Below are 144,179 nucleotides of genomic sequence, written 5' to 3'. Positions count from 1 at the left end.
TTTTCTAATTAGGGATGTTCAGCTTAGATTTTTACCATTAATTATTATGCTGCAGGATTTTATAAATGTATTTATCTGCTATAGGAAGTACCTCTCTCTTTATAATTTGCTGGGACTTTTTATTATTAATGGGATTTATATTAATCAGTTTTTATATTAATGGGTATTGGATTTGGTAAAAAATATATATATTTTTTTCAAATATTGTATGAACCTTTGATTTTTTCATCCTCAGAGCTGTTGATGTGATGAATTATATTAGATTTTCAAATACTGAAGTAGCATATCTGTAATAAATCCCACTTGTTGATGGTGTGCAATTCATTGCCAATTCTTTTCCCATATAGACAGAAACCCTTTCACTGCGTTAAGTCTCAGCTGACATACCCTACTGAGCAATGCCAGAGCCCTGTAGCTAACTAATCACCCCCTTAAGAAGGCGGTTCAGTCTATCCTGGTTATTTGAGGGAACCCCTCCAGGGAATTTTCTCTTACTCCAAACATGTCAGCAAATATTTGTCTCCTAAGAGCAGGTTGCTCTATGGAGATAAAAAAAGGAGTTTCCAGTATTATGAGAAGAATAATTTCAGGTGTTCTATAAACATGACAATTTATTAAAGAGAAGAGTAATATTTTAAAACTCCAGATGTACTCTAATTTCTTAAAATTTCAAAGTTCATTCATGCTATATTGATCTCCCTTGATTATAGGTTCAAATTGGGCGAAAAAAAATGTGCTTGGTGCCTGTGGCCAGCTTGCCACGGTAGGAAAGGAAGCCATAGGTTTCTAAAATATGCCTTCTTGACACAACTATTATGGTGCTAATTCAAGGTAACCCATTATTCTGCCCTTTTCCCCCTATTCTAATAAAAACTTCCATAAAATCAGAACAAATACTTTTTTTTTCTATTTCCTTTTAAGTAAATTCTACAATTCCAGAGAAAATGCCTTTACTTATTTTTTCCCATTCACCTTTTAATTTGAAGTCTATTTTAAGTGTCTGTCAAAAACTTGACACATCCACTAGCAAAGTTTATGAGCTAGTACCTCCTTTCACTGAGTACAAGGGAAAGGAAAAGAAGAATGGAAAAAGATGGAAAGTAGCAACCTTTTGAGCAGGTACTGGGCTCAATGCAATATATAAATGTAAAGGTATATGTATTTTAAAGTAAAATATTGAGATGGGAAATAAAGGGTCACTTAGATTCAGTAGTTTCCCCAAATCTATGAAACTGGAAAAGAAGTACAGAAAAAAATTCTAATCAGGGTACATGACAATACTCATAAATTAATATAGCTGGAACCAGGACTCCTCAGCACTAGTTTTCAACATATAAAATGTTGTACTGCAGTCTAGACTTCTTTCTGATCTATATTCTTCTCCTTAGGAAATGCAAGTCTTCAGAATATGCTCTAATACTGCATGTTGGGCCTTTGTCTCTCTGCTTTGCACAGGGAGGAGGGGCCCTGTCCTCCCAGAGGTGTTCAGCCCTGGCCTGTGCCTGGGCCTGGCAATCCTCTTTGTGTTCACTGTCTTCCTTTGTGTGAAGTCCACACCTTTCACCTGATTCACTCTGTGGGATCATGTTCCTGACTGGTTTTGGTCCTGACCTTCATATCTCCACAATCCCCAAACCAGACTGGCTGAAATTGGCCTGTGCTCTGCCCAGAGGCTGACTTTGATCTGGTTTGTTTTAGAAGAACTTGGTGACATTTTCCTTTATCCTGACACTGTTCCAACATAGCAGATAATGTGTTCTTTACCTGAATTTACCTTTCAGAGGAGGAGCTCAATCCTTTTGGGAAGAAACCAACTGTTTTACTCAATAGAATATCTTCTGGCAAAGGTGTTTGTTTTTCTTCTGGTGTTTGAGTTCCCAGTCTTGAATTCCTTTCTTTATACTTCCTGGATAGATCTTGTTTCAGGGTCTCCCCCCCACCCCTTTGCAGGGACAAAATTAATGTCCTTCCTCTTTCCTATGATCTGAAAATGAAATGATGCAGGTACTGACCACCCCCATGCCCTTCACCTGTTCTCTACCTGTCCTCTGAAGTTCAGTCCCACTGTGCCTGGATTTGTCTTTGATGCAGGGTGGGAGGGCCTGAAAACTCTGCTTTTTATCATCCTGAGTCTGATGATTCCCTAGAAATCCATGTCCAGTATCAAAGAAGGATCATCTCAGGGTCATCCAACCTTTCTCACCTACAGGGGAAGGTTACGTAGAACTTTATCTAGGATATGCAAGACACTTTCTTATAATCATCTATTCTACATAGAATGTTTAATAGAATGCTTAATGGTGTCTTGTGAAGAACGAGAAATCCTTGGCTGTTTGGTCTGGCCCTAAACCAAGTGTACCCAAATGGGGAAAGGAACCAGGGGTGGATTTTTCTTGATAAATTTTCTAGATTCTAGGACCTTGAGAAGTTGGCTCCAATATTGCCATTAACAAAACTGTGTCAATTAAGCTTCTCTAAATATACAGACCAAGGAAAGGAAAGAATGCTACAAAAGGTGATGGTATTGATTTAAAAAGGTGACTCATCTTTGATTTTGCATATGTGTGAGACTTGCAAGGAATGAAAAACAGAGAGAGAATCAGGGTATCAGGCGGGATAAGGTTGCTAATCATCTGACCTTAAGAAAGAAAGATCATCCCAAATTATACAAGTGGGTCCAATGTAATTATGCCTTCACCTGATAAGGAGGGAGGCACAGAAGAGTTGGAATTAGAAAGCCATGATTGGAAAAAGACTCAACTGGCCAGAAAAAAAAAAAAAAGAACAACTGGGAATAAATGCCTATGCTTCTCTCTCTAGACAACCTAGTGAGTTTCATTTGTCATGCATTGTGTTCCATTTGTCATTGAATTCATGGACTCTGTGCTCCCTTTTTGTTACTCATTTGTAATGTTGGTAAACATATTTTCTATTTCACTTTCTTTATAAAATTTAAATAGAAAAACACTGTCTGGATAGAGAGGATCTATAAACAATCCTCTGTTTATATTGCAGTCTGTTGCCCTCAGCTGACCTGAGAAGAATCCATGACCTGTATAGATGTGCGAATTCCAGCAGGTAGATTTCTGCTTTCTGAGGCCTGAGCTGAGTATTTAGAATCTAATCAAGGATTTTCAGAGACTGAGTCTTATTTTCCAGTATAGCCCAAAGGCAGAGGATGGACTGTGTTTTCCTGCAAGTCTGGAACTTTCTTAATAGTCCACTCCATGGACATAGAATCAGTATTCCATCTTCATCCTGAGATTCTTTGCAACTAACAGTGCACCTTGAATAGAAGACTCAGTTCCCACTCTAATGTTTATCCTTTCCTGTCTGCTCTTGACATCCCCTTTCACAAATCTGTTGATTTCAAAAAATGAAAATAAAAGGAATGTTAAAAACAAAAGTAAATACAAGAAGAGTCAATCAATGTCTCCAACACTGGACCTGGGATTTTTTTTACATGCACACAGTCCCTATATTTTGGAAGAATTGATTTATTTGTGGAGAATATATACAAAAGAAAGAAGAGTTTCATGGCACAGGAAGAAGAAAAATAAAAACAGATGATAAAGTGTCCTAGGAAAGTGAGTTTGAATTCATTCATGGGGCACTGTGGTTATCCAGGAAATGGGAATCATCTTTCCATTTTCTTCAGCTCCCAGGTGCTGAGCATGTATTCTATGAAAGATTTGAAGGTGAAAAAGGGAATAAAATGGGAGAAGGTGAACTCCCAGCCATCCCTGCAACATGTAACCAAGCAGATCCCACCACTCATCCTGGGCTATAGAAGTCCTCCTTTCTTCCCTAAGCCTTGTTGTTTTCCAGTTCTGACATTCAGAAGATCATATATATCTTAGTATAATTTTCTATTAGTGTCACACAAAGCTAAATATTCACTTAGTCTAACTTTATTTTTTCGAGGTTCTCAGCCTTGAAAAATGAAAGGTTTCTCAGAAACGTTTGCTTCTTCTGAGGCCTCAACTCCAGCTTCTTCACATAATCTAGTTTTGCCTTGGATCAACCCAGACACAGAAATTAGAAACTCTTTAAGTTTACCCAGAATAATCCAAAGAAGCATAAATAAGCAATAGAGACCCTAAGAAATGCATTATAAGAGTTCAAACATGTTGAGAGAGGTGCCAGTATAACCCATGGCAAGTAATTTGAGAACCCCTTTTAGTAAGTGTTTGTCTTGTCTCTTTAAGTTACTCTGCCCCTGAGGTCTTTCAAGTTCCCTATTCACCCATGGACTGCCTGCCCTGCTGGTCACCATGACTTCCTGAATTCTCCTCTTATTTCTATGGAGAAGCATTGTCCCAGGACTTCCTGCCTTTCTCACTCCTGAGGCTTTGCCCATTTTCTTTTTTTTTTATTGATTTTATTTTTTAAATACATGACAGCAGAATGCATTACAATTCTTATTACACAGATAGAGCACAATTTTTCATATCTCTGTATATAAAGTATGTTCACACCAATTCATGTCTTCATACATGAATTTTGGAAACGATGTCCATCACATTCCACCATCATTGCTAACTCACTGCCTACTCTCTTCCCCTCCCACCCCTCTCTGAAACAACAGGTCCTCTTTAGTTGGGTAGCTCCCCAAAGTTGGACATTAACTGCACCTCTTATTGACTATAGCTTTACTGAAGAGGTTCTTTTGATTTGAAAAGTGTCCTCTGAACATACTGGCATTTCTGCTATTGTCATTTGTGTCTTGATTCTGGTCCTGGCAACCATAAAATCCCAAGACTACTCTATGTGAAAGCCCTCCTTAGGGAACGTAGCTTAGTGGTGGAGCACTTGCTTAGAACATGGGAGAACCTCGGTTCCATCCTTAATACTACAAAACAAACAAATAAAGGAAAACAAGCAAACAAAACCCCCAACAGTTTAAACAAAGACAAGCTTCAAAAAATGAGAATATCAAGGTGATATAAGGAGCTATAAAAACAGCCTATTTTTCAGAAATTTATTATTATAAAAGACAAAGGATGAGTAACTTTTATAGATTATAGGACTGAAAAGATGCAGGTAACTAAATGCAGTCTGTGGCCATGGATTAATAAGTACTAGAAGAAATATAATGGCATAAAGAATACTTGGGTGAACTGAAATGTAGCTGGTACACTAGAGAAAATCTTGTATACATATTTAACTTAAAGAACCTGATCATTTTACTAAGGGTAAAATTGCACCTATTAAGGAAATAGGCTCTGAAGTATTTAAGGCAAAGGGTCATGATACATTCAACTTATTACCAAATGTTCAGGAAAGAGAATTAGAAGTGTATCTTATAAAAAATATAAGTTAGACAAAATATTAAAAGTAACTAAAGCTGGATAAACAATGTAGAGAAGAATGTTTTTACCTATTCTTTCAATCTTCAATAAGTTTAAGACTACTTAGAATTTCTGAAAAGTAGTTTATTTTATTTTTTTCCCATTTTGTTCATCTCTTTTATTTCTTGTAAAATTGTGGCTGCTCACAGTCCCCAGAAGTGTGATATTCTGATTCTAAATCAGTTTAATCAGATTGTGTCCCAGGAAAAATAATGGTGGGGTATACTTATGAGAACTGAGGTTTTAGCATTTCAAGTAGGTTTTCAAAAAAAGGAGAAAAAAATCAATATGTGCAACTTATAAGAAAAAATACAAAGAATCGTGTTTACAGCATGCAGATTTCAGATCTGAAGACTTTACGTGTAGATTTTTTAAGGCTGACATAATTAAATCCAAATCCTGTTTTTACATTTACAAGCTGTTTGACTTCAACATTTTTAGTTCTTTGATATTCAGTCTTCTTATCTACAATATGAAGATAAAAGTCCAAAGTTTATGGAAAAGAGTATGCATACAGGCATAGGATGAAGAGTTCTGAAAAGGGGGAATAAGTAGGAAAAAGTGTTACTATTTGAAAACAAGACAGAATATTAAACTACCATTTTTAGATTGGTACCTAACTATGAGGTACCAAACAGAAAATTAAATGAAACAGAATAGGGCCCCCAAATCCATCCTAATAGCCAAGGCAATTTTATCTTCGATATAGGAGGCACCTCACATCATGAATAAAAGAATATATTCTGTTGAGATAGATGGGTCGTTGAGTACAAATAGATTTTTGGAATGATGGGAAACTGGAAGCTGAGATGCTGACCAGGAAGACAATACCAACCTGCCTGTAGGAGCTTATGAAGGTAACTGGTTGTTTCTAAATATGTACATACATTTTTCTGGAAAAAGGACAAAAGCAGAAAGTAGCACAGCAATAGCTTCCACATTCCTCGGGGTAAGTCCTCCTACAAGGTGCTCCATGTCATTCATCTCTAATCAAGGAAATGGCTTAGAGAAACCTTTTGGTTCACTCTTGACCTGAGTGGCCAATTGCAAAATATAATGCCAATATAAGAAACTGACCTCATTCTTTTTAATCTATTGCATAGTTCTTCATTGTATTAATGTGCATTATTATTTAGTCAGAAATATTTATGTGTATTTCTTTTCCTTTCTTTTTTCAGTTGTCAATGGGTATTTATTTATTTATTTATATGTGGTGATTGAATTTGAACCCATTGCCTCACATATGCTATGCTAGTGCTTTACCACTGAGCCACAATCCCAGTACTAATGGGAATTTTTTGTTTCCAATATTTTGCTGTCACTATAATGCTTTAATGACATTCTTAATTTGATATTATCAGTGAGTATATATTTTGCATACATTTCTAGGGGAGAAGTAAGCATTTTAGGTTTTTAAAAATTTATTCTATAAGAACATTCAAGTAATTCATTTCCTACAACAGTTGAAGGTAAGTGCACTTATTTCCTTCCCACATTCTGTTTGAAGTGTATATTTATTGAATATTTTGGTCTTTACCAGTCAGACAATTGAAAATGTCAATTTGTGATTTTATTTAGTATTTTGCATATTTTGAGTAAGACTAAGATTTCTACACAAGTTTGAAAGGTTAATATTATATTTATATTATTATTTTTAACCTGGATTCTTATTATTATCATAAACAGTAATTGGTAAATTAAGGAAATGAGCCACTTGATAATTGATGGAAAAACATTTTGTCTCAGTTTGTCTACTCTCTTTGTTTATTGAGTTTGTACATATATGCACAATATACCTGTTTTTGTATGTGTATCAAACTGCTGAAAGGTAAGTGGATTTTTTAGTACTAGTTTTTAATTTAATGATTTATTTTAATTAAAGACAATTTAGGAAGTCCAAAGTAATTATCAGTATCATAAGGAAAAAAAGTTACCAAAGGATAACCAAACTAAAAACTATTTTATGTTTTGAGATTGAACATATTATACTGATCATTGGTTGATTGGTTTCACATTAGGAATTGCAAAATTCTCAAAGTCTATCAATGCTATTATTAATTTTCTGAATCATGTTTATGTTCAAGGAGAAAAAGATTAATAGGAAAATTTCATTCTACATTTCCTACCATTAGTACCGGAAAAATGTAGAGACCAAATTCCAAACTAATAATAAAAAATGTTTTAAAATATCGATATATAAGCTGATATTTGCTTGGGGATGTGATTATGGATTCAGTTCTGGTCCCTTCTGTCCATTCATAAGGAGTCCATGTGTATCATTAGTGGTAAGTTCACTATGTCATCTGTAGCACACTCAGAGGCTCAAGCATCATCATTTAAGCCTACCTGTACTTAGTACAGATTATGTTAGTAGAAAACACTCGAAAAAAAAAGTTAGAATTCATATTTGAATTAGGCTTTGAAAAAAATGAGATTTTTTAGGGACTAATTATCAAAAAATTGTGGGCTGAAGTTGTAGCTCAGTAGTAGAGTACTTGCCTAGCAAATGTGAAGCACTGGGTTCGATTCTCAGCACTGCATATAAATAAATAAAATAAAGTTCCATCAACATCTAAAAATATATTTAAGATAAAAACAAGTAAAAATTCTTTAAAAAATTGTTTTCTCCTCCTTGTTTTAATTTATTCTCCATCTTTTCTTTGTTCTTCTCTCTCTCTTTTCCTTACATTCTCCTTTCTTTCAAAGAATTGCAAGAGAATTAGTTAAAATTAATAGCAGAGAGAATGTGAGCAGAGAAATATGATTTTACATTTTGATACTATTAATCCTTTTTTTAAATAATTGCATGTTCTTTTTCTTTTTTTTTTCTTTCTTTTTTTTATTGTTGGTCGTTCAAAACATTACATAGTTCTTTTTTTTTTTATTGGTCGTTCATAACATTACATAGTTCTTAATACATCATATTACACGGTTGATTCACGTGGATTATGAACTCCCGCTTTTACCCCGTATACAAATTGCTGTATCACATCAGTTTCCCTTCCATTGATTGACATATTGCCTTTCTAGTGTCTGATGTATTCTGCTGTCTGTCCTATTCTCTACTATCCCCCCTCCCCTCCCCTCCCCTTTTCTCTCTCTACCCCTTCTACTGTAAATCATTACTTCCATTTGTATTATCTTGTCTTGCCCCTCCTTTCCTCTTATATGACATTTTGTATAACCCTGAGGATCGCCTTCCATTTCCATGCAATTTCCCTTCTCACTCCCTTTCCCTCCCACCTCTCATCCCTGTTTAATGTAAATCTTCTTCTCAAGCTCTTCGTCCCTACCCTGTCCTTGTTTACTCCCCTTATATCAAAGGAGTCATTTGGTATTTGTTTTTTAAAGATTGACTAGCTTCACTTAGCATAATCTGCTCTAATGCCATCCATTTCCCTCCAAATTCTATGATTTTGTCATTTTTTAATGCAGAGTAATACTCCATAGTATATAAATGCCACATTTTTTTTATCCATTCATCTATTGAAGGGCATCTAGGCTGGTTCCACAGTCTTGCTATCGTGAATTGAGCTGCTATGAACATCGATGTAGCACTGTCCCTGTAGCATGCTCTTGTTAGGGCTTTAGGGAATAGACCGAGAAGGGGAATAGCTGGGTCAAATGGTGGTTCCATTCCCAGCTTTCCAAGAAATCTCCATACTGCTTTCCAAATTGGCTGCACCAATTTGCAGTCCCACCAGCAATGAACAAGAGTGCCCTTTTCCCCGCATCCTCTCCAGCACTTATTGTTGTTTGACTTCCTAATGGCTGCCAGTCTTACTGGAGTGAGATGGTATCTTAGGGTAGTTTTGATTTGCATTTCTCTGACTGCTAGCGATGGTGAGCATTTTTTCATGTACTTGTTGATTGATTGTATGTCCTCCTCTGAGAAGTGTCTGTTCAGGTCCTTGGCCCATTTATTGATTGGGTTATTTGTTATCTTATTGTCTAATTTTTTGAGTTCTTTGTATATTCTGGTTATTAGGGCTCTATCTGAAGTGTGTGGAGTAAAGATTTGTTCCCAGGATGTAGGCTCCCTGTTTATCTCTCTTATTGTTTCTTTTGCTGAGAAAAAACTTTTTAGTTTGAGTAAGTCCCATTTGTTGATTCTATTTGTTAACTCTAGCGCTATGGGTGTCCTATTGAGGAATTTGGAGCCCGATCCCACAGCGTGTAGATCATAACCAACTTTTTCTTCTATCAGATGCCATGTCTCTGATTTAATATCAAGCTCCTTGATCCATTTTGAGTTAACTTTTGTGCACGGCGAGAGATAGGGATTCAGATTCATTTTGGTGCAAATGGATTTCCAGTTTTCCCAGCACCATTTGTTGAAGATGCTATCCTTCCTCCATTGCATGCTTTTAGCCCCTTTATCAAAAATAAGATAGTTGTAGTTTTGTGGATTGGTTACTGTGTCCTCTATTCTGTACCATTGGTCCACCCGCCTGTTTTGGTACCAGTACCATGCTGTTTTTGTTACTATTGCTCTGTAGTATAGTTTGAAGTCTGGTATCGCTATACCGCCTGATTCACACTTCCTGCTTAGTATTGTTTTTGCTATTCTGGGTCTTTTATTATTCCATATGAATTTCATGATTCTTTTATCGATTTCTACAAGATATGCTGTTGGGATTTTGATTGGCATTGCATTGAACTTATATAGGACTTTTGGTAATATCGCCATTTTGATGATGTTAGTTCTGCCTATCCATGAGCAGGGTATATTTTTCCATCTTCTAAGGTCTTCTTCTATGTCTTTCTTTAGGGTTCTGTAATTTTCATTGTATAAATCTTTCACCTCTTTTGTTAGGTTGATTCCCAAGTATTTTATTTTTTGGGGGGATATTGTGAATGGAGTAGTTGTCCTCATTTCCGTTTCAGAGTATTTGTCGCTGATATACAGGAATGCCTTTGATTTATGCGTGTTGATCTTATATCCTGCCACTTTGCTGAATTCATTTATTAGCTCTAATAGCTTCTTTGTAGACCCTTTTGGGTCTGCTAGGTATAGAATCATATCATCTGCAAATAGTGATAATTTAAGTTCTTCTTTTCCTATTTTTATGCCTTTAATTTCTTTCGTCTGCCTAATTGCTCTGGCCAGTGTTTCGAGGACTATGTTGAACAGAAGTGGTGAGAGAGGGCATCCCTGTCTTGTACCAGATCTTAGAGGGAATGCCTTCAATTTTTCTCCATTCAGAATGATGCTGGCCTGTGGCTTACCATAGATTGCTTTTACAATGTTGAGGTATGATCCAGTTATCCCTAATTTTTTAGAGTTTTGAACATAAAGGGATGCTGTACTTTGTCGAAAGCTTTTTCTGCGACTATCGAGATGATCATATGGTTCTTATTTTTAAGTCTATTGATGTGGTGGATAACATTTATTGATTTCCGTATATTGAACCAACCTTGCATACCAGGGATGAATCCTACTTGATCATGGTGTATAATTTTTTTGATATGTATTTGAATCCGATTCGCCAGAATTTTATTGAGGATTTTTGCATCAAGGTTCATTAGAGATATTGGTCTGTAGTTTTCTTTCTTTGAAGTGTCTTTGTCTGGTTTCGGAATCAGGGTGATGTTGGCCTCGTAGAACGAATTTGGAAGTTCTCCCTCTTTTTGTATTTCCTGAAATAGCTTGAAAAGTATTGGTGTTAGTTCCTCTTTAAAGGTTTTGTAAAACTCTGCTGTATACCCATCCGGTCCTGGGCTTTTCTTAGTTGGTAGTCTTTTGATGGTTTCTTCTATTTCCTCTATTGTTATTGGTCTGTTTAGGTTGTCTATATCCTCCTGGCTCAATCTGGGCAGATCATAAGACTCAAGGAATTTATCTATGCCTTCACTATCTTCTATTTTATTGGAGTATAAGGATTCAAAGTAATTTCTGATTATCTTCTGTATTTCTGAAGTATCTGTTGTGATATTGCCTTTTTCATCCCGTATGCTAGTAATTTGGGTTCTCTCTCTTCTTCTCTTCGTTAGCATGGCTAAGGGTCTGTCAATTTTATTTATTTTTTCAAAGAACCAGCTTTTAGTTTTGTCAATTTTTTCAATTGTTTCTTTTGTTTCAATTTCATTAATTTCAGCTCTGATTTTAATTATTTCTTCCCTTCTACTTCTTTTGCTGTTGTTTTGCTCTTCTTTTTCTAGGATTTTGAGATGAAGTATGAGATCATTTATTTGTTGGTTTTTTCTTTTTTTGAGGAATGAACTCCAAGCAATGAATTTTCCTCTTAGAACTGCTTTCAGTGTGTCCCATAGATTCCGATATGTTGTGTCTGTGTTTTCATTTAACTCTAGGAATTTTTTAATTTCCTCCTTGATGTCTTCTAAAACCCATTGATCACTCAGCAACCTATTGTTCATTCTCCAGGTGATGTTTGATATTTCCTTTCTTCTTTTATCATTGATTTTCAGTTTCATTCCATTATGATCAGACAAGATGCATGGTATTATCTCTACCTCTTTGTATTGTCTAAGAGTTGCCCTGTGACATAGTATATGGTCTATTTTTGAGGAGGTTCCATGTGCTGCTGAGAAAAAAGTGTAGCAATTTGATGTTGGGTGGTATAGTCTATATATGTCAATTAAGTCTAGGTTGTTAATTGTGTTATTGAGTTATATAGTTTCCTTATTTAACTTTTGTTTGGAAGATCTGTCCAGTGGTGAGAGAGGTGTGTTGAAGTCTCCCATGATTATTGTATGGTGGTCTATTAGACTCTTGAACTTGAGAAGAGTTTGCTTGATGAACACAGCTGCACCATTATTTGGGGCATATATATTTATGATTGTTATGTCTTGTTGGTGTATGGTTCCCTTGAGCAGTATGATGTGTCCTTCTTTGTCCCTTTTGATTAGCTTTGGCTTGAAATCTATTTTATTAGATATGAGTATGGACACTCCTGCTTGTTTCCGCGGTCCATATGAGTGATATGATTTTTCCCAACCTTTCACCTTCAGTCTATGTATATCTTTTCCTATTAAATGCGTCTCCTGTAGACAGCATATTGTTGGGTCTTGTTTTTTGATCCATTCTACTAGCCTGTGTCTCTTAATTGGTGAGTTTAAGCCATTAACATTTAGGGTTATTATTGAGATATGGTTTGTTCTTCTATCCATGTTTGTTTATTGATGTTACTAAACCTGATTTGTTATCCTCTTTGACTACTTTCCCCCCTTTACTGTCCTACCTCCCATTGTTGGTTTTCAATGTTATTTTCCATTTCCTCTTCCTGTAATGTTTTGCCAAGGATTTTTTGAAGAGATGGTTTTCTAGCTGCGAATTCTTTTAACTTTTGTTTATCGTGGAAGGTTTTAATTTCATCTTCTAACCTGAAGCTTAATTTCGCCGGATACAAGATTCTTGGTTGGAATCCATTTTCTTTAAGCGTTTGAAATATGTTATTCCAGGATCTTCTAGCTTTTAGAGTCTGTGTTGAGAGATCAGCTGTTATTCTGATTGGTTTACCCCTAAATGTAATCTGCTTCCTTTCCCTTGTAGCTTTTAAAATTCTCTCCTTATTCTGTATGTTGGACATCTTCATTATAATGTGTCTAGGTGTGGATCTCTTATGATTTTGCACATTCGGCATCCTGTAGGCTTCTAGGATTTGGGATTCTGTCTCATTCTTCAAGTCTGGGAAGTTTTCTTGTATTATTTCACTGAATAGATTGCTTAATCCTTTGGTTTGGAGCTCTGTGCCTTCCTGTATCCCAATGACTCTTAAGTTTGGTCTTTTGATATTATCCCATAGCTCTTGAATGTTCTGCTCATGGTTTCTTAGTAGACTTGCTGAGCTATCTATGTTCTTTTCAAGTTGAAATACTCTGTCTTCATTGTCTGATGTTCTATCTTCTAAGTGATCCACTCTGCTGGTAGTATTCTCAATTGAGTTTTTAAGTTGGTTTATTGTTTCCTGCATTTCTAGTATTTCTATTTGTTTGTTTTTTATTACCTCTATCTCCCTGTGAAATTGATCTTTTACTTCCTGGATTTGTTTGTCAATGTGATCTTTCATTGTCTGATTTTGCTGTCTCATGTCTTCCTTGAGACTCCAGATCATCTGAAGCATGTATGTCCTGAGCTCTCTATCTGACATTCCATCTGTTGCAGCTATTACCTCTTCTAAAGTTGAGTTGACCTGCATTGCCTGTGGTCCTTTCTTTCCTTGTCATTTCATACTGCTGGCGTTTCTTTCTGCTTGGTGAAATTGTTGTGTCTTTGATATTTTCCCCCTCTATTTATTTATATTGCTCTTGTATAGTTGAAAAATCACCCTTGCAGGGCAGGTAGTGGCTGTGATCCTCCTCCAATTAGTGTGATCCGTCTACCATGCTGGCAGGCCCTAGGTGTGCTTTGCTGGTCGGTCAAAGGTCCACCTACCCAGCAGGCGCCAGGGGCACCTGTGTCACTCCATAGGTTGCTGGGCCTAACCTCCCGATGGGTTGCAGGTTGGCCTAGCTTGCAGGCACTGGGGGAGGGGCCGGTTCCACCCCTCAGCAGGCTTTGGGCCCGCTCTGCTGGTGTTCATAGTCCCCCGCCTACCTGCAGACACTGGGGGAGGGGACGGGCCTAGCCCTCAGCCGTCCGCCGGACCTGTCCTAGTGGGTCCGGTCCGCGTTTCCGGCCGGCGCATGTAGCTGCTGTCACTTGGCTGGTTGCTGGTCCTGACCCGCCCGCCCGTGGCTTGCAGGTTCCCCTCGCTTGCAGGCACTGGGGGAGGGGCCGGTTCCACCCCTCAGCAGGCTTTGGGCCCGCTCTGCTGGTGTACACAGTCCCCCGCCTACCTGCAGACACTGGGGGAGGGGACGGGCCTAGCCCTCAGCCGTCCGCCGGACCTGTCCTAGTGGGTCCGGTCCGCGTTCCCCGCCGGCGCGTGTAGCTGCTGTCACTTGGCTGGTTGCTGGTCCTGACCCGCCCGCCCGTCTCTTTTTCTTTTTCTTTCTTTCTTTCTTTCTTTCTTTTTTCTTTTTTTTTTTTTTTTTGTACCAGGAATCAAACCCAGGTTGCTTAACCACTAAGCCATATCCCCAGCCTTTATTTATTTATTTATTTATTTTTAATTTTTTGTTTTGAGACACATTCTCACTAAGTTATTCAGGGCCTTGATAAGTTGCCAAGGCTGGCTTTGAATTCAGGACCCCTCAGCTTAAGTCTCCTGACTCCCTCTGGGGTGATAGGCATGAGCCACCATGTCTGGAATTTGTGCTTTTTTCTCTGAAAAAGATGTTAATGGTGAATGTTCTGTCAAGGAGATTATATACACCTCCACCCACCAATACATCATGTTTTGATCCTTTGGTAGGAGAATAGGAAAACTGAAGACAGGATTAAAAAAAAAACAACTTAAAATCTCGGTTCTATGCAACCACAGTCTATGGGAGCATTTTCAGATCCTGAGCCAAGGACTCAAGGACAAGCCATCCACTTGGGAGGTGATCCTCAGGAAAACTGGCAGAGAAGCAGTGGCACGAGAGTAAGAAGGAAAGTGTTCATGGTTCCACCAACTTGCTGGATCTTATTGGATTAAGCAGAAATCAATATGGCAAGGGTATATCAAAGTCATCCACTGTAAGAATCCCTGGCTAATGTCTGCTCCCAAGTAATATCAATTCTTTGGCCTTTGTTCTTTCCAGACTGCCAGGGACCTGAGAAAAGCCAGGTTGCAGAAAGAATCCTGGGAGTGGGAATCCAGGGCAGTTATGCATGACCATCCCAGTGCCTGAAGGGTAAGGACGGGAAACTTCAGGTTGGCTTCTTGAACTCTGACGCACCTGGTACACTTTGTCATCACTCCAAGGGGTATTAGATTTCCAGTGTATCTCCTTTCTACTTCCCTCATGAGGCCACTTCTCAGTGCAGAGGACAGGAGATGTTCTGGACCTTCAGAGAGGATTGTCTGGAAGGGGGTACATTCTGAGAGCAGGGGGACCTCGGGCACAACTAGCATAGGGTTCATTTGTGTTTGCTCACACAGATGGTGTCCAGCTTTTAGAAAACCATCATTTTTTATTTGGGGATGCTCCTCCCTCACTCATGCAACTCAGTTCACATGAATCAGAGTTTGCACATGTCAGTTTAAATCAGAGCAGTTTAAATGAGCTCAGGTTACATCCTAGGGTCTTTGTCAGGAATGCCACAAAAGCCACTCACTTATCTGTTGTGGAGCTGAAGTGGAAATGATTTTGCCCCTGGTGCCTCTGTCTGCCATTAAGTGACCCCAGGGAGAGTTCCTCCCTGGGAATGGGCCAGCCCAGACACTGAGCTCAAGAGAGAGCAACTGGGTCCTGAGCATTGTAAAATCCCTTTTCCAGCCTGGCCAGAGCTCAGATATTCCCCTAGGTTACCTTAACCTCATAAGATAAATCGCCTTACATAATATATTGATAAGCTTCCTATTTCACCAGTCGACGATCAGATCATTCCAATGGAGGGAGTAACAAGATATTAGCACCCTCAAATACAGGATTTTGATACAAGCATCATGGCTATGGTTAAAATCAGCATTCCAGGATTTGGCAAGAAATTAAGGATAGGCAAGTCAGATCTTCAGTTCTGGGAGACACAGAGCTCAAGACAGAGGAGGAACAAAGACAAGTAGGGTTTGTGATAGGAGACAAGCCTCTTGCTGACGGTGCTACAATCCAGGATTTGAAAACTAGAAATGCAGCAAATATTGAGTTATCACAATCAAGGAAGTGTGCAACATGTGTGATCTTTGCCACCAAGCTCCTCTTCCTGGCTTTCCTGGAATCCTCCCTCCGTTTTTGGCTTCCCAGTACATTATCAATGCCTAGCTATGAGGACGTACTGAAAACAGAGTTGATCCTCATTATTCTTGGATTCTGTATTTTAAAATTCACTTACTCTGAAATTTATTTGCAACCTAGAAACTGATTCTCAATGGTGCTTTCACAGTCATTGCAGATGTGTGCAAAGAAGCAAAAAATAATTGAGTCACCTAACACATGTGTCCCCAGATGAAGCTAAACAAGGTGGAGGACTGACTTCTGGCTTCAGTCTCATACTGTAAACAAGTAAACAAGTTGTTGTTTAGTGGTCTGTTTAGAGTCATATTTTTTTCCCGATTTTTGTATTTGTGTTGGTCCTTTAATTAAAATAAACCCAAACCACAGAGTTAAATTGTTGCCCAGTGCTTCTGAAAGAAGCCTGTGTTGTGCATTGTACAGAAAATATGTTCAATAAGCTTCATTCAGTCATGATTTATTGTCTGTTTGGTCATGAGTTCAATGTTAATGTGTACACAAGATATTAAAGAAGGCATCTTTAAACAGAAACACTCAAACTAAGCTCATGTGCTGATCAATTATAAAAAACGCTATGATCAAAGGCTTTCAGGAATCTAACTGCATTTCTTTTAGAAGTAATGGTTTAGCCTCTGCTAATTCTGTGTTCACAATGGTTTTAAATGACATAACTGCCATCGGTAATGAGAATCAAAAGCATCTTTCCTCCTTTGCTGCTTTGACCTAAGTGCAATTATTCAAAGTGTTCTGGCTTTGAGGTCAAATTGACCTGTAAGAAATGAGCACAAACCCATCTGGTACTCTTATGAACCACGGTTTTCTCATCTTCAGAAATGAATAACCAATATCATGGGGTTTTGAGGATTAATGCTAGTTAATTTGCAATGATCATTTCAGTGCAGTGTAAAAGCAATCAATGATCAATTACTTATCATATCAATCCTTTTGTTTTGTTTTGTTTTGTTTTGTTTTGCAGTGCTGGGGATTGAACACAGGGCTATGTGAATGTGAGGTAAGCTATATAGCTCAGTTGGTAGAACTGAGCTATATCCCCAGCCCATATTTCAAGTTTTGCCATTTTAATTTTAGAACATGAGCTGAAATGTTTCTTGTATGTTCATTTAATCAGACGCAAGGTAGATCAAAGAAGGAGTGCACCAAACTAACTAGTGTTTTGATATCCATTCAGTTTTTCAAAGGAGTTTTTTTTTGTTTAAAGAAAGGTTGGCCTCTTCTGCATCCTGACCACTGGACTTCCATCAGGTGTCCCAGCTTCCCCTGATACATTGAACATGACACCTCTGATCTTTTCTCCCTGTTCAGAGCTGTGGCTACCCCAACCATGTGCTGCTTAGCTTGATACATTGGCCTGGTGTGTAAGGAATAATTTTATGAGAATACATTCAACTTGGTTCTAGAAGAATCGCAAAGTTTTCTTATATGAGAAAACTTTTTTTAAAAAATAAAAAAAAAAACTTTTAAGAAAATGCTTAGCAGTCACCTGGCAAACTCTAAGCAAAATCTGAGTGACATGAACATCTGCTCATTTATTTTGTCTGGAAAGTGCTTCAGGAACCCTTGCTCTCTGAAGCTGTAATTTTGGAGAGGCCTCTGGCCATATTTCAGACTGTGAGAACATTCTCTTTAACCAACAGCACCAAGTGTCACATTATTGTGACACTCACATCCCGCTTCAGAGGTGAGGCCTCTGGGATGAGAGAAAACCTGTTTTTTAACCTTGCAGATATTTGGCCATTCAGGCCTATTTTTTTCTTGTTACTTGTCTAATGACAAAGACCAAAGGGTTTAGATTTTGCTTTCTGTGAATTTTCTAGAAACAACATGATTGGCAGTTCAGAGATACTTGTCTTGAGGGAAAACTGCATTTTATTTTCATTTTCTGTGTGTTCCTCCTCCCTTTCTGTTACTCTTCCTGCCATGGCCCTCCCCTCTGAAGAATTTAGAAGTGTCCATGGCTCCGGGTTACCTGGTGTTCAGAGGCTGTCCCTGGCATCCTGCCACCAACTACTGAAGGGAATCTTTCTTCTCCATCTTATTATCCCAGGGTCCTGTTCTCCACCTCCTGTTATGATCTTTTCTTCCCAGCTGTGTTGAGATATAATTGACATGAAAAACGGCATGTATTTAAGGGATGCAAAATGTGGTGTTTTAACACACATACAGTTTGTGAAATAATTACCACAATCAAGATAATTATCATATCCATCTACCCACATAGTTAAATTTAGAGGGTCATGGGGTGAGAACATTAGTATCTATTTTCTCAACAAAGTTCCAGTGTACAGTACAGTATTAAATGTAGTCAGCATATTGTACAAGAAATTTCCAGTGCTTAATTCCTCCTGCATAACTCAACGTTTATACCCTTTTATCAACCTCTACCCATTTCTGTACCCCCAACCCACTGGCAGTCACTATTCTGCTTTCTGTTTTATGAAGTTGTGTGTGTGTGTATGTGTGTGTGTGTGAACATCTGTCTATACACACACACACTACTGGGGATTGAATGAACCCAGCAGTGCTCTGCCACTATGATACACCCCAACCTTTTTTTTTTTTATAATTTCTTATTTTGAAATGCAGTAACGCTGAATTGCAAAGGCTGTACTTGAACCTAGGATCCTCTTGCCTCAGCCTCCCAAGTTGCTGGGGTTACAGGTGTGTGCAACTTCATCCAGCAATTCAATGAGGTTGAAATATTTTAAAACTATACATATAGTAAGACAAGAGAGCATTTGTATTTCTGTGAGTCAACATAATATCCTCCATATTTGTCTATGTTGTCACAAGTTTCTGTGTGTGTGTGTGTGTGTGTATGTGTGTGTGTGTGTGTGTGTGTCCATTTGTATGTGTCTTACATTCTCTTACCCATTTCTGATAATGGACACTGAGATTGTTCTCATATCTATTGAATATTGAAGTGTGCATGTCTCTTTAATATCCTGATTCAATTTCTTTTCAACATAATCAAGAGTAGGACAGCTATACCATATGGCAATTCAATTTTATTTATTTGTATATGGACACAATACCTTTATTTTATGTATTTATTTTTTTGTGATGCTGTGGATAGAACCTAGTGCCTCACATGTGCTAGACAAATGCTGTACCACAGCCCAAGTTCTGGCTGTTAAATTTTTGATTTTTCAAGTAAACTGCACATTGTTGTCTGACTACATCAATTTATATTCCCACCATAGCCATTCTAAAGGGTAAGATGGTTTTGATTTGCAATTTTGGGGTCTGATTCTTTATAACTAATACATTCACTTAATTTTTAATATTTTTTTACAGTAAAGGACATTTTCAGGTTTAATATGTTACCCCGTATGTCGTTCTTTTTAACCTCTTCAGGATTTTTAAAAGGGCAGTAAGTACATACCACTCAATAATGACTAAGGAAAGAGTCAAAGAAGGAAGTGTTAGAACGACTTGCAGAAAGAGCAATTGAGGAAAAGTTATGGACTCAAGCAGGAAAATAGAGCCAAATCTTCTCTGTTTTGCTCTTGCTAGATTCCTGGTGTTGTTACAGCACTGCACATTGAGGGTCCTTCTGTGACTGCCGTTCTAAGACCAACCCTTGCCTGACTCCAGCATGCCAGCTTACACTTTCCATCACAAGGTTCCCTTCCTTTGTCTGTATTTACAGATGCTATTTACTCTATAATGGGATGAGGTCTTAATAAACCCATCGTATGTGGAAAATATTCTAGGTCAAAAATGCATTTGGTATCTCTAACCTACTGGACATCAGCTTAGCCACAGCTTACTGTGGCCAAACTGGACCCTTGGCCCAGTGTTACTAGCCAGCATCATGAAAAAGTATCACTCTACATACGGGTAGTCCTGGAAAAGGCTAGAATACCATTATACTAGAATTTTAATCGAGTTATTGAGGAGTTCTCAGAGCTATACCTAAAAGCTCAAAATTTGAATTATGGTTTTACCGGATGTGTAATGCTTTTGGCACCATTGTAAATTCAAAGACTCCTAAGCCAAACCATTCTATGTCGTCAATCAGTGACAGCATTTACTTCTCTGATTTTAAATTCAGTGCCTGCCTTCCTCACTTGGCTGTAGGTTTCTTGAAGACCTAGCTCAGCACAGAAAACACTGTTATTGTTTATTCAATAACTGGATGTTCAATGTTGAGACACGGTCACGTCATCAGATTTTGGGCATCAGTAGTGCTGCATAGGATAGGTGGAAGATCATCTAGGTTACTGTGGTCTCTTTCCACCATCTGAATCAGTGGTTTCCAACTTGGAATGATTTTGTCCCTCTCATGATGGAATTTTTTTTAATATCAGAGAGATTTTGAAAGAGGGTAGCTACTAAACCCCATATAAACCACTTGCAGTAAAGAATTATCCAGCACAAAACTTCAGTATGGAGCCTAAGAAGCCTTGATCTAAATGCACTGCATTTTTCTTCCCTCTGGCTTTCCTTTGCCTTCCTTTCCTAATTAGTTTGTCTTCATTCCTGTCCCTGTTACTCTTCCAGATAAGTTTTAATTCAGTTATTGAAAAGTGCTCAGGGGTATACCTAACAGTCTTAGGATAAGAAATGCATTCATACCAAAGTTAAGATTTGGGAAGTGGTTTTCTTACCCCAAATAGAGAAAATTAATTGTTCCCCTATTTTTAAAAAATATCTGTCAGGAAGCATGTAAAAGGAGGAGATCGTTATGGGGCCAAGGCTTTATATTCAGAATCCCAAGCTATTTGAAACTCACAAGGAAGTTGGAATAGAGGCCCAGGGATTTCATCCAAGAGGAAGTTACGCTTCTGCCAATGATTAAGTAATTCACGGGTTCTTTGTGAGCTCGATCTTAAATATTTTCAAGCAATATAAATGTTCCTATTGTACAGAATGGGGCTTCTTTTAATCACAGTCAGTTAACAGTCCCCCTCCTTAGAAAGGACACGACATGGTCTTAGCAGTTCTCAAGAAAACCCAGCCTGTCTTATGAACTCATCCTTAACAGAAGTTGGGACCTAGTGAGGCCTGGAGTACGCGGTGTGGCTTCCCTGCTCAGAATCTGACCTTATCTTCAGTTCTGTGTGGATTCTTGCACACCACACTCTGCAGTCCACACTGAGGGTTTATTATAGGCCACAATGCAGAACGGGGGAATTAACAGCAACCACCTGCAGGAGCTGAAATGAGTTTAAATAAATACGTCTTAAAGTGCAACACAATCCTTCATCCACCATGTCATCCCAGTGACAAGCATCACACAGAAACAACCCCCCCACTAAGGGCAGGTGTTAAGTTCACTTCAAGATATGACATTTATCACTATTTACCCAGTATAGGATACTATGTAAACTCTAGGAAGTCTCTTTATTTAGTCATAGGATTTACAGTCGTAATTTCAATCGTTATCATAGATCAAGTGGTCTGGTCACATGCCTTAGAACAATTTGTAAGGCAGCATCTGGCATGAACAAATGAAGGGAGAAAATAGTAATTGGTAGTCATGATGGTGGTTGTAGCAGTAGCTCACCTTTTTAAACGCTAACTGTGTGCATCATAGGTGGGGCCTAGGAAGCAGCAGGTCTGAGGTGGAGATGGGTGTGTGGACATCTGCTGGGAGCAACACTCACAAAACAGAAGAAAGCAGTTTAAGCAGGGGGAGATGTTGGGCTGTGGAGCAGTCTCAGTGTGTGCCTCCCCCCAACCTGCCCGCAGGGGGCCTCCCCAGAGCTAAGAGTGGGGCCATGAGTATTGAGGCTGTCTATCCTGCGTTGATGCCTCCTGTGTTGATTCCTGCTGCCCTTGAAAGGAGATGTGGCTTTGGAGAGGCATTCAGCTCCCATTCAGGTGATTTCCTGAGAGGGCTCAAGTTAGCACTATTAGCTGTCTTCAACCAGCAGAGGAAGGGATAAAGCCATCTTTTCATCTTGAAGATGCTCTTCAGAGAATCAACCATAATGTAGAGGAACTGGGTTGTACACTTCCCACATTCTTTTGTTTAAATGCTCTTATTCCAGCTGTATAGATGAAATAATCAGGGCATAGAGAGGTTTTATACGTTGTGGGCGGGGGGGAGAGCACACCATGATATATATACAACCCCCTTATAAAACTCAACTATTTACCTAGTCATCCAGGATAAAAGGTATGTAGAGAATTAAGTAAAATTGGTGATATCATGACTTAGCTTATGGATTTGTTTACCTAGACAATCCCAGTGTGGTCATTACTCACAGTGTCCCTGTTAGATAATAAAAGGTCATCCTAGGTAAGTCCAGCATTGATGCCACCAGGGGGCAGTGCACACAAACTAGATATGGAGGCAATGGGGGAGCCCAAGGCCAGGAGTTAAAAAAGAGTCAAGAACTACAAAAACAGGACAGACCAACTTCTCTTCGTCCAATCTTCAGAGCAACAACATCAGCACCACCTGGAAACTTGTAAGAAACACAAATTATTGGGCCTCTGCCCAGAACTATTAATTAAATCAGACAGGTGCTGGGCAGGTGCTAGTTCCCAATCTGTGTTCTAAGGCAGCTTCAGGTCATTTGATGTTTTCTCAACTGGAGACTCATTAAGAGAATTCGTAGAGTGACTTGGAAAAGAAGTTTGTAACTATTTTTGTTGTTGTTGTGTGTTTGTTTTTTGTTTTGTTTGTAATGTCTTTGACTATAGTCAGTAAGGATTGGTTTCCCAGCAAATGCAGGAAAAAAAAAATCCAGAATGAGATGAAAGTTTTAAGGTTCAAAATTTTCCATAGTGCTGTGACTCATTAAAGTCACAAAAACCTTCACAGTGTCTACCTTCTTGTTTGTGTTACTTTTGAGGGTCAGCTGCCGGCTCCACCAGGATCCTGCTGTGTGATGTCTTTGTATTTGCTTTTAACCCTTTTAACCCCGGTCTCCCCCTCACCTAGCTCCACTAACTTATTTTAAGATATCTTTGAGATGTTTTAAATAATTACATGACTTTAGTCAAGTCACCAAAACTTTGTGTGTTCTCCATTCACAGACACAATGATTTTACCTTTCCCACTGGGTTTTATGAAGATGGAATAAATATTATGAAAAGCTATTTATAAACTGAGAAGTGCTTTGAGATCATAATATAGGTGTGGGAATAGCATAGCTCTTTTCTAGACTGTTTCTTAGCTTTCGAGAAGCATAATTTATGCTTGATTAATTTGTGTGTAATTTTTATAAAGCGACCTATTAAAATAATGGTTTCTACTATTAATGTTTTCACATACTGAGAGAAAGAGAGAAGGAATAACATATTGCCAAAAAAATAGGTCTTTTTTATCTAATAAATCTAGTTCTCCCTCAGGCTATGAGAACAGGAGCTATAATTTTAACAAGCATTTAACCTGGAAAGATGTATTCTGGTCCCTGCTTCTTCCTGGGCACAATGTCAGTTTTCTCTTGGGCACTCAAAAAAACACCAGTTGGGAAAGGCAAGGATGAACAAATAAAGGACTGAAAGACCATGTTATCATATTTTTGAAATTGCATGAGTGTTAGTGAAATCATCCATGAAAATGAAAACTGGTCCCCATGGACCCCTAAATCCACATCAGTACTCACCAGGGTCTTCACGGAGGCATACGTTAGAGCTCAACAACATCAACTGAGTCAGAATATAATAGATTGATTCCAGCCTGAGGAGAGAGGTGAAGGACAGTTACAGTCAGAGGCCAAAACCAGGATATTTGACTTTCAATATGGAGTCCAACTGTGGGGATTTTTAAAATGTTCCAGCTCCTTCTTGGATATTCCTCCCATGAACTGGACTAGACTTAGTGTTTTACTTCTAATAAATAAGCTAAAGTGAAATTAATGGACTGTGACTCTGGGATGGGCCATCGAAGCACTAGAACTTCTTTGGTGCACCCTCTGTGTCTCCAAATTCACTGCCATTCCATCCCTCAATCTCAATCTTTCTCTCTGACTCTATCTCCTTGCTATAAGCACATGTGTTGTGAGCAGCCTTGTGAAAAGACTCACATGGCCACCAACTGAGACTCCTGGTCCAAAGTCGGGTCCTGAGATTATTGCAGCCCTAACCCTGTTTTGACAGCAGCCCTGAGCCAGAAGTACCCACAGAAGCCACCCTGAGACACCCCTAGACTTCCAACTCGCAGAAACTGCAATTATTGGTGTTATAAGCTATTACATTTGTGGGAAATTTGTTACACAGCAATAGATGGCAAACACAATAAATTTTGTCACAGGTAAATGACTGTTTATGAAGCCTCTTGTCTTCAACTGAGCACTAGAAGCTTGGGAAGGCAGTGCCTGAGGAGAGCACAGGTGGACACCTGTCTGTATCAAGTGCAAAGACTAATTTTTTTTAAGCATGACTGTTGAAAGATTTGACTCTTTAAAACTTGCATTTTATTAACTAAGACAGAAAAATTAAAAAAAAAAGATTTTGTGATTCATGTGTCATAAAGAAAGTTGGACCAGGGAGCTCATGGCTAATGTTGCTCAGCAAAGGTTTTCAGGACACTGTTTAAGGTGAGGATGACTGGGAGTCACTTAGGATCAGCCTGTGCACAAACATCTTTTTCCTTCATTCTGCATCAGCCACCAAGTCTGCCCTTTCCCTACCTGCTCATGGAATTCCTACATACTTCAAAATTGTTTTGACATAAAATTGGTGTCACCTTCCTCTACCCTTTCCTCTGACTTCACCATACATGAAAATAATCAGCAAGACAGGAAAGAGGCTATATTCATGTTAACTAAGGAACATTAGAGGTGAATGAAGATGGAAGTTGCAAAATTGCATGCTTGTAAAAATACATTCTTTTTTTGAACCCAGATGGATGATTCATAGTTTGCTGTGTTTTTTTTAACAAAACAATGCATATATCTGGATAAAAATAAGTTTAAAATAAAATATCACATATTATCCCAACTAAAAAGGTAACAATTTTAAGCTTTTCTTTCTGAACAGTGGCTGGCTCTCTTTCTCTCCCTCTCAGTGTGTGTGTCTGTGTACAGATATATACATGGTGACAGAAAGAGACTGAAAACACACCACACACATATCTGTTCTCAATAAAATATTACAGCAGATCCTTGTATTGATATAGTGCTTTATATTTTAAACATTGTCTTAAATCGTCTCTAGTTGCTCAGTAAATAAATAGATTATGTAGTCTTTAGAGACAGAGAGCACGTCTTATACATCTCCATGTCTATCACTGTGCATACATGCAGCATGGATCTAATAAATGTTGAAAGCATTATTCCTATCTTATATGGAGCAAGATAATGCAAAAAGAAAGCAAACGGCTTGTTTAAGTCATGTACTTGGTTCTCAGTATTACAGGATTAAGAGCCATTATCATCCTAGTATGGCTTCCTCCTTTGGGAGAAGGAACAGCACTCCTCTGAGAAGGGAAACTGCTCTCCAAGGAAATGCACTAGTAGAGAGAACAGCTAGACTCTAGAGACCAAGGTGGCATTGCCCTTGGAGCCTATCTTTCCTTGTGCTTTTGAAAATCACAGGGTCCTTTTACCCACAGCTGATCAAAGACTAGTCTCAGCCATTAAGTGAAGGACTATGGGAGGAAGACCACACCCTGCAGCCTGCAAATGCCTGGCTTCTGGAGAAGCAATGGTGCTTCTCATTTATAAGAAGCAGTCTGCAGATGGTCCACAGCAGAACAACTCTGACTTTTTAATGTCTCCTTGACAAAAAAGCTATTTCAGAAATCATCTCAATGCTGCTTGCTCAGTCATTCATCTACACAGGCAGGGATTCTGTCAGAATTTGTCACTTTTATTTAAGCAAGGCCTTGACACGGAGCGACTTTATTCTAATCATGCTTACATTTGATTTGACAGTCTCAGAATATATCTTGTATGTCCATTGTACATGCTCAGATAGATAATTTTTCACAAAACATTTCTCTTTTGGCAATTCTCACCTTCTTTTAGCCCAATTTCTAGGGGAAAAAAAAGACTGTATTAAAAATATCACAGTTTTCCAATTCTCTGGAGATAGTGTGAGAAAACATATTATAGAAACAATCACAATTTATTTTTAGTAGGGAAAAAAAGTCAAATCGAATTAGCACAGAGAATTGAAACCTGAACTTTTGATTTTCTCTTTGAGCCCTATATTCCCAAAGAAATAGATCACATTCACTCATTTGGCTTTATTGAAGTTTACAAATAAGTCTAAAATGTGATTTTAAATGTTACGTAAATAATGATATGTAAACTGAATTTTCACACACACACACACACACACACGCAAATGCCTGTGTTGATGTTGATATATATATATATATCTCAACATTTTACTGGTTTTGTTTGTTACTTCGTATAACCCTTATATGCACTACATGAGACATTATTATGTTCATTTTGTAGAAGGAAAGACTGAATCTCAAGCAGTCAAGCATCTTATCTAGATTGTTGTAAAGAAAGTTTATTTCAGGGAGATAACCATTCATACATTTTAGACAGATAATTGGGTCATTCTATAGCTATTTATGGAGGAAGAGAGACATGAATGTGTGCCTCACTGTGGTCCATAATGCTGAATAGGACAAATAATATGGATAGAGGTGGACTAGCAGACTTTCCACAAAGTGTCAGTAAGACACACACTTCGATAGCACTAAACTTGGCAATGTCCCAGGTATGACAAAACCCACTTTGCACGAGTTGTTGAAATCAGCATGCTCTGGCTAAATATGTCCCAGAACTCTCTGGAGAGATGAATTTTGTAAGGTGACATAACTGTCTAAAAAATGTTAGGCAGAAGTCTTTTGTCCTCAACAAATATTCATACCCTTCCCTCATTTCCTATTCCTCCTTGCAGTTGCTTAGGGTCATATAATGAGTTCTGGCCAATGATTCTGAAAAGTGACTGGTGTCACTCCCAGGCCGAAGCAGTAATAGAAAAGGGCATTAGCAAACAAATTGATGGATTTCTAACAAGATCTGCAGTTCAGTGTACAATATTGTACCAATATAATTTCTTGGTCTTCATAATGCCATTACGGGAGATGATAGCAATCAGGAAAAGATGAGTCAGAGATGAAAAAGAGCCCTTTGACTACTTTTTGCAAATTTTCTGTAAGATTGAAAAGTGTTCAAAATTTAAAGGTCAAAAACAAGTGATGAGTGTTCTTACCTCATCTCTCTCTTCCTTTGGTTCAGGCTGATAAGATGAAAAGATGAAGACAGTGCACACTACCCATATAAGATTGTACGTGAAGTCTTAGAACAGTGCTTTCTTGGTGTTAAGCACCCGAGATTGGAGATTTTCCCATAGAGTAGGAAGTATTCATTTCTCTAATATACATGGTATGTAGCATACTAGTGATTTTTTACTCCAGTGTTCCTCCTAAAAGTTCTGAAATAATGTTCAGTTTTCCATTTCCAAAGCTAAGTGACAGAGGGGGTACCTTCTTTTGGCTCATTTATGCATGATCCAGTCCTTACCTACAAAGCAGGAGAAAAAGATTCCTGCAGCACTTCCAGAAATACACATGCTTTATTTTCTTCTTTTAAACCAGAGGCTCTTACCTGAGGGCAGTTTTGACCCTTCGCCAACCAGAAGCCCATGTCTACAGACATCTCATAACTAGAGGATAACCAGCCGGAGTACTACTGGCCTCCAGTTGGTAGAAGTCTGAGACATTGCTAAACCTCCTTCAATGCAGGGCAGTTCACATAATAGTTATCCCAGCCAAAAACTGATAGTGAAGTTGAGAAGCCTTGCTCTAAATGGTGATATATCAGATGTGAACTCTGGATTTTCTCCATCCTGGGTTCCACAAGAATGGAACCATGATTAAGACTGGCAGAGAGATGAGATGGAAAACATCTGAGTTCTCAAAGGTAAAACCAAGCAGTTAAATCAACCCAAACTGAAGCCTTTTCTACTTTAAGCAATCTTTTTCTTTTTCTTTTTTTCTTTTTTTTTTTTTTTTTGCAGTAATCAGCTTCTTCATTATTTAAACACAGGCTGGGTCAGAGGATTTCATATTTGTATCACAAATCATCTTAATAAAATTCTATTCTTTTTACCAGGTAAATAAGTATTTATTTAAGTAAATATCTGTTTCCAGCTGTCTTACATGGATCTCAATTTATAATTCTCTTGGCTGGCAATATGGTTAAGAAGCTAGTAAGTAGCAAAGCTGAAAACAAATGTTTTGTTGGTTTTAATACATAGCCTTTCCAAATACACATCAAGTTAAATTTTAGTTCACATTGAAACCAAGTATGCCTAATAGTATTAGAATAATGGGAGTAATTAGTAGTGGTTGTATTGGCAGCAGCAACTTTTATATTTACTAAGTCCCAGGCACTTTGCCAAGCATAACACACACAAAAAATATGTTTTAAAATTCTTGCATTAATCCTGTGATATATGGTAAATATAAATGCATGAGAAATTGCTCATTTCCTTCTTATGCTTTGAAACACTCTCAGTGTATCTGTCTAGTCCTCTAGAAGACACCACTACCAAATTTGGTTGATAGTAATAATCTCTGAGCTTATATATATAGTACAGTATTCTTCTTTTCTACTTTCTAGAACATTCTGATTTGGATAAGAGATAACCTATTTTTCTTATATGCTAATTGAGAGAGTAAGATAAAATGTAAGTATTACTTCAAAACTGAGTTCTATAAAATTAGTATTGTATTGACCTATGCATAACAATTATTTTTTCTTTGTATGCATAAGTTTGCATGTGAGTTAAATTCATTGCAATGCTCTTTTCTGTATACAGGAGCTATGACTTTATAAACTGCAACAGTGACAGCTGTTGTGACTTCATATTTGATTGACAAGAGTAATGAAAACAGCATAACAGTATAGCATCTCTCACGTAACAATAAAGAAACTGAAATTTAGTGAAACTTTGCTAGTTACCTGAGTTGTACAAAAGAAAAAAAAAATAACTACTAAAATGAAAACAATAAGTCATTAAAAAATTAACCTTTTGATTTAGAATTCTTTCTTGTTGCGTAACCCTTACATAAAGCTTCAATGTGACTACCTCAAATTTTTGTGACCCAAGGATAGGGACTTTGAAAGACATGTGAAGGGGATCCCAAGAATCCACAGCCAGAGATAAAACATGTGAATGCAATTTTCTGTGACATTTGCATTCTTATTTTAAAGATTTTTAACACCCACCTAGTTAGCAGAGTAGCACAGCACTTTCTACGTACATTGTACTCTGCCAAATATAGAGAACTGTTGTTTCCTTTTTACAAAGATGTCTGGCTCCATTTTTCCATATTGACTGCTGACAGATTTGAAGCCTCACCATTCCCCTTCCCTTTCTGTACCACATTTTAGAAAGCTTATAAAAAAAGCCTGAGTGCTCCCTGCTGCAGGGTCACCTGAAAGTCAGACCATAAAATCCCTGGCCTGTGCATTGGAACACACAACTCCAGTCTCACCAACCAGCCACAGTTAGAACAAAGACTTACCAGGCTCTCTCAAGCCATTTTTTGAACCCGCTCGTGCACCTGGCCCTGTGCCCCCCAGAAACCCTCAATATGTGAGTAATGAATGTTTTCATGCCCTCTCGGTACATCTGTAGCATCACCAATTTCATCATCCAAATATCAAGGTTAGGTGAAGGACCAGTCCTCTCTTTGTGGGATAACCAAAACACTTTGCATTTTCCTCCTGGGGGATACTAATTCCTCTTTTGAAAATTTGTTAAGAAGGAAAATAGTAATTCAAAAGAAGCCAATATATTAGTTGAAAGTCACATTTCTTACTACAAAGGGTCATGGACATATTCATGATCCCTGAGCTTCCAGGCAATACTCAAATAAAAATAAATTTTAAAGCAGTCAACAAAGTACATTGAATATTTAGAAAAATGACGAACATAAGAACATGAACAGCATGTAACAGGACTCAAGAATTAAAGATTATTTTATTTCTATTTTAATGTAATAGGAATCAAAAATTGCAAAAAAAAAATAGCAGGCAGGTTTCCAAATGATGTCTTCTTATTCACTTTTGAAGAAGCCTTTAGCGGGGAACTGAGTTTTTAAACTCCAGTGGTTGAATATTATCTTTCTCTAAATCAAGATTAGGTAGGTGTGCATATTTTGTGGAACTAGTCATTGAACCCAGGGGCACTGTACCACTGAGATGCAACACCAGCCATTTTTAGATTTATTTTGAGAAGGAGTCTTGTTAAGTTGCTGAGGCTAGACTCAAAGTTGCACTCCTTCTGCTTCCACCTCTGGAGTAGGTGGGATTACAGGAATGTGCCACCACACTCAGCTAAAATTGTGTTTTTATTACTCCGTTCTTCCGTTGATTGAGACTCTTCATGAAACTTGAAAACAAAATCTCTAGAACCAACTGAAGGAAATATGATACAATCAGATGCTACCCAGCTATTAAACTCAATACTAATACATCTTAACACCCTTGGGAAAAATATTAAAAGCATCTAAATGGTCCATTTTTTTTAACAGCCATCTCCTTAAAAGTCATTTAGTAATGTTACAAGATAGGTTATAGTTGAGTGAGTGAAAAATTCACAATAAACCATTTACAAGGTGGGCACTGTGTATTATAATTTTAAAAGGAAACATTTGATTGATAATTCTTATAACTTTTACCCAGTGGGTCACCTATTATTTCATGATTTATAATTCCAGGCAACATACTTAAGGCTGGATAGCTCTAAAAATCTAAGAAAGCAGCCGAATAAGCTGGGGAACCATCATAAGAAACATAGTATTCTTGTGTTTATTTATCTAATATGTTAATGTAGTCTGGTGATTTATTTGTAAGAGATAAAGTCATCAGCTCTACAGTTAAATTAAAAACCAATAACATTAATTATGATCTAGACAATCAAAATGTAATTTGCTTTCCTGAACTTTTCTGTGAAATTGCTTTTCTCAATGGAATTACATCCAATCAGCCAGTCTGAGGACTTAGACCATCTGGCATTGTATTTCTTTGTTGAAACAAAGGCAGTTGTCTTCCAGAAATTTAACCTTTGTGCTATACTTATAAACCCCTAGTTCCTACAGATAGTATGCAAAAATCCCCACATAGGCATGCACACCTTCCCAGAACTCATAGTTCCATTTAAACAGTTGTAGAAAGATGAATAAATAAACCAAGCACAATAAGACACTTCTACCCAAATGAGTAAAGCTAACAGAAATGACAGCGAATGCTTTGGAATGCTTTGTTTGGCAGCAACTGGAGATGTCACATGGTATTGGTGGGACTGGAAAATAATGCAACATATTTGAAAATTTCCGATGGTTTCTTATAAAATTAAATATCTCTCTAACTCAGTGATAGGTAGTGATGATCTAGTGATTCTATTGCTATATTATTTACTCAAGATACACAACATTACATAATCAAAAGGGCTTTGAAAATCCCTGTCCATAGCAGCTTTAACTGTAATGGCCTTAAAATAGGAAAATAGTTAATTTTTCATCATAGAATGATGGATAAACAAAATTGACTGTATTTATAAAATGGTACATTATATTTATGAAACAGTACACATTCAGAAATACGAAGGAAAAAATAATATATGAAATAAGATGGATGAATCTCAAAAACACTCTCATGAAAGAAGTCCTAAGAAAAAGAATATATGTGGCACATTTACATTTGTATAACATTCTAAATTAGGTAAACTCACCTGTGATGAAAAAATTCAGAGCAAGGGTTGCCTCTTGGGAATTGAAAGTAGGAAACCCCTAGGAAGAGAAAAGAGGGAACTCTTGAGGGTAACAATAATGCTATTTCTTGAAACTGGTTTACCTTACATGGATATGTGAATTTATGACAGTCATATAACAATACATTTATGATTTATGCCTTTTGTAATCAAAATTTTTACCCTTAAAAATTGGGCTGGTTTAAGAGAGTGCTGGATGGAGAAGCATTTGTAATAAAACAAATAAGGTGAAATATAAATTGTATTAATAAAGTATTATGTGTTATTAGGGAAAATTGAGATATAGTCTTCAGCAAAGAATTAAATAAAATTATTATTAAAAATTTTTCTGTGATTTTTTTACTTTTCAAAATAAAATTCAAGTGTAATAATGCAAATTATTTTCAATTGAAATGATAGATCAGTGATTGGAAACAACAATATCAAACCACTGGCTTAAACAATTAAAAAATAAGTAAGTAAGCTTGCTAGGAGAGAATTATAGTATTTTCAATGATTTACTAAGAGACACCATCACAAAGAAAAATTGATATCAGTGGACACCTTACCAGTATTACCCCAATCACAATATAATTTATATTTTTAGCATGAGTTTGGATAAAAAAGAGAAAACTAGTGGTTATATTGTGTTTACTTATAATTTGATTTTAATGCTATAAAACTAAAAATGAGCCTTTATTTGTATGTTCCTGTTGTGTGAGAACACCCCATTCCCCAAGTGTACAAACTTACTTATTTATTCTGGCACAATTCTAGATATAAACTTCTTCAATTCTAGAAAGCACAAATCATAATTATTTAGCAGGCAAAGTTACAACAAGAAATGGACTTACAACAAGACTTACAACAAGAAATGGAAATTTGTGGGTGCCAGAAATAAAAAGTAAACAATACTCAAAAAGCAAGACAGGAATTAAAGTAATATGCATCAGCAGGTGTATGAGAAGTATTTTGCTCTCATATTTCTGGCGAAAAGTCTAAATTGATGCAGTTACTTTGGAAAGAAATTATCTATAGATAAGAACAGCAAGAATGGGATAAACAGGGCCACTCAGCAATTTTTCAAACTATGTACACTGTGGATTACCCTTGATTTATCTGAGTTATGAAAAATGCATACAAACTCAGAGGATTTACAAAACCCCTGAAATTGATCCACAAACATTCTAGGGTATCTATGGACTTATGTACTAGTGACTCCTGGTGTACAATTTCATTGTTGGAAAACTAAGAATATCATATAATGCATACCCAATAGCTAGCAGAGAGCTTACAGGGACTGTGAATAAGTTAGATATCTCAAAGGTACTGGTAGAGCAGGAAGTGGACCTTTCTTTGTTATCATAACCACTCTTGGGAGAATTCTGAGGGACAGACAACTGACAATAATATTAACAGTCTTGATATTGGTTTTACTTGTAAATGTGTTGATGAAAGCTAAAATGTCAATTAACACCTTCATGGAAATTCCACATATTCTAAAGTATCACTTGAAAGAAATAACAGCATTGGCAAAAGAAAACATGTGGTCTTATGTCATGCCTCCAAAACACCCCTCTTTCTTTCTTAGGGCATAAATGCCCATTTTCCAGGTCACTTTTTCATGGACCTGAAACCTTACTGAACAATGTTGAAAGGGATAGTTTTTAACTTGCTGTAATTGGTATTTGAACCATGCAATGGATTGAAAGGTGTCCCCCCAATAAATCTATGTCCCCAAACCCATGAATGTTACTAAATTTGGAAAAAAAATGGTCTTTGAAGATGTAATAATATGAAGGGTCTTAATATGAGATTACCTTGGATTATCCAGAAGGAACAAAAATTTAGTGACAAGTAACCATTTAAGAAAACACAAGAGAGAGATGCATGGGACGAGGTTATGTGACCATGAGGTGCAATTATGCAACCCTAAAGTCAAAGAAGTTAATCACTAGAGCCATCAGAAGCTGGTATAAGAAGGATTGTATCCTAGAGCCTTTAGAAGGAGTGTGAACTTCCTGACACCTTCATGTTGGACCTCTAGTTTTCTCAACTATGAGAGAATAAATTCATATTGTCTTAAGGCATCAAATTTCAGTTATTTCATATATTTATTTATTTTTGTGGCAGCCATAGAAATCCATACTGTATAGAAATACTTATTTTTCTAGGGACAGAAAAACCTACCCCTGAGATGCTTCATTCCATAGTAACTAATCCCATACAACTATAATCAATTTGTCTACAGTGCAAGTTGTCAGTCATTGCTTGAGAAGATTCTGCTCTAGAAATTATATATAAATTAATTAGATATTTTGGCATTTGATCATAATTATAAAAGGACATTTGATAATGATTATGGAGTTTCAGAACATAATTTATCATTGACTACATTTGTATCTTATCAGATTACTGAAAAATTTGAGTCTCCATTTATTCAGACCTGAACTACTGAGGGATATAAGGGAGAACTAATCCTAGTGGAAATACAGAGAATTGGAACTGTTATTTAGAAAAATCACATCATTTCTGTAGTTCTATTTATTTTTCTGCATCAAGAAATTTGCTTAGTGAGATCAGAGCTATTCTTAGTTTATGAAAAAAGCCTTCCAGGCAATTACTCCTTGATAACCCCATATTAAAATAAAAGTAAAGAAAAACATTTACTTGAGAAGCATGACTTTCAGTTATGTCACTACTTGCATTTTCCTCCTCTCCTTGGTGACATTCATTGATCTTCCTGTTGCACTTTATCATTTACAAGAGAATAAAGGATCTGACTAATAGCCTTGTTCCTCTTCACCCCACATCCCTGAATAAATATCAGGTTTTTTTTCTACATTTCTGTGGCTCATTCTTCTAATAGCATAGCCTAAGTCCTTTGTACATCTCTATTCTAATGACCTTTGGTCTTCCCTCACTGCCAATATTTGCTCCTTACCTGGATCCATTTCACTTAATTTTCCTGGTCTATCATTTCAATATTTATTTTCCTTTGACCTGTGCTTTAATGGCAACTAGATCATACTTCCCAGACACACCTTCATGAGTTGGGTCTGGTTCCATTTCATAAGAATTACTTAGGAGGTTTTAGTAAGTAACCTCCTTTCAATATCCTGAGATTCTCTGTTGATCTTGGTTGGTACCTGGGAATCTGTGGAATTTACATTTAGTTTGTGACTTCACTGTTAAGTATCCCTGTCACAATCTGAAGTCTTCACTATTCTGCCTAGACCCTGCGATCCATCAGTTAGAGTACAGTTTTTCTAGGAGTCCACCTTCACCACCTTACATCTGCACTGATTTTTTCCCCTTTTGTTATGAGATTAAAGGTGTTTTCCTTCTTCACCTATGTACTGGATGTCATTGCATCCAGGGTTCCTACAAGTCTAGATGGTTTCTGATACAACGTATTTTATTTTTCTTCATCTTTTCCTTCTCTACCGACTTCTTCGTTACAATATTGAAACCAATAATATTCTCTTCCATTCACCTCTCTTAGGGACTCTGGAGCTCTTCTCTCATCTCTCTCCTTCTCATCCCAACAAAGTGCCTCAAGGGATTGACCTATGAGGAGGGCTGTCTCTCTGTTTTTCACCTTCTCTTTGTGCTTCAGACAACTGCAATCTGGCTTCTGCCACCTGCACTCAGCTGCAATTGCTGTAGATAAAATCATCATTGACATCTTTGCTACCAATTCAATGGAAACATGTCAGCCTTAGCTTTAGTTACACTTGTGCAGGATTTTACCTACTCACCAACTTCTCCTTAAACTGAGCTCTATTGTGGAGGAGATGAGGTACACTATGCACCCCACCCTTCTTGCCATGTTCTTTAGATCCTATGGATTGGATATTTGCCTCTGTTTTTCCTCAACGTTGCTCTTGTCATTCTAAATGCTTCCTCAGTCATCCTGTTTTATAATCTTGTAGATTATTTCCAGTCTAAGTCTTTCTCTTTGACTCCAGTTTTAGTATCCCTGTATCTATTGAATGTCACAAAGGGGATGATAATAGTACTATTAAACTTAAAGACAACAGTAAACACAAACTTTGGACCAGCCTGTTTGATAGATTGATTTCATAAATTATCTCAGTCTTATAAAATAGCTTCAAATATGCTCATTTACAGGTAAACTGAGTTTTAGAGATATCTAGTAAACTGCTCAATACATACAACTAAAATCCAGATGGGTTGGTTCCCAATTATTAACCACTTTTCCTACTGCATCTCATGGTAAATATGTAAGGGCTACTCCAGGAAAGCTCACATCCAACACGACCAAACGGATACCTCCCATCTGATTTATAATTGCAATGATTTCCAAATATTTCACTTGCACACTAAAAAATGTGGACCTTTTCCCCTTATAGACCCTTTATCTTCTAGCTTCTTCATGACTTGAAAATAAAGTACTTTCTCCCATCCCTGCTGTTCAAACAGCATTCTCTGTCCTGAATCCCTGCAGCAGCTTTCTAACTGGTGTCCCTCTGTCAGGTCATGGCCTCTCCAATCCATTTTTCGCAATGCAGTCTGAGTGATTTTCTGAAGTCAAATCTGATCACATCACTTTCTGGCTTACTTAAAGCCTGTCAATGTCATTCTACTGCCTTCAGGATAAAGTCCCACTCCTTAGCAGGGCATGAAGGTCATTCATGACCCAGCATCTGTTTAGATCTACAGCTTCTTCTATCAAAAGAACTGGCCTCTTTTTAAACCCCAACAAAAGGACACTATTTGGAGATTCTTGAGCACATTATGTTTTATTTCAGCATCAATTTTTTTTTAATGTCCTATTCTCCTGCCTAATTTCACCTTCTTCCTTTGTTTAATAGATTGGCAGCATCTCATCCTTCACAATTCATCTCAAACGTAACTCCCTCTTATAGCCATCTCTCTCCCAGGATCCCCCTCTATTCTCCCAGACAGCATCATCATTAGACTGGAGAATTCATCACACTGCTTCCTAATTAACCATTTTCTTGCCTGACCCGGTTACTGCATTTTAGGTCCCATCAAAGCTGGGCATCATGACTCTCTCTTAACTTTTTTTTTTCCCTCCAAAAAAGGGAAGGATTCAAGTAAAAATAATTTTGAAAGTGATCATAGGAAATAATGGTGGCAGAATAAGAAAGAGAAACAAGGAAGAGAAAGCCATCACTAAGGCACACAACAATCATGTTAGCACCCTGGTAAGTGGAGCCTGCTACACTGAGGAGCCTGCGAAAGAGTTAACATTTCCACACACTAACTTGTTTGAACAACTCTCCTGATGTGTCTTCACAGTAGGTACCATCAGTTACTGGTTGAAGGAAGCTCTAAGAGAACTTTAGGGGTTGAGGGTGTCTATTAATTCCCCTGACACTGTTAGCCTTTGCTGTAGATGGCAAAATGAACTCCAGTAACCCAAAATACCCCAATAAAAAAACAGGAGAAGGCAGGTGAAAGTCAGGATATTGCTTACCAAATATGGGTGACAGATATGGGCCTTAACAGCATTTGCAGCAGACCTGAACATCATCCTAGAATAAGTACTTTATAGTATAGGGTACCTACTAGGTATTCCAAACCTTTTAATAAATAATTGAATATTGAAAAACAAAAAAAGATAGAGGCCAGTGTATATGACTTATTCATGCCTCTGTTCTCACTGCCAAGCATCCTTTCTGGTGCTTGGTGCTTGCTGCTTGCAAGATATTTTTGAATGAATGAATAATTGATCGATGTCCTTAGTAGAACAGAAGATCTCAAAAGTTCTTATAAGCTAAGAGATTCTCATGTGAGTATAAACACATATGCATACACACACACATATTTTAAATCAGTCTTTCACGGCATCCTCATCAAACGCTGGTCACTTTATTGTCTCTGCATGGGCATTGTGGAGAACAAAGCACACTGATCACTCCTAACCAGTCCACATGAGGGAAGAGGAATGTTGCCACATTCACCAGGCAGGGTCATTGTGACTAATTGGAGTTTTGGGGTCCCATCACTTCAGGAACATTTAAAATCATACTGTGGGATGATGCAACATAAGTAGACTCTGCCACATGAGCTCCACTAATGATGGAAATGAAAAGACACTTCCAGTCTCCAGAGTTCTCCCTCTGTCATGTCCCATGAACACTTTCTTCATATTTAAAAAAAAAAAAGCAACTAAAAGTGGAGGTATGGGTAAGGGAGGGGCTGATTCTTCAAATAGCTCCCTGAAATGCCATCTAAAACAGGAAGGGCTTGGGGGAAGGACAAAGGGAACATGTTTTAACAACAGCAGAAAAAGAAATGCACTCACTTTCTGGGTTTTAGAATACTTGACATTTAACAAAAACTACACTTTTTAAAATTTTGGTGAATTGCATATGTAGCTTCATGAGATTTTTTTTGCTAGTATTGATTTTTATAAGGTATAATTTTTTTTTTCTCTAAGGAAGTTCTTCCTATACTGACCATGTATAATGTATTTTTTTTTAAAGAGAGAGAGAGGAGAGAGAGAGAGAGAGAGAGAGAGAGAGAGAGAGAGAGAGAGAGAGAATTTTTTAATGTTTATTTTTCAGTTTTCGGTGGACACAACATCTTTATTTTATTTGTATGTGGTGCTGAGGATCGAACCCAGCGCTCCGCGAATGCCAGTTGAGCATGTTCTCCCCAGCCCAATAATGTATTTTTTAAAATCCAGAAATTCTATTATACTAATGTTCTAATTGAATAGTATTCTGCTTTTTTGAATATGAAATTAATTTGTGTTCATAACTAAGGTTTCTAGTAAACACAAAAGAAAATATTTTTTAGAGGTACTAATAATCTCTAAACCTCCAAACAATATGAATATTATTAGCTTTTGTCTTCTGTCTACCAAGCATCTTTCTATCTAATCCATCTAATAAATTTGAAAGTTATCTTTAAGACTTTTTAAAAAAATATTTTAGGTGGTGTACCCCAAATTTGTTTTAGTAGAACCATTGTTAGGCTCCAAAGAAATTGTTGGTTATGATTTGCTTTGATCATGAGAGACTCTTTTGCAGCTTTTTTTTTTTTTATGTGGGGGGCAAAAGTCTTGGTGACTCACCTTGGAGAACTTGGAGAACGTGGTGTGAAAGCAACTAAGCGTTAGGCACAGATAGAGGGCCTAGTCAGAGGAGGCATGTTTACAGGTACTGAGACTGTGAATACAGAAACAGCTGTCAATTTTGATCAAGTATTGATTTGCCAAAGCACATAGCATGCATGAGAGTAAATGACATGAAGGATTTCTTCATTTGTGAGAGGTAATGATTCAAAGAAATAAAAGATACTGTGTGGATATGGAAATTTATCTAGGTATATTCTTCATAATATTTGCATTATTTAGTTTGTAAAACTGGCAGAATATTCCCCAACTACAAAAATAATATTTAAATTTTATCTATTTACCTTTCTGTCATTGAAACTGATGATCATTTAATAAAAAGCATTTTATGCAGTGAACTTGTGTAAGTCTAAGATGAATTAGTTGATCTATCAGTAATCTGAAAAATGCATTATTTTTTTTTAATTCCCTCTCAAAGGAAATAGCAGCCCTGGGAGATTTATGTAAAATTCCATACATAGCTTATGGAATGTAAAAGAGAAAAGGTATAACTGGAGTTAGTGTCGTCCAAGCTCCTCCTGAGAAAACTCTAGGTCTGTTAACATCAATTTCCTGGGGTCAGGATGCTGGTTAGTTTTAAAAACAGAACTAGAAGAAAATCGATTTGATTTTCTACAAAGTCTTTTACATTATGCCTCATGACAAAGGGTACATTTTATTTTCATGGTAGATTGATAATTTGTAGATAGATATAACACTACTCTATGTAGTCTTAAAGTTTTATTAAAATATATATAGTGAAAAGTATACTTATCAAATAATTTTTCCAGAATGACTTATTCGTGTGCCTAGAACCCAAATCAAAAAAGAAACTTTATTAGTGTCCTAGAAGCCCCTCTCTTGTTGGGAATCCTCTCTCCACCATCACTATATATATATATATATATATATATATATATATATATATATATATGAATTCTCCTCACAGCCACACAATAGAATAGTTTTGATTTGTTTTTAATTTTATATAAATTTTATATATAATTTTATGTAAATTCATTTAGGTCATCCTACTATAACAAACGCCCATAGACTGGGTGGCTTATAAACAACAACAAAAATATTTCTCATGATTCTGGAGGCTGGATGTCTGAGATCAGGTTGTAGCATGGTTTGTTTCTGGTGAGGGACCTCTTCTGGCTTACAGACTGCTGGGTTTCTGTTGTATACCTGTGTTTTAGTCAACTTGTTTGTCACTGTGATCAAAAGAGCTGACAAGGACAATTAGAGGAAGAAAACTTGATTTGGCTCAGCGTTTCAGAAGTCTCAGTCTATGGATAGCCAACTCCATAGCTCTGGGCCAGAGATGAGGCAAAACATCACGGCAGAGGGGAGTGGAGGAAGAAGGAGTCAAGAATATGGTAACAAGGAAGGAGAAAGAACTACCCTCACCAGGGACAAAATGTATACCCTAAAGGCAGGTCCCCAGTAACCCACCTTCTCCAGTCACATTCTACTTGCCTACAGGTCTCAACTGTTAATCCAGTCAATGGATTAATGCACTTAATAGGTTATGGCTCTCATAAACAAATCACTTAACCTCTAAGCTTACTTGTATTTGCTCACTCAGAGACTTTTAAAGGACATCTCATATCTAAACCCTAACACCTCAGACAGTGGAAAGAAGCCAGAGAGCCTTTCCTACAAGGGCACTAATCTCATTGATAAGGACTGCACCCTCACGACCTATTTAATTCCAAAGATCTCACCTCCAAATACCATCACATTAGGATGAGTGTTCAACCTGTGGATATAGTAGGAACAAAAATATCCAGTTTATTGGAAGAATAATGTTCTCTCTTGAGTCTGGTATGTTGTTCTACATACTCTAGGTCTTTTACATCAATTTCCAACACATTCATATTGTTACTTGTAGTTCATCAAGTTGCTGTAGATTGGTATGTTATTTATTGTTAGACTATGTCATAGTGTGCTTTTTTTTTAATCCATTCCGCATTTGATTTGCATTGGAGGAGTTTCATGCTTTGAATTATAAAAAAACAAACAAACAAAAAACCAAGTGTTCAAATAGAGTATTCTTATAAGCATTTGAGTGTGTTCTGTATGAGTGTGGACATTTCTATACTTTGAAGAGAAGAACTGGTATGTCATTAGGTGTGTGCAGTTTATTTTTAATAGGTTCTTCCAACAGATTTTTAAAATTTTATTGTAAAATTTATATTTCTACAACAGAACCTGAGACTTGTTGTTGCTTCATATCCTTGCAAGTGCTTGAAATTTTCTCTTAAACTAGTTTCAATGGTTGTATAGTGACATTGACTTTTATTTGCACTCTCATGATCACTCAGTATGAGTTGGGTGTCTTCATTTGGAAATGATCTTTCACTCTTTGCACATTTTTTTTTATTCAGTTGTCTTTTTCTTATTGAACTGTAGAAATTCTTTAGGCAAATTTAATGAATCCTTTGTTAAATACAAGTATTGCAAATAACTCCTAAACACCCTTGGATTGCTTTCTTAAATGTGTAAATTAAAGAATGAAATAATTAAAGAACTTTTGAATAAAAAGTTTGTAAATAAAAGTAGTTTTTAATTTTAATATAATCCAATTTATCACTTGCTCACATTATCTTTAGTATTTTTTATGTTGACTAAGAAATCTTTTTCTCCTTCTGCATATGCATTTTATATCTTAAATTTTTTTATATTTTTGTTTTGTTCTTTTTATTGAATCATATAAAGACATACACAAGGGAAATTTATTTGGAGAAAAGTGGAATAATCTTGTCATTTGTCATAAAGCATTAATTTCTATGAAGTAAAACTTACTGGGAAAATGTATATGAAATGTAGAGGGCTGGGGATGTGGCTCAAGCGGTAATGCGCTCGCCTGACATGCGCAGGCCCTGGGTTTGATCCTCAGCACCACATAAAAATAAAATAAAGTTGTTGTATTCACCTAAAACTATAAAGTAAATATTAAAAAATTCTCTCTCTCTCTCTCTCTCTTTAAAAAATTGTAGAGATGGAGGTTCCTTGTATATAAATTTTGGTAGTTCTCATTGTTACTAAAGCAGACAATTATTGAGTACAAGTTGTAAGCAGCCTACTATGATAACACTTTGACATAAACAAAAGAACATTTGGAAAATTTTGAAAGGTATTTTTTATTACAGAAGCCAATATAAATATAGGTGCTCAAATTACTGCTAGTAGTAATATGAAGGTTCATGTGTATTTTGCTAAAAAAAACTTTTTTTAAAGCCCAAATATAATGAAATTGTTACATTCTAGCTAAATGACTGTTCATAGTAATGAAGCAATGACCAGAGGAGAGCCAATAGCCAGCTTCCTTGCCCATTGTGCTCTTCATTCTCGTACTGGCTCTAGCTTGCTTTTGGTCTTTCTCTTACTCTCACCTCTGAGTCATAAAGGTGATAGATTTCATACAATTTATTAAAAGTTTATAAAATGGCCAAAAAAGTTATTGAAGGATGAAGTCATACAAAATGATAATTAGAAAACCATCTCTTTATTTTCCCACCTCTGATTAGTTGTGAGAATTATATGCGTGCAAAACAAGAAGCTCTCAAAGTGGGTTTTGTTGAGGACTTGAAGAAGTCAATTAAAACAATCATGAATGATTGCCAACTTATCAACAAAGAAAGTATTTTGAGTTTTGCCTCCTTTTGGACAGATTGTACCTTACAAAATCCCATTTAAGGAAAGATTTTTTTTTTTGTTTCTCCCCAAAACTAATTGAATCTACTGGCTGTCATTGATGGATAGTTGGTGAATAAACCTCATTAAGTTTTTTGAAATTTCATTGTTTTTCAGCTTTGATGACCTTGTTAGATTAATGAAAATGTTTAATTCTGATTTTTTCATCAAGTTAGTGTGTTCTTCTGGTGGAGGAATTGTGAAGGTGTGCCTTTGGAAGATTTTGGTAATATATATATATATATATATATATATATATATATATATATATATACACACACACACACACACACACACTTTAATTTCTCTTTCAAAAATCAAAAAATACCATGGGTGTTTTATTTTATTTTTTATGGTGGAGATTGATCCCACTGTTTAATTGGTACTAATCAAGTACTCAGCTACTGATCTGAACCCCAAGCCTCATAATGTATATTTTAAATGAAAATTTTATGAATTTTATGACATCAGTTTTACAGATTTTATTTTGAAAACTTCATTCCTCACATTCCTATTATGAATCAGGCACTGTGATAGGCAATAATTCAGTGGTAACATGTATAGCCCCACTTTAAGGAGCTTATAGCTTTATAAGAAAGTTTTGATAAGACATGCATTTTGCAAATGCATAGGTATGCCTGGTGCATGCATTTTTACAGTAGGACACACAGTTCCAGTTATCCAGTCTGAAAATGTTAATGGAAAACACAGACCAAACCAGTCTGTTTGCCAAGTGGTTCAACTGTTTTCACTTCAGGTTATGTTGTGACAATTAAGTTTTAATTGTCCTTATAGTCATTGTGTTTACAGAAATAGAACTGTAGCTCTGCTATTTTTAGTCTTAACCCAGTATAGAATTGTACCCTTGGGCACCCAGTGACTCAGAAGCTCTGTCTCTTTTTCCTTTTGCAATAGCAGAGGGAAAATATGGGCTCAGAAGTTCCCCATATTCCTGAAGCAGCTCCAGGCTGCTTGGGCCTGTAAATCAGTGACTGCCTGGGCACTCTTGCTGTGGGACAAACCAAAGGGCCATGACTATTAACCCACATTAACTCCCAGAATGTAACTCCATAAAGGGCTTATAAAGCCAGTTGGAAAGATTTTCATATGGAATATATTACCCATCATAAAATATATGAGACTGTAATATTCTTAAAGTTACCTTTTTCCCTCATGGGGAAAAACTTAGATTTCTCTTTTTTCTTCAGAATTCCTAATGACCAATCTGCAAATAAATAAACTTTCTTTTGTACCACATGTACAAATGTGTGGAGAATTTTGCTAGTACATTTCCATTAATTTCTCTAGCTCCATTGTCCATTCCTCTTTATCATCTGTGCCCCACCAGAGGGTGACCCCTCTGGCCCATATTATTTGGGTTTCCTTGCCCTTTAGTTTCCTTTTGGCTAGAACAATTTGGTATTTGTCAGGTAGAAGAAGAAAGAATTCTGGGTGCTTATTCCTCCCTTAATCCCAGGAGCTTATTCTGGGTGTTTACTCCTCCCTGATCAACAACTATTATTTTTACTGCTTTCTCTAAAGTACTGTAGCTCATCCTTTCTCTTGTGTTTATATGATTAGGGTGATGTGCTAGGTCGAATGATGGCCCCCCTAAAGATGTCCATAAACTAATCCATGTGAATGGTAAATAACTTAAGTGGTAAGAGGAACATTGCAGATATGAATTAGGAATCTGGAGATGAGGAGATTATCCTGGATTATACAGTCTCAATGTAATTACAAGAGCCCACATAAGTGGGAGGCAGGAGGTCAGAGCTAGAAATGTGAAAAAGGAAACATTTGGGTGATGCAGTGGCTTGCTTTGAATTTGGAAGAAAGGTTTTAGCTGAGGAATACAGAGACCTATAGGATGTGGAAAAAAAAACAAAAACAAAAGAAAGCTCTGGGGGAAAAATTGCAGCCCTGCCTGCATCTTGACTGTATCCACTGAGACTTTCAACCTTCAGATATGATAATTTGTATTGGTCTAAGGCAAAATACTAATGAAAATTTAGTACAGTAGCCATAAGGAAATTAGCTTAGGTGACGACAGCTTTCCAGTATTGGTAGGCACATAATACTGTACCATCCTTTTACTGGTGGACCTTAACCTGACCTACATTGTCATGAGTAATTCCTTCATTCATTGTTCTTCAATATCTTCTGGAATGTACCACCTGATTTCTGCCAGGATTCTAATATGCATATGCATTTTGGTATAGCAAAGACTATATTTAGGGATGAATCTGTGGTAGCTATAGTTTCTGACAAAGACATTTACTGTAGCATTATTTATAACAACAAAAATAAGAAATAAAGCAGATTTTTAGAAGCAAAAGACAGGTTACCTATATTATGGTAGAGCTGTATAATATAATAATAGACTTCTGGAAAATGTTTATGCTACATAGATTCATACAATTTGTGTAAAAATTAATCCACAAATCAGATATGTCCATATCCATATGCATATTTGACTACATCTACCTATTTTATCTATCTGTTTAATATGTAGAGAAGAAAAAATGTTATATGATAGTTTTAGTGCTTAACTTTTGCTGATGGATTGACTAATATTTCTTCCTTGTATTTTTTTTACATTTTATAAGTTTCCCACAAGTTTTTCATAGCAGTCAGAAAGGAAACATTAAGAAAGTGATAGGACCTCTCCAAATATGGCAGAATGTTTTGCATTATATAAGAAACACTTTTCTGGTTTCACAAATATAGTGCTTTCTTCCACCTAAAGCCAATATGTGCAGCCCCATTATAGTTACATGTATTTATTTTTGTATTTTATCATATCACAAACACTTTAAAGCAAAGAAGGCTTGAAATTGTTCTCTTTCTGCATCCACAGTGTCTTATTTGGAGCCCATGGTATGTTTACCGAAAGCTTTCTCTTGAATTAAATTTATAGGTGCTTAATCAAAATTTCTTTGATAAAAGACTTAACTCCAGACCCGTAATATGTACAAGTAACAGAAAAAAAAATTGTGGGGCACATTTATTCAGCAGAGAGGCAGAAGATAAACAGCCTGATTTAAAATGCAAATGGGTAGTGAATTATTTATATCATATTCTTGTCACAGCATTGTTCATTTAAAATTTGTTTACTAAGAGGATTGTACAAATGTTAAATACTCAGATGAGGTAAACATTAGGACTAGGCCACTCAAAAATCACATCAAATATTGAAAAAGAAAAAAAATGCATATTGTAATTCAGTAAAACCAGGTACAGACTGTTGAGTCTGTTAGTAGGAAAAGAGACACTAGGAATAGGACACGTTTTTACAGAAGAACTTCTAAGTTGTCCCCTTTCTCCTACACATTTGACTCCAATCCATAATGACAAAGCATTAGAGATAGCAGTTTTTTTTGCATAATCCCTAAAGATCACATCATTTGGTAAATTTAATTAGACCTTTATCACACACAAATGTTGTTGCAACTAACAGAATAATATTGAGACCAAAAAAAGGGATGAGGGCCATGCAATAAATCTATACCCAGCCAAAAATGAGGCATTGAATTAGACAGCAGGTAAAACCTAGGTGAAAACTATATGTCTACATATCTAAAAAGTGAGAAATGGGTGTTTAAATCAGATATAGGAAATCACAAGGGGCCAAGAAATTGGCAGGTAGAGAACGGTTAAAGTAGCTTTTCTAAAGAATTATTTTATTCTTTGGAGAGTTTCAAAGGACTTCAGGAATCTACAACACTGTTGCTGAAGCAGGGATAATTAACTCCCTATATATCTGAGTTTCAGAAGTGAAATTCTTTGGGGTTATTTGAGCCTTATAAATCACTAATCTGGGGGCTGGGTTTGTGGCTTAGTGGTAGAGCACTTGCCTAGCATGTATGAGGCTCTGGGTTTGCTCAGCACCACATAAAAATAAATAAGATAAAGGTATATGTCCATCTACAACTAAAAAAAAAATCAATCAATAAAAATAAAACCTAATGTGATGTGAAACATTTTTTTTCAACAATTGTTGAAAACTTACAGTTTAAAATAGAGTTGCAAGGCAAATCTTCCTTTAAAAATGAAATGCCATGAGGCAGGGTCACCTTAAGGCACATCTGTGACCACTGCTTCATTCTTTCAGTGGGGTTGATTTGTTGGAGGAAGAAGGAGCTGGGCATTAGTGAGTGGACAATATTGGAAGAAGGGAGAGAACATTTTACTATTTGTTGATTGTTACTTTATGGGGTGTCATTGTTACACCCAATTTATAGTTGGGAAAACAGAGATTCCTAAAGGCTGAGTTTGGGACCCCAACTTTGTCAGACATCAAACTCCCTATTCTTAACTGCATCAAAAATCTCAGGGCGAGAGCCTGACCTTTACTAACTTCATCACATTTCCACATTCCTTCTTCATTGTATGCTCCAAATCCACCTTAAGTCTTCTGAAGGCAACAGAACCACCATGTAAAACATCATCACATAGCTCACCATTAGAAAGGAAGTTAGGGAAATGAAACTAGAAAGGTCACAATCTTTAAGAAAAACAGTCCAACCAGACGAATGAGATGCTACCAGGATTAGAATGCGGGATTTTTATTGTAAAAGTCCACATTAGGCAATTCCTTTTGTGAAAAGGCTTTCAATTACAGCGACAGGGTGCAGCTGATAATTAAGAATTAGATTATATATACTATATATCCATGTTGCCAATACTATGCACACATTGGAAAGCTAGCTTTTTTTAGTGTCCCCATTACAGAACACATTTCAAGTTGACAATAATAACATGTTTCTCACCATTGAAATTTGCCAACAACTCTCCCAAAGAGTCAACATTTAATATCTTGACGGTTTAAAACAAGAAAATAATTCATTCTATTTACATTTGTTTGAGGTTAAATATGAGAGCACTGATATATTAAACATTGCAAAATTGGCAGCTAAATGTATTTCAAGATTCATCCAGATGACTTTACATGGTTTTATATTCACAAAGTCTCTCTCTTCTTTCTACTTTTTTTCAGATTATCTATAAAGTTACACTAGCTATTATTAAACTCTGACTTAGAGCAATGATTGCATAAAGAAGAACCAACAAAGGGTACTATTTTTAGAAAAATAAGGACTCAGGTAAGTATATAAATATAAGACTCAATTCATCACATTTGACGTCTGGGACAATCACTTCATTTCATTACAATATAGTCTCATGGGGCCACAATCATAGGCTCAATGACCTCCATGTGGGCCATTCATCTTTTCATTTGGTTTTTAGTTTAATCTCTGTATACTTTTTTCACAGAGCATAGAATACTACATTCTGAATGACAGTCAGGTATGAATCTTGCTTTTGCCTTGCGCAAATTTGCAAATAGAATTGTCAAGGGGTCAGAATTGACTCACACCCAAACCTGGAAAAAAATATTATAAACTCTATGCCCTCTTAGTCATTTCTGTACACAAATATAGAACATAGATACTATTTTAAAAGGAGTGCAGACTTTACCTGAAACAAATTTTTGAAGATGAACATAATAACCAAAGATCTTTGGATCCTCTGTGGTTATGTCTACAAAATCAAGCATCACTTGACAGTGCCAACATGAATGGATGAATCACTCGTTCCGGGGCAGCACGGAGAGATTCACCAGAAGTTTATGAAGGCAACTCATTGCAAATCATATTTATTGAGCACTGACTATATGTCAAATATTATGCAAGGTACTGAGGACCCAAAGAAGAAATGACAAGGATTCTGCCCACAAGGCACTAACAGTCACTAGAAGCAGATCTTGAGATGGAGAGTAAGTCTGCTATGATCTATCATCCTAACTGGAAGAAAAAATAGCGGCAAGCACATAGGATCACTTTATAGCTTACTTGTGAAATTGGGCATATTTAGAGTTGGCAAATGTCAATTATTCAGCCTATATTTTACTCAAAGTGTTTTTTAATATGCCATACAAGAAATAAAAATAAACTGAGTCTTCATGCATGAGGGAGAAGGCAATGGAAATTCCTCCCTCCAATTCTAAACCCAAATCCTTATAATTACATTCATGATTCTCTTATAACTCAAAGACACAAAATAAAGGACAATACTTTATGAAGATAACTTCAATCCATTTATTTTGGCTCTAAAGAGATGCATGCATTAAACTTGAAGCATTCTACATTATTGAAATATTTACATCATTGTACATGTGATGTGGAGGAAATTTTCTTCCTATCATGGAATGAAGGAATAAGAGATTTCTAGTCTAGGCTTGTGATTATTCTCAAATGAGGGAGTTCATTGTGTTCATTATGTCCAAATTTACCACAACTTGCCCCCGAGTGAACTTAGGATACAGTTTTGGACCTTGGTATCTAACTGTTTTATGAATCAAGTAAGGACTCTGGTCAATATAAACAGGAAGAGCTTTCACTATTTCAGTTGCTATAGATGAAAAATACCTTGCTTGTTTTCAATTCTTGCTCTAATTTTCCTTTGCCTTGCAGGTATGAAACACAGCAAACATTAAAGTTCAAATTATACTAACCAAAGGAGAGTTGGGCACAAACGATATGACATTGTACAATTTACCAGGTTAGGACATAGAAACAAATTCAGGTCATTATCAACCACACAGGGGATTTTTGAAGTGGACTTACAAGGGACATCTTTTTTCCATGAGATTCAGTGAATAAGATCCAGATCAATAAAACCCATACCTCCTCACAGATAAAGATAAGAGACCCAATACACCAGATTGAACAAGCAGAAAGCCGTAGGGAAGAAGATGCGAGCATAGGAGTCCATCTTGGCGATGCGGATATGTATTCTCCCGTGTCTCCAGGCCCCTGTGCGGCAATCTTCAAAGCAGCAGAAGAAGCTGGCACAGTCCTTGCCATCCAGACACTCATACCCATACTCTTCATCCCTCTCTTGAAGGTGCGTGGCATTGTTCATTTGAATGGTGGCTGACCTTGGGCGGATATCAATGGTAGGGGCCTGAGACAAGGGTAGGGAAGGAGAGGAATCCAAGTTAGTTACACTTGAGAAATCCTGGATGATTTTTCCATAATGTCACCAATGTGATGATGAATCTGAAAATGGGTACTCAGGAAATTGCTATGACATCATGATCTACAATGGTAAAATTGAACTTAGAGAACACATTTGCATATTTCAAATTTTGAGCTTAAGCAGTGCAGCTGAAAATAATATCACCAAGCTAATAGCTAGAGCAAGAATATTGAACATCAAAAGAACTCAAATTTGAAGATCTAAATCAAACTACATGGAATCTTATTCTATTAATTATTAGATATGAGGTTGGTTACATGAAGGCTAATGGTATTGCATGTGAGTGAAACAGAGAAATAAAAATGCATCTATTTTGAAATCAAATTTTAGGTCATGCTTACTTATAAGGCAAATAGGAAATTGTTACACAGAGCAAGTATATTAAATGATGTTAATAGAAAATGCTAATATATATATAAATATAGATGTTTCCTGATTTTATGCCACAGAGGGATAGTTTATGTTTTTAGAGAACTTTGTGTGACATTCACCAGTTAGAAGCTTAAAATTATCAGCAATGTTGACCTACATCTGAATGAAAATTAAAAAAAAAAAAAAGACGTAACTGCCTGTTGAACGTTTAAGCATATGAGGAGGAACTAGTGCCAAATGGCTACATGCTAATCTAACCTTTGTTGCAAGACCAATAATAAATTTGCTAAAGGACAAAAGGACTTATTTAATGCTAATTTGACTGACTTAGCTTTAGGATAATATAAACACAAATTCTAATGTGTCTAAATCAGATATTAGAGTTGAATAGAAATCTCATTGCAGTATTTCTCAGAGCCAACAGCCCTGATAATTAACTACCCTAGAAAGAAAGTATGGATATTTAAACTCAGCCTTTTAAAGGCAGTATTCTTTAAAAAAAGATCAAAAGTAGAGTTAAGGAAAACACAGATTACATATTAAAAACACAATATTTTAGTTTCCATTCTTAAAACTAAGGTTTATAGAGTTAAACTTTACTTTTAAAAGAGTCTGTATGTGGTAAAATTAGCCAGTAGAATTGGATCCCATGTTCATTCAAGGAAAGAGGATCAGACTTGGTTTTGATGTGTAAAACGACCTTCTTTACCTATGACATCTCTCATAGGCCTGATAGCTTTTGAGCTTGATATAAGATCAAAACCTATGAGAATTAGTGAATAGTTGTAGAATCAACTCTAGAAATCTACAGATATTTCTGTTATTTCTAGTAAAATGCTTAGATTTCTCCTTATAAAAACATAAATAAAACACCATGGAAGCGTTAATAGTTAAATTTAGCAGTGGCATGCAGTGAATTTCCATTCCAAAAGCATTATACCTTGAAGGAAAACATCCGAAGAAGCTTTGGGTTTGTAGACAGAAAAGAGAATAGCATTTTTTTTAATTAAAAGAAGGAAAGGGGAAAAGAAAAAAAGAGAGAGAGACAAAATAAGATAAATTAAAAATACATTTTGAAAACATAGTGAGTAAAAATGAACTGAAATTATAAACACAGAAGGAATCTTCTGAGCTTGGGATAAAGTATATGCCTAAAGTTGGAACACAGAATTTTGTGATATTAGTGAAATTTTCAATAAATTAATCCAGTTATCTGACTGCAAATTCCAGTATTGTTCAGCTGTGAGGAAACTTCCTGTTATCTGGTTTCCCCATATGGTAATACTATGGATTTATCTTCTCACTGTCACCAAGGAGACCTGATGTTAGTGTTGGTGAGTCCTGATACGATGATGAGCCAAGGGTATATTAAACAGGAGGGTGAAATTTCGGCTGCTCACTCACCATGTAGGCTTTTACTAGCTTTGGTAAATTAACAAATTGGCTTAAAAGGAAAAAAAAATGAATAAAATTACCTGTTTGTTTTCACTTTCTCGGGTTTTTAAATCCCCTGTCCTTTCTACTGTCTTTTTTTTCTTCTGTTATTTCCAAGACCCTGGTTAAAGGAATCCATCTGTGTCTAACTCAGCAACAAAATCCACTCTGAAGTGACACAGCTGATAGAGAAGGCAAAAGGACTTCTAAAGGGCTCTTCAGAATTCATGTGAGAGCCAGCCCTCCCATCCTTGTGACTCTGGCAGGTAATAATTCTGAGCGGCAATGGGGGACATCCTCTTGGGGGACAATGAAATGGAAAGTGAAGGAGAGAGAACAAACAAAAACCAAAAAAAACCATAACACAACAAGGAAATTAAAACCAGGAGAGGAAATAAAAAGTAAAAGTAGAGAGAAGCAAAACAGCTAGGGAAGGAAAGATTGCATAAAGCATAATAACATTTTGAAAATTAAAATAAGCATTTCCTTTTTGCTAATCATCTAGAATAATGTTGCTTCTTTACCTGCTACGCAGTCTCATGGTCAAGTAAACATGAGCCAGTTGCATAAATGCACCTGAGTTTTGGAGATGCATCAAGCTATGACCTATTTCAGTCAGATTCCCTCATACTTTAGCTCCCAAAGTCCATAAGTCAGATAGTTAGCCACTGTCATGGCCCTGGAGGCCCTGAGAACAGAGGACCAGCAGATGCTGTAAGTCAAGGAGGGCAGGGCCATTACCTTTGCTTTCTCTTGGAAGGGAATGGACTTTAACTTTAATGAAAGCTTCTAAGAGTCAGATACTGCACTCAAGTGGGTTACCTACCCCTAACAAAGCATAACATCCACAATAAAAGAGAATTGTGTAGGCATTTATAATTTTGCCTTATCCTCTGTTTAATGTTTAGTGCAAGTGGAAATCATCCTACCTGTTTCCAAATCACATTGACACTGAAAGAAATTCAGGCTGGTAACTGTATAGACCATTAAGAGCATATATCATGACCAGCTACTAACAATAAGGATTTTCATGCACTTTTTGGTAATGTTTCTGTATTTCATTTGTTTACTTCCATTACCATATTTATTTTTCAGAGCAGCACCAGAAGATTTATTTTGAATAATATTAAATTTATCTTCTATATGAGAAAAGAAGAGAAAAACAAAAATATGGAGGCTTAGTAACTAGTCCACACAATAGTGAGATATTTGTTTTATAAACAAAGAGATTCATGTTAAGTATGCAATCAGTAGAAGTCCTCAGTGGGCAATGTACATGTGCATGCTCAGGTATACAGACATACACACACACACACACACACACACACACACACACACACACACATGCACGTACGCACACACACACATTATTTGCAAAAGCTTTGTTAATCTTGAAATTTCAAAGACTTCTTAGTGGAATACCTTGGATGAAAGTTTTAACTTAAAACATCAGTAATTTAAAAATATTAAAGTTGGTCAAAAACAATAAAACCTAGAGAGTAATACTAATTAGAAAATGGATACATTACTCAGAAATGGATTTAATCCTCACAAAATGAAGAGATCAAGTAATTACATTTGCATAAGGCGTCTAAGAGAATCAGGGCTCTCTCAAGTAACTAGTGGCCATAAATGGATCTATTTATGATCTGGTCAAAATTCACACATTCTGTTTTTATCTTGAAGCCCAAAGTGCTGAGCCTTAGCATGCAGATAAGGTAACAGAACCAAACTAAGACAAAACCAGGTAAACTTCCTGTATAAACATTTCAATGGTACCAATAGGACATGATACATACAGGATTTTTCTTCTTTTTGTCTTTGTCCTTGCTTGGTTTCCTATTGCTGACAAAATAATGCAGGGTGCCATACTCCACCAATGCAGAGAAGACAAAGATGAAGCAAACAGACACAAAGAGATCCATTGCTGTGACATAGGAGACCTTGGGGAGAGATTTGCGTGCAATGGTGCTGAGGGTGGTCATTGTCAGGACAGTCGTGATACCTAAAAAGAGGCACAGTAGAATTGATGGTGTTATAGTATCAGTACATTGAGTGACTATGTCACCAAGGAGACTAAACTTGGTTTGTGTCTTCTGATAGACAACCTCAGTGGTGGGAAAGGAGATCTAACTGAACTTAATCCACTCTCGCCATGAATATTATTATATTTTCACTATGCAACAATTATTGTGACAAATAATGAATATATACTTGAACATTTTCCAAGCATTTCCTTTTTGCTAATCATCTAGAATAATGTTGCTTCTTTCTTTACCTGTTACGCAGTCTCATGGTCAAGTAAACATGAGCCAGTTGCATAAATCCACCTGAGTTTTGGAGAGAAGTTGTTTTGTGACAGGGAACAAAATTAAGACAACCTGCTGCAACAACCACGAAAAGGTGACAGTTTCCTCTATAAAACCTGTGTCGTGTGTGGAAAAGGTAACACAGCTTCAGCATTCAAGTTGATTCTAGCTCTTTCTGTAAAAACTTAGTTCACCATCCTAACCATCCGGGCATTGATTTTCCCATCATTTGAACTAGCTCCTTGAAAGTCCACCTTAGATTTTATCATTCTAGGATTCTAATTCTGCATATCTTGTAGTGACTAGAAGTGTCTTCAGGTTTTTCTAAAATAGTAGCTCTGTGTCTTTATTTTCTCTGGTTTTATGATTTTTCTCATGGGGGAAGAAAACCCACAAAGATTCCATCACTTAGTGATGGCAGATAACAGTTATTGCTGCCCAGGAGACTTCAGAGGAAAGATCAAAATTTGGAAGAGGAGAAGAGTGATCAAACAAACTGTGACTATAAATGTCATAGCCCAGGTATTACACTGCTCCTGAGTATTTAATAATCCATTTTTTTCCATTTTCTATATTCTGTGACATTGGATATCTTTCTTGATGGCCATTGTAACCCCATAGTAGAGCATAGTGCTGGGATTCAATAAATTCTTGTTGAATGAAAAATGTGACATAATGTATCAATAGATAATATATATGTGAAAGACTCAAGAGGCTCAGACTACATTTGAGAATAGTAATTCATATTCACAAAATGTAGGAGATAGTCAAATTTCTCTGGCAAGGTGCTATGTCAAGTGCTTTATATATTATTCAAGAAAATCTTCCTAATTTCCTATGATGTGTCCTATAACTATTACCTTTTAATTAATATTTGAAAAACACAAAGCACAGGAAGAATAAATACTTTTCCAGGCTAGTAAGTGGTAGAGATGAGATACACACCTGGGCAGCCTGACTTCAAATGCTATGTTTTGAACCACCAGGTTTCATTTCCATGAACAAATGGAAATATAAAATGAATGATATGCAGCATGAAGCATCAAAGTGTTGGGAGCATGTGTTAGTGACTAATTCTTGATTGAGGAATTATTATATGCCTGGGGGGTCTTTCATGCTATTGTGGAGAAATTTTAGGAAAGTTTGAGTTTCTCATCTACCAGCAGAGGATAGAAGGTGGGGAAACAATGGGAAATTTCATGAAGCTTTTGTTAAAATTAAATTAAATAATGTGCATAAAGCATGATACAGTTTGGATCTGTAAAATGTCCTTCAAAGGGCCGGGGGCTTGATTTTTTAGCTTGGCTCAACTGGAAGATGGTGGAACCTTTAGTAGGTAGGATCCAGAAGAATGAAGTTAGGTCACTGGGGATGTGCCCCCAAAGAGCATATTGGACCACTGCCCCTCCGTGTCTTCGTCATTGGTTCCTGGCTGCTGTGAAGTGAGCAGGCCTCCTCTACCATGGACTCCTGCCAGGGTGTACTGCGCTGCCACAACCAGAGCACGGGCTCTAGTGACCAGGGACTAATAGAAACCTTTCCTCCTCTGAAGTTGATTTTTCTTGGGTATTTGTTACAGTGTTAGAAAGCTTATCAACACAGAGTAGCAATATTTCATAAAGTCTCAGTAAATGTTCAGTAAATTAAAAAAAAATTGATTTTTTTAAATTAAAATTAAATTTTAAAATTTAATTTAATTTAAAAAATTAAACTAAATTAAATCTAGTTTAATTTTTTTAAACTAAAAAAAAATTAGTTAGGTTATTTATGCATTCATTAAAGTTGAATTGCTTGATTATACCCAATTACAGCTCATCTTTTTAGGTAGAAAACTTAAAAATTAAATTGGAGCCTTGGCCTTCATGTCATGATCAGGCCTCAAGCTATGCTTGACTTATGAAAAGGGAAAACCTCCGTGTTTGTGGTAGATACCAAAGATGAGTTCATTTTAGAAAACCTGGTGTGTGACAGTTTAAGCAAAACAATTCCAACATGCAGATTAAACACTGATCTTGCGCATTTGGAAGATACTATTAGGTTACATGGAAGTCAGTCAATCACAGCCTTTTAAGGTATAGTTTGAAGAATCACCATAGGATAGTTTTAGAGAGCCACCTGAAGCCACAGGAAAGACAGTGGCTATGATATCAAGAATGAGAAGTGATGGCAGAGTGGGTTTCCCCTATTCACTAACTAACAATACGAAAGCATTTAAAATCCAGTTTTGCTAAACAAAGACATAATTCTCTTACTGGAGGTAGATGAAACATACCCAGAGGCTTTACGAAGTCTTCCAGTCTTGGCATGAAGTATCCTTCTCAGGAATGTTAGCCCAGCTCAGATTACTTGGGTAAAAAATACCAATTGGCATTTTCCTCTTTTTGTGCATCATCATTGCAACATAATCGAACCTCATCAGCTACCAGCTGTGTAGCTACAGTCAAGTGTTATAAGCTCCAGGATGACCATTCCCTGTGTTCTGATGGTCTAGGCACAGAGAATAGCACGTGTCTCTGAGCAATGTGAGCATATTTATCTCACTCAATAAAGAACTTGGCTCTGACTGTTCTGTGGCAATAAGGTTAAAGTTAGCAGGTGTTCATGCTCATCTCATTTAACTCTGGATGATGAACACAGGAAAAGATAATGGAACTCAATGAAATCTAGAGCAATGTTCTAAAAGGTGGACTGCACATTAAAATCGACTGAATTTTTTTTTTTTTTAAATCCTAGGCCCCAGGCCATGCCCTTGACAATTTAAATAAGCATCTTTGGGGACTGTATTAAAGAATCTTACTTTTTAAAAGTGCTTCTAGTTATATAAATATGTAATTGAGTTTAAAAGCAGTGATCTAGATGAGTGAGACAACAAAGTTAAAAGAGCGATATTGGTTTGGGCTGGCTTCTCAACTTTACCATGACCAGCCTTCAGCAAAGCCGCCCACCCAGAGCAAATCTATGTTCCATTAGCCAAGGTTCGAATTTATTACCTATTGGCTATGTGACTTTATATAAGCTGTTTAACCTTGCAGCATCTTTACTTCCTTAGCTTAGCTCTAAAAACTTTTATGATAACTTGTGTTGTTATCATTGCAACTTCTTGCAGTTGTTTCAAAGAGTAACGAAGGAATAAAGACCATATTGAACATGCCTGACATATTCATAAATGATCAAGAAATAGGAGTATGTATCTGTATCTTGCTGAAAAATCTGTTCTCCATTTTTTAGCTCACACATCTCCATTCCTTCTGCTAATAAGCCAATGAATACATTTCATGAGTGGTTGAAATGATTTATCTAAGGGGCCATAAAAGGGATTTTGACCAACAAGAGTCCAGGTTTCAAGAGGAGGGGTTGACTGAAATATTTAACTTAAAATATACTGAGGAAGAGGGTAAGTTGGATCTATCAATGTATTTGTCCCATCAATTCAATGAAATATACATTAATTGAATGATCATTGAGGTACCAGCTATGTGCCAGACAGTACACTGGAGACACATGACATTTACATTCTGATTTGCAATGACATGTAAACATGTCATGTAACACCTTCTACTCAGTGACAAGCATTAGTCCTAAAGTATTAGGCTCAGTGTATTCTGAGTATGTGTCAGCATGAAGCATGAGACGAGATATTTGAATTGTTGAATAGGACTTGAAACAAAAAGTACTGCATATAACAGGAAAAATCAAAATAACTTCATTTCGAAACAGATGGGAAACTAAATTAGGTTTGGAAGAGGACAGATATGCAAATGTTGTCTTTCTTCCCAGTAATCACTTCTGCCCTCAGTTTAATAACCTAGTACAGATCATTTTGTCAGAAAATGACTACATAGTAGCTATCATTTCTGAGTCTTCACCCTGTTCCATGTGCTTTGTGCATAGAATACCTTACATAACCCAAAGAGAACCTGCAAATTAGGAATTGGAAATGATGCATGTTTTACATGTGAGGAAACTGATGTAGAGATGCAAGGGCATTCCAAGGTTATGTAGTGTGTGTGACTGAAAGTCCAGATTTGACTTCAAATCCCCAGTTCTTACTTATCACTTGATATCATTTCTTTAGCCAGGGAGATGGCAAAAGCTGTGGTTCTAGGTTTCACGTAGAGGATGAATGATGAGAGGGTACTGTGGTTTTATAATGACATTTCCCTTGCTATATACTTAGTTAAGTCTTTATAGTTTCATTCATAAACCTAGACTCCAATGCTCCTGTGTTTCTGTTTTGATTTAGTCTATTTAACACTTCTTCACCAGGTTAAGAAAAAGACATGGGGAATCTAAGGTAAATATCATCATATATAATATTTGGAGAAAACTTCTTCAAATAATCTTAAAATTGGTCTTTTGTCCAAAATTTCACAGATAAATGTGTTTTTCAAAAAAGAATCTGTTCAATGGATCTTCTGTAAAGAGCCAATTACTTCCCATGTCATTGCCATCACTGTAAAATGAAGACTATTTTTAAACCATTATTTAAAAATAATTGTAAATAAACATTATTTTTTAAAAAATCTACTAATTTTCCCAAAGATGAAACAAATGGACTTCTATATAATTGATGGCTGAATTTTGAGCAAATAAAGAGTAAATAAAAATTTCTTGCATTATGTACTTATCTTGGGACACCATAACGTAAAGAAATGTAACTCACCTAGAGATGTTCTGGCTGGAACAGCATCCTTGTTGATCCAGAAGGACACCCAGGACAGGACCACGATAAGCGTGCAGGGTATGTAGGTCTGTATGGTGAAATACCCCATTCTTCTGCTCAGGTCAAAGTAGACAGTCATGACCACATAATCCCCTGGAGAGTAGAGGAGAGATAGCAGTACCTATATCAAAAGCTGGAAACATTTAAATATGAGCAGGCTATCTAACTCTCCTGAACACATTTAAATGGAGAGGGTTTAAAAAATATTTTATTTATTGTAACTTGTTATATATGACAGCAGAAGGCAATTCAATTCATATTACACAAATAGTGCACAATTTTTTTTATGTCTCTGGTTGCACACAAAGGAGAGTCACACCATTCATGTTTTCACACATGTACTGAGGGTAATTATGTCTGTCTTATTCTACCGCCTTTCCTACCTCTATACCCTCTCTTTTCCCCTCCCTTCTCTTTGGCCTATCTAAAGTTCATCTATTCCTCCCACGCTGTCCCTCCCATTCCCATTATGAATCAGCATCCTTATATCAGAGAAAACATTAGGCATTTGTTTTATTGGGATTGGCTTATTTCACTTAGCATTATATGAGGGCTATGTTTTAAACTCTCTTCTAAACACTGGGTTAAAAAAATACAGTGGAAATTTGGGAAATTAATCCTGATTCTTTTAGAAGCCATGTTAGCTACTAGGTGGAAGAAAACATTTTAAGGGCATTGATCATATTTTCTTCTTTCAGATGACTCTTGGTTTTTAATCTTGTTATCACATTTGAAACACAATGTATAAAATTTTTGTTTACCTACTATTCTTGTTTTTATGCTTTGCCTGTCTTGCCTGCAATATGGTATGTTCTAAGTTTTGTAACCTTTCCTGCCTTTCTTAGACTTTTACCTGCAAAAAACAGAGAGGAATATATAGGTGCTTGACAATAACAAATGAATCTTTTACTCAGAATTTATAGCCAAATTCTTATGGTGAGACATTTTCCTCATATTTTTACTGAATCATATGATTTTTTAATAGAAATTATTTTAATTTGCAATTGTTCATTCACTTGGAAGGTGAATGTTGCAATACCTGTCTTTCCTATTGCATGGTACCTGAAAAAGTTCATTAAAAGTACCCATTTTAGGGGCTAGGATTGTGGCTCATTGGTAGAGTGCTCGCCCGGCATGCAAGAGGCACTGGGTTCGATCCTCAGCACCACATAAACGTAAAATAAAGATATTGTGTCCACCCAAAAAACTTTAAAAATAAATATTTTTTAAAAAGTACCCATTTTAGTCTACCATTGTACAATCTGTACTGGGCATCTTGCTTGACTTTAAACAGGTGCTCAGCAAAATTTGTTGGATAAATAAACAAATGAATGAATGCATTGATAAATTTAAAATATAAAGAAGAAAATACAAAAATATATCATAAAACTTTTTGGTTAAAATGGAATTTATGTAAATAACCCAGGAAATACACTGCTTAGAAGTACTAAGGAACTGAAGAGTAACTACATAGCTATGCATGAGAATAACTTACTGTAAAACAATTTCAAGTCTCTAACTTTATTAAATCATGATGTGTATATTGTTGTTTAAAATCCATGTCCATCATTTTGTATCATTGCATGTAAAATTCTAAAGTATTTTGATTTTCAAAATTACAGAACATAACATGGAATTACGTCTCAGTTACAGTATATTTATATATTCTATATATTGTATGAGAACATTAGTTTCAAAGACAGTATTTGTGCTTATGACAATGAGAGAAATACATGGGAATACTTTTCAAATTTTGCTTTCCTTTTTTCTTTGATAAATTATATATTACATATATGTATGTATTTTTAAATATTTATTTTTTAGTTGTAATTGGACACAATACCTTTATTTATTTATTTATTTATTTCTATGTGGTGCTGAGGATCGAACCCAGGGCCTTGCACATGCTAGGAGAGCGCTCTATGCCTGAGCCACAACCCCAACCCAATAGATTATATTTTATCCTAAAATACCTAGATAATTAAATCCAAATCATGTGCCTGAGCATAATAACTAGGCATTGTGCCTATGTTGACTTAATCTGAAATCAGACATCTTAAGAAGCTTCATGCAGAGGAGCTAACTTTGCAAGTTATCACTATGCAGTCTAGTTCTTTGCCATTTTCAAGCTTTACCTGCTATTCTTGCAAAGGGCTGGGATATAAAGCCCTTTAAGCCCTCTTTGAGGGATCAAAGCCTCTCCCTTGGCACTGCCTTTCAGTAGATTCACATCTCACTATGTGCTTAGGCTAAGCCTGGTTGATGCAGTAATCACTACCTGGTGCAGAGTTGGTCACAAGGCTTCCTGAGGGACATCTGTACCCTCTCAAAGATCACTGAGTAATAACTATTTAGTTTAGCAATAACTATTTAGTTTATGCCTCAAAACTTGAAGGTAGAAATACTTGATTAATGATAAGTAGATTTTAGCTGACTTCCTTGAGATTATGCTTCTCTGTGTTAATATTTCTGACATATAGGTCAAGTTATAACATTTCATAAATCAGTGTAGTCTTTGCTTTGTCCTAACTTCAAATAGAATAGACATAGGATATGATCGAGGAATAAAAACATTGTGTTTGAGATGGCCTCTATTAAGTCATCTTTCTCTTTTCATTTCTTTGATCAGAATACCAAAGGATAATGCAAGGCCTCTTATTCTGTAAAACACAAAGAAAGAAAGAGAAGGGGTTTTCTTTGTTGTTGTTGTTGCTTGTTTGTAAATTTATTTATTTATTTTTAAAATGTCATATATGGGTACTATTTTTTTTGCTATTTTCCAATTCCTTGAGTTTCTCCACACTTTAAATATTTAAATTAAAATTTCTAAATTTTAAGTAAAGCCTCCCAATGTTAGTAGCTTCTTTTCTCCTTATCATGTAAGGGAATGAGAGTCTGCACTTCCACATTAATGATCTGACTCTTTAAAGGTGAACTTTAACCTTGTCCAATATTTGCAAGATAATTATCTCAATTCAATTCTCCAGTTCCCTTTAAGTCAGGGTCTAAACTTCCATAGTGCACTTATCTGTGAATTTCTATTATGAGGGAAGAGCTTCTGAGCACCTTTCATCTTTGCCAGAAAATCTAAAGCTTTTCTACCAGTGGATTATGGATTCAAACTTGGGAACAAGCTGTTTAAAAGCAAAGCAGTTTCACAGTGACAGCCCAATGCCTGTCTTATCTTCAAGGCCCTGGTGTTTTTTGTATTCTTAAAAACTCTTGGGCTGAGGAGCATATAGAGTCAAATCCCCTTAAAGTGCTGCATCAGTGATTTCCCCAAACCCAAAAGGTTTAAATGCCCACCAAATCAAAGGTGGTTATTTTAGACACTTCAAATTTATTCTTCCCATTGATTTGTCCTAACATTTGGCTTTTAAATTTACAACCTTTCATAAATTAGTTCCATCTCTACTTTGTTCAAGACTTAGACTGAGCATGTAGTAGACTTTGGTCTATTAAGCATGTAGACTTTGGTCCAGATTTAGCATGTACATACTTAGGTAGACCATGTTTGAGCTCAGGAGGCATAGCTCAGAATAACAGACATAAATGTCCAACCATCTCTTTCCTTAATTTATTCAATCTTCTTATGTCTAGTTTTATGAAGCAACTATCAATGTCAGTAACACATGGGACTTTAATTCCTTTTTTAGCTATAGTGTTAAAAAAAATCATAGGTACCTGAGTCAGGAATGGTGACACGTAACTGTCATCGTAGGGACTTGAGTCACTGATGGAGGAAGATTGTGAGTTTGAAGCCAGTCTTAGAAACGTAGTAAGGCCCTAAGCAAACTGTCTTAAAATAAAGACTATAAAGAGCTGGGGATATGGCTCAGTAGTTAAGCACACCTGGATTCAACCCCTCTTCAGTATCAAAGATGAGAAAATAAAATAAAACTAAATAATGAGAAAGCAATAAAATTATGAACTTAATAGTGTGTTTAGCTTCTTTCATAGATGAAACCTCAAAAACTTAATGATTTTTACAGGAGATAATTATTTGTCTCCGTTGGAACCCTGAAATAATAATAATTATTTTCTAATTACCAATAATGAGAACCTACTATATGCAGACACTGGGCTAAATGATTTGCATACATCATCTTAAAATGTCCTAAATACTTTGTCATGAAAATGAAAAAAAATTAAGCCTAAGATTTACCTTTGTTTTATTCTTCTTCCATCATTCTTAGTCTATTTTAAAATAATTAGAGCAGATCATATTCCGCTCTGTTAACTTTACAAGGTGTTATAATGTATAGTCCTTTTTCTAGTTTCTTCTTTAAATCAACAATATTTTTAAGCACTGCTATTTGTATGGCACTCTATTAGGTATATGGAGATTCAGACCTATGGGATCTAACATCTGATTCTAAACTAAATAGGTTAAATGAGACAATATTGTTCTCTCTCTGGAACCCAGATAGAGATGTGAGACAATGCATCAGATCTATTCCATAATTCCTCATTAGACATCTGAATCTGAGTCATAATTCTGGGCAGTTGATTTTGACTACAGGCAAACAATAAATTTGGTTGGATTTTCATTTGAAGAAATCATTTTCTCAAATTAGATTTATACCTCCACCTAACACACAAAATCAATTTAAGATGGACCAGAAATCCAAATTTATGAGCAAATATAAGTACTACATAAACACAGAATATCTTTACAACCTTTATGTATGAAAGGTTTTATCAAGCATAACATAAAATATAAAATTATGAAAAAATTTAAGGTGTAAAACCCAGAAATTATGTTTCCTAAATAATTCTATACCTGGTTTTAAAAGGCAAAATACCACACTTCAATGAAATATTAATTAAAAAAATCAAAGGCTCACAATCACCGATACATAAAGAGTTCCCATTATTCACCAAGAAAAGAAACTTAAATTTTTAACTAAGCCGAAATAAAAAGTGAAGAATTCATGGATACTAAATGTATGGTGATATTTTTAACTTCAGTAGCAATCAGTGAAATTAAGTGTAAAATAATATCTCATTTAAACTGTCAGAGTGTGGGGGGAAAAACTGACATGTAAAGTTCAGCCCCAAAATGATGTGAACAAAGGGCAGAGCTACGTATGTTTGGGGGTGGAGGGAGAACACAGAGATGGTACATACAGAGATGCAACTTTTTGAAAGATAATCTGAAATTATTTATTAAAAAAACACAGTTTACTCTTACATTTCTGCAGGAAAGTACTTGGGTGGGTGGGGGGGGACTTTCACATATATTGCTTTTCATTGGGTCCCAAGATTTTCTCAAGATCAACTGTGTGCCTAGAAGTTTGAGGAGAATTCTCAGTCCTTGGGCACAATCCCAGGCTCCAGTTGAAGAGATCTAGAACATGATTAGGGGGGAAAGGCTTCCACATTAATCAGCTGCTAGCCTCTATGCATATTGCCTCCAAGGAGTTTCGGCATCTGTTACCTATACCCACCTTCCCAGGGGTGGTTTAGCCTCTCACTGAGTATTTTGCAATACACTCAGTGTTTTCACGGAAACCAGCCTCTGAGAGGTCAAGGGAGGGCCTTGCCTGTCACGGGATTCCTTAGGCTAAGAAAGCCATGTCAGTTTACCTTTCCCACACAATGGCACCAGAGCGCCAATAAAACGAACAGACCTTAATTGATCTCACACCCCACCACGGAAGTTTCTGGCAAGCACCTTTCTGAGTGTTCTAGCTAAATATTGCCAACCTTCACAAAATTTAACCAGGTCCATTTTCTTTTCCAAAAAAAGAAAAAAAAATCCACTCTATATCTTGGCATCCAGGTAATCTATAATTTGAATCTCACCTATCTAACCTATGTCTTTCTGTTTTGTTATTCCCTTCCTGTTCTCTAAACCCTAGCCAAAGGAAATTCATCATCTTCATTTCATGCTTTGGTGACTCTTCTGCCTTCGCTCTTCCTGACTTCAGCTCTCTCCCAGATCCCTAGAAAATTTCACAGCCCTTTTCCCGTTCAAAGCTTCTGGCCATCCACACCAAAACCACCAGCACCACTACACACATGAATTTCACAGTGTATCTAGGCCTGTACTGTCTAAAATGATAGCCATCTTAAATAAAAATTAATATTAAATAAAATTTAAAACTTCACCTCCTCATTTGTATAAACCAGATTTCAAGGGCTCAATGCTACACATGCCTAGTGACTGGTACATAATCTGCATTGGGGCAGTGGGGTGTAGTTCAACTGACCATCTTGACTCAAGTCCTCTTCCTCTTAGAATACGGGTTTGTTCTGTGCCTTCCCTTCACATTTTTCATTATAAATCTACATTGCTCAACACATCTGGTACATTTCACCATTACCCATACTGAACCATCACAACCTTATCGCTCACCATTTATAATGTTCCCAGTTTATTTCCAGCCAACTGATTTACTTCCTGCCTCCCCAAAAGAGTACTTTTCTTTCTTTTGTTCTTCTTTGTCATATATTGCCCCCAACTTCTAGAATGTTCTCTGCCACTCTGTTCAAGTCATACGCATACACATGCTTCCTATCCTTTCAGTTATTGACCATTTCAGACACTGAAATTCTTTAACTTGACCTGTAACACTTCATATGGTCTTTCCCCTAACTATCTTCTGCCTCATTTTTTAAAAATTAATATGTTTTAATTAGTTACACATGATAGAAGAAAAAGTAGGCCCAAATCTTTATCATGTCAGCCTAGGATCTGACTTCCTTAACAAGACTCCTAAAGTGTAAGAAGTAAAATCAAGAATCAATAAATGGGATGGATTCAAATTAAAAAGCTTATTCTCATGAAAGGAAACAACCAATACTATGAGGAGAAAGCCTACAGATTGGGGAGAAAATCTTTACCACATGCACCTCTGATAAAGCATTAATCTCTAGGATATATAAAGAATTCAAAAAACTTAACACCAAAAACAAACAAACAAACCAAACAAATAAACCAATCAATAAATGGGCTAAGGAACTGAACAGACACTTCACAGAAGAAGAAATACAATTGATCAACAAATATATAAAAAAGTATTCAATACCTCTAGCAATTAGAGAAATACAAATCAAAACTAACACTAAGAATCATCTCACTTCTGCCTCATTTTTACTGGTGTTTCTTTGCTACTTGGCATTCTTATAGTCCTTACATGCCCCACCCAAATCTACTACTGATTGTCTTTAGGACAAGGATATGCCTATACCTCTGACTGTAACTCTAATATTTTTTATAGAACTTATACCTTTCATGCTTTAGATCAGTTCATTAATCCTAGCATTCAAAAAGTCATTGGGTCCAATGTCTTTGGTAAGATCTCATAGTAAGGCATCAGTAAAATCATAATCCAGACTATATGAATGGTGTAAATACTGGATCACACTCTGTATAATAATCCAGAGCTCCATCTGGGAAAGAGCCGAACTGCTTTTTTTTTTTTTTAATATTTTCAGGATCTAGTTACACAGAAGTAACAATGAATTCCTATAATGAAAATGCTTTATTTCAGAATGTCATGATGAAAATCTTGGATAAACTATACAGCGTCACTCATGCCAATGCAGAGATCAATATTAGTTTTTAAAATATTAGATTTTCATTTTATGAATTATTGCATTTGGAAGTTGTTTTTTGTTTGTTTTTTTTTTGTTTGTTTTTCCTGGATATCTTGCTGAACTGAATCACTTGAGATGACAATGTAAGATCACGGCTTCTGTTAGCAATATTAACTTCTTGCCAAGTAGAAAAGAAGGGGAGGGAAATCAACTCTATCAGGCTGCATGATACTTAGTGAACCATTCATTGGATATTTGGCTTCTCTGACAGATTCAGTTATTGAAAGAAAAGAACAAAGTGGCTTGGCTGTTGCGCAGGCCCTTCTCTGTCTTCATGTTAAGTCTAATGGATTTGTTTCCACTTAAAAAATTTGCTGTTTTTATTTTATCTGTTGTTCAAGTTCAAATGTTGAAGAACAAAAACAAAAAGGAAATTGGAGAAAATAAAAGCTGTCATTCATGTAAAAGTAAAGCACCATGAATATGCTGCAGCTTGCTGGGGAGAGCCTCCAGGAGATTCTTCAACAACCCAGTGCAGTGTTGGTTCCACCTGGAGGCAAGGAGACTGGGGACTCATCTGTTTCTTGTGCTTTGAGGTAGGCTGGTCTTAATCTCTTAGCTCAAATGGCTGCATTCCCTGGAGAAATGGACTACACTGAACCATTAGCAGCCAACCCATTAACATCTAAAGGTGGATGTATGAGCTCAAGGAAAGAGATAAGGTGGCTGGACAAAAATAGTGTCCACTACAAGGGCGATCAGATCAGAATAGCTAGGTTCAACATTCCTAGTCGCATCACTAGCTGTGTGATTTTAGGCAACTTCTCTAACTCTCCCAATCACATCATCCTTATCTGTAAAATAGGGATAGTAATAGAATCCACCTCGTAGGGTTATTGTGAACATACCCAGAATTCACATATCAATCAACTAGACTTGGTGTACCTGCTAGCACATATAAAGTTTGTTCATTCAGTTATTACAAAGTGGAGTGATTGATGTCATACCACCAAGCACCATTCTGTCCCATAAAAACCATAGGAGAAATGTTATTAAACATGCAGGAGAGAATCAGAGATTGAAAGGATCTTAGAATGTGTCTTTACCAAGGAATTCTATCCCCTTGAAGACTAAGTAATTAAGTTTCATCAAAGAAGGATACTTCACCCAAGACAGTTTTCTAGAGGCAGAACCAAGACTCCTCCTTTGTAAACCCACACACCTTCTGTAGAAAGCAGCCTCTCATTTTGAACCAATGGTTAGGACCATGGAGATAAAGATGAAGAGAAAGTGAAAAGCAGTTATTGTTGAATGTAGTTAATACAGAAAGCTGGTTTGAATATCTGGGGTTCCCAACATATAATACTTTCATTTACTCCTGAACCTTATGTAACAACACATAGTATCCTTTATAGGCTGGGAACTCATCTGGAAGAAAGGCTTGGCAGAATTAACAACTATAAATTTTCTTCTTGGAGAATGGCTTTGGATGCAAGGAAAATCAGATTTTGCAAATCCTTCAGAGTGTGCTTGTTCTGTAGGTTCACGCTATGAGGAATTTGCTAATATCAGTTTTCTTGCACTCCTCTGTTCCATGATTCTCTTTATTAATCAGTGTAGCAGCTTCTCTTTCTCAATCACCAAAAAAGCCACCGCAGATGCCTAGCCCAGTGTGGATTTTTATAGTTTGATTCAAATTCTGAATCCACCATCAAATTCCAAAAATGCAGCAGGCAAAAAAACTGAATTAATTCACCTTGGGATCTATACGAATAAAATAACTCTGGCTGAGAAATCAGAAACTATGGATACAAATGAATATATTTTCCACTCTAATCCACCAAAAGGGAATGCAATTTCCCAGCATAATTAAGTCTAACTCCTGCAAACATCTGACTAGATATTAAAACATGTTTTACATAAGTGCAGTATGGTTCCCAGTAGCAGATTTAGAGCCAGAATTTAAGTACAAGGCATAGTGATAACAAAGGATAATGATAACAAGGTACCTGGACATGTCCACATCATTTAAATTCTCCCAGTAAAATAGTGAGAGCAATATTATTGCTAAAGCTGCTATGAAAACAACATTTGCTAATGGTAAGGAAGGTGGTTTGTACTCTTTCAAGCACAGTATATACATAAGGTACTACAATCAGCTTATTGAAGATGGTTGTTTTGCAAAATAACTTCTACAACATTGGTAGGTAAGATTCCTGTTGAGGGGTATGTGTTTTTAACCTTTGTTGAAAGGCTGCAACTACCAGGAATGAGAGGAAAGCAGCTAATCTTGTTCTTGTTTGTACCAATTTCATTGTATTTATGAATACTATTAATTCACTCCCAGCTTAATAGAGCTCACAGTTTTGTGCCAGTAAAATTATACTCTTTTGTTCAATTCAGACTCTGAAGTGCAGACTAATTACATATCAACATGGTTTGGTAGTCAAAGGTAACAAAATATTCTTTAATATGTACTTACTCTTTGTGTAGAGTATTATGTGGCACTAACAGATCTAATTTACCTCTTTCGGAAGTCCCATTGCTGTAGAAATTTTAAAGTATGAATTCATGTTTCACTCTTAGCTCTTACAGCTCTCAGACAATATTTTCAGTAGCTCAGAAGAAAGACGGCAATATGGAGCTTGTGAAATAGCATGGGTGTTTCTGCTAACTTTGGTAATAAAGTAAGTCTTCAAGTCCCAAGAAAGAGCACAATCATTCACTTCTATATGCAGCTAGATAAGTTGAACAAGGGGAAGAACTTTGTGTTCATTTGAGTTCGAGATTATCATTAATTGGTCAGAGTTATAATCCCAGAACCACAGAGGAGGGGTCAATACATAACATTTGCATGCTGGCATAACAGATTGCACTTCACTGGGCAAGTGAGTGGAATTCCTATCTGTGACTTGTGGAAAGGAACAGAATTCCCAGTGGAAGACAGTCCTATTAACAGTCTCCAGCCATTGGCAGCCACACATCCATCTATTCTGAAAGGTGAAAGTTTGTTCTCTGCAAAAGCTTTTGGTACCCACCACTTCCTAGAAACAGGAAACTACTGATGGTGAGATCTGAGTTCTTATCCCAAATTAGTCAGGTTCTAATTTGTGATGTTATGGAGTTATTTTAACTAATGAATCTGGGCCTCAGTTGCATTTTTATGTAAAATAGAGCTGACAAAACTTCACCATAGAAACCTCAGAGTTACTGCAATGATTTAATATTTCTTGTCCTAATGGTAGTCAAAGGTAACAAAATATTCTTTAATATATAGTTACTCTTTGTGTAGAGTATTATGTGGCACTAACAGATCTAATTTACATATCTAATTAAATCACTACCTAAGATTTTATTACTACATGTCTCCTCAATCCTGTACTTGACTATTATTGAACATATTTCAATAATTAGTATGCAAAGATTTCAAATTTGTGTTAATATTGTGGAAAATATTAAATCAAACTTTATTCTAAACGCTAGGCTTGATCATTATTTTCTATAGTTTAAGAAAGATAAAAGATGCAACAGGAGTAAAAAGGCAGTAAAAATTTTGGGGACATTTGAATTATGAAATATGGGTTGTAATTTTAATTAGATACATGCTGCCTTATAGATTTGAAAATAAATATTTGTTAATTCTTATTCTATGTAAATCTAATCTCTATAAATATTTTTCACATTATTTAAAAATTATTTTTATAAAGTTTTTTCCTTTTTCAGATCATAATTTGCTTTATGCAGCATTTAATATTTCTGGTAATGCTTTAAGAATACACCCACTAAGGCCCACCTGTGCTTTAAGAATACACCAACGAAGGCCCATCCTACAACTGTTCACCAAGACTTGCTGTGGCATGCACTCCTCTCCGGGGTTTTCTCCTGACCTCCTCATCCTTCATGTACCTTGTGTTAAAATAGATACACTTGGCTACTGAGGTATTTCCTTAATGGATGAATCTAGTATCTTCTTCCTTTTATTCTCTATTTGGTAAGTTCTCTTGTGTTAACAAAAGAACTAATGTTAAGAAGTCGCTTTCATGGTCTCAATCTATTCTGACTTTGAGTACTCAATAGGTACCAGCCTGCTAATTCTAAGCACGGCAAATCTTGCATACAAGGCTCTTCCCTGCATTGTTGACTAATGCCAAATTTCAGGCTTGGAGGAAAAATGGTAAGAATTCAAGCTATACTCAAAATTTAATACTAATACTACCACCAATAATGATGGTATTTGAATACTATCTGTCCTAATGATGACTATATCACACAAATGGTGCCAAAATCTGGGAAGAATGATTAAAATGATATTAATTATTATAACACTAAACCCAGAAACCTTTTTTTGGAGAAAAAAGCATGGTATTAGATTTAAAAAAAAAAAAAACTTCATGTTTTCACCCTTTTAATGAACCTGGTATAACTTTGCATTTGAAGCCAGACTTGATTAATCTAACCTAGGCCCTGACATTTTCTTAAAGTAAAAGCTCCATGGAGATTGTGGAAGCTAATGTTATCAGAATACCACATTTCTGAAATGTCTTTGAAAGGAGCTGGAAAAAAAAAAAAAAGAATGTTCAAATTCAGGCAACTGCAAGCAATGGTTGCAAAAGGTCAAATAACAAAATGTTCCCTGAGATGTCAAATCACTCCTGGGGATACTCTGCAAAATTACAGGCTTAAAAACTTGGCCTTACTTGCTCTTTATTCCTAAGCACACAATTTTCAAGTCCTTCCACCTACCCAATGGAATTCTTTCTCTCAGGAAGTTTGGTGTTTTGTGATAGCCAAGGATATTTTTAAGATATCCTTGCTAAGATATTTTTTAAAATCATTGCTAATATATATATATACTTTTAAAAACTGTATTGTATGCCATACTGCAGAGTCACAAAGCTCAACTTTTCTCAATTAGGAGACTTGCTATTTTGCTGGGGGAAACACAGGACTCAAAATTAGAAGAATGAGGTTCTAATTCCTATTTGAGTCTGATTTTGTTGTGTGATTCTGGGTAAATATCACTTCTAGTTCTCTTTTTTCTCCTCTCTATAAAATGTAAAGGATTCAATTGGATGATGCATCTAGTGGAAATACTATAGAAATGTTAAATATGATTTTAGTACCTAATACTTTGTATAATATTGTTATTTAATAGTTCAAACATATTTCATGTTTCATGGATGATGCGAATACCACTAATGAGAGTTATCTAAAAGTTACTTCTAAAAATAAAGTAATAAGCCATTTGATGAAAAGTGAAAAACAGCTCTTTCTTAGTTTAAATACTCATTTATCCAAAACCTTGGGTAAGATTTGTACTGACATTTCCCACATGGAAAAATGGGGATGATAGTTGTCCTTTCCTCTTATGGAAAGGATATGTGATAACGATTAAATAAAATGATTCATGTGGAGTTTTTATAAAGGGATTGAGATATAGAAGGTGTTTATCAAAAACTACCGATTCATTATTATTCATTTTTTTATTTATCTGATGGTTTCAAATAACTGAGAGGATCTTTTGATCTTGAGAATCAAGTTGGATGTTAGAGCTATTTGTCTGGGTTTATTATTTACAGTAAGTATCTTTATATTCTTATACATCATGATGCAGGTCATTTTAGGAAGTTAAAACCTTAGTCCCATTCCTTCGTTTTCCATTTTGAAATCTAATGTTGCTATTGGTACACATCTGACCAGAAATCCTCTAGCACTGCAATATGTACTTGGGGTCAAAGACAAGAAAACCAAACTAGCCATCCTGTTCGACTGAGAAGACTCCATTCCAGACATAGAACTAGGGCCTCACCCCAGCCATGACAAAATAAGGCTGTCAGAGGGAGGCAGTGCCCATGCTTTGTGAAATGTTCACCATGAAGTCTTTGCTGTGACTTGATTGTGAAATTAAGTGACATACTCTGAAGACGGGGAACAGCATGCATCCACATGCATTTTCAGATTATACTTGGATTTCAGACCTCTAGGTCCTCTTGGTTTTCAATTTACACATCAAAGAATAAATTCTAGGGCAACCTGCTACATGGGTGGTGTGTCCTTTGCATTTTATAAAGGGCAGGGATTGGCACCAATTTTGCTCTGCCCATAGAGAAATTTTGGTGCAGAAAAAGGCTTTTGGGGAAAACTGCTCTGAAGGAAGGGTCAAGTAAACCAACGTATGTGGGCAACTGTCCTATGGCCGGCTTCTGCTGTTGCGGGATTCATACAGGGGATTATCAAAGCCCTCCAAGTCCACTGTTTTTTTTTTTGAGTTGGCACTTAATATTTTTTCACAGATGGTATTCTGTGTCTAATCAGCATCGAGAACAATGGCATAATGCTCAGCTCCTAAAATGAACTGTCTCTGGCTTCATTATATTGGGAGTTTTCATTCCCTCCATTGCTGAATTAGAATTAGAATTTGACCCTGTGGGGTCAGAGCTGAAAGACAATTTATAGAATAGGACATTTTCTTTGTATTATATGTTAGAAAGAGGAACCCTGAGAGGGAGCAGTCACTGCTCAGAGTATAAAAGTTGCACTGAAAGCCTGGTCACTCAGTCCATCCCTGAATGCTTTTGTTTGTTTTAATACTTTTATTTCAATAAATAAGCTAAGGGTTGTAAAATTTAACTACAGTTCATATATTAAAGATTGATAGGTTTTTTTCCCTCCTCTCCTTTTCCATAACTAAGTGCCTGAATAAATTTTGGAGTCAACCAATCCTTGATGTGGAATAACTGCTTTTATAACTTACAAAGGAAAAAGAAGGGAAAGCATAATAGCTCTTACTTTGAAAGAGCTCCATTATTTGTGAAGCACAAATGTTCTCAGCATAGTGACAACAACTTCCCAGTCAGCTGATCAAGAGAGACTTCTAAAAGGAGCATTTGAAGTCGGTATTGATAAATGTAAAGCCTAATTGGAATCCGTGTTTGTAAATAATAAGCAAGTTGAAGTTGCTTCCTTTCCTTCTATAAGCCATTCATTCAGGAGAAAAAAAATATCATTTCCTTTTTAGGCAGTTTCCATAGGTTGTACACTCTTAAATTTATACACATTAATATATAGTTTCTTCCTCCAACCAATTCCTAATCAATATATAGCAACCAATTGCAAGGGTATAATAATTGGGATAGTTTGTGAAAACTGACTCACTAGGTAAAGAACATCAGAGAAAAGAAAATATCTGCTGTAAGTTAAATGTTTTCCAATCGTTGCTATGAATGAGAAAACACTCTTGGCAATGTTTTAAGACATATTCTTGGAAAAAAATAAAAAGAGACAACCCATTCATTTCCTTGTGTGCTGTGTATCAGCTTCTGTGGAGAGCTGTAATCTCCCCAAGTGTCAAATTCACCAAGCATACACAGCTCATCTTTTGCAGGAAGGCAAAGAAAATTCCAATGACGTAAACATTCCCCACACACTCTATAGCTTTCTGCTGGTTGGTTTATTGTTCTTGTTAAGAAAAGACACTGATCAATAAAACCCCCTTTATTTTTAGTTCTAAAATAATTTCTTCAAACCACTGTCACTTTAAGGTAAGTAAAAGACAGACCAAATGGAAAAGAGAAAGTAGACTATTTATATGTAAAAAAAAAAAAAAGGAATCGAGAATTATCTAATTCATCTATTGGTAAAACTCAAAAGAGTTAAAATTGAACCACCAGGGTTGCACAATTACTTAGTACCAGATCTAAGATATATACAATTCCAGGAGCTTGAATCTGAATTTGCAATTTTCTCAGAGTGACATTTCATCAAAAGCATTTCATATATTTTTTGGTCCATACAACTAAACTAATAATGCAACAACGATAACCACCGACATGGTGGTTTTAATAACAACTTGATCAAATCTTTCATCTTAGAAATGAGAAAACTGAAGCCCCTTGTTTCCCATTCTGCCTCCTAGAGAATCAAAAATATTTGTGCTTCTTTGTCATAGGAAGTCAGGTGTAACATGGCAGAAGAGAAAGAGTACAGGAGAGAAAGGGGTTGGGCATTAGGGAAAATTGATTTTCCACCTGCTGAGAGCTGAGCTTAGAGAAAGCAGCACTTTGCAACACTTATGTTTCCCTCCTAGATGTCAGGAGAAGTGGAGCTAGGGCAATTTCTAACATTGTTCCTTGAAGAGCTGTGGCATCTGATTATGTAAAACAAACCCAGAGAAGGGAAGGGATGCCAGCAAAGAGTCTCGGCACACTTAGTCAACTGTCCTCTAGGGAGAGCCTGACAGTGTGTCTCCGCCTCTAGGAGGAAAAAGAACATGACTTGCTGAATGTAGGTTGAATGATCCAGAAGAGAATCTGAGATGAAATCAATACACCCGCTCACTGTGTCTCAGCCCAGGAAGAGAACAAGAGAGAGACAGTTGGAAGAGATCCTCAGCTTGGCATCAGGCCAAGCTCTGTGCTCTCCAGGCAAGGAAAGACGTTCAGGAAGATGGACTGGCAGTTGTAAGAAAAGTGGGTTTTCTCTTTTCCTGGTTAATTTAGAAGACTTAAATAAAAGTATCATAAAGGATGAATTTTATGCTTCATTCTCCCCATTCCTCCGGTCTTGTGCTTCTGGTGCCCTCTGTCCCATGAAGCAGAAGTTTCCTTTCCATCTCCTACCCAGTTTCACACAGGGCATCTGCCAGACCAGTTTGCTGTGAGCAACGCGCTGCTCTCGTCATGGCGACACCACCAGTCTGGCTTTGCACCCTCACTCTGGTTCTTGTCAAGTGTTCTAAGTCACTTACTGGCTTGGAATGCCAGATTCTTTGTATCTACACTCAGCTGCCTTCTATGTCACATGTCCTCCCTTCTGGGAAGGAAAGATGCATGGCAGAAAGTGTCTAATGATTGATTTTCCTAATTAGTTGTGGTTTAGAGAGGATTTCTAAAGGTAATGCTTTCAACTCAGCAGAGGAGATCTTGAATAGTGGGTTTTTTGGTATCACAGTACCTAACAGAAATATATTTGGGAGCCCCCGAATAACACAAAAAATTACACTTTAATCCACCCCTAAGGCCAAATCTCACTATTGCTCATATCTGGAAATGTGAACTTTCAGCTGTGGTTGGATTACATCATAATGACACTTTTTAAGTTTATGATCTTATCAAAATCTGAATTAGTGATTCCCTAAAGCAAATCATAAAGATGAGTAAATGGAGAACAGACCAAACCCAATATGAACCTCAAATAATCTTAATATTTTTTTTTCTTGCAAAGTTTAAATTTGGGGGAGGAGATCCATTTACTCCAAATATCTACAGTACAGGCAAAAGTGAAGAGATGACTTTCATGCTTAACAAGAAAACAAAATGACATGCCTTCATATTCAACACACAAAAGTTTCCAGGTACAAAGATTTGATAACTTTGCTTAAAAAAATCCTTCACAAAATTAACAAGATTTAGGAAAGGATGCTCTCTCAATCTTCATTACTTATGTCTGTCTATTGGATTTGTTTCTTCTCTTTCTTTGCATCCTTTAAGAGGAGCACTGGTGAATTCTAATGATGATAGGTGTACAGAGGTTGTGGAGCCTCTGGAAATTACCTCTGGAATTTTTTTGTAATTGTGAATTTTAAAATTTTCAAGCAAATCAGTTACTTCTGGTAACCAAACGGATTTATATCAACGAATGCTTATTGATCATTGCTCCCAGAGGTGGAAATTGGAGAGACAAGAGTAAACAAGAAAGTTTCAGCTCGTCATTCAAGTACAGTGAGAGACTTCAGGGAAACAGGCAATTCAAAGTGCTGTTATTAAGTGTGAAAGAGGAGAAATAAAGGGAGCCTAGGAGAGAACATTCTCAGAAGTTTCTGCCTCTCCATTGAACGACAAAGGACAAATAGGAGCTGTCACATGAAGAATGTTGGGAAAACCCTCTGTACAGAGTAAGCCTGGTAGTTCTAGTGGTTGTAATGTTGAGAGTCAGCACTGGTGAAAGAGAAGGTAGAGAAAGATGAGCTGGGAGAAGCTATGGTGTTAGGCTAAGGTGCTTGGAATTAGTCCTGAGAGCAATGTGGAACATTTCTAAAGCTCTCTGCAGGAATTATCAGGAGTGACTAGGGAAATGTCATTCCAGGCTGCAGATGAAGTCACAGATAACTGTGCTCATAAATACTCAAACCAATTTCACTACACTAGCTACTTTGAGTCTACCTTGTCTAACCTCAATCTAACCAGGTCACTACTGCCTCAGTTTTTGAACATTTCAGCTCATGGCTCACTATTACACACTCTAGGGTCTCTTTTGTATTCTTAGAATGTTTAAAGATCACTGTTTGATTTATGGAACTCTGTCCTTTAAGTTCCTTGAATTCCTCTGGTATGATAGTACAATGATCTTGTCTTAACACAGTTTTGTTCACCCACTTGAATGGCATGACTAACAGTTTTATTTTTTAATTAACAATTGTGACTTTTCCATAATCTCTGTCTTTGAATCTAGTTATTATGTGTCAAATATCTCTTATTTATTTCTAAATAACTCCTTCTGGTACTCTGGCCTGCAAAATCTTTTCATTTTACGGAAACTTAGAATCCATTGATTGCATAAACTCTTTATTCTCCTTCATCTCCTCAGGGTACTTTTCCACCTTAACGCCGTGTAAATTGGATACACAGTTCCATACATCTTAGCTCATGTTCATCTCTGTCTTGCAATCCATGATGACACAGTCACCCACAGAGGTTTTTCATACATCAACAGACAGTTTTCCCTAGACTAATAACTTCCAGTTGTGCTACCTATGGGGATGCTCACCATTGCATTTTAAGTATTTTCCTTAAAAAATCAAATCCAGTTCTAGAAAGGATTATGAAGACAGACAGTCTTCTGTTAAAACCCGAAGTGCCAAGTACTGTTTTTTTTCTTCTGTATTATTTATTTAATCAAAATAAACTTCAAGATACTTATTATTTTATTAATTTTACAGATGAAGAAATTTCCATTTATAATGAGTAACATGAATGACACACTAAATTGGTAAATTATGGGTTTGTCATTTATTTCAACTACTGAGCCCATCTGTGCTATTCCCACGCTCATCTGAAGAATCACAGCCGTTTAGAAGTTAATGACTCTAAGATAACAAACTACTTGTCTTTACTTAGGTGATTCCCCTGGAGACCTGTGAGATTCCACAGGATTATTTGACCAAGGGGACACCACACCTTCATGAGTGTCTTACTAACTTCAGTCAGATGTTTTACTCTGAGCAACTACTATAATCACACATTTATTTTTACATGCCTTCCATTTTTTATAAGAGAATAGGAGTTTCCTTAGCATTTATTGCTATCTCTGGTTTAATTTCCTAAAAAACAGTTAATTCAATATATTTTTTTTTTCAGGAGCTGTTCCAAGACTGCTGCTTGGAAAGCCCAGGTGGCAAACATTAACAATAAGGAAGGTAGTGCTAAATGCTCCAGGGGACCAAAGAGCATATCAAATATAATAAAGGAGACTTCAAATGACACCTCTGGAAATAGGAATGCAGAAGGCATCACACAATGGCATGGGGGAAGAAACTTGTTTAGGTAAGTTCACTCAAGGGGAACTTAAAAGACCAGCTTTTCTTAATATCAGAGGAAGAAGCACTTCTCAAAATTTTATTATGCCTGAGAATCATCTCAAGAGTCTTGTAGTATTAAATACTGATTCCAAGGTCACATCTCTAAATATTCTAATATTCAAGCATTGGGGTGGGGCCTGGAAATCTGTATTTGGAGTTCATGGCAGGAGGATCTGAGGCTACTGTTTCATGAAGTCCTCTGAGTTCTGCGTGATGGAATTGTTGCCCTGTATTTTAACACTTATGAACACATTATAGTACTTGTCAAAAGTAAGGCTAAATAATTATTTCAAGTTAAAAATTCACTTTAGTTAAAGTTATTTTTAACTTTCCTAAAAGTTCTGGAATTCTTAAGTACAACATCCACATCTAAATTTGGATTTTAATATATATTTGGTTGTTGAATTAAGGAATGGTATGTTTTTTTTTTCCGCACTAGTATCACTCTTTATTATTTTCTCTTGCTTCTATATGGTTCTCATTTCAAATTTTATCCATAGTCAAAATCAAAAGATATATGCCCAAGTAAATTCTAAACCGGGCACTAGTAACCATTTCCAGTATTTATTGCAAAGAGGATTGCCATTAAGTGCAACCAGGTAAGAGAATAAAGTTTTAGGTGCAAGTCTTCCAGGCACTGAATCAATATCCTAGTTGCTGATCCCCAGTTATTTTTACCCCTAAATTACTCCCTAATTTATAAGGTACCATGATTGGATGTGACTGGGCTTGGCAATAAATTTCCTGAGTTGCATTGAATTTTTTTTCATAATAGCCATGTTAACCCATGGTACAATTGCTAAGTGTGGCTGAAAACTAGTAAATTTTTAGTGATATCAAATGCTAAGCCTTAATTTTTTCTCCTTCCTATTTGAGAAAGACCTCATTTTGAAAAGGACTGAAAGCCATAGTGTTGTCCCTGCTAGTTTTTCCTAAAATCCAAGGACACTAGATGCCAACATTGGCATCCACAAGAGATGCTGGGCAGAAAGAATATTCTTCTTTTATATGACCTGCAGAATTGAGCCAGAAAGATTACCAGTCAGGATATTTAGCCCATATTTCAGTCAACTATGAGATTTAATGGAACAAGGAGAGAACCTGGCTCTTTTGTCTATAATCACAATTTCTTTCTCTTTCCTGAGTTGACTTCCCACCCCTTACCACTAAGGAGTGGTAAGGGCATGGGGAACAATTTTGACAGCTTACTCACTCATGGATCGCTTCCTACTCTAGCAGACTCCTGCTGAGTGATTTTCATGAGGAAGATTCACAACTACCCAGGGTACTTGCAAGTTCACAAAGAGGTTAGAAAGAGGATTTTTGATCATAGGGAGCTGAGGCAGGCCATTATTTTTAAGTGTCTGATCCTTATATTATGTAACCACAAGATGAGCATGATATAGAAGGATAAATAAGTAGTCTTTCCTAAAATATATTATTGCAACAACTGAGGTTCTCAGGAAATTTGAAATGTTACCTGGATGAACATTTAATAGCTTTTCAAATGTGTATTAAGAAAAATATACGCTTCCACTTTGAACCTGAACCCAAGGATTTATTCTTAGGAATCTTAACAGCAAAACCAAAGTGCTGGCACTCATCTAGATACTCTTTCAATAATCCTTATTTGATATTTATACAATTCTATGAGAGTGTATGAATTGTCCCTCCTTACTTCATTTGAAGAAACTGAGGCATGTAAAGGATTGCTAACTTGCTTAAAGTCAGTGGTGGATGGCTCCAGGAAGTTTGGCTCCAGATTCTACACTTTTTCACTCCGCAACATCACATTGTATTGTGGTAGCTCCTTGTTTGTTAAAAAAAAAAGTTTATATAAAAATATTTAATATTTCTATAAAATATTTAAATAATAGTATAGACGTCATTATACTGTAATGAGAGTGAAGAACTAAGATTTTGGTTAAAAGTATATTACCAATATGTTTGGTTTGGGTTTGGTTTGCTTGATTCTTACAGGTACAATTTTGTAGCATTGGTCTAATTCTTACTAGGATACAGAACCTATGAATTGCATTTAAGTATTCAAATTCCTCCTGAAGTTTATCCAATGGAACTTTCTTTTATCTCTGAGTAACTCCAAATTACTTCAAGTTCTATGAGTATATATATTTTTTCAGATTTAAAAAAAGCCTGCATATCAGTGTGTGTATGTGGTGTGTGTGTGTGTGTGTGTGTGTGTGTGTGTGTGTGTGTGTCTGTGTGCATGTACCTAGTAGAATCAACAAAATATTTTAAACTACAAATTAGGGAAATACGAAACAATATGTATAGAGAAGATAATGCTAAGTGAAGTTAGCCAATCCCCCCAAACCAAATGCTGATTGTTCTCTTTGATATAAGGAGGTTGATTCATCATGAGATAGGGAGCATGGGAGGAATAGAGGAACTCTAGATAGGGCAGAGGGGTTGGAGGGGAAGGGAAGGGGCAAGGGGTTAGAAATGATGGTAGAATGTGATGATCATTATTATCCAAAGTACATGTATGAAGACATGAATTGGTGTGAATATACTTTGTATACAACCAGAGGTATGAAAAATTATGCTCTCTATATGTAAAGAATTGTAATGAATTTGGTTGTCATATATAAATAAAAAATAAAAAGAAATAATATGTATTATACTTACTCACTTATACAGATTCCCTTTATGCTTCTTTATGTAATTTAAAGAACTTGTAAATTCTGACTTTTGCCTTCAGTGATACTAAAATATTGCTAGAGAACTAATTTATTAGAGAACTAATTTATCCATGCAAGCAGTATAAATGATCCCATAGTTTTATAGTACTTTGCAATTATAAAGTTATTTTATATATTTTAATCTCATTTAATTATTCAAAGATCCTATGTGGTTGGCTAAATAGAATGTTTTGATACTTATTTATAGGCTTGGAAACTGAGACTCAAAAAATCTAGAAATTGGCTCAAGCTTATGGAGTTTGCAGGGATAATACAAGGAGGTAACTTAGCTAACTCTTCATCTAGAATTCTCCCAAATCCATTATATGTGTTAGAAAGATGCATTGCTCAAGCAAAATCACAGTGATGGAGTACCTATTGCAACTTCTTATATTTCCGTTGAATGGAGAATCCAAGTGGGTAGAACCTCTTGTTTAGACATACTATTGCAATTCTAGAGCAACGATCTCAAAATCCTCAGCACCACATACCAACAAAGATGTTGTGTCCGCCGAGAACTAAAAAATAAATATTAAAAATTATCTCTCTCTCTCTCTCCTCTCTCACTCTCTCTTAAAAAAAAAAAAACTGTGATCTGTTATCTCAGGCTTCATAAAGAACTCCCAAAGGACTGAGATTGAATGGAAAGTTGGGTTAGAGTATCACATAACTGTCACATCTAGAGTCGGGTCATATTTGTTTAGATGCAAAGCTCATGCCTGGTAATTCCGTGGGCCTCAAATTGAAAGCAAAAGACAGGGAAGACAAGTGAAGCCATTCAATATCAGCTGGCACAGTTATGGAAACACCTCTTTTGCTACTGTGTGATGTTTGAGCAAAGATCCCCAAGAGAGCTCCATTTAGCAGAGTGCTGGCTGGACACCTTTCTCTGGGGATCCACAGTGGGAGGCACCAGACATTCCAGGCAGGGATGTGAGAATCCCAGCTGTCAGGTAGAGGGGTGGGTGGGAGTCCCAACTTGCTAAAATGAGCCGTTGGAACCATCACAATTAAGAACTACAATAGCTCTCAAACAAGATAATGATTGTTCCGATACCTTCAAATTATATATCACCACATATGAGGGTATTTTAAGAATATAAGGTATTTTTAGGATAATGATTTCCTCATTCAGAAAGGTAAAAGTGAGAATGACATGCTTTTGAAGCACATGTGTATTGATTTTTTTCTGGTAGAGTAAAAAATATGAATTTTTCATATATGATGTTTTATAGGCATATCTTATAAAGGTCTATGTAAAAAAATTTTGAAAACGAAGTTAGATACAGCTCATTATTATTCTGCTGGCTTGTGATCTGGTCAAGGGAAATTTATCTTCATGAAACCTATTAGTGCTGTTTGGAGCATAGTAGGCATTGAATGAATAACCAATGAACTGGACTAAATTGACTCAGAGTAAGGAGCGAAATAGAACTTTTTGGCCACTTACTGATGGCCCGTCAGTGTTCCACAGGTGTGCAGTCTCCACATCTGAACTGAGTCTGAATCCACTTGCTAGCCATGTAGCCTTAGGGCAGTTTCTTCTCCTTTCTTAATCTCAGTCTTTCTGTTTATACACTGACTATATTAAAACCCACATGGAGTAATTGAGAGAACCAGGAACTAAAACTAGGACTTAGTTATTATTTCATCAGTGAAAGAAAACATTCCTTTTTGGATTTTTTTTAAAACTTTTCCCCCAAAGTGTGGTATATTTCCTTTAGGGCAATGAAAATTCTGTACCCGTTAAGAATGAAGAACCCACCTTCCTATCTGATGTGATTTAAATGGGTTCACCCACAGGTTCACAGGAATCCCTGGTCTGTGTCAAGGCTCTGAATGTTCCCTGACTTGGTGAATTTCCACAGTAAAGAAGACTTTAAGAAATCAGGACAGTGGCTCATTCAGGTGCCTGTCAGATGATCTCTAAAATGTTCTTTTCATCAGTTAACATGGGGTGAGGAAACACAAGTAAGAAACGAAGTGGCCCTATTGATAGCCTTTGGCAAACTCTAGGGGCTGTTTGGCAAGTGCCCTTTGATACTTTGATCTGAATTTACAATGCTTTCTACAGTACATTTTTTAGTGCCAGAATTATTTTTCTCTTCCATCTCATCCCTTATCCCTATGTATACCCTTTGACCAGAGGCATTCTCACAAGAATGTTTAAGAACATGGGATTTGTGGCACCTTGAATCTCATTTAAAAGTCCCCATTCGTCTTATTAGTTATTCAATATCCTTGAGTTATAGTTTTCTTATCTCTAAAAAGAGGATAATCATCATAATTACTTTGGGGTTTTAAAGGGATTAAAAGAGATACATTTTATGAATTGCCTTAGACAGTTTGCTGCCTATGTATTATCAATAAATAAAACATGTTATTAATTATTACAATATTGGGGAAATATGAATCCAGGAAATAAACAATTATTCTGGGAGAAATATTTAACCAGGTTATCAGTTTGCAAGAAAAAAATGCGCCCTGTATCTCCCAGGCTCAGTCAGAATACAGACTAGCACTAATGCCGAGTTTTGTAATTTTTCTTGCATCCCACTTAGAGGCAGAAAAAGCATTGATTGTCTTGCAGTGAAAGGATTATTCTTTTCAGACATGTTTCTGAGTCTCTATGTGAGGTCTAATATCAAATTGCTTTCCAGCCTGCATTCTCCATCTGACAGTTTAAGTTTCAATGCCCAAGAGTTAAAGGACTGCATTTGACCTGGCCCAGCTCTTTCTCACACTCCTGGGGACTTCAAACATTTCCGAGACTAGAGGTCCTTTATTGGCTTTAGGAAGAAACACATTAATCCTAGGGGCCGTGCACATTCCACCTTCCCCTGTCTTTCTCCAAGTGTCATTCCCTTCATCCTTTCTCACCCACGTCTAGTCTTGATCTTTTCTTAGCAGTATGCCCCCTGGAATGGCAGAAAAACTCAGAATTTTGCCTTTTGTGTTGCTTTAATGATATCCTTGGTTGTTATGGATTATAATCCTCCCTAAATCCTGATGACAAAATCTGAGCTCAGGACCCCAGGAGTAAGAGACAGGGACTTGAGTCACTCAGCCTCAGTTCTTGCATTATGACAAGTGATTCATTATTTCCTGTCTCAGTTTCCATATTGGCACAAATGCCTATCTTTAGTCATAACTATGAAGCATGAATTAAGAATATCAGACCTACAGGCCTTAGAGATAATTATTACAGCAAAGGTAATGATGATGCTGAGCATATGTGCTGCATTTATAAGATGTTATAACATTTTCACATCCATTATCTCATTTGATTCTCTCCACACATCTCTGAGAAAGAAGCCTGCTAATGTCACACACACTTTACTGATGAGAGGCTGAAGCACAAAGAGATAAAGGGATTTACCAAGGTGACACAATACACTAAAGGCAGCCTAGGAATGGAACCTGAGATTAGAGATCTGACTCGAGTTTTCTTTCCTCTATGATATTCCAACTAATAATTAATAACTACAAACACCACAAAAATTCTAAGCCCTTTGTAACTTATCCTTCATAAAGCATTCAGTGTCAGAATCTTCCAGCAAATGAAGAAATAGGTCATGTTCTTAACGCAATCATTTTTCCTCTTTTAATTTTTATTGTTCTTTGTTCTGCTTTTCCTCAGCATTGGAGGCAAGAGAGAGGATGTGCCAAAGTAAACTTTTAAGTTCTAGAACTTACTAGGAAGGATTGAGAGAGGTCTGTTAGAATGAGATCTGGAAACCAGTTTTTATCTGCTGCATTTCCTGGGAAGCTCTCTGGCAGAAGTTATGCAAGCTGCTTTACTTTCCCATAGTTAAAAAAAAATCTTTAATATGAAAAATGAAGGAACTTGACTCTGGAAGTCTAGGTTTTCATTCATATGCACACTTTTGTTTATTATATGACTATGGCATAGAGTATTGTTAATAACCTGGGATGGAAAATAATAAATTCTGACAGGAAATGAGTGTGTGTGTGTGTGTGTGTGTGTGTGTGTGTGTGTGTGAGCTTGCGCACGGGCACACTCACACATGCACATGCCTATGTTTGACAGCTAAAGCCAGTGACAGTAAATATACAAGTCAATGTAATATCACTCTCCCACATCCTCAGGCACTTTTCTTCCAGAGATACTTTATAGGAGAGCTATTAAAAGATTGTTCCCATATCCATCTTGTCTTTCCATGTAGTCTAAATGCAAGGTTAGAAAGCAAACGGGATCCCACTACTGCATCAATCCTTAGCTTCTCCAAACTTTCAATAAAGTATAAATCTTTTTTTTTTCTTTTTTGGAGACATTCTATATGACTGGAATTTTCCAGCAATGTTTACACATACACATTTTTATTTCAGTGATTATATTAAGGGAAATATAATTATATTATGATGATATTGTCACCTGTTTTTCAAAGCTATTCATAATCTCCTATGCATTTAAGACATCTACCTTAGTGAAGACTCACAGCAACTCTGACAGGGTCATTGTAATTTTTCCACTTTACAGGTAAGCAGACTGAGTGCCGAGATATTATATGACTTGCCCTGATACATGTATGATATATATATTAAAAAGCTCAACTAGGACTTAAAGCCAGTTCTTCTCTCCCCTAGCCCAATATTCTTTCCTTTCAAGTTTTGATAAAAAAGTTAAATTTTGGTAATATAGCACCCACATAATTATACCCAGACTGTTCTTTGAGTCATAGGTAACAATTCAGTTCAAGAGAAGCATCTTAGCTACCCTCGATCAAGACACTTCTGTTCATACCTCATTGTTATCTTTGTAAAATGACAAGAACATATGAAGTTAGTCAGTTATCAGAACTATGAACTCTAAAGTTATTGCAGGTTTACATAATTTTAGTAAAATGACTGGAATAACTCATTTGCTGTACTTGAGTTAATAATACGTACTGTGTTGATACAGCATGCAGTTTGTATGAAGTGTCTTGAAATCATCTATTTTTGTTATGTATGATAAACATATATGTGTACACACACACAAACACACACACACACACACAGAGGAACCCCTGTTCATATATGAAGAATTTTTCCTTAATAAATCTACTATATTAAATCTCCACTACCTACAAAGAGAACCAACACAAAATGCTGGGGACCCTTCTCAGACTGTGAGTTTAGTCCATGGCTCTGGCACTTAACAGCTGTGTGATAATGAAAATAAAATGGAGTTCTGCCTTCTAAAGTCGTTGCAGGTTTTTGTGAAGTACTTCCCATTCTGTATTTCACACATACAATGCCCAAACAAACTTGGCATTAGTATCTGCACTGGCAGGTACTTCTCACCATATTACCACAATGTGTAATGGGGTTACACTAGCAGGTTTTTAGGACCAAAATATGGCTTAGAACTTATTTATTGTTAGCCAGTAAATGGAAATTTCTTTTTATACTAATTTTGTCTAACCTAATGGCCATGGAACAATTGTTTGGAGCCCCAAATTGTTGCTGATTCATTCCAGTCCTGCTAATAACCAGTCACACGGCAATGTTTTAAATTATTAGTAGTGTTATAATTTATGAGTTTTGTCTATAAACAGAGGAGCATAATTAATTTTAAAAGTGTTTCATAGAGGAAAAGGTTAAATAGAACCTCCCTTTAAGATTAAATGCAAGAAAGTAATTTTACTTGAAGCTACTCTATTTAATGTTTCCTTCTTACTCAGGACTATTAAAGACAGTAAATATGTTTTCATGCAAAAATAACAACAATCAAAACAGCCTAACCTTTTCATTATTTTGTGACCATTCTTTATTAAATCATATTTAATTATTTCCTGCTACTAACAAGAAGATGATTCTGGGTTATTGTTTCTTAGAAATTACCACAGACTAATATCTGTGAAATTGAATTTAGTATAGTACAATATTTATGAACTTGTTTTCATTGTAATTAATAAAGTTGTCTCTGAAGTACAGCAAGAGAAAACCTGCCCATGTTTATAAGGTGGGACATTTCACATCACCCTACAATCATTTTTGTGTTAATATTGTATCTTTTCACTTGTTGCTTCTGAAAACAATTTTACAAAAATAAGAAATCAGTAGCTGCAGTTCATTGACAAGGCGAAGTAGGCTTGACCTGTCTCTTCCAAAGGATGGTTCCCAGGCTGAGAAACAATTTCATATCTGGACTGTATTTTCTCTGTGAGTATGTGATCCTTTTCTTTTTTCTAGGGTAACTTATCCTGGCATGTGATCAACAGCTTTGAAGACCAACAGAAACTGGAGTTATGAACCACCATCCAAAGGCTTTGATCTTCCCCATGGAGTAAAGAATTTCTTTTACCATGGTAATACCAGATCAGAGGGCACAGTGTCCTGCATGTACCACTGCTCCTAAAGAAGACTTCCTGGGAGCCAATGACCAGGTCCTCTGATTTCCTTTTCCTTCTTACATGGCCAGGGCAGGAGGTCATTTATAGCACTAAGGATTATACTAATGCAATTTGGGGTTACATTTTTGTAGTTCAAATATTTCTGCCCTTTTTTTCTCAATATCATCTCTACTGGACCTTTCTTGGTGGTCCTCTGTGCAAACAGAGTAGCATGCTACTCATCCTATGAACATGAATCAGGCTTGCCATTTGATTCAGCCAGTAGAATATAAACCAAAATGAATAATGTCTACCAAATGCAGACTTTAAAAATAATTTTTCTTTATATTCTTTCTCCTTTAGATGATGAGAATGCTGCATCAACAAATTACGAAGCATAGGAAGAAGAGCAACATAAATTTGTTGTTTTTTAAGGCACTACAAATTTGAATGTAATTTGATATCATGGTATAGTCCTGCTTCAATTGATCAGTAAAATTAATTCTACCATACTTACAAATGAATAGTTTTAAATAAATAGATGATAGAAAATAGATAATTATAGAGATATTGAGATATGCTGAAATTATAACAGGAAAAATGCACAATAGATAAAATGACGGGAACAAGGGCACATTTTTCTGAGAACAAATTCAGAAACAACCTTGGCTTTTGAATCATCACTGGATTTAAATCAGAATGTCAGTAAGAAAACATGAGTGTCTCTTTAGTCATGTACTACATGATCTTAGACAAGGTCCTCAATCCTCTCTGGATATTTTTCTACAAGTTTGGTGGTACCTGATAATCTCACCTGGAAAATGAGTATTGCATTATAGAATGACTATGAAAAGTGCATGAAATGAGGGATATAAAGGGCTAATAAATACTAACACTGTTGTTATTATGATTACTCTTATTATAGAAGTGGTACTGCCATGAATTTTTGAATGGACTTCTTATTTGCAGAACTATTTGGCATCCAGCCAAATTTACACACTTAAGTTATTAAAATATCAAGCAAATAAAGGAAGGTCATTCCATGTGCTTTTGATTGCAGGTATTCTTTCTGTCTGAACATACTGAGTGACTGTCCTTTCTTCACTCTGAAAGTCTTGTTATAGCCACTGGCCTACCTTCACTTCCACCCAATTTCTCACTCACTCTAAATTCAATTGGCAGCCCCCTCCCTCCTCCCACCCACAGTGGACCCACAGTGCTCATGCCAAATTCTCAATCAGACCTTAACTGACTTACCAGTCCTCTCTGTGGCAATGCCCCCACCCACCACATGCCACTGAAGAGCTTTGAACTTGGGGGGAGAAGAGACTTGACCTCAAGTCCTAGCTGAGCGTTTTACAATACATACATATTAGGGCAGGTTATTTAACAAATACCTCTGTTAATTTCTGACAAAATAAGACAACATGAGTACATTTCTATTAGAGACTCTTGGGAACATAGAAAATAGAACAGAGAAAATCTCAATATCCAACAGAGTTTGCTAGATAACAGAGATGCTAAATATAAGTTACTACAGTCCATTGTTTTAAGAGTAAAAGGGTCCTTCCAAATCAGTCTAGTCTGACTTTTTTTGTGTTGAAGAAACTGTGGTCCTAAAGTGAAAAGGACTTGCTCAAGGTCATTCACCCTTATGGTGATACAACTAAACGGGCAGCCCTTAAACAGGAGTGGTGCTACTTTATCCTATACCCAGTTGTCTCATCTCATTATAGAAAATGAAGAATTGGATTTTGCTGCAGATCAATTGCTCTGTAGGTCTTCATAAAACTACAAAAGAATGAAATGTTAATTGGCAATGCAAGACTGCTAATCAGTAACTTACAGGAAAGTGGCAACAAAGCTTTCAGCTGTTTGATGTGTGAAAAAGAAAGACAAAGAGAACTCTATAAGCAGAGCTATCCATATATAAAACAGCACAATATTACTTTTATTCAAAATCTGCCTTCCATGAAAGCATATAGTGAAGATGAACTGAATGAGCTTAAAATCAGTTTGCATTGCTTCTGCTAGCCATCTGAGATGCAGCTGTGGCATGTAACAAGCAAGTTAGACCTTCATCAGGCAGGTCCTGGTACTTCTTTGCAACTCCATATCTGTTCTGAGACAAACCTTTCACATTCATAGAGTCTTGTTCTATGATATACATTCTCTTTTCCTCTTAAAGATACATACGTGCTGTCATTTGAGGATTGATTGTTTCTCATCTCCCCCCATTTTCAGTAACAACATGCACAAATACTCTTCCCTGTAACAATTAATTAAAACTCAAGAAGAAAGCAAGTAGCCCTGAAAGTGGGAGAGGGAGTGGCAGGAACTTTGGTAAGCTGCAAATTGCATACCCCATATGCTGAGATGGCTGACAGTTCTACTCCTCACAAATGTTTTCACATGGGAATAGGGTGCAGATGTAAAGATGCGTAAGTATTTCCTATGAAATTTCTCAATTATTTAATGAGTTCAGTAATTTCACTCTGTGCCTAATGACCCAGGCTAGGTGGGAGATAGTTAACTGGCTACCAATTCACACCCTCTCATATTACCTGTTTGGTGTAATTTCCCTTTAAGTAAAATTACAGTTGCAAATGATCTTTAAGGTTTTTGTCATGTATTACTAAAAAGAACAAATAAATTTTTTTAAAAAAAAGATTTAGATCCACTTTTTATGTTTGTGTCAGTCTAATTTCACCCTTGATTACTGATATAGTAACAAGAAATCACCAACTAAGGAAATGTGATCATTACATGGTTACACTAGGTGTCCATGATTGCATTATCTCTTTAACAAGGAGCTATTACACAGCTCATGGATAACACACTGTCTTTTATATTATTTGGCTCTTCACCATTTAGCAGTGAACAATGGATATAAATGGTGCAAATCAAGGTGCGTGGTCCTATTAGTCCTGTGAGTATTGCCAGAAGTGAAATCATGTTTGGAAACTATTCCAGTGAACATCATTGTATAATTTGAATTTTTCAGCTTTAAGTCTTACCAGCAATGCCACTTATTTCTTGAACTCCATTATTCAAAGCTAAAAGTTTCATAGAGCTGGTACTGAAGTGCTTATGGGCAAAACAATTAGATAAGTGTTGAGTAATGGAGAAAAATTATGATTGTAAGAAAATGTTCCTTTTTAGTGTAACTTCCTTGTCATCACTCTGAAAGATAATGAATTGCAAGGAGCAGATAATATTGAAGTGGGTGATTAAAAATGATAGTATGAATAGTATGATAGTGTGTTTAGGATTCTGTATTAACTATAAAGTACTATTTCTTCAGCTGAGATATACAGTTGTGGTTTGGATTTTAAATTTCCTTCAAGGTCCATACACCAAAGTCTTGGTCACTATCCTGTAGTGCTCTTCAGAGGTGGTGAAATCTTTAGGAGGTGGGGCCTAATGAGAGAAAGTTAGGACATTGGGTCCCGCCCTTGAAAGGAACATTGGGACCCTGGCTACTTCCTTCTTTTCTTTGTTTCCCAGGTACGTTGAGGCTCAACAGATTTGATCCACCACATGCTCCCTACCATGATGTTTCTGCCTCATCACAGGTCCCAAAACTATGGATTCAAGTGATCATGGAAAGCCCTGAAACTGTGAGCCAAGATGTCTTTTCTCCTTTTAAGTAGATGTTCTCAAGTATTTTGTTGCACCAATGAAAAGCTAATACTCATATAGGAAAGTAAACCCCCAAAAAATTACATTACAAATCATATTTTACATGTTTTTCCATTCTGTTCCCTGGGATTTTCTGATCTGTTTCTGCATGTACTTGTAAAAGTGGATGTTCTTGACTTTCTAAATGAGAGATTACATGAGTAGCAGGTGAGAATTGTCAATAAAGTCTGGTAAGCCTCCTTTAGTCTATATGCCAGCAAAGTATTTTCTGGCTTGTTCTGAAATGGAATGTATAGTACTCTTAATTCATTATTTTCTGGACTGCTATCTGCTGCCTTTTCTCAGTCTTTGACATATGTAAGTGCCTATATCTGTAATGTTAAATAGGATTATTTTCTGAAAATACAAAAATAAGATGAAGGAATCATTCAATTACATAAAGTTGGGTAAAAAGTACCTGCCCTGAGTTTGTGTGAAGAACATGATCTCAGTTTGCTCACTCTTTATATTCTCACTCACATTTTCATTTGTTAGAAACAAACAAACAAAAACACCATATTTCATGTTTTAAACTAATTTTGGCACAGGAGTTGGATAGGTGCTATTTCTTAGTCATGTATGCTCATGCTGATGTATCTTTTAAACATAGTGAAATATTCAAGTAAGTTAGGAAACAACAACAAGAAGAAAAAATTGAATGCTTTCTTGACCTGGTTGCTTTTGATAGACTATCAAAATAAGAGATTGAGTCCTGAACTTATTTTAAATAATATTTATGCAAATCTTTTATTATGTTTATACTCAAAGGATATTTTTCTTCAAGGGACAAATTTATACAAATATGCTCCATCTAAGAGTTTCTTAATCAAGTCCAGATAGAAATGGTGACCCCGAGGTCCCCTTAGGTAGTAGATGCGAACATTCCATAGACCTTACATATGTTTCTGAAAAATGAAGGTTCTCATTATCAAGTTAAGTTTCTGATTTTATTTTGTGCTCTATCTAAAGATAAATTCTATTTATACAATTTCACTTGTCAATGTATACATGTAGTTGTCATATTAAATGCTAATACCACCTTGTTGGATGTCTCTGTAAAATTAGCTATTATCAAAATTAGGAATATTTTTTTTCAAAGTAATCTATCTCTTTATGAAAGATGTGGGTTGGGGTTGTGGCTCAGTGGTAGAGTGCTTGCATAACATGTGTGAGGCACTGGGTTCAGTCCTCAGCACCAGATAAAAATTAAATATATAAAACAAAGGTATTGTGTCCATCTACAACTAAAAAAAATCAAAAAGAAATATATGTTTATAAGTGGCAGTAGAGTAAAAATTATGAATGTGAATAAATAATTCCATTTCACTGAATATCCTTGAACCTATTACTTAACCCATTTAAACTTCAGTTTCCTACTCTGTCAATCAAAAAATGATAATACATTTCTCAGAAGCTTGGTGTGGAAATAGAATGGTATCACACATATTGCACAGATGCTAAAACATCAGAACACCCATGGTCTCTTCCAAGCACAAAGCTACAGTTCCGAGCTCTATTTTGTCTCCATGGAAACATGCAATGCTTTTTTGCCCAGTGAACCTAAGTAGAAATGACAGGAGTCACCTTGAAACCAAACAATTTCTTTGATTTCACTACAAAATCTCTTTCTACCCCCTCAAACCTATTTGCTGAGAGGTAATATAGGGAAAATCTTGAAATTCAAATGTGTGATTTTTAAGTGTAGTATACAAATCTTCCATATTTGCAACTCAAATAAAGAAAATAAGTTGCCATTTTTGGTTAGCATTTTTTTTTTTTTCTGAAAGTATTTGTTAGGTCACTAAGGACCAAATAGATGGAGAATAAGTATTGTTTGCTTAAATTAAAAATCTAATCCTGAAGGATTTTTTTTTTTTTGCATTTGTCTTGCTTTGAAAACAATTAAAAACTGGAAGGAGAAACAGCCTAGGAAAATATTTACACATAGAGAAAGTAATACATTATGACATCTATGGTATAAACTTGGTTATCCTAGGGGTCGATGAAAAATGCTAAGGATGAGGACTCTAAAGAAGCACCTGATAAAAATGAATTATTTTTATAGATAAGGTACTTTCATCCTGGAGAAGAAAAGTGACTTCCTTGTGACTGCTCCTTGCCCAGCTCTATTTACATAATCCATACAGTTTCCTCTCTTGAAACCAAAGTTAACTTTTCTAAATTGAAGCTCAAAAATAAAATACAAATTTATATTGTACCATGATCCAAACTCAAAGAATATTTATTTTAAGATACTGCATTATTCCAAGTAATTTGAAAATTTTAGTATTAATTAAAATAGGCTCCCAACTCCCTGAAACTCAAAATAACTAAACACTATGGAATTCATACTATAGTTGATAGTTGTTTAATTTTCCTTTACCATTTAGGTTTTTTTCCCCTTTCAACAACTTCAGTGAAAGTATACCATTAAATTGTATCTTTTATCTCCCTCCCCTAAACAGCTCACCTCAAGAATGAGTCAGGTAGAGCATTAATCTCCAGGATATATAAAGAACTCAAAAAACTTAACAACAAAATACAAACAACCGAATCAATAAATGGGCTAAAGAGCAGAACAGACACTTCTCAGAAGATATATATTTGATCAACAATTATATGAAAGAATTTTCTACATCTCTAGTAATTAGAGAAATGAACATCAAAATGTCAGTTTTAAGAATACAAACAACAGTAAGTGTTGGTGAGAATGTCCGGGGAAAGGCACACTCATACATTGCTGGTGGGACTGCAAATTGGAGCAACCACTCTGGAAAGCTGTATGGACAGTCGTTAGAAAACTTGGAATGGAAGCACCATTTGATCCAGCTAGCTATCCCAACTCCTCAATCTATACCCAGAGGACTTAAAATTAGCATACTGTAGTAACACAGCCACATCAATGTTTATAGCTAAACTGCAGAAGCAACCAAAATGCCCTTCAATAGATGAATGGATAAAGAAACTGTGGTACATATACACAAGGGAATATTACTCAGCATTAAAAGAGAATAAAACTATGGCATTTGCAGGTAAATGAATGGAGTTGGAGAATATCATGCTAAATGAAGTAAGCCAATCCTAAAAACACAAAGGCTGAATGTTCTCTCTGGTAAGTGGAAGCTGATCCATAATGGGCGGGGGACATGAGAAAAATGGAGAAACTTTGATGGTGTAAAGTGGAGTGAGGGGTGGGAAGGGGGCATGGGAGTAGAAAAGATGTTGGAATGAGGTGGACATCATTACTCTAGGTACATGTCACATATGGTGCTATGCTACATTGTGTACAACCATAGAAATTTAAAGTTGTGTTGCAACCGTGTACAATGAATCAAAATGCATTCTGCTATCATATATCCCTAATTAAAATAAAAAGAATGAGTCTTCTTAGTTTCTAAAGATATGTAAATTCAAACACAGTCTTAAAAGTGAGAATATTTTTTTCTATTTTGAGTATTATTTCCCTGGGTGTATATGTTGGTGCATGCACAAAAGAGTGGACTTCAAGTTGGCATTGAGTAATGGAATTAAAATGTGCAGAGACTGGAGTAGGTGTGCAACCTCTCCAGGAAATTGCAGGAAGGGAGATGGTAGAGTGGGAGAATGGAAAATAGTGTTTGAAGATAAGGAGTAGGTAGTAGATATTTTAGAAATCAGGCAAAGACCATGGACTTCATCCTTGAAGCTGGCATTTCTAAAACCGTATTTGTATGCACTGGTGAAGAGGAAGATGAATTTAGTGATGCACATGTTTTTTTAAAAAAAATTCATGTTATATATTTCTTGTAGTAGAATTTAGGAAAATATGACTAGCATATGGAATGTAAGCCAAAAATGTAGGTTAAATACAACAAGGGAAGAAAATAATAGCTAATGTAGATGAGTATGATAAAATTATAAAGCTGTTTCATGAAGCACAGGTGCTTTGGATGCGTGGCTAAAGATAATATGGAAGCTTTATTCAAGTAATTGTCACATTTACTAGCCCAAAGGGTCAGAGATTGTGGAGTAAAATAAGTGCCCAAGTAACTGCAATTATGTTTGAGAGTGCATGTTCTGGGCTGGGGATGTGGCTCAAGCGGTAGTGCGCTCGCCTGGCATGCGCGGGGCGCTGGGTTTGATCCTTGGCACCACATAAAAATAAAATAAAGATGTTATGTCCACCGAAAACTAAAAAATAAATATTAAAAATTCTCTTTCTCTCTCTCTTTCTGTTTAAAAAATAAAAGAGTGCATGTTCTTAGTAATAGTTCTGAACTGTTTTGCTGTTAAGTGAAGGAATCATTGCCGAGATGTCATTAGGTCATAACAATGAATTAAGAAGCCACACAAGTGAGAAAGAGGAAAAAAAGAGTCATGATTAAATATGAGGATAGGATTGGTCAGCTAAATTCAGGAAAATATTAATTAAAGTTCTGTCACATCTGGGAAGTACAGAAAACAGTGCTGAAAAGTGATACGCAGGTTCTTATGTATTAGAAATGAAAGCTTGTGCTTAATCCAACTTACTGGATTCTTGACATCTGATGAAAGTTGTACCCAGGGATTCATTGGACCCCAGGGCAGTGAAATACTAGAATGATTACATGATGAGTCTGAGAGCAGATCACTGGATTTCATGCCCCAGACCTTGCACAAGATCCCTGAAAATAAATGGATCCCTGAAAGTCTCAATTTCCTCATCGATGATGAGACCCTTGTGTTGATAATTGTAGGGATGGCTGGGTTTGAAAATTAAAGTAGGTCATTTTCACCAAGTGTTTTAGGATGCATGTAGTTAGTGAGCAGCAAAGTGCTAGCCTTTGTGGTTACTGTGTAAGACATGGACCTTAAAGGGAAGACTGACAGCAGGAACATAGCTTCATAAGCCTCTGACATAGTCCAGATGAGAACAAACAAAGCTGTGAACTGGGACAGTGGCAGTAGCAACTGGAAAGAGGACAGTTACACAAGATTTTTCAGAGGCATAAGTGCCTTCATGATTCATTAGATGTGGGAGGCAGACACATGACTCTTTAGTGTTCACGCCTGGCTCGCTGGGGCAATGGTGCTGCTTTTGCCAGATATAGAATAGTCAGGGAGAGAGGCTGGTTTGCAGGAGAAATCCTGGATCCAGAATTTGTTCTTATGTATTGACACTGAATTAAGGATCTTCTCATGGACTCTCTGTCTACCCCCAAGGAAATATGTTTCTCAAGTGTAGTACAGATAAAACTGATAGTGAAGGAGGTGATCCAGGTGGTGAATGAAATGACGTTTCAAGTAGCGTTAATATGCCTGATGAGAAAATTGTTTCCTCTGAAATGTTCCTTCTATCTTAATTATATCAAGGAGAATGTTTTACTTGGATACTAATTGGTTTGTGCTACATCTGTAGATCTCTCTCTTTCTCTTATATTCAATATCTTTCATCTGGTCAACACAAATAGACACACATGAAATTTGTCAGTGGGTTCTGGCTTTTCAATTATTGTCTTAATATAATAAAAAAAACATTTATTTTACTAAAACAATAAATGTAAAGAAAAAAGAAAGGGCTAAATACAGAGATAAAGATAAACTTGACCATAGGTGCCTGGCCTTGTACCTGCCGTGGTTGCCCATAACAACACTGGTCTCTTTCCCCCCAGCATAGTTTCCCAGCATGCTATAAATAAATGCTATTACAGTCAGACATGGAGCTTTACCACCAGACTCTGGTGCTGTCAGCTCCAGGAATGTGTCTGATGTTCTTGACATTAGTCTGAGATAAACCAGGTACATTCTGGCTTGGCTAACATCATTTCATCCTCACCATTCAATAAGCTCCTCCACCTGCCCCACATCACAGGGAACCACTGGTCTTTCTGCTGCCCTTAGTCATTCTTCTGTCGGGAAGTCCCAAACAAATTTTACCCTGTACAATTCTAGATCTGTCTTCCTCTTTGTTTGATCTCAGGACTCCTTTCAATCAGTTCTTTTACAACAGAGTTTTCTGATACGCTAAGGAACAAGAAGTACAGTTACCACTTAGGTTTTACTGGATTTTAAAGTTTGAATGAATGAAGATTAGAAAACCCTGCAAAGAGCTATGTTGCATTTTAGGCAATATTTGTGTCCAGTTATAACAGAGGCTTCTTGAAGGGAGATACATTCTCTACAAGCCTAAAAGAAAATCACTTTATGATAATGACCATTATTCAAAAGCATTATAACTTGGACTTCTGATAATTTCCACAAAACTTATAAATATGTATTCTCTATAGCTATTAACTAGTTAGAGTGCACTAATGCAAAGTTAAAAATGGCATTAGAAATCAAACAAAATATCCAACAAAGACTTCCAATGGTCACAAAATGAACTCTCATTATGAGTCAGTATCTGAGCTAGTTTTTAATTCGGCCCTTTCTTTTTATAGTGGTCATTGAAATAGTGTACAAAATACAAACCGGTAAGAACAAGGAGTAGCAAAAAAGAACAAGTGTAGAGCCTACCCATAATATTAAAATTCATAAAAGAGTTGATGAATTCCGGTAAGTGAAGATACTCGGTATCAAATCGAGTATGTTTTCAATACTGTTTCATTGTGATTTCCTCAGCAGGATGAACAGCCTTGTGGGACCCTGGCAATTCTCTTTGCTAAACTTAGAATAAGGGGATAATTTTCTCCTGGCATTATCTTCTAATTATCAGTAAATGTCCTCTACCACTCTCCATACGAACATGGAGAGGAGAGTCACATTGAATCCTATGAAGTAAAGCCAACCCTTCTGCTTCTGTCATTTGGTCTTAGTGCTACTCTGGGCCCCAAATGACTAAATAAAAAAAACGTGCTTGTCATGAGTTTGTGGGTTCTGTTTTAGGGTACTAGAATAATTATAGAAATACAAAATACAGCACAGAGGATTGGAGATTATTTTTGCACTTCCTTTCACAGATGGAAGACTACAGCTCTAAGGCAATCCTGAAACTCTTTTTTAATTTGTTTTTCTAAACCAAAGGAAAGATTGTTCTAGTACTTGATGGCCAGGATTTCCTGTGAATAAGGGAACAGAAGGCCACCTTTCAAAAAATATACTCAAGCATTACTTGACCTTTCTGCTGCTTTTTTTTTTTTTTTTTTTTTGCAGAATAAGAGCCTTGAGAAGAAACTTGCAAATGCTGAAAACAGTGTCAGGACCAAACAACTCTATGATTTATAGAATAGTGTTTTTAAAAGCAGAATCTTGAATTTTTATCTTTATATAGGCCCTAAATTTTCTTTTCTCTATACAATAGACCAATGTCTATTCCAACTTAGCCCAAAAATATGTCCTGTGAATTCTAGAAAAAACAGGTATGTATGAACAAATCCATAGAAATCTGTTAACCTCATAGAAATATGTTTCTAATGACAAGCCTTAAGTAGACCATAACTTGAGAATACAATGTATTTGAAATCTTGACCTATTTAAATTTACATAAGCTTAAAAGGAATAATCGGAGTCATCTGCATGGAGGATAGATACATTCAGTATTTTAGAGTTCCTACTAAACACACAGGAGAAAGTTCTTGTTTAGAAATACATTTAACCCACACCACTTGGCATTTCAAAACAAATACATAATAGCATTATAAATTATGAAATTTCATGTAAAAACATTGACTTTAGCTTCTATTGAAAAATCTAAAGTACTGACCACATTATTCCTCATGCATACCTGATAAGCATAATTAGTTTTGGTAACACTTACTATTGATTGAATTCTAAGTGCCAAGTAGGTATTATTCCATTATTCTAAGCATTTCACTTTTTTTTTTTTTTATACAGCGAATCCCTACGAGTGGTTCTTTTTATCCATCTTCGATATTTGGGTACTTGGGAAAGTTGATCCCTTAGAAATTCAATAAATTTGCTCAGCATCTATAGCTCATAACTGATGGAGTTGGGATTTGAGACCAGAGTTGATAATACCCAAAGCTTGATTTATTTCCACTAATAAAGCCAGTCTGAAATATTAAATTATTGAATGGAGAATGAGTCTATATCCATTACAGTCATTTTTCTGCATTTGTGGAATGTATGTTATCTCTTTCAAATATTCCTCTTTCAGTATATTAGAAAACATATTTCCTAAAAGAAACAATAAATTTACACCTAATAAATACTTTCTTTTTAAAAATAATTGCTATTCACATTTGCTTAAACAAATTAGTAAATAATTTACTAATCCAATTTGAATCCAATTTGCTTTAAATTGATAGAATACAGTTATGTTTATCTATTCTACTAGAAAAGCAATTATAATTTTCTCTAGGAAATTAAAACACTTCATTAATTTTCTGAATATCATTTGTAGACAGACATTGAAAATACTTTCAAACCATATATATCAGAATTTTAACTCCAGAAGGGTCATTTAAAATTCTTTTCAAGTGGGTCTTACCAGAAGTTGTCTTCACTACTTCAGTGGTATTTCTCAATCCAACAAATGAAAACTGATAAAGCCTCCAGGATCTTGTGTCACCCACTTCCACAGAACTACGCTTCCACTGATAGACAATTTCTTCACGTGGGTAGCCATCTACCGTGAGATGGAAAAGCTCATGTTAAAAATGATGATAAATGATGATTAAACGAACATATGTAGCAACAACTGTCAATGAAAAAGGTTTTATAATGGAATTTTTTTGTTTGGAGAGAGAATTTGTTGGGAGAGTTCTGGTCTATCATTTGCAAGGCCACGGGTTTGATGTTCAGCACCATAGATAAACAAAAATTCATCCGTAATCAATTTTTTATTCTACCTAATATGTCTAACTGGCAGGCCAAAAATGAGTAGTAGATAAGAGACCTAATATAGATACTAAACTAAAGTAAGTCAAACATTTAGGGAAACTGAGGTTTGCTTGCTTGGGTTTAGGTACCTGTGAAGTTTACGAAAACTTTATCTGGTTTAGATTTGTTATGAAACTTCATGGGACTTTATTATCTGGTAAAAATAACAGCTAATAAGAAGTCATATTGAGTTTAACTGTGTCAGGGTGCATACTAAGCATTTTACCTATGTTATACCAGTAAAACAGTAATTCTGTCTGGTAGGTCTTAACTAGCAATGTGCTGCAACATTCTTTTCCTGGGTCTAAGCAAACATTGCCAATTCATTAAAATTTTGAACTCCAGTGAAACCTATCTGTAGTTTCTGATAAAATAGATCAATTGTTTTTTAGAAACTGCCTAATTGAGACAAACTGGGATTAAACTAAAAGCCTGTCAAAATCTTCAAACTCAGAGGCACAGTTTCATGCTATTTTGCAATTCTTTGCAATTCTCCCATTTGATTGACATTGCAACCAGAAAAACTATACATGAGATGGGATACAGAATGCAAAAGGACTACACTTACAACTGGAGAACTCCAGGGGACAGGAGTGTTCATCCATTGGGAAGTTGTGCAACTGTAACTGGCACTCAGCATCAATTGTCAGTCTAAACAGAAAGATATTAAAAATAAATAGAAAGATTTTTAAATGCACATGAGCATGATTTCTAGAGTGTATCTCACATCCCAATCCATAACACAAAATGATCCATAACACTAAGTGCAGTCAAAAATTAAGAGACTAAATGTGTGTTCAATTTTGCAGACCAAAGCTTAGCCTCTCATTCGCCTCAACTCCATTTATTCAAAATTTGTGATCACTTAAGTTTTGTGTTTTTTTAATTTTTTTTATTTTTTATTTTTGCAAATTAATTGCACACATGAGATTGCTCAGTGAATATATTTAACTTACTTAACAGAACAAACTGTTTTAAGAACTTAAGCTCATTTATTCTTTGCATATAAAAGAATGCTGAGAATTCTCAGATCTTATCTGCTAATTAAAACAGGATGTTCTATTAGTAAGTGCTTGTCAGCTGTTAGCTTTAAATTGCTATAGGTAAGTTTAAAAATTACTGTGTTTCACAATGGACTTATGCATTTTTACAATGAAACACTATGAATTCATTAAATAGGATGTTAAAAGAGAAGAGGAATATCAAATCATAGCCGATCCATATTGAATACATATACACAGACATATTAGAAAAATGTTTGCCAGTGAGTATGAATTAGTTTGTATCTGGAGGGTTATTAATGCATACGGACTTTTAGTTTAAAGTCCTAGACTGGGACTCCAGGAGGAAGAAGATTTAAAGGAGCCCAGATGTTTTGACCACCTTTTAAGAACTGTGAATATAATCTACAATTGTATTGGTGGTGGGCTGAGAATCTTTAAAGTTTCATATTTGTTAATTCTTTTATTTAAATATATATAAAAATCAATGTTTAAGTTGATGTTAATGTTTAAGTTATTTTTTATAAAATTATTTTAAATATTTCTCAAATTGCATAACTTTTAATTGGAGAGACTGATCATTCAGTGTTGTAATAGAGCAATTACTAATCTTTAAATATATTTGAAATTGTCTAAGAAGCTCTGGATAAAGTGAATTGTTTCCTCATTTGATAAATGTGCCTTAATTGCGCTTGAACTTGTCCAAAATCGCATAACTAGTGACACGGTTAATATTTGGGCTTAGGTTTATCAGTCTTTAGAGATGGAGGTTTGAATCATTGCAACTCCATAATTACATGTCATTCAAATAAAAGACTGTTTTATTCATAATTGAATTTATTCTTAAATTTGATACTTTATTAGTATTATCTCTCCAAATTAAACCTGAATTATTAAAGTTGAAAATGATATGGACAGATTGCAGATACACAGAAACAGACATATGCATGTGCACATACCCTCACCCCCTGCACACACAGCTCATTATAGATAAGCAACCAGAATAAAATCATCTCTATATATAGACTGGCAATGATGCAAGCCTTAATTGAATCTTATGAGTGACATATTGAGGCAGCTTTTATAATTAACTATTGTAGTGATTTCTCAAATTAATAAGTCAAAGGATGAGTATAATGTTATGAGAATGATAAAGAGACTTGAGACAGTGTGACTGACTTCATAGTTCAAAAGTTAGACTAAGTTCTAATTTATTGGACCAGGCTTTGATTTTCACTAGTTTCTAATTCCAGTTATTACCTTATCTTTAATTTAACAAAACCCATGATGAATGAATTTAAAATAGATGCAATGAATTTCTTTTGCAGTTGTAGTCATTTTTCTCTTGATTTGATCAAACTCAAAGCCTTTAGGCTTTGGAACTAATTTGAAGTATTCATTTTGTAAATTGAATATTACATAAGGCATAAAAATATGTATCATAAGTGACATGAATCATTTTGAAGTTAGATGTTCTAGGATACTAATATGTAAAAGAATTATACTGTTCCCATTCTTTTACTAAAAGTATATATACAGATATTTTAACATCTGCTGTATTTACTATTTATGACTCAATATTAAGCATTTTATGTATTACCCCATTTTATCTTTATAACAATTCTGTAAGGTAAGAATATTTATCTGTACTTTATAGACATTCTGGAATGAAAGGTACAGGTTTGCACAATTGTAGCAGAGGTGGGGGTGAGGTAGCATAGAGCAGTGACATGGTGGTCACAGTAACTTCCACCAGTTCTCACATAATTCATCTAAATAAAGTGTAACCCAGTAAAAACATCTTGCTTACTCTGCACACAAATCTTTGAGATGTCTTTTAGAACCAAGAATCTTTTCATCATATGTGTTTCTCCAAGTTCCCATAGATAGAATTTCTGAAGAGTTGCCCAGTTCAAACAGTTAACAAGACAGAGAGCCAGATCAATCTGACTCTTAAGTATATGTACTATTTTACTATTTAATAATGTACTCTCACTAGTGAAGAACTTCAGTGTAATAATATTTTAAATGCCTGTGAGTACAAAGTGGGCTAAGATGATGACATAAAGTAATTTACATAGAAAACTTTGCAAATATTATGTAATCCTAAATTCAGAAGATATAAGATGGCTTCTTCAACTCTTCTAAAGGATGCCTAATCCTAAACTAGATAATAAATTATGTCACACAACCTTGGCAATGTCATAGGGAAGATGGACAGGAGATGGAAGATAATAAATTCTAAGTGCTTGCCATTGTTCAGCTAAAAGAAAAACAATGTGTGGAGGCTCCCACATCAAGTCTTCTCCTTTAGCAATGATTTCCTTAGAAATGAGGACATTTTCAAACACAAGAAGTGGTGGTCCCCAAGATAACTACTTTAGTTTCTATCTTCTAAATTAGCAGGACTCACATCCAAAACATCAAGGAAGCTATAAAAGTCAGAAGATCTCATAAAGGTAAGAGATATTTCATACCAGTTGTAAGAAAACAGTGTACTTACATTAGTCTCAGAAAATTAGTTCTGCCTATGATTAGAACTTTAATGAATATTATTGATAACAGATAGAAAAACTCGGTGATGTTCTATGCTATTTTCATGAGATACCCCAACCCTCATATGGGCTGGAAATTTTATTTTTTCTTTCCTAAAGATAGTATGGTAGATTTTTGTTATATCCTTAGTGATTACTGGGCTTCTTTTCCAAAAGAATACCTTAGGGTGTAGAGCACTCGACCATCATTCCAAATTCTCAGCATCCTATTAGGAGTGGTTATCCAGTGTGCATCAGCTTTTTTGGAGTTTCTGAAGAAAGTATCTGGGATCCAGATTTTCCCCACCATGTTGCTATTCAATCGGAGGACTTTAATGGTACTGTTAAATTTCAAGCGTCTATCATACCATGTCTGGGCAAAAAATATATCAATTGTATACTCCTGTTTTAAAGAGAAAGATAACACAGAGCATGTTAATACAATAAAAATATATTTTGCATATTTTATTCTTGCACATATTGCCAATATGAAGGAAAGTACTTGGCTTTGAATACTCCAAGAGGAAGCAAGAGCTTTGTTTATAAGGCCATTGCCTCGCTTATCTTTGCAAGCAGTTTTATATTTTTATTTTTTAAAAAGACGTTTATAAATATATTCTGACAAAAGTTCAGAGCCCTGACATCATTCTTTGCTTCCCATGTCTAGACGAGAGTTTGCGGTGGTATTTTGAGCCAGCTAATTCTTTGCTGTGGAAAACTGACCCATGCATCATAGTGTGTTTAGCAGCATTCTTTACTTTTATATTCTAGACAGCAGGAGCCACCCCTCCACTCCATTGTAACTCCAGCAAGTTGTGACACCAAAAATGACTTCCAGACATCGCCAAATATCTCCTAAGGAACAAAACTTACTAGGTTCAGAATCATTATTGTAGAGTGAAACAAAGTCTAGAATACCCAAAAGGTACTAAACTGGAGCTTCAGATACCCCATAATAAAATGGAGATTCTAAGAACTCTAACAAGTCAGGTCATGTCAACATAGAAAAAGTGAATGACATGAAGTGCTTTACGCATGCATGGCAGACAGCAAACAATCAATAAAAAGTAACTCATTTTTTTCACTATTTATTATAGCTGCTTTTGCTTTTTCTAAAGAAGATGAAATTAATGAAAAATCATTTCTAATATTGCACTAATCTCTATCACAAAGCCTGTTCTTAAATACCTATAATGATTCCCCTCAAGCACATGTCACTAAACCAGAAAAATCATTGACTTCAGTCAAAGAAAAACAAAGGTGCTGTGGAGTCATAATACTTGAGTTCCAATGGGACTGTCACATTTAGAGGAAGTGTTTGTGGAAAACCCTTTACTCCCTGGGCCTCATTTCCCTCATCTTCACAAACTATCAATCAATTCAATACATGCTCAGGCCCCTCCAGCTCTGTAATGCTATGATGCTGTACTTCTCAACTTTATCACCACCATTGCCACCATCCAGCCCTTAATCACAAGGCTGCTCTCCTTTTATTCTTGTTTTCTTATTTATTCCATTGGGTACTTATTTGGTGTCAGTCCTCTGGCTAAATACTTTTCATGCAACATCTCATCTAATAAACTACCTATGTGCAAATACAACAAAGAATAAACTATTATTACCCTAAACTACAGATTAAGTTATTTGATATTGGCATCATTCCTAATAATGAACCCTAATTAAGTCTCACAATTTTTTTGTAACTCGATTTTAATTATGTCTATGATGGGAAAATTTAAAAAAGTAGAAACAGCTCAGTATTCTTAGATGGTCAGAGACTGGGAAAAAAGTCACCCACGCTCTCCAGCCCAGTCCCTCACACTCTGTTTTACATTAAGCATAATGAACCAGGGAAATCATTGATTTGTTAGAGAATATGTGCTTACTTTACAATATATATACTGTTTTGTGTCTTTTCCTGTACCAAAATTTTGGATATATTTTGACCAAAACAGAAAACAAACCCCAAAATAAAAAAATCACACAAAAAATAAAACAGAACTGAAAACATCTGAGTTTTAACACCAGCATTTTAGAAACTGTGACCTTGGGTCTGTTCTGGAGATTCTAATTCCTAAACAAAACAAAAATTCTAAGTTTAAATAAACTGCCTACAGGAATGAAGTTACACTGATACCTATAGATTCCCGTTATTAAATATTTACAACTTATACCAGAAACTAAGGATTTTGAGAATTTTATTTGTAAAAATGTAACATGTTAAAATGAATGGTTAATGGTGAAGTAAGCAATGGAATTTGTATGGGCTATGCAGGGGTGCCCTATAGTTTCATCACAGAATTTTGTTATTCCTAGCTTGGTAAACACTTTTTAAAATGTGCCAATATCACACTAGATTATATTATTTTTTAAATAATATTACATATTATCATAACTCGTTGACCCCATTCTTTCTCTCTCCACTCTATTATACTATATACTCAGAATACTTTCTCATTTCAGATTTGGGTGGAAAATGTTATTGAAGAACAAAGTTACATTCATTATTATAACTAATGAACTATTTTCTCTGAAAAACCTTTCTAATTTAATATAAACTCTGTCATCCCCACAACATCAATTTTCTAAAAAATAGCAGAATACTCTATTTTATTTTATTGTAATTAGCAATTGTCAAGTATACATACAGTAGCTGAATTATAATATTATAACATTTTATAAAAATTAATTTTCTATATTATATTTAATTTTTATAACAAAAAGTCCTCAATATTTATCTTCTAATCACAAGAGAAAAAAACAAATCTGAAAGATTTTATTTCTTTTCCAAAATGTTGAACTTAATCTTTGTAAAAAGTTTTTATTGGTGCATTATAATTATACATAATTAGTTGGATTCATTATGCCAAAATTCACATATGCACATAATGTAATTTGATCAGCCTCATTCCACAGTACCTTAGCTTTCCTTCCCTCCTCGATCATCAGATCTCCTTTCTTTACTGATCTCTCTTTTATTATTATTATTATTATTACTATTAATACTATTATTATTTTAATTCATTCATTATATATGAGTTTTGTGCTATGTTTTTGCATGTGCATAGCATAATTCTCTTCCCCAGTATTTCCTTATATACCCTTACTCCCTATCTATCCCTGTCCTTTGTTCTATTATTTTCTCTTCAATATTTTTTGACATTTCAACCTTACTCCTTCTTTTTCCTTTCTTTCCCTCCCTCTCTCTAGCTTTCATATATGAAAGAAAATATTCAAATCTTGACTTTCTCAGTCTGGCTTATTTCACTTTCTTTCATATATATATATATATATATATATATATATATATATATATATGTGTGTGTGTATACATACACAGACATACACACACACACATATATATACACACACACACACACATATATATATATATATACACATATATATATATACACACACACATATATTAGTTGTAGATGGACACAATATCTTTATTTTATTTTTATGTGGTGCTGAAGATTGAACCCAGTGCCTCACGTGTGCTAGGCAAGCACTCTACCACTGAGCCACAACCCCAGCCCTTCACTTTCCTCTTGAGTTGAAATACATATATCCTCTTTTCTGTTTGGATTCCTCCATTTGAGTATTTAGAAATTCAATGAGACCATAACCCATTAAAACTAATCTCCTGTATTGGCATGCTCCTTGTTACTTCCGTGCTAACGAAATAGACAATTTTAACATGAAACTCACCATATTGATAGCATTCACTGGGCCAATGCTATTAACGTACATGTCTGTGTGAATTAATGTTGGTTTAACTGTAATGAGAAACACAGAGATATATACAGATGGAGAGGTACAAAATTTTATCATTTTAGTCTTTATTTTCTAGAATAGACTCATTTAGCTACATTAGAAGTATTTTATTCACAACTAATTTATTACCAGTTACTAGTTCAATACCTTTGAATAACAACTATGTTTTCAAAGGAATATCTCCTTTTGTGCATGTAAATGCAATAAACAAGCATAGTAGAGTTTTGAAACTGATTATCCTTTTGATACTATATAAAAATGGAGAAATCAAAAGATACTGTTCAAAGCTTATTTTTATATTTTTTCTCAGACATGTTGAATTTTTCCATCTTACCTTGAAGCTCTGTGATCTACTTTCATATCTTAACCTGACTTTACCCATGTAGAAAATAATTAGTTAGTAACTCAGGAAAAAAAAAACTACATTAGAAACATGAGGTAGATATAAAGATCCACGAGTAATATGAATTGTTTTTGAAACATTTCTCCCTGCTGATTCATTTTATGACCACTTTATCCTTGCACACCTCTAGCCAACCCCAAATCAATCTCCCTCAGTGAATTATTGCATGCTGTGACTACACAGAAAAGATGGGAAAACCATATGGAAGCCCATTATAAACCTATTTATCAGTGAAGACTGGTATAAAAATCTATAATATAATATCCATGACCAAATACGGGTGCTCCATTTTCATTTAGCATTTAATGAACAAAGATTCATAATAGCATTCTGGGCTTTGATTCAACAAAGTACATTTTTTTTTCTCATCTTTATTCATTTTCCCAGAAAAACCATGCCAGACTCCATAGTGGATGGAATTCCTCAGGCATATTGGCTTGTGCAGTCTGACCTTCATCTCAGTGATGTTGTTCCTCTACCTCTAGATTCAGGCTTGACCAGTCTTGCTCTGGATAATGATATATAGGCAAAAGTTAATTTGCCAGTTCTAAGCCTAAGCATTAAACACTGCAAGTTTCTCATTTGCTCTTTTCTATTGCCTTGAAAAGGATTCTCCTAACTAGTATGCTAGTTCCAAGAGTAGAATGAAAGATGCTTAGAGCACCTCTGCCCCATATGAGCAGCCTCAGCCTGGTTTGGGCCAGGTTAGTTTATCCTGGGTACAGTGTTAAAGAAATGCTTTCTGATGTTGGCCAAGTAATTTGGTCCTTGTTTGTTACATAGCAGCAGGTTAACCAGTGTAACCTTTCTAATTTTTTCTTATTTTTTGATGGTATTTCATAAGACGTTGTCACTATTTTTTTTTACAGCTTTTGTCTAGAATAACTAAGAAAATTTGAATTTCTGGTCCTCAAGCTTCACTTGAAAATCACATTTTTTTTTTCATGTAGAGCTGATCAATACCCTTCCCACCCAGTCTTTTGAATGCTATTTACATTCTCTATTTTTTATAATATAGAAGTATAATTTAAAATTTTCTGGCTCTTGAAATATGTCTCTGCTTTTCTTCTGATAAGGTGGACACATTCAGGTGGTCCTCTCAGAGAGGCTTCATCATACCTCCTATGTCAGGTCGAAGTTTGTTGTCATATCCTTCCAGTAGGTTGTTTAAGATGACAGTGACATCGCCTTCAGGAACTTTAGGGGTCAAGACCCAGGTTTTGTTAGAAGCATAGTCTTCATAGTCGTCATCGGATTTTTGACTGGTAAAGCTAAGAAAAAAAAAATTATTGGTCAAGAAACAAATTACGTGTGAGTTGACTTTTACCAAAAAATACTGATGGTGAAGGAAAAAATGAAGCAAGTTTACAGGAATGTGGAAAACAAACGAAAAAAAAATATCCACCTGATGTTGAATCCAACTGATCAAACTGTACAAATGGGGATTAAAATGTATTAAAGCATCTCTCCAGTTTTCCAGGGTGCTCTGCCCTACCATCTATAAATATACCATGAGTTATCATTTATTTCTGCCTTTCCCATGTTTGACATTCTTCCTACCCACCTGCCCAGCCTCAGGAAGGTCTTATTAAAAAAAAAAAAACTATTTTTGTGAGTGTGATGCTTAAATTATCATAATGTAGTCTAAGAATTCAAGCACAATGTCTACTTCCTCCTCCTTTAGAAGGAACCTATTCATGAAAGTAAGAGAGTGATAATTAGATCCACTCCCACAGACCGCCAGACATTCTCCCCTCTCAATTGAACTACTAGGGAGAACTTTGTCTTGCTGCCTCTTCTGCCCCCAGGGTGTGTGCATTTGTATTCCCCCCCCCCTTGCTTGTACTGAAGGCAAGGGAAGTTCATTCATCTTTGATTGTTAAGAACCTGGCACTATGAAGAAAAAATGCAGTTGCAGACTCTAAGTCACCATTGATTTCTGCAAACATTTCTGAGCTGGAATTTCAGACAGTGGTTGATGTAGAGCAATCATATAAATACACACCTGTTCTGACTGATAGTCATATACTATTCCTGTAATTCAGTCTTAAATGACTCAATCTGGCAGAACTCCCCCAACCCTGCGTCACACACATACACACTTGACATAGAAGCTAAGTGTGGATTTGGAAGGTGAGTGGACTTCCCAGAGCTCACTTCTTCCCCTGCCCTAAGTTCCAACACTCACCTCTGCCACACATAAGATGATTATATTTGTCTGATCTAGGAAAAATAGGAACCCTTGTAAAAGCTGCCATTTTGTTTTTAGGAGCACTCAGTGAATATTTTTTGGACAAAATTTAAAAAGTAAAAATACAAACTTTCCCACTCTATATCCAGTTTCAGTTTATATCCCTGAATATGTGGATATGTGGTATAGAGTAGGTTTTTTTTTAATGTCAGATATCAAATTGCCACATTACCCCGAATACCTGTATTCTCAAACCATATTTATTATCTTTTCTCAATCACCCACAGTTTTAAAACATTCACACACACATACACAATATTTAGATGAATAAATATTGGAGACAATGGTGATTATGTGAATAATGTGGCTTGAGGATAAGGATTGAAGATGAAATTTTTAGAGCAATCACTAATATATCTCAATTTAGTAAGCAAGTACTGTAACCTCCTCTTTCATTGTGTTTTAAAGTTTTAGGAAGCATTATAAAAATACATGTGCAAAAAGCCTAAAATAGTCAGCGTTTTACATCTTGCACTTCAGCGAACGTAGAAACTTTAAATAAGCATTAATTTCATAGTGTCCATAGTGGGTAGGATGGGCTGGGCAATGTTTCAACCAGCTCTCAAAGAGAAAGGCCTCTTGTGGGCATTGAGACCAGTCCTCTGCTAGGAAATCCCATTTGAGGGCTCAATTCTTCATTTTTCCAGCGCTTTGCTAAATTCTGTGTAATCGAACTATAATTCTGTGACCCAAATCTTATATAGGGGAGGAACAGCTCTCTGGCAAAGAAAATTTTAAGTTCTTTAACTCGGAGGCCCATCTGCTGTCACCATGGTCTGCTTTCTGGATTCATTCATATGTCTGTCACTTACTGTTTAATGACCTGAGACAAGTTACTTTAGCCTTGATAAGCCTCAAAACTCTCATTTTTTTTAAATGTAGGAAATACTAGTATTCAGCTCATAGTCTTATGTAAGATTAAGATAATGCTTATTAAGTATGTAGCACAACGCTTGACACAGCAATTAGGCCCAATATCACTGTCATTATAGAGTGACCACTGCTGATTCATAACAACAGCTCTCAAATCTGATTCTAAAGATGCTACTTCGAGGCTTTTATATAATATGGTTCAGAAGAACTAAAAACAGATGTTTTTCAGGAAGAAAAATAATGAGCCACTGTATTATAAATAAATGAGGTTTTTCTTCTCTACGGCTCTCTCTCAGCTGAGAGCTAAATTAATGGGACTGGTGCGTAATCTGGAATTAATTCCAAATTTGTCTTTAAAAAAATATGGTCCTTTTTCAAGGCTGGCTGTTTCTTTCTCTGGCCTCTTCTGGAGGTAAGAACCCCAGTGTTCACAGGGGGGCTATCTGGGGATAATGACCATTAGGTGAGACATTCTGGGGTATTGTCAACTCCTTGAGGATGTCCCAGAAAAAAAGAGACTAACAATGACTCAGGGCGATTTGACCCTTGTGTGGGATGAGAGTAAAAACACATTTGAACTTCTAGCAAAAGGCACTTTTTTAAATGCAACAGCATTTAGAGATTATTACTCCTCCTGGTGCCCTTTAGTTTAAAATGATATTCTTAAAGAGGGAAAGAAGTGAAATTGAAATTACTCTCAAATTAAAAAAACATAATACAGAAAGATTTTATTTTTGGTCATCTGAGTGATAATGTCTGAGTGTCAGTGCCAAGAAAATCTTTTGGGTTTCTCATTTCTGGGAAGTTTCAAAACATTGTTACAAAGCCATCTGTCCAAAAGACTTGGACCACCAGCAACAGTATCCCCTGGGAGCTTTGTAGAAATGCAGAACCCTGGGATCTACCCAGATCCTCAAATCAGAATCTTTATTTTAACATATTGTAGAAGAGATTCATATACATATTAAAATATGAGAATGTTAGTCCGTGTGTGTGTGTATGTGTGTGTGTGTGTCTGCGTGCTAGAATGAACTTTTAAAAATATAGATTCCCAGATTCCTATTGTAAAGGGTCATTTAAATCTGAGTCTCTATGTTGTAAATTGGATTATTCATTTTTATTTCTGTCTTTACAGTTTCACACATGATTATAAACATGAACTCATCTTCAAACTGATTAAACATTTTATCTAGGATTAAAAGAGGTTTATAAGAAGACAAAACTTGATTGACATTGTTCTTTGAGAGTTCTTACAATTACATAGAAGATTCTGACTCTAAATTTTGGTACATCTTGTGAATGTTTGTCACTGAGAAGATTAATCACACATTTTTCTGGAATTTTACATTTTCATCTAAGGATTTCATATTCCCATAGACAATATAGCTTTAAGTCTGATAGAGGGAAAAACCTAACTATTACACTCTTAAGATAGTAGAACTGAAAAAAAATTGATAAGAAATAAGCACAGTTGTCTTTTTATTGATATATCTTTAAATTTGTTGGTATTAGATGCATCACAAAGACAATGTGTACCTTTCTGTAACATACATAGATGAGATCATTGAATTAAAAAAGTAAACAAAAACTCATTTAGTTTTACACTTCAAGTATTTTTAAATCCCTAGTGTTTCACTCTTTCAAAACTTCACCACTGTATTATTGATATGATTTTGGTTAACTTTTATTTTATAGATATAGTGAATCATATGCTCAGTATTTTTAAATGTCAATCTATATGTCCCAAAATATATGATCCATAAAATGATAAATTTTAATCTTTTCTTTGAAAAGATTTCTGTACATTTCAGCTTTTTGCTCCGTTAATGGACCCTTTAAATTTTGAATACCCCTGCTTATATCTCATAAATCTCCACTCTTTGCTTTAGCCACATTCCAGGGGGATCCCCTGCTCCTCAGGCTCCTTGTGAGGCTATCCCATAGGAATTCCACACTCCAAAGCACCATTAACAAGGAAGATCCTCCTCCTCATACAGGCATGCTACTTTGGAGTTTCAGAAATCAGGCAAAACTGCATGGCTTTGTATATGCCATCCTCTGCCTACAGTCCTCGCTTTATTCCCCCCCTTACCTAATACTCGCCATAGCTTATTTCACCTTTTAAATTTCATTCCAAACATCATCTTCTCACCCTGGCCATGCCTGGACGACTTTTCTACATTAGTTGCTCTCTGCACTTTTTATATACTGTAATCAGGAAATTGATGGCTTCTTAGTACTGATCACAATCTGCATTTTTTGCTTTGCCTATTAATTGTCTCCATTACGAAACTATAAAATTCCTTGAGCATGTGTTTAATGAAAATTTGTAGAAATCATCATTTTTTTCTGGAAAACTCATTTTCCCAGAGAAATAATAGTACCAAAATAACTGTTGTTAAATATTCATTGAGTTATAGAAATAACTTGAGGGTTTAAATACTTCTCTGATTTAATTCTTAAAACACTGATATTCCTATAATTATCCTCCTATTGAGGATAAAGATACACAATTATAGTTACCAGTAGACACTTGATATGCCAAAATAAAACATGTAACCGTTATGCTAAAAGGCTTTGAAAAGAAATTGGGACCAAAGAGTCTGTTACTATACATTCATCAAAACAATAAAATCATACAAAATAAATTATTTCACCAGCTCATCTTCCCACAGGAGAATAAATTAGTTTATATCAGAGCCCAATAAAAGATACAGCACCTTCAGCACCAAGTTAATGATATTTAGGTTTCATAAACTAGCCTTTGCAGATACCAATGATTGGATCTTCCCATGGTGAGGAATAACAGCAAAGCTTGCAATTTCACTTAATGGATGGGATAAGCTGCCTCATTTGAACTTCTCCTGTATTTGGAAAGTAATACTTGAGCAAGAGCATGGCTGACATATAAGTCAGGTCATTTTGAAAGATGCCCTCCAGCCTGTGCAGGAGGAGAACTTTAGAAAGTGAAATCACAAGTAGAATAAGGAAGTTTGCATCATCGGAGAGCATAGAGAACTTTGCATTTGAAGATGAGATGCGGACATCACTGTGTACTTCCAGGAGAACAAGGAGTCTTAAAAGATATTGTGACAATACAATGATCTTGACATATCATACATTTGATTCAAATGGGGTATGAATTCTTATTTTTCCATGTATAAAGATTGCAGGATCACATTGGTTATACAGCCACATTTATACATACAGCAATTTAAAAAAAAGATATTGTGATGTTCCAGTTCCAACAGAACTGGAATACCAGTTGTTTTTTTCTGTAGAACACTTCAGGGGTAGAGGTCATTCTGTATTTCTCAGTAACAACCTGTAAGTGACCTATAAAGGACCTATCAAGGGGGTTGTTCCTCAATGCAGCAGGGTGTGCACATGAATGTGAATGTTCACATAGGAGAGTGAAATTTTCTGAAAGTAAATTTCCGTACTTGGAATGATTTCCTTATCTCTCACCAAGTTCTATTCTTTGACATTAGTCTAACACCTTTTAATTCATGTGTCTATTTGAATCAATTATCAGAGATATAAATTCCAGTATGTAAAATTCAAACTTTATTTTATTAATAGTCATTAATGACTCATATCAAATAAATATTTGTGACTTTTTAAAAAGTTTTGTTTTGCAGTGCTAAAGATCACACCTAGCACTGGTAAATGCTAGGCAAGTACTCTACCACTAAACTGCATTCCCAGACCTGTCTGTCAGAATGAATTTTGATTGCAAGTTTCAGGAACATCTAAACCAAATTGGGAAGCCTTGGCACATCTAATTACAAAGACTGAGGTAAGATGGGCTTTAGCCTGCCTATTTACTCAAAAATTCAGATTTGTTCTGTCGCCTCCTCCATTCTCCATGGCATCAGCTTCGTTCCAAACTTTACTTGACCATGTGGTCCTAAGTTGCTGGTGAAGACTCCACATCACTATTATTCCTTGCTTATACCAATGAAGCAGAGATAAACTTTTCCAAGAGCTCTCTCCAAAAGAGTGAGATCCTTGTTGTCTAAAAACCCTCAAAAATTCTCGTTTTATGTATCACTAGCCCGGAAGGAATCATATATAGAAAACTAGTATCCATAGCTGGAGAATGAGGATATGCTGCATATTTTAGTTTCTCTCTTACCATTAATATCAAAGTGAGAATGGAGCTTCCCCCAACGTGTGCTGGCTTCACAGATACCACATGAAAATTGGGGCATTTGAGAAGGTTATGAGAAAAAAAATGTGGAGAAGGAAAACACAGTGGTCACTGAGGAGATAAGGATATGATAGGGGAAGAAATTATCCCTGTGAGGTCATGTTCTAGTAAGTTCATTTTCTTTTAGTTCCCTTATTATTAATTGTTGTTGTTCTTTTGTTTTAACCTTTCTCAAAGAAAAATGGGAGGTTATGGTGTGGCTAGGACTCATATACTTCGGGAAGAAAATTATTGAGGCATTATCTGATAATGTTAACATCTATACATACTATAGCCCCAAAATCCCATTCCTGGATTTATTCTGAAAATGTATGCTTATATATATCTACTAAATAACATGTATAAGAAAGTTCAAAGTTGCATTATTGTCTTAGTACTTGACACAGATAGATATGGCTCAGATAAACAGTAGAATGTAAGAATAAAATATTACATATTTACATAATTAAATGTTATACATCAGTAGATATCTATTTATGAATTATGAATTATTAAATTTATAAATCATAATTATGAATTATTGTTACATACAGCAAAAATGAATTCAAGAAATAAAAAATATGAGCAAAAGATATTGTACATTCATTCATATATATAAAATATGTTATATTCATGTTTATATAGAATTTATTGACAGGAAAGAATTAAGATGCTCAAAGAAAGGACAGCAGTTACTGTGAAGTCAGAGAAAGAGTACAGAAACTGAGAAAATAATGAAGACTTTTCTGAGGTGTTGGCAATATTTAATTTCCGCTCTCAGTTGGTGGTTATATTAGTTTTTATTTTAATATGTGATAACTCATTGAGCTGAATTTGTCTTATGCACTTTTATACATTTTTACTTCCCCAAAGAAAAAACAAAGGTTAAAATAATTAGATTTAAATGTCAAGGTTAGAAGCAGAACATTAGGCCCCTACAGACAAGAGCTACTTTTATGTTCAACAGTGTTTTTTTTTTTTTTTTCCAAAAGCTAGCAAATGCCTGGCACCTGCTAATATGCCCAACAAATACTTTTTCAAAATATTTACTGAATAAATGAGAATATGGGTTATTTTTAAAGAAGACTGAATGTTTGTGAAAATTAGTAAAATTCATCCCCTCTTTTTATATATGTGTCTATGGAATAATTGTAGCTAACACTCAGATGAGCAGCCTCTAGAACATGCAATTGCATAAAGTCCTCTCTCTTCATTAAATGTTATTGATTCTCTTTATGTGAAAACTTAAATGACATACACTGAAAATATTTTTTTTGGATTAAAATGAAGTAAGTCAAGACTAATCCATGAAATGTTTTATGAAGTCATCTGAAATATCTATGGCTTTTGAACAGAATATATATAAAAGATTGGATGGTAAATTGCAGTTAGAAAGAAATATCAATGGGTAATTATTAAACTGTGGTATATCCTATTTATCTTTTTATAAAGAACTGTAATGTGGTTACTTACAAAAAATAATGAATATAATATTTTCAGTTTTTCACTTGTACACCCTTTTCAATGAAATAGACGCTATAGGGACTTTGTTGCACTCAACACAATTTCATAACCTGTAAATGGCGTGGGTCATCCTGCACACTGTACACTAATGTGTAATTTTAAAAGCCTAAAGTGGGCTTTGTTTGTTTGTTTTGACTTTTATTAACTGTATCATGAAGTAGGTCCATAAGTGTGTGGGTCTCAGGCAGTATCATTTTTCCTATAACAAGGCAGATCTTACCAACTGCACTTGTATTGTATTTGGACTATAATGAAAACATGGTCACATGCTCAGCCAATGTGGGGGTGCCTCTCCCTCACTCCAGAGACACAACTGGATTCTGCATTGCCTGCAATGTTCCAACTATAGAAATTCAAGATGAATTTTAACCCCCAAAGATATGCAAACCTTAAAAGTTAATGCCAGAGAAGGATATAATGATTTACCAACAAGAAATAGTTCAAGAAGGAAATACTTTGCATTTCTTCATCTATATGATGCATATCAGGCATTTAGAAGGCGCAATGTCCAGCACACACTTAATGTTTAAACAGGGTACAGAACAATCATTCTTAACCCTGGCTCCGTGTTAAAATTACCTGAAGGACCTCATGAAAATGTCAATGCTGAAGGTCACCCTCTTAAAATACTAATGTAATTGGTCTAGGATGATACCAAGACACTGGTATTCAACTAATCCTGAGAAAAGAATTAAGAGCTACTGAGAGAGTATATGACACAGCCCCCCTTATGTTTTATTTATTTAATTTTTTAGTTATTGGCGGACATAACATCTTTGTTTTGTATGTGGTGCTGAGGATCGAACCCGGGCCGCACGCATGCCAGGGGAGCGCGCTACCACTTGAGCCACATCTCCAGCCCCATATGACACAGCCCTTTAAATTTCCAATCTTTCTTTTTAGAATAAATAATCACTTTGGGAAACTGTTCTTAGGTAATTTAGATGTAACTTACTATAGTGTTTCAAGGTATACTGGAAATGCAAAATACCCTCATTCTCAATATTTATGTCCCGTTAAATAGCTGTATTTGTCTCATTAAGAAATTGGGACACCTGCCACTAGAACACAAGACAATTCCAAGTGTCACATAGATCATTTTAAGTGTTGTCATAGGCATTAATTACCAAAACATGGCATACACAAGCTCTCAGAATTTAGCAACAACAATATATATATATATATATATATATATATATATATATATATATATATATATATATATAAACACATAATTACAAAGTTTTTCCTTTTTAACTTTTTTTCAACATATCTAATGATATTGAGGTAAAAGTCTCAGATTATCTGCAATTAATCCTTAGCCACTACCCTTGATTTGCTAATCTATTTTTTTAAAGAGAGAGAGAGAGAGAGAGAGAGAGAGAGAGAAAGAGAGAGAGAGCGAGAGAGAGAGAGAGAGAGAGAGAGAGAGAGAGAGAGAATTTTTTAATATTTATTTTTTAGTTTTCGGTGGACACAACATCTTTGTTTGTATGCGGTGCTGAGGATAGAACCTGGGCTGCACGCATGCCAGGCGAGCGCGCTACCATTAGAGCCACATCCCCAGCCCAACTAATCTAATTTTTGAAGAGATCAATAACATATGGTAAACAAAAGTATCTTATAAAAACTTTATAGCATTGTTTTTGTTTTATTGCCTTTACTTTGCAGTTTCTTTCATTAGGAAAAAATGTCACTAAATTTACAGATTTGTTTGTTTGTTTTGACTTTTATTAACTGTATCAACTAAAATAATTATATTAAAATATATAGTACTTTATTTTATGAAAAATATTCAGTAAATAAATGGCCATGTATCACCTAGATGTCGTAAAAATCGATAAAGGCAGTTAAATTTGGGAAATGATGCCTTACAAATTTAGATTTCCTAATCCTTTAGCTAAACAGCTTATATTTGAGACTCTTTTATGCAGGAAACAGTTGCAGATGGAAAGAAGCACACAAAGTACTATGCTCATATCAAAAACACCTCCCATCTATTTAAGGAGACAAACAAATACCTGAACAGCTAATAAAAGGCACTCTTAAATAACAAGGCAAGACAATAATAAAACATTCTCATGTGGCAGAGCATGACTAATCTGTCTGTCAGCACCTCCAACTTGACACAAGGTTACATCTATCAAAGTGCCTCTGTATTCACTTCCAAATTGCAATTTCTGTAAGAAAGACATTTTCTTCTAGAATACAAATTATTTTAAGGAACTAATAAAACTTTTGCTTTCTTTTCTAATAAAAAAGGTCATACATATATCATGCACAGACATATAAATATTTGTACTGGGCCCACAAACACAGCACACAACCTGTGTGCACTTTCAAATGGTATATGAACAGAAGATTAAACTGTTCTAGATCTTGGATTGTTTAAAGGTCACTAAGAGTAAGTGGATGAGAATGAAGGTCAGTTCTAATTCGTATAACACCTGAGTGTTTTTAGATGCATAGTCAAGCATATCAAATTCAGTTGTATTGAAAAAGTGTTGAAAATTTGTATTGCTGTTTTATCTTCTACAATGCAGTAACAGAAAATGAAAATTTCCAATTTTTACCTCATGTCCAGATGTCTGCAGCCATAGAGCGAATTTGTTCAGGTAACTATACACTTTCACTTTCAAGCGGGAATTTTATCAACCTGTTTACATAGATCTGAGTGGCTATGATTCCAAGAATATTTCTTTCTCTTCTTTACTATTTCTTTTCCAAAATTATGATATACCTTTGATCTTTAAGTTCAAGTCATAAAAATTCAAGGTCCATTCTTGTGGCCAAAGTCAATTCTAGAAGACTACCTTAAGTTTAAATTATTTGACTATTGATAAATTATTTTCTCAAAATCAAGGTCTTATTGCTCACTTTTAAAAGTTAATGAGGTTTGTCTAACTTTGTTTTTCTGTTTTGTTGCTAGCAATGTTTCTCTTCTTTAGTTTCTCTCCTCCATTAAATAAATAGTCTATTTTATATTCATATAACATAAATTTATACAACTAGGAATAATAAATAATCCAGATAACAGAAATTTTATGTTCATCCACTCATTTGTGTTTAGTCACAGATTTCCAATGAGCTAAGCAGTAGTTTTAGCACCCAGAACTATTAATTTTTTTAAAAAGTTCTTTATTGAGAATGAGCACCAATTAGTGCTTTCTGAATACATTTGGAAAGTCCAAATGACTTTTGTTGCAATAATTCTGGAATAATGTTAAAAAACATCAGACACTAGAAAGGCAATATGTCAATCAATGGAAGGGTAACTGATGTGATACAGCAATCTTTATACGGGGTAAAATTGGGAGTTAATAACCCACTTGAATCAAACTGTGAAATATGATGTATTAAGAACTATGTAATGTTTTGAACGACCAACAATAAAAAAAAAAGAAAAAAAAATAAATAAAAAGAAAAAAAAAGAGAAAAAAAATTTAAAAAGTCCTAGTGGAATTTGAAAGAATTCTAACTTCATCAACTTCATCTCAAGTTTAAACACGTTTTAAGTAAGCACATTAGTTTCATATAATAGAAAAGGGATATTTGCATCTCTTACAGATTTCCAAACTTATATCCTTTATTATATAATGTAGTTAGAAAACTTGAATCATTCAGAATTTGCTTTATGGAAAAGAGAGTTTCAATTAAATAACAAGGTAACTTCCTGTTTTATTGGTTATTATTTTTAAAATATGTAGAAAGCCTGAAATCCTAGTGCACAGATTATAAAATGAGGTTCTAATGGAATCCATGTTCCTCCTTTCCATCTTTCTTGTTATTATTTTCTCTCTGTTTCCACAATCCTCAGGTAGTCAAGTGTATCAAATTCACTTGTACATAATACCTTTACATAATTCTTCAGGTACATAATACCTGTAATATCAAAGCAGAATACATAAGTTTGAAAGGTTCATGTCTGGACTGGGGCTGTGGCTCAGTGGTAGAGTGCTTGCCTAGGACGTGTGAAGCACTGGGTTCGATCCTCAGCACCACATAAAAGTAAATAAATAAAATAAATGTATTGTGCCCATCTACAACTAAATTTTTTTTAAAGCTCATGACTAACACAATTATATATATTCTCCAATAAAATAGAAGAAGTTTCTATTTCACCCAGGAAACTTAATGTGTTCATTTTTGTAAGCATTCCTAAAAAAATAATTTTAGCTAAAGAAATCACTGCTTTTGAAAAGCTATTATTCTGGAACATAAGTTTTTAATTATCCCATGTAAATATTTAGAAATGGGGTTGATGAGTAATACATTAGGTGTTTGATTTTTACCTTATAAAAGTTATCAAATTGTTCTCCAGGATAACTATATTGTTTTTTCTTCCCACTAGCAATGTATGAGGGCCACAATTGTCCACATTCCTACTAACACTAGATCTTGCCGGTATTGTTTTTATTTTATCCAGTCTAATGGGTTTGTAGTGATATCGTATTGTAGTATTAATTTGAATTTGCCTGATGACTAATGGCTTTGAATGTCAAACTATTTCATGTGTTTATTTGTTACCTCAATAAAGTAGATGAATCTTTAAGGTGAACTGTATGATACTATTTATCTGGTATTCTTGAAAGAACAATATTCAGTGATGAACACCAGGCTGGTTATTGCAAGGAGTTGAAGGTGGGGAGAAGTTGTGAGTGAAAAGGAGTTGGGTGAGGGAGTTTATTTTAGAGGGGAGCTAGCCTTCATATAGGTGTACCCCAGAAATATTCTTTACTATAAGATACTTCTAAAATTTTCTGATATTAAATATGAAATAATGAAGCCTATTTTTTTTAATTTCCTGAGGAAAGGGAAATTTTATTACTTAAATTGTACTATGATTTCTTGTTAATTTGACACACATTTTAATTTTTTGATTTTTTAAAAATTTTTACCTGGCATTTTACTTTCCTCAGTAATTCTGGACACATATTAAATCAGCAAGAAAATTTATAGGCATGAATAATTGCACTTTTATTAATTCTGCCTATGTGAATCCTTACATTTTTTAATCAATCAATTTATGGAAAAATTTGTTAATTTTTGGGAATATAAAGATGGTTTTTGCCATTTAACTCTCCAAATCTAAATCTATATAAACACACTTGTTCAATCTAGTGCAAAAATTTCATAACTGCCATAAAATAGTTATTATTTTTAAAAGATCAGTATAATAATAGAATTGATAAGTGATTCTATGTCTTTCTTGGATGTAGGATGACACTAGAATCCCAAGAAAGCTAAAAGTCAATAATTGAGTTGCGTTGTCAGGCACCTGAAGATCAGTAGGTAAACTGCAGCCCTCACCATTCCTCTAATCCTGTAGTAACACTTCTTTCTTAATGACATGAGTGGTATGTATAGATGAAGTCACTCCCCTGACCCACATCCTACCTGAAATACAATTCAGACGTTTTACTGTGGCTGCCAGGCCATCTGTTAGCAATAGCGTCTTGTTGGCAAATCCAGGGAATTGCCATCCCTGGTTCCTGTCCTTGAGTCATCTGGACCTTCGTTCACATCCCAAATTACACAAGACTCTTCTTCCTTTCAGGGTCCTGCACCTGCTATTCCCTGCCGTCATTCTCATCCTAAGGGTGATAGCTGGCTTCTCTTCAACACCTTACAGTCTCAACTTCTCTCTTTTTTTTTTTAATTTTTAGAAATTACTTCTGTTTTTATCCATTATTGATATAATGCCCTTTCTTGACATCGTATGTAAAGTAGAATTCCCTGGATTTTCTTCATAACATCACATCTTAGTTATTTGTTCGACACTTACCCAAATTTAAGTTATTTTTTGTTGTTGTTGTTGTTGTTGTTTATTTGTTCACTGTTTGCCTGCCCCACTTTTTAGGGCACATGAGGATAAAGATATTTGTCTGTCTCCTTGTTTTATCCCCAGGATAAAACAGGCCAACAAAGCATTAGGAACTCAGTTAACAGTTATTGAAGGCAGGAAAAGATTTGTCTATCACTCTCTCTCTCTCTCTCTCTCTCTCTCTTTTTTTGTCTTCATTCTGTTTTGTTTCCATTCCACATTTAAAAACAAGATTTCAGGGCTGGGGTTATGGCTCAGCGGTAGATAACTCACCTAGCATGTGTGAGGCCCTGGGTTCCATTTTCAGTACCACATTAAACAAATATACAATAAAGGTTTGTGTCCAACTACAACTAAAAAATTAAAAAAAAAAAAACAGGGCTTCCCTCAACAAGAGTCAAATAAGGTCCCATGTCAGTCTAGGGGAAAAAATGAACATGATCATGTGAATTTGCATGTTTTAAAAATGAATATAAAATATGTATCTACTTACACAAGTTCCTTAATTCCTAGTCAATAAGTGAAACAAATCAATTTATAGATACAACATTGTCTATAAGTAAGTTTATAAATACAGGCTTACAGTATATTATTATATTTAATACTTTATTGTGTTCAAAACGCCATGTCTTTATTCTAGAATATGAGGTCCACAGAGAAGGGTGAGGCCTGCCTTGTTCAATGCTTCATCTTCAGCACCTTTTGGTCTCTGTTATCAACAGCAGATTTTGGAAGTAAATGGCATGTAACTTTTGAGATGTTATTATAAGGATTGTGGCTTCCATGTTTCTTATGTTTCTTCTCCATATTTCCAAATCCACAAAGAGCCCTGAACATAAACAACTAGAGTTTCCTTTCAGTGGTCACCTAGGGGCAAACTTGGAAGCTTATTGTCCAGCAGATTCAGATGTCTGCAGAACCCTGTTTCATAACTTGATGGCAAGCTCATGAGATGTCCTGAACCACAACCATTTAGTTAAGCCACTCCTATATTCCTTTCTCTCAGAAATTTTGAGATGAAAAGAATTTATTCCTCTTCTACTCCTTCTTTTTTTTTTTATCCTACAAGTGCTTAACCACCAAACCATATCCCCAGACCATTATTGTTAGTTATTTATTTTTATTTTGAGATTGAGTTTCCCTAAGTTGCTCATGGTCTCAGTAAGTTGCCAAGGCTAGTTTTGAATTTGTGATTCTCCTGCCTCAACCTCCCAAGCAAGGATATTACCAAATACGTAACTATTACAAAGATAAATAATCTATAAAGCTGTAAGAATTTAGAAAAGCCTTAAATTCATGTACTGGAAAGTACTTTTGTTAATTTCTTATGTTAACATATGCCTATTTCATATCCCACTAACTTCATTAAGAGAAATTAAAATGTGTCCTCAAAAACATGTGCATAATAATGTTCATGGTAGCCTTATTCAATTAACCTCACACTGCAAGCACTAAGGAAATAATGGTCAATGCATAGTAACTCATACTATACAATTATAGAAATAAAAGAAGACCACATGTGTGCTACATTACTGTATCTCAAAAACATTATTTTGAACCAAAGAACCAGGCAGACACAAAAAAACACCTACATTATTCATTTCATCAATATGAGGTTCACAAAGAAGAAAAATTAATCTGTGTTAAGTAAAAAGAGAAAATAGGGGAAAACCCATCTAGCTATTCATTAAATTATAAACAGTTTGTTGAATCTGAAGTATGTCTTTATTTTAAGGAATAGTTGGGGAGAGAAATTCCCTCTGCTATGTTGGGAATGAGTTGGAAGTTAGCAAAATCGGTATCAGAAATTAGCAAAACTGGTATCAGAAAGGTATTTTGGGTGCTGAGGCAGTAACCTAGGTGATGGATGATTTTTCTCTAATTTTTAAATCTAGGAGGCACAAAGTAAAATGGAGAGTTAGTCATGACCTTGAATAACAAAATAGCAGCTTGGATGTTCTCCTTCCTCACTCCTCTCTGGCAGATTCAACAACCATGGCTTTCATTTCATGCTGATCAAAATAGACTTGTCCATCAAGATTAGCAACCCAAGTTTGCTCTGAATCATGAATTGAGTAATTTTGCTTAGCAACTCAATGTCAGTTGTTGCATACTATTTTGGGAAAAATTTTTCTTTACATGTAGTTAGGGAAGTTGTGTTAAGGAAGGAGTCTCATGCAATTGGCTCTTGCCCCTGTGAGGCATTAATCCATATTTTTAGAAATATTACTAGTATCACTGAGTTCACATAAATGATATGCTTAAAATGAATAATGCAGACATTTTAGAAACTTAGAGACATTGACACAATTCACTTTTTCATACAGGTTAAGCTGAAGGACTGAAAAATTCAAAAATTGCTCACATAATAGTAAAAGAATAATAGTAAAAGAATTGTTTTATAGGAAAGACCTTTGTAATATTTGTCAAACTTTTCAAATGTTTGTATAGCCTAAAAATCCTCACTTCAATCAATGTATATACTAAAGAAAATCAAATTCTTTAATATTCTTGTTATCAGTTATAATGTATGACATTATTTTATATATTAATATGCACTGTACATGTTGAAGTATGTTCCCTCATTTTAGAGTTTAACAGGAGTAGAAGGGTTATTTGTGCCTGTAAGACTTTCCCTGGGAATTATATAAGGACATTATTGTAGAAACAGCAATAACCACAATAGGCACAATACTAGCACTGCACAAGGAATGTTTCTATATATGTGATCCTCGGAGTGTATCATGCCAGTTACAACTCAAGGTAAATTTGGGAAGAATTATAATCCTCCTGTTTTATATGAAGAGACTGAGCAAGTGCAATTAAGTTGACTGGAAGTCACTGTATAAATGGAAAGGCTGGAAGAGGGGGTCCTGGGCAGGTGATTTCCACAGCTTGTGCTCTTAGCCTCCACTCTGCACCTGAGGCCCTGTTTGCTTGTTCTGTTTTAGTTGACAGCCATATATGTTCTCTTTGAAGGAGATAAAACAGATAAGATGAAAATATTTTTTTCCTCCCTTTTTAAAAAGGACAAATTTTAGAGAATACAAGGTGTAATTTTCTTAATTTAATTAAACCAGTAGTTGTTGATCATCTATGAGGAGCTAAACACCCTGTAAAAGCCTGAATTGTATTAGTGCAACAAAATAGCATCTCTTCTCTCATGGATCTTGGTTTAAAGCTAAGATAGAAAGTTAAAATACTAAACCAGCAGACAATAAAATAAAAATTTTCTAATTACTTACTGATGGTTTCAGTTAAGTACTTAGGAAAAATATAATACCAAAGACACTAAGAGGAATTGGGGTATAGGCTAAAGGACTGTTCATAATAGGGCTTTGAAAGATTAGGGTAGGTCTTATAGAGAAGGTGATGCCTAAGCAAAGATTTGAAGAAAGTGGATATTTTGAAGAAATGCTTTGCCTATGAAGCACAATATTAAATAAGACTTTCCCTGTTATCATATGTGACATCTCAGACCTGAGAAAAACAGGTGACAAGTACACTCTCACTGTCATTTGACATAAAGGTAATACACTGTTAAGAAGAGGCAGAGCTTGCTACCAGACCACAAACCAGCTCTCCTTTCCCTTTCCTTTGCTGCTTTTCAGCCAGGTAATGGAAGTTTAGTGATTCAATGAAAGAGGAGTTCTAGTAGAAGGTTATTAACTTAATAGTAGAATGAACTGTGCAATTTCATATCCCCTCTCCCCACGGTGGTGCTGGATACACCACCAGCTCAGGACAAGAGAAAAATAATTAGACAATGAAGACTAACAGGGAAATTCTTAACTCTACCCCAGACAGAAAAACTCAAATACCTGTTCCCTAATGCTCTCTGAAAAGGAGGTCGATAGAGGATTCTTTGGTAAATTTGGCGTACATTTTCTATAACATGAACAGACTGCTGTAGCCTGTTTCTCTCTTGAAGAAACAGAAAGATTAGTTGTTGGCTTTGAACTTCCCCAATTATGAATCTGAGACAGAAAGAGCTTCACTTTTGCATTTTTCCCATGAACTCAGTGGATGCTACAAAGATAGTCCTGAAGGACCATTTTGAAAAGATTGCCCATTTGACAAACAATACTAGCAGAGACTTAGGACTAATTTATCTCTGGAATGGGGTTGAGGGAATGTCTCATACTGTCAGTCTTCATGAAGCATCACTCAGTCCACTCAATTCTGTGATGCTGAGGGACTCCAGGGGGACAGAGGAAGGGATTGTCTCCATAGAGCCTGTGAAACTCTCCCTCACCCACCAGTGAAAGATGATTCAGTCTTTCTGCATCTGTTAGGAGATAATAAAAATCTTTCTGCTTTGTTCACTCTCCTCCCTCCTCCCACCCTGATCCTAAAAAGCCAAAGGCAGCAGAATAAAGGGAAGGAAAAGCCTAAGGTTACAGAAACCTGATGAAAGCAAGAAGGATGATTTAAACTGAGTGAGACATTCAAGGATTAATTTAATGAGACTTTAATATCAGAACACGAACTGATGGATTCTCAACCTTAAAGTTAATCAAGAAGCTTTGGAGTGTACCCAACACATTGTCCACAAGTGAGGGGGAGACTCAACAGGTGAGGTTTGAAGGAAAACATAACTTTTTTTTTTTTTTTTAAAGAGAGAGTGAGAGAGGAGAGAGAGGAGAGAGAGAGAGAGAATTTTTTTTTAATATTTATTTTTTAGTTCTCGGCGGACACAACATCTTTGTTGGTATGTGGTGCTGAGGATCAAACCGGGCCGCACGCATGCCAGGCGAGCGCGCTACCACTTGAGCCACATCCCCAGTCCCAAGAAAACATAACTTTTAAGCCTATTCCCTTCCAAGTCCTGGCTGCAGAACACATCAAGTATGGGAAAATTCAGGCCAATTAAATATCATCTCAAAACAGAAAGCATAGCATTGAATATCTCTGGATTAATACTAATACCTACACATGGCTGCAATTGTATTATTGTCAGGTGTTTTTTTTTTTTTGGTGGTGGTGGTGATGGTAATTGTTTATTTATTAATTTATTTGTACCAGGGATTGATTGAACCCAGAGGTGCTACACCACTCAGCTTCACCCCCAGTCCTTTTTTATTTTGAGAGTTTTGTTAAGTTGCCAAGGGCCTTACCAAGTTGATGAGGCTGGCCTCAAACTTGCAATGCTCATGCCTCACCCTCCTAAATCGTTAGGATTAGAGCCATGTGCCACCAAGCTTAACATTCATATTTTTAGAAGAGAATATTGCACATTTCAGTACAGCAACATCAAATATCTTCTATGTATAAAATGAATCTTGGTCGGAGGGTTAAGGAAGTCACCCAAGTTAATTTAAATTGTACATATTATCTGGGTATAGACTAAAAGTACTCAATTTTTAAGAATTTGCAATAATTTGTTCAAAAAATATTGGTGTATGAGGTTTAGAAAGTAAGGATTTAAATAATATCTTACATTATTTTGAAATTGAGACAAAATTAATTCTAAATATACACATCTGAAAAAGTTCAAGAGGTTTTTACTAAACATAGCACAATTAAAAAAAAAACAAATATAGAGTTCTATCAGCAAAGAGGAACTTAAAAGGAGATGACTCAGTCAAATGATAATTTTTACCTGGAAACATCTAAATATTGTTACAGACTCTAAAATTATCCTTTTGAATTTTCTTTACTAAAAAATTGGGGGGGTGAAAAGCATCTATTAAAAAAGGAGAAGTGTATCTGAATGTAGCCACAGTTAAAAGGAGTTTTGTTTTTGTTTTTTCAATTTTTGGAGTCATTTAAGAGAAATACAGATGCACTCAATCTTTTTAATGTAGCATCTACTATCTTACTGAAATGTTATAATATATCAATATTGGAAAATATCAAGACACTAACATCTCCTTCCTTATGTATTTTTATTGATATATAGTATATTTTTCACTTAATACTCAAAAATTCCAAGGAAATCCATGCATGTCTTAGTTCTGGTGTATCCAGGTAAACATGCCTTAATATTTATGAAGATAAATTCAGCTCACAAATGATATGTGCATTTAAAGTGGTCATGGTTTCTTCATTACTGTATTTGATTATTCACATGGAATTACCACAGACTCGGAGAAGTTGTATCAGTGGAAGATGAAAGTAAGAAGTTAGTTCCATTTCCATGGAAATAGCTTGAAGATCTCTTTTTTATGTATATATCTGTTGACTATTGTGTGAGAAGTTGCTGGCGTCAAAATGCATTAATCAGTTAATAATTAGTAAATTAAGTCTTTGTAAGGTTAGTGTCATACCTCAGTGGTGCTTTAAAAATTGTCCTTAATATAGATTTGTTTATTGCATAGATATTTTTTTTTAAATTCTAAAGAAAACAAGTCTTCAGAACATTTAAGAAATCTATACTTCTCAAAAAAATTCCTTTTCAAATGCGAATGTCTGCAAAGGCCAGCAACAAATCTGACATGAAAAATATCGGAATATTCCAGCTATCAAGTCAATTGATTTTGTATGAATTTCTGCTAGTTTGGGAAGCTCAGATTCTCTGTTCCGTGCATTCATTACAATCAAAATCTATATTCTGTCAAGAAGACATGTCACTTTCATGTATAGCATTTGCCTGAGTTAAAGCTTAATAATTATTTGCACACTGTCTTGGTACTTATCATCCCATGTGTGAGAATGTAAACTCTATGATGGTACATACCATGGATTCTGCTGACCCCGAATTACACACACAGTCTCCAGAGAAGAATTGGCTTAAATTCTATTCCTTTAATAAATTGAGAAATTTGACATTTATTTATAATTTTATATATCCATGTTTTTTCCAGTTATGTATATTCAAAAGCAGTTTATAAAAGGACTGATAACCAGTAAAAAAGAACACTTCTGTGTCAATCATTTATTTTTTAGACCAAAAATATATAATGAATTTGGATATAGTGCATTCAGTTTGTTTGAGACATTTTACCTAAATATGCCTAAATTAATTAAAGAACTCACAGTATATTTGTCTTACTATATAGAATTTGGTTCTACAACTGACTTGAGATCATGGCAGGGTTTCAGTTATTACAAAGGATCATTGCTTTAAAAATATCCCTTGTTTTCTTCAGTGCTATGTTACTTGGTATTCATATGGTTTTCTTTATGAATGGGTAGAGAGTATAAATAAGTGCTACTTATTTACATGGTACTTTATCTATGCAGAGTTATACAATGATTTTATAATAATATAGTATTATTACCATATTTTGTGTACTTATATTATAATACTATAGGGATTAATATGATTTGGTGTTAAATATTTTATTTTTACCCTATGCCACTAATGTGTAACTTAAAAAGAGCTTTTTATTCCTTTTCAAGGATATTTATCCTGTAGTATATGGAATAAATAAAAAGAATTAACCTTCCCAGTAAGAGAAACTGGAGAGTCCTTTTGCTTCTCAAAATAATCTAAGTTACACTTAGAAACAGAGTGGTTGTACTTGTGCAATGTGGCGTGTGCACTAGGACTGCAACAGGAGGTATCCTAATCCTTCCCCGAAGCTGAGAGTCAGAGTCTTGAACAAGTTCTTTAACTTCGAGTTGTATGTCACTTTTGACAATTCTCATGAGCAGAAAATATATTTTTATCTAACACAAGTCTATTGAGAAAAAACAGAATGGGGATATAGACATTCTTGTAAAAAACTAAAGTTCCATTCAACTTCTAGAAATGATAATTTTTAATTCCTCTAGACTTTAAAACTTAAGTGTGTTAATATTATTATCACAGAAAAGATAATTAAGCAGTTGCTTGTACTAAGATGATAAAAGTACATCATCCTTTAACATCTATGTATTACAAATATACATATCCAGACACTGAAGTGGTGATATTGTTCATATTTTAATATTCAGTATAGTTTACTCAATTTTGTCTTGCATTTTTCTAAAAATTTTGTTAAGTATTATGGTTTGGATGAGAGGTGTCCCCTAAAAGGCTCATGCTAGGTAATGTAGAAATGATCATAGGTGAACTTACTAGATCATAAGAGCTGTGACCTAATTGATTCATTAATTAATTTATAGATTAATAATTTTAGTGGATTTACTAGGTGGTAACTGTAGGCAGATGAGACATGGCTGGAGGAAGAAGGTCATAGGGACATATCCATAGGGATTATATTTTGTCCCTGGTACTTGCTTGACCCCCCCGCCACTTTCCTGCTGCTGTGAGCTGAGTTTTCCTCTGCCATACCCACCCACCATGATGTTCTGCCTCACCTCAGGCCCAGAGCAATGGAGCAGGCTGACCTTAGACTGAATCCCAAACCATGATCTCAACATAAAATCTACCTATTCTAACTTGTTTTTATCAGGTATTTTGGTCACAGTTATGAAATGCTGACTAACATGGGAAGGAAACTGAAGAATATCATTGAACATGTTATCCTGCAAATTTGCTCACTGGATGGCAAGATCGGTGAGATGTCATGCACTAGTTAAGCTTCTGCATAATGAATGAATTGCAAATTAAATTATGCTTTACTTACATATACATAGCATTTGGGGAAATAAATTTTCAAAATGTAATTCTGGTTTAGCAACTAAATATTGTCATTTAATATGTTCCTAAACTCATCAAAACAACAAATAGCAAGCTCCTCTTAAATATTTCTATGTAGAGCTTTTCAACAATATAATAAGATACAATTTAGTAATGGTGTAATTGATGGAAATTGATTTTTCTCAAACCAGTGTCAGAATAGATTAAATTGAAATCTTTAATTTAGTCAATGGGCCAATGGCATCTACTGTATCTGTCCTAGACTCTGGTCATCTGAAAATAGACTCAGAATTATAAATATTAAAGTTGATGCAATACAATTAGCCTTCACTGGAATGACAGACTTGCAGTTCTACAAATTATTTTTGCCAAATTGACCACAGGAGATTGATTAAAAGTTGCAATTAAGGCAGTCTGGAAGTTAGATCACTATGGTGTATTCACAATGCAAGTGCTCTAAGATTCAAGATTTCAATCTGTATGGATATTCCAGATGGGACACTTTATTCTGATAGATTCAAAGAGAGTACATCCTGATAGGGGTGAAGGTCAGGGGTGCAGTGCCTGATTCACGTGAGCAAAGTCCAGGTTCAGTCTTAGAACCACATATGCACAGCACAAAAGCACCATTCTACTACTAGGTTAAAAGAGCTAAATGGCATTTTTAAATCCAGAAAATATTCATACTTTCAAACCTCCTTGTATCATGTATGTGTTGTGTGTGTATGTATATATATGTATATGTATAACTATATATTTATATTAAAATATGTATATATATATATATATGTATACACACACACACACACACACACATGCACATTGACTCTTCACCATGACTCTAAAGTAATTATTGTCAATCATGTTTGATAGACTAAGAAACCAAGACTACAGACAGAAGAAATGACTGGCTAGAAGGAAACATAATTAGAAGATGAGTTTGTCTGTTGGTAAATATAGCATGCAAAATGATGAGTAAACATGGTACATGTATATAATGATAAAAGTACAAATATGTATATATATGCATTATATATAATGGTAACTGGTTATACTTTAGATCTTTTAATAATTACCTTCTCTGTTTCTTTTATCAGTTTAAATTTCTTAATAATCTTTTCTTACAAGTGTAGTCACATGGCAAGGTCATAAGATATTTACACTGACTTAAACTCTGAATAGTCTATCTTGGAAAGGCTGGGAATTGCAGCAGAGAGGTAGCCATGACCCTAGTAACACAATATTTATAACAGTGATATTGTCACTAACATCAATCTTAACTTCCTTCCCATTTGAGTGAAAATCCTTGACATGAAACAAATTTTAAATTCTGTTTTAAATTAAATATTCCGTGACAGTTCTTTTGAGGAGATTGACTATTTAAAAATGAATCTAATATATCAGAGAGAGATTTATGAAGCTAATTATTTAAATTAAAAGATAATTTTTAAACTCCAGCCTCCTGTCCTCATTTTGTTTAGATAGTGACTGGCAACTAAATTCTAGGAAACTCTGAGTCATCAATATTTCTTTCTTCTTCTTTTTTATTATTATTCAGGTGCTAATTTTAGTGTAATAATAATATTTTTAAAATATTATTTTTAGTTGCAGTTGGACAAAATACCTTTATTTATATATTTATTTTTATTTGGTGCTGAGGATTGAACCCAGGGCCTTGCATGTGCTAAGTGAGCACTTTACCACTGAGCCACAATCCCAGCCTCACTGTAGACTATTTATAATGCTATGCCTACCACTAAAGCAATTAAATATGCGGTTGAAATGTGATTTTCTCTATCTAAAACAAGGTGAAACATTTGAAAGTAAGGGAATTACAAGGTTATCCCTAGAGAGTACTTACGTAAGTAAATAGAGTTTGTTTTTTTGAAAATTCACAATATTTTCTCTATGTGAATGGTCATAATTTATAAGTTAAAGTCTCTGTGAAATTAAATCATGGGATAAAGAGTAAACTTCAGGAGCTCTCAAAAATGTCACCTGAAGCATTTTTACTCAGAAACATCTAGGAAGATAAAATATTTTTAAATATTTAGTTCAACTTGTCAAAAATTAAATAAAATTCATTTCTGTTCGATCTATCTTTGAAAACAATTCTTTGTCACCCTAACTATATTATGAGATATTTTATTCTAGTAGAAATAAATGTCTTTCCTACTTAACATAAATAATTTTTTGTTGTATTTTAATTATTTTTCTTTCTCTTATGATATTTTTACTCTGAGACAGAATCAAGTTGGATTAAAAAAATATAAAATTTGAATTACAAAATCATGTAAAACTTATTTGTATTTGTATGTGGATATAAATAAATAGAATTTGTGAACATACTTAGGTACATATTTATACATGTACATATCTTTGGGGTTTTTTAGGCACTGTCTCTATATATATTATGTGGGTTTATTGAAATTCTTTATAGTATTCATAATTTCTTTTGGTTTGTATAGTATACTAAATGATTTATATTAGAGTAAAACCTGTCTGGATACAAAATTGATTCACTATGCCCATCTCAATAATAAATATCAAAAAGGAAAGTATTCATAAATATTAAATGAGGTGATGAATAAACTTTTGGAAGTTAGAAAAGTATAGGCCTCTTCTTCTGAATGAGTTCTAGGGTACTTTTTGAATGCATATTTCTGGACTCTACTTCAGGCACATGATTCAAAATCATTAGTGTATAGCATAGCAATCTCTAGTTTGGTTAAGTCTTAGGTGGTTCTGTGACAGCACTACAAGAAAGATACATGACATTTCAGAAGATTTTGAGTTTTGAAAAGAACTACTTAATTTCTGAGAAAAGATATTGGTTATCAATATGCTCACTCTAATGTTTTATTTTCTTATTTGTTTTATATTTATGTAGACACAATCAAATGAGTGTAGTCTTTTCATAAGGAGTGAAAGTTGTTTTCCAGAAATTTGTAAATTTAAAATGTCAATTAAATGTTTGTTTTATTTTCCTCCAACTTTCTATATGACTCTACCACTAGGATTTAAACTCAAAGGCTCCTAGTTTCCAAGTTTTTATTTTTACTTTTTTTTTCAGTTCTTTCTCAGGGTAGCCTCATACATCAAAGCTTCTGTTTGCATCCCGTCTTACTCAGCCATTCAAATTGCTTGTTTATGGGACTGCAGCAAACTGAAACTCTGATCACACTCTCTGCATCAAGCTGCAATGACTCCATTCTCGGTTGCTATTGAGAAAATGTTTTAAAAAATCCTTCTATTGGAGATATTTTCATGACACATAATTCTCATTACTTGAAGCTCCTTTAAAAACTCATTTGGGCTACTTCTGTTATAATTGAAAAATAAAGTATGTCATAAGGCATTGATTTTCATATGATATTAGAAAAAAAGTGGGACTGTTACAACAATGAGCCATCCTAAATACTGTAGTATTATAAATAACAATAAAATTATTTTTTGTTAAAATAGAACTGTTAGAAACTAAATATATAAGAATATAAACCCTTCTAATTATAAAATTATTTATTTGAAGTGAGTATAAAAGAAAGATGTATTCCCCCATGTCTTGTCTAGGTTTTAATCCACAGGTTTCTTCAACTCTAGGAATATAGGAAAGATACTTTCTATTGGTAAGCAACTATGAACTCTCTAATTCTGTAAGAAAGATGAAGAACCACGTATAGAATTAAATAGGAAAACGTGTGTGTGAATTTTGAATAGAAAAAAATATTGTTCCAGGGTTCCACTAAATTGTATTTCACATAGAACCATTTTCAAAAAGGTCAATCTTCTTTTCTGAGTAAACTTCTTAATCTTACACTTTTAATGAAAGTGTATTCTATTTTATAGAAAAGGAATAAAATACAAAAAATACTGGAGGAGTTGAACAGACCTGTCTTTGTCAGCATCTACAAACTTATCCCTTTTCTCCTTGTTTTGCCTAAAACTCTTCTTTTTCAGACATTTGCATGTTCCATCACCCATCCTAGACAACAGGGGACCAAAGCAGTTGACCAGATACACTTAGCAAAAGTAAAATGAAGCTTAACCTCCATTCCTTCCAGCTTGGTTACAACTACTGTCTAAGAGTGCTAACTCCCAAGAGAACCTTGGGGTAGTCTGGATTTCTTCTATGGCTATTTGTTTTTCTTTTTAGGGGGTAGGGAGTAAGGCAATTTAGGGTAATTCTTATACAGTTTTATTTTAAAATAGCAAAATAGAGGAGTATAATTAATGTAAATAGTGCATCTCTAACCTGCCTTTGGTCCTGGTTGGAATTTGAGATATGGTAGAGGCTATTTATGTAGGTAGATGAGTGGTTTACTATACTACATGGAGGGTTATCCCTAATGCTCCAGCTTCAGGAAAGTTCCAAGAATTTAGATGCAAGACACTTTGTAGCACACTCATGCTCAGGATTTTTAGGACTCCCTCCCCCCTCCTCTTTTCTACTCAGTGCAGCAATGCTATAAAACGTTAATGCATACTTCAGAATTTTGGCCTCACATTCATTTGGTTCAGCATGTTTTCCAACACTGCAGCAAGGCCAACTCTTGCAGACATGTATTCCCCTGAACATTCATTCAACTACATTCCCATCCACCACAGGGAGGGAGTAGCAATAACCAGTGCAGGGTCTCCAGGCTTTATTTTTGCTCCTTGGCTCCATGGGCCTTCTACCTGACTATAGGGATATCCTGTGCAGATTTAGAGATGCTCTATCAGGTTTGACAAGCCGCCTTCCATCGGGCCCAGAGCAGGACCGCTGTCCTTGGTGCTGAACCATGTTTGCCCATCAGGAAGTCGGCTGCAGGGTCAATGGGGCTGGATAGAAAACCTGGCTAACTGAATAACCAGGTGCAGGAACAAGGGATACTTTGGTGTATAGAAACAGAGTTGCCCCCGCCCCTATCTTCCCTCACAACATCTCTCCTGTGTGCTCCAGGACCCGATTTGCAGTTTTCTCCCCCAGACCCCCACCCAAATGCCTTCAACATGGCCTCATCCTCAGGCGTGTGCAGCAAAAGCCCACCTCGACAAATTGCACTGCAGTAATAGAGAAAGGCTATTTCCCCAATACCAAGTCTAAAGGGATAGCTTTACCGCTCTCAAACAAAACCAAAATAAAATCCAATACATGAATAAATAAACCAACGTAACCTTCCTCTTTCATCCCTCCTGTTCCCGCCCCATATATTCACTCTGCCCCAGATTATAAAGCCCCAAATCCTAGAAGAGTGTTTTAAATCTGGGTGGTCTTCCTAGTTCCACATCCCCACCCCTTCCCCCCACCTCTCCGGGGGAAAAAAAAAAAAACGACGCCTAAAAAGGCACATCTTACCCTGGGTAGAGCCAGAGCAGGAGCAGAATCCACACCGTCATTTTCTGTGAAAATACAGGAGTCCAGTAGACAGAGCTTCCTGTGCTCCATATATTTGGCGAACTCATCCCTTTTTTTTTTTTCCTCTCTCGTGTCTCTTGCCTCTGGTTGCAGAAGAATCCCTCCCCTTTGTATTATTATTATGCTTATGGTTTGATGGTGGCTCCCCCCACCTGCCTGTAGTAGGTCCCGTCACTGGGGAGATGTATTGCTACCAGCTTCGGGATTAATATTCAGGGGGCAGAAATAAGATCAGCACAAACGCTTGCAGATACCATCAAAGCGTCAGCTCAGGCAGCGGCTTCCAAGTCTGGGGGAATAATATAATTGAGGTAGGGGGAGGGCACAGGGAGAGATGCACAGGGAGACAAATAGAGAAAAGCACGCACATTCATGCTGCTCACACTCACGCGAACTCCCCCAGTTTCATCGTTTTAGGTTTTATTTATTTGCTTTGTTTTCTTTCTTTTTTTATTTATTTATTTTTTCCTTTTAGTAAGGGCAGTGTGTGTGTGTGTGTGTGTGTGTGTGTGTGTGTGTGTGTGTTTAAAAGAAAGGAAAAAAAATCACTAGAAGCTCTGCGTGATTATCACGCAGATTAACTCAGAGGTCAAAGGGGAAAGGATGCACGCTGCTGCAGCAGGAATTAACACATGAATGGCATCCTGCCACTGCTTTTTAACCCTTCCATGCACACAGACATGTAAGGATTGGCCTTCATGGAAAGAAGAGCTGCTGTAGCAAGTCCATAAAGTACATCACTAATGACAGAAGGTTTGTCTTGTCACATCTGCCAAGAAGCCTTAATTTAAAATTGGGTAGTCTTAGAAATCAGGATTACATTGTTGGGGGTGGGGGAGCACTGGGGAAAGTGGCTGCTTTCCTATAAGCCATCCTGTAAGAAGATGGATTTGGTGAATTTAATTTGAGTGAAGGGAGAAAATGCAGATACGATTACAAGACATGGGAACATTCTATGCTCCCAGGATACTATTTCAACCCTTTCAGTTATCCAACTCCAATGAAAATGTGAAGACATGAACTCCTTGAAGACTGAAGAAGACAATTTCATCCAGATAGCTGCTAGAGCAAAGAACATAGACCACACAATAGGGGCCTTCTTTTTTTGCAGAGGGAATTCTGTTTCTTTTATGAGAATTGAAAAATTTTGGTCCTTTAGTAGCAATTCTAAACATTCCTGGGGTGGATGAGTGGTATTAGCATGTTTCCTTCTAGTGTAGAATGTTGCCATGGATACTGAAAGAATGGAGATACCCTTTTTTATGCCAACCCAGATCATCCATCACAGAGGAAACCCCACTCACTCATCATGGGGAAGAAGATGGAGGAATGCTGCATGGTTCCCAGAGAGCCAACATGCCACAATCAAGGTGTTCATGAAGAGATTCAGAGGAATCAGACCTCTTCCTGGAAAGTACAAGGAAGTTGTCTCTAAAGTGGTACTTTTTCTTCAAGAAAAACTCTTCCAGAAATGAAATTTGAGTGGCAGGTTCAGGAGACAGGAACAGAACACAAGATGATCTGGTCCAAATTCCATCACTAACTCCAAAACATACCCCCCAAAACACAGAGAGAATTACTGGTGGCTGCTGCTCATGCCATAGTCCAAAGAGATACATTCTGACAACAAGCTTTGACAGATACACCTCAAAATCTGCATGGCTTTAAAACTTTGACTGAAGAAAAGTTATTTTTATTCATTTGGAGGAAATATGAATAAAACACAGCAAAAGCAAAAGCATTCACATGTAGTGAAATTATTTCTTTCCATTGAGATTAAAATGGAGGCAGAACAATGTAAATCCCATTTCTCTGAAATTCTCCTGTTCCTTGCTGCAATGAGGAACATTGCCCCTCTATGGTCAAAATTTGACTTTTTAAAAGAGCCCAGGTTGTTTATACTTAGAGTTGTCTTAGTGAAGATAACTCATCATATTTTCATAAAGCCTAAATATATATACTTAGATGCTTATAAAAATCAAGCAAGTTTGAGAAATAAAAGAAGCAGGCTCATTATGAATTTGTAAAGTGGCAGAATCCATGCAAACTAGAGTGGTCATCTGAATGTAGTTACCACTGTCTGGTCCCAGAGTTCCCAGAAGAAATGTCAATGATAATTATTTTGTGAAATGTCCTAAGAAGGCCAAATCTAATAGGCCCGTCAGGCTACTAATTTGCATATTTAATTATAGACTATATATATATATATATATATATATATATATATATATATATACTACATATAAGAAATCTGTTTTCTACCATACAAGATATTCTCAACTTTCTACTGTAAAGGTTTTCAGGTAAAATTGGATTCTGGAGTAAATGCAATTCCAGCCATTTTCCAGCCACTTTCCAGCCACTTGGAAGGCTAAGGCAGGAGGATCACAAGTTCAAGACCAGACTAGGCAACTTAGTGAGACCCTCAGGTGAGTTTATTTAGTAACAAGCATAATGATGCTGTGAGAATGAATGCTATCCTTCACAAAACTCACAGCCATAATGGAATATAATGGTCCCTTAACTTATGATCTATTTCAATAACAGAATAGCTTCCAGCCTGTTAAGAGATTTCATAGAAGAAATTTTACTATTTGTAGAATCTGGGCAAAATTTTAATTGTGCTGTTCATGCCTTGTCGGTCTCACTATGCCTCTGTGGATCTTTCTGATCTGGTGACTAGCCTCTGAAAAAAAGTTATTTTAATAAGTTTTCTAATGTTTTGCATGTTACATTATTGGTATATTTAAGACACATTGTCTTGTTTCTTTTGTAATCACCTTGTAGTTATATTTCTTCTTAACCACTCTGAAGAAAAGATTTATCATACATAAACATAACCATTATTTGGTAAACATGATGTGTATATAGTCACTGAAATAGTACATATGTTTATGTATATATTTATTTACATACAATGTTATTAAAATTTATAAAAAAAAAACATTGGGAAGTAGAAAGACAAAAACTACCACCTATGGCCTTTGATCTAAATGAGGCATTGGCATTATGCTAGAAAGTTATTTTGGATGTGAACGTTTATTTATTTATGTTGGTACTGGGAATGAACCCAGACACACTTAACCACTGAGTCAGTTACATACCCAGCCCTTTTTATTTTGAGACATGTTCTCCCTAAGTTGCTTAGTGCGTCCACAAATTACTGATAACTTACCTCAAACTTGCAATCTTCCTGCCTCCTGCTTCCTGAGTCACTGGGATTACAGGTGTCTGCCACCATACCCAGCTGAATTTTTATTTTTGAGTAAAGTCTTCATTTACTTTTAATTCCAATTTGCAGTATCATAATTATCAACATTATGGCCACTACACTCAGAAACAAATTATGAGATTAAAATTGAACAATGTACAAAATCTCTCATTATTTGAGAAATTAACCATTCTGTAGATAATAATTATAACTGTTGGAAAAATATTAAACATACAACAATGTTAAGTAGAAAATTACCAAAAGTGATTAGAAAGTGTGAAGAAGAAACAGAATTGGATGTGACTTAATGTTTTGTGGCATTTCTCATCAGGACACTTAAAGGGTGAAAACCTTTTTCTTCCTATTTCCCTGACATTGTCCTGTTTTTAGAATGAAGACTCCCACATCCCAGGAAACCCAGAAGTGTTAGAAGCCAGAAATAGCAGAAAGCAGCAATCTTACTGGCTTGGGGTTTCAGAGGAGGGTAGGGACTGCAGAGCAGCATAATATGAGGACATCACTAGCAAAACAACAAGAGAAAGATAAGACTCCATATCTGAATATTCATTTGCCTCAAGTGTCTGTTTTGTGTGGAAAGGAGGAACAGATAGTAAGAAGCCAGGAAGAAGGCAACACTTGAAAATTCGTGAAGTCTGAGCCAATATTTCAGCTGCTACTCACCGCAGAACTTGCAAAGTTTGGAACTTTAGTTAAAGGATCATCATTACCACCAAAGATATTCCTTTTGGATTTTGGGAGGACCACAACCCTTACCTGTCCTGGACTAAAGACTTGCCCTAAGAGTGAGGACTGAAGCTGATGAACTTGAAAACTGACCATCCACCACATTACAGTGATTGGCTAGCAATTTAACTACCATTGCAACAAAAACCACCATTGTTCAGAAGAAAATAACTAATCAAGAATGTTATTAATATATTCCAGAAAATGTCAAGTACATGGTAAAAAAAATATTAGATATACATAGTACAGGATGAGAAGGTATTAAAAAATAATTTCAGTCAATAAAAGAGGTAAAATGTAATGTGACACAGATAGTGTAAATAGCAGATGAGGACATTTAATCAAACATTAAAAAACCGGTTAAAGCACTTAAAATATAAATCTGATCATGATGTTTGCATAAGCAAATCATCAAGCAGCATGAAATCTCAGCAGAAAAGGGAAAACTAGTAAATAAAAGCAAAATGGAAATTCTAGAGCTTAAATTTGTAATGTTTGGGAAGAAAGATACACTGCATTTACCTTAATAGCAGAAACACACTTGTAGGAAAGCAGAACAAAGGAACAGTAAACCTGAACACAGACCAGTAAAAATGATCCAGTATAAAAAGTACAGAGACAATATACTGAACACCAAAAATTAAAGGAGTCCTTGGGAATAGTGAGCTAAAATTAAAAAAAAATACTTATAAAATTGTATAGGAGAAGAAAAAAATAAGCAGAGACACATTTAACTTAATAATGTACAAAATGACGCTGAATTTGTTCTGGAAAATATTAACATAGAGATCCAAGAAGCTCAGTGGATGCAATTCAGGTTAAACAATGAAAACTATGTCTAGGAACTTATATACAGGTCATGTATCTACAAACTAAAAATAAAATGAAAAGTTTGAAAATATCTTGAAAAAATGCAACATTATAATTGCAATTGCTGGTGGTCAATGATACAGTAACAGTTGACTTACCACAATAACTGTGGCCAGGAAAGTGGGTGAAAACATCTGTAAATCATCAAAATTAAATGTATCCATAGAACTATGAATTTGGTAAATAAAACCTTCAAAATAAAAGCAAAATAAAAATATTTCCAATAAGTGAAGGCTGGGAGAATTTGTCACCAGTAAAGCTGAGCTAAAAATAATCCTAACAATTTTATGCTTAAAGAAATACCAGATGGAAACACAGATCCATATTAAGGAAGAATGCTGAAAAATGGTTAATATGTGAAAAAAAAAAAACATTAAGCATCATATTATTTTAGCTTTATTTGTTTAAAAGACCCTAAACTCCTTTGGTTTCTGTTTTAATTTATTTAAATCTTTTTTTATTTTATTTTTGACACCTGGACTGTGTAATGTTAAAAATTATAATACTGAATTCTGGAGTTCACAACACATATACATATAAAAAATATGTTAGCAATAGTACAAAGCACCCCAGAGATGGAGTTAAATAAAATCATACTATTACACATTTCCTGCATATCTTATGAATTGGTATCTGAGTAACCATAAATAGAGTATGATAAATAAAAGATGAAAATAGTAATCATTAAAACACGACAAAAACCCAACTAAATAACACTAAATTAAAATCTAATATTATAAATAATTTAGTAAGTACCAAGCAAGTAGAAAATACAGAAGAGAAGAGGAAAATAATTGGAAAAATAATGGCACATAGCAAAATATTGGCTGAAAGTACATGTGGATATAAGGAGACAAAGAGGCTTTATCTATAAAATAACAAAAAAGTCAACTCATCAGAAAATTTTTAAAAATCAAAAAAGTTTGTATAACTGATAACAGAGCTTCAAAGTAATTGAAGCAAAAGCTAACAGGACATAAAAATTTCTAACATCATCCTTGGAGATATTAAATGGAGTTCTCTAACTAGACAGTTATAGAACACTGAACTGCTATTAAAGGAATTCTCAGTACATTTCACAATTCTGAAAGCTCACTGTAACAGAACTCACTCAGACCTCAATAATAGAAAATCATAAAAACATCTTTAAATTGTATAACATACTTCTGAATAAAACAGGGGGCATCAAAGAGAAACCATGAGGAAAATTAGAGAGTTTTCTCAATAAATAAAAATATACAATATCAAATTTTGGTTTGAGGAACTAAAGCAGAACTTAGAGGAAAATGTATAGCTAAAGATACATAGAAATAAAAATAAATAAATCAATTATCTAGACTTCCAACTTCAGAAACTAGAGGATAAAAGAGTAAATTATACTAAAAGTAAATAAGAAGAGGGACAAATAATGAATGATAAATGCTTTAGAGTGTATACGTATGTGGGGGGCTGTAGATCTGTTAGGGATAGAGTGAAAGATTATCACTCAGGTATGTAATAAAACTGAGAACTCACAAGCAGGACTTCATGGTCTCCCTATAGCCTCCTGCCTACTTTCAACTCGGTCTGTTTTCATAAATGCCTCCTATGCACTAGTCACACTGAAACCTCATTACATAGGGCACTTTTATAATTTTCTTGCCCCTGGACCTGCACATATGCTGTCATTTCTGCCTTTAAATGTTTTTTTTTTTTTATTGATCTCCTATCAACTCCTATTTTAAACTTTTTTCTTCTGTTAAGATTTACCAGACACACAAACTAGGTAAACTTTCCAGCTTAAGTAGGAGATATGGTTTCCTATCATCCTGAAATTTCTTCTTTTCCTTTTCATTTCTTGGCAATTAGACCCAAGGCCTTCTGTATGTCATGAAAAGTGCTCTACCACTGAGCCACACACCCATCTGTATTCTGAATTTTCATTATTTGAAATATGGGTGATTGTAATTGCATAATTAATTCATTATTCATTTAACATTTGTCTCTCCACCAACAATGTGTATTTCATGAAGGTGGACCCTCTGTCCGGTACTGTTTGCATAGTGGAATCAAAGTGTGATGACTGAGTGTCTCTGCTGAAATCCTGTTGTTCATATTATACCCCATTCCTTGGTTTTCTGTTTCTATGTGCACTTGAGAGAATCCTTGCATTGGTTGATTTAAAGACAATGGTAAAAAATGACACATTCTTTGTGTCCTTAACATGAATTAAACTTAAAATATGAAAACATGTAAAACAAGGGACATGATATATTACACTGGAATTGTAACTTTTGTAATATAAGAATATGGAAAATAATTAGGAAAAGGGTTTCCTTTTATATTAACTCTTCAATTAATATTAGTAAAGCAACTACTGACTTCACTGATTTATGAGGTTGATTATATCTGAGTCCAATTTCTAATAGAAAAACTTTTTAATCTTGTTTCTACAGAAAACTGGACAAACCAGTCAGCTTCCAAGTCAGTTATTCACTCTTTCATTGCACAATTACTATTAACTGCCACCTGAGGTGACAGGCATTGCCAAGTGTGGGGATACAGACAGAAGCAAGCCATGATTTTTCCCTCATGTTTTTCACAGATAGATCAGGGAAGTAGCCTAGTACTTGGTTTTCAAGGGCCCATATATCTATTTTGGAAAAAAAAATGACTTAAAAAAGTGAAATATTCATGGAAATCTTAAGCATTTATTCGTGGCTAGATGTGGGAATTTGATACTGAATAGAAGGGCAACTGAAACTTTTAGAAATTACCAGTTTGCTGGTGTAATGTTTATGAAATTAAATGATATAATAACTTTGATACTTCCCCCACATATGCCTCAATCAACATCATATTAATTACTCATTCAAAATTATTGAATATTGGGGGCTGGGGATGTGGCTCAAGCAGTAGCATGCTCGCCTGGGTTCGATCCTCAGCACCACATACAAACAAAGATGTAAAGTCCACCGATAACTAAAAAATAAATATTAAAACTCTCTCTCTCTCTCTCTCTCTCTCTCTCTCTTTAAAAAATATTTTAAAAATTATTGAATATTATTTCAGACTTGAAATAGGTTTTATAAAATGTTTGAACTTCTCTTTGAGAAAGAGAGGGAGAGGGAGAAAGAGAAAAACAAGAGAGAGAGAGAGAGAGAGAGAAAGAGAGAGAGAAAGAGAAATTTGGCTCAGAGAGATTTGATGACTGATTCAAAGTGCCCAGTTAATTAATGACAGTTTCCTAGACTAGCAGTCTTCATCTTCCCTATATCCCTGACAACAATTTCAATTTGTACTTTCATAGAAAGGTGAATATATGACCATAGCTTGTGTTTCATTTCTTCTTATTGAGTGCTATGAAGTATATGGATTTGCTCCTTGTTTATTTAAGCCAGTCTTCAAAGACAGTTTCCTTTTTATTGATTCCTGATATTAATCTGTACAACAATATGCCAGTACTCTAGTTATCAAACTTCACAATACTTGGTATGGAAGACAGGAGTACTTGTTATTGTAGGGCAAGGTGGGCGGTGATGTCCATTTCCACAGTGTTGGTCAACACAAGAGTTTAGTTTAATGGTAGAACTTAGATTGAACCATGGAGCTAATGACATTCTCAAACTTTTACTTTTCTCTTCAGAAAGATAGTTTTCTCTCATGGAATTTTGATCATATCCAGCTAGCTGCAAAACTGACAAACAGATATGTTTTATAAAGTGCTTGTATAATTATATCAAAATGGATTCTACTGTTATATATAACTAAAAATAATCAGTAAACCAATAAGTTAAAAAATAAAATTTAAAAAGTGCTTTATACAAGTGGAGTGTAAGCAATTATTTTAAGTTGTATTTTTATTTGAGCAAAATATGCTAGTTTCCTATAAAGCATT

At 35.4% G+C, this 144,179-nt stretch overlaps 1 protein-coding gene across 4 annotated transcripts; it reads right to left on the bottom strand.

Moving 5' to 3' along the window:
* Positions 1-49,338: 49,338 nt before the first annotated feature.
* On the bottom strand, positions 49,339-135,524 carry Gabrg2 (gamma-aminobutyric acid type A receptor subunit gamma2). 4 transcript variants are annotated; one of them, XM_077797713.1, is made up of 11 exons: positions 135,418-135,524; positions 108,005-108,156; positions 106,417-106,484; positions 102,885-103,105; positions 99,736-99,818; positions 98,776-98,913; positions 80,862-80,909; positions 58,468-58,620; positions 53,295-53,500; positions 51,002-51,025; positions 49,339-49,614 (listed from the first exon to the last, which is right to left on the bottom strand). In XM_077797713.1, exons 1-11 carry the CDS (start codon positions 135,522-135,524, stop codon positions 49,339-49,341), a joined length of 1,476 nt encoding a protein of 491 aa, XP_077653839.1. The 4 variants fall into 4 exon arrangements, with proteins under 4 accessions (XP_077653839.1, XP_077653841.1, XP_077653843.1 ...); XM_077797715.1 differs by lacking the exon at positions 80,862-80,909; XM_077797717.1 differs by lacking the exon at positions 80,862-80,909 and having other exon boundaries at positions 108,005-108,147.
* Between the last annotated feature and the right edge of the window lie 8,655 nt (positions 135,525-144,179).

The sequence above is a fragment of the Urocitellus parryii genome, chromosome 1 (genome assembly GCF_045843805.1).
Source record: "Urocitellus parryii isolate mUroPar1 chromosome 1, mUroPar1.hap1, whole genome shotgun sequence".
Classification (NCBI taxonomy): Eukaryota; Metazoa; Chordata; class Mammalia; order Rodentia; family Sciuridae; genus Urocitellus; species Urocitellus parryii.
Note: the sequence above shows the minus strand (reverse complement) of the source record. Positions and strands in the feature narration are given on the sequence as shown.

Bases quoted from the DNA above. Each gene is read 5' to 3' on its own strand.
- Gabrg2 (XM_077797713.1), bottom strand. From the start codon at position 135,524: ATGAGTTCGCCAAATATATGGAGCACAGGAAGCTCTGTCTACTGGACT. The intron at 108,157-135,417 runs GTAAGATGTGCC...TTTTTTTCTTAG, and splicing joins CTGCTCTGGCTCTACCCAGG to CTTTACCAGTCAAAAATCCG. The intron at 98,914-99,735 runs GTAAGTGTAGTC...ATCTCACGGTAG, and splicing joins TCCCCTGGAGTTCTCCAGTT to ATGGCTACCCACGTGAAGAA.